The 144,179-nt window shown below is 40.6% G+C and overlaps 5 protein-coding genes across 5 annotated transcripts; all 5 read left to right on the top strand.

The window, feature by feature from the left end:
• Positions 1 to 19,012: 19,012 nt before the first annotated feature.
• On the top strand, positions 19,013 to 21,691 carry LOC131236399 (abscisic acid 8'-hydroxylase 4-like). Its single transcript, XM_058233521.1, has 8 exons — positions 19,013 to 19,280; positions 19,347 to 19,668; positions 19,754 to 20,152; positions 20,247 to 20,336; positions 20,442 to 20,520; positions 20,609 to 20,715; positions 21,080 to 21,198; positions 21,444 to 21,691. The coding sequence occupies exons 1-8, from the start codon at positions 19,087 to 19,089 to the stop codon at positions 21,559 to 21,561; spliced, it is 1,428 nt and encodes a 475-aa protein (XP_058089504.1). The 5' UTR covers positions 19,013 to 19,086; the 3' UTR covers positions 21,562 to 21,691.
• Positions 21,692 to 67,457: 45,766 nt separating this feature from the next.
• On the top strand, positions 67,458 to 95,186 carry LOC131236391 (ceramide synthase LOH2). Its single transcript, XM_058233513.1, has 6 exons — positions 67,458 to 68,050; positions 70,805 to 71,013; positions 83,130 to 83,285; positions 93,440 to 93,625; positions 93,712 to 93,890; positions 94,821 to 95,186. The coding sequence occupies exons 1-6, from the start codon at positions 67,934 to 67,936 to the stop codon at positions 94,838 to 94,840; spliced, it is 867 nt and encodes a 288-aa protein (XP_058089496.1). The 5' UTR covers positions 67,458 to 67,933; the 3' UTR covers positions 94,841 to 95,186.
• A 3,488-nt stretch (positions 95,187 to 98,674) lies between these two features.
• On the top strand, positions 98,675 to 102,024 carry LOC131236381 (pentatricopeptide repeat-containing protein At2g04860). Its single transcript, XM_058233501.1, has one exon. It carries the CDS (start codon positions 99,321 to 99,323, stop codon positions 101,532 to 101,534), a length of 2,214 nt encoding a protein of 737 aa, XP_058089484.1. The 5' UTR covers positions 98,675 to 99,320; the 3' UTR covers positions 101,535 to 102,024.
• Positions 102,025 to 102,710: 686 nt separating this feature from the next.
• LOC131224026 ((S)-canadine synthase-like) lies at positions 102,711 to 104,228 on the top strand. The gene has a single exon (XM_058219610.1). The coding sequence runs from the start codon at positions 102,711 to 102,713 to the stop codon at positions 104,226 to 104,228; it is 1,518 nt and encodes a 505-aa protein (XP_058075593.1).
• Positions 104,229 to 139,403: 35,175 nt separating this feature from the next.
• Positions 139,404 to 140,309, top strand: LOC131236369 (ethylene-responsive transcription factor ERF109). The gene has a single exon (XM_058233492.1). The coding sequence runs from the start codon at positions 139,464 to 139,466 to the stop codon at positions 140,259 to 140,261; it is 798 nt and encodes a 265-aa protein (XP_058089475.1). The 5' UTR covers positions 139,404 to 139,463; the 3' UTR covers positions 140,262 to 140,309.
• Positions 140,310 to 144,179: the final 3,870 nt, after the last annotated feature.

The following is a 144,179-nucleotide window of genomic DNA, read 5'->3' as shown; positions in this document are numbered from 1 at the left end:
TTTTTGTTTTTTTTTTTGTCGGTTAAAGACCGGATGCAGTCGCAGTAGCGTGAAACATGGTTAAAATCCATAACGAATGGAAAATAAGGGTAAATTACTTTAAATATCTTAAAAGTAGGCAGTTTTCATAAATAAACCAAAAATAAGTGAGTTATAATAAATGACTCAAAATTTTTGTGACCCGTAAATTTTTAACAATGGATACAATCACCATTGTTTGTAGTAATATGGACCACCTAAGAATCCTCCCTTCCACTCATATGTAGTTATATACATGTTTTTTTTTTTTCTTTTTCTTTTTTTTTTTTTACACACGCACCCACAAGCGCTGTAGTGGGATTTCACCACCTATGGGTTTCAAACCCAAGACCTCGTGTTGAAACTCTTCCGAGTCTACCACTGAGGTAAGGACTCGAACCCTAGTTATATACAGTTAAGATAGCGTTGCCACATGGTGTTAAGGCCTGACTGAGGGAAGACGGATTGGCTACTCCCCCCTGACACCATCCCCGTGGCTGGTGGTCGGTGCTCTGTGGGCCCCACCATGATGTATGTGTTTCATCCATTCCGTTCATCCATTTTTACAGATCATTTTATGTCTTGGTACAAAAAATTATAGGGATATAAATCTTAGGTGGGCCACACCACAGGAGAAAAATAATGAATGGATATTCGCCATTAAAATCCTCCTAAGGTCCACTGTACTGTTTATTTGACATCCAATATGTTGATTTGGTCATAAAGACCCAGATGAAGGGAAAAAATAAATTTCAGCTTAATCAAAAACTTTTATGGCCCCCAAAACGTTTTTAATGGTTAAAATTTATTCAACACTGTTTCCTGTAATGTGGTCCACTTGAGATTGAAATATACTTCATTTCTTTTCCCATGTCATAAAATGATATATAAAAATAGATGGACGGCATGGATGACACACAGACATCATGGTGGGCCCTACAGAGCACCGACCACCAGCCAATGGCTGGTGTCAGGGGGAGTAGCCAATCCGTTCCCATGCTGGAAGGTACCCTAGGAAGTAGGGCTGTCAACGGGCCAGGCCTGGGTAGGTTTCAGGCCAGGCCTGTGTAGTTTCGGGCCGGGCCGTCAGCCTATTAAAAATTCTGACTTTCAAGCTCGAGCCCGGCCCATTGACACCCTTATGGGAAGGGGACAACGTTTGTTATTGTTCCTGTGTTTGGTAGGTGCCATGTGAAAGTACACCACATTTGTTACACTCCACCTGGTGGGGCCCACCAAGATGTGTGGCTATCGGGGTTTGTGGTTAACAGCCCAAAAGGTGTGTTGGGATTTGGCCGGTGCATTTTTACTTTTATTTTTTGAGATTTTTTTCAAGGCCCTGTTTCTAAATTTTAATTCGTTGGGTGCCCCATCAAATTCAAAGGGCTTCCTTACAGCCCTGCAAGATAAACGAACACTGCTGAACGTATTCACGCAACTCTGCACGTGTACCAGACCACAACCTTCATCAGGAAGGCCCACCATAGATGTTTGGACTCGCTTAAAATATTGGATGGGCGGATGATCCTAGTTGTTGTTGGATTTTGAATGCTACATACTATATGAAAATTTTCTACCCTCCAATTACCATCTTCAAAAGTTGTTGAATTAGTGGACGGGAGAACCAGCACAGTTAGTTTTGGGGTCGTCCATCTACGAAAGATCCCAACAAATGAACGGCCTGAATCTCATAAATCCGGACCGTGGGTCCTTGATAGCTATCTATGATAGAAGATTGAGGAGCACGGAATAGTTGCTCCTGGAACGCACTATACCAAAGTTTAGATTAGTGTCTTCTTCACCGTACAAGTGCAAATGTGTACGGTGACTGGTACCGTACTACCATTGATCTTCCGAACGGGAAGCGGAGTGGCTGGTGTTCCACACACCACCGACCGGGCCGGTGGGTTGGTGCCACCAAGTTCTGGGATCCCGTCTTGAGGTATGAGTTATATCCAAACCGTCCGTCCACTTGGCAAGCTCGTCGTAAGGCTTTTGACAAAAATTAAGACAGATCCAACATTAAAGTGGACCACACTGTAAAAAGCAGTGGAGAATTGAAAGTCTGCCATTGAAATCTTTTCGGCGGTCACAGAAATTTTGGATCAATATGATATTTGTTTTTCACTTCATTTACATCCGTGTGACCTTCTGATCATATTGGATGGGAAAGTAATGTAAGCCCTACAAATGTTTTAATAGTGAGAATCATTGTCTCTTTTGCTATTTGTGGTGTGGTTAACTTGAACCTTGGAAATTGCTCATTTTTGAAATCAATATGTAAAATAATCTGGAAAAATTGATGAACGGTGTAGATATGATAAATACATCGTCCTGGGATGTTGAGGGTCAAATATTGTATATCAGACCCAGTTATTGCATGGATTTACAAGCATGATACCGTTTAATAGCCTGATTTAATCGTGTTTGTGATGTAGAGTGTATTTACAAGCATGAACTGAAAAAGGGTGCTTAAACTATGGATTTAACGCTCTGATGACATCCAAGGCAAGGGACGGACTTCAGGGGACCAAGATCGATGGAATTACACACCAGGGATCCGAGGAAATCAAGCCATTCACGTTAAAGAGGCCCGAAATTGGTGAAAAATACAAGATCACATAGTTCTCGCCATCTGATTGGCTCAAAACTTTATACATGGCCTGAGGGCCATAAATTAACCGTACATATCAAATTTCAGCCCTCAGTTCACTATGGAAGTACCCTAACTGACAGATCAGCCCATAAACCGTTCATTCTGGGCCCACCTGATATCTGGAACTGTCTCAACTTTGGTCTCGGCGGTTTAAATAAGATGAGGAAACAAATGGATGGATCGGATCTTACATATACATTACAGTGGGCCCCGTATATACAACGTGTGTACATGAGGTACACACGTGCCGCGGTGCATCGAACCAACTTAGGCGGGTAAGCAGCGCTGTCCCGCGTCTTCTTCCAAAATGGAAATTTCCGTTTTAAGCGCTGTAAAACGGACGGACGCTGTCCGTTTTTGCGGACGCTAGTGGGCCCCACACATTGTCCCAGTGGACAATCCAAACCGTCCATCGTGTAGAGGGCCTCAACTACTACAAAACCTTGCTGAACTTTTGGACCCATGCAAGCACACGTGCACGATACAGAGGCTCTGGGCCGCGTCAATGGACATTCAAAACCACCCATTCTTGATTGAAATTTCGTCCTGAATCTAATGGACGGAGTGGATTTCCCCGAAAATACCTCTGTGCGGCCCACCGATCACATCAGCGCCGGACGTGCGAAAGGCTACGCATGTCCGCGAAATCGGACTTTCCAGGCAGTTGTGGCCCACCATCTTTGATCATATGGTAGATCTGAACCGTCCATCGTGTAGGCCAGCCAAAACACTTCCAAGAGACGCTAATTTTACAGAAATAATGCAAGGAACGCAAGAGTTATGAAGCCCCGAACTTGGCTGCGAAAAGGCTTTCGCTGCGCGTGCGATAGCTTCCCAAATCCGATTTACACCACTCCAAAAGATATAAAAAGAATTCCAAACATGGAAAAGAAGGTGTGCTTGAATAGGGGACGTCAGATAGAGAAAGAGAGGCGGAGAGAGAAGTGTTTGGAATTTTTATGTATTTTTTCTTTATTTTTCTTCTTTTTCCTATGATTATGTTAGGCTAAATCTCTTAGCTAGGGCTAAGAGGTGAAGCTTGTGGCATGATGAGAGCTTCTACAGGTTTGATTTGAACTGAACTGATTGACTCTGTTTTGATTTAAGAAATTCTTTTAGTCATTAATGGTTTATTGTGATTTAAATTACAGTAGATCTGTGATGGCTTGAATAATTCCTTTCCTTTTATTTTGATGTTTGGAAACCCTATTGTTCGCCATCGTCTCATAGACATGGTTGGATGATGGAATCCTTCCTAACACTCATACATCTTTTAGTTGGTTATGGATTGGTCTAAGTTCTGTTGTTTACCTTGTCTCTTAGGCATGGATTTGTGATGGAATCATACCTAATTCTTATACCTTTCATCTCTTGAAAACTATATCAAGTAAGTTCAGTATAATATCCATGAAGAAGGCATAAGATCTCCCTGATCTCTACAAGTGGATCCTCTGAATCCCTAGTTCCCTTTCTCTGAATTCTTTAAGTTTAGATTAATATTTCACAATTATTCCTCAAATCACAATTGGTTTAGATTTCATCTTAGCCTAGTTCTAGATCTGGTTATTTTCAGATAACGTACAGGTTTCAGTCCCTGTGGATTCGACCTCGGTCTTACCGAGTTTATTACTACATCACAACCCTGCACTTAGGGTGTGAACAAGTTTTTGGCGCCGTTGCCGGGGACTGACGGTTACGTTTTTCTGAAATTAATTAGTTTTAGAAGTATGTTAGGATTAGGATTTTACTAACTTTAGGTTAAAGGTTTTTATTTTATTTTATTTTTAGAAACTATTATTTTATTTTTAGAAACTAACCTGTTTTCCTGTTTTGTAGGATCCTGAAATAACTTCTAAAGTGGTAATCCCTTTCTAATTCCTCTACTTTTTCTATTTTTAGAATTAGGGTTTGAGTTTTGGAAATTTTCTATTTTCTAGTATTTTTCTATTTTTAGGGACTAGTTTATTTTTAGAAACTTTCATCTTTTGTTTTTAGAAACTAGGTTAGTTATTTCCCTTTTTAGAAATTCTTTCTAATTTTAGAAACTAACTCATCTTTCATTTATTTTATTTTTAGGCTTAGATTTTCTATTTTAGAAACTTTCTAATTCTAAGTCTTCTTTTTAGAAACTAACTTAGCTTCTAGGTTTAGGGAACTTTCCTTTTTAGAAACTAACTTTCTATTTCAATTGTAAGAACTTTCTAACTTTAGACTTTCTATTTTAGAAACTAATCTCTTTTGTTTTCTTTTACAGGATCTTAACATAGGAACTTCTCATTTGGTACCTTCTTTCTAACTTCTCCTCCTCTTACTTTACACATTGCTGTAGGATCTTTTCTTCTGTTTTTCTTAAGATTAAATTCAGATTAAGGGTTTCATCATGTATATGCACGAGTGGGAACGTCAGTATGCTGAGAAGAATAACTTATTTTGGGATGATGAAGATATAAATCAACCTATGCCTCAAAACTTTTCTGAAACTATCAGTGAGAACCGATCAGAATATAAAGATCCACCGGCTAAGAAGTCCTTACGTGATTATATGCAGGAGAACAATTACACCCCACGGATTAACAAAACAGTACGTGAGTGTTGGGGTTATCATAATTATGGTTGTGAGAATTATTATCACTCATCTGATAAAAAGAAAACAATACGTGATTATATCATGAGTGATAATAAGTATTACCAACCAGCAGATTCTCCCACCTATGATCAGTATAACTATAACCAGTGGGAACATCAAAATTGGGTAAATGAACCATCAACATGTTATAATAATTCTCTTGGATCCTATACCTTTGAAATCCAACCAGAAACGACCCAAGAGGATTCACTTCAACATGACATGGCCTGTCTTGCGGAAATTAGAAAAGCAATGGAAACACTCACTTGGCGCCTCGAAAGGATAGAGGAAGCTTTCTCATCCCAACCACAACTCAATCCAAAAATACAATGCGAGGAAAGTAATCCTCACTCACTTTTGAAGGAATCTGGAATTTGGAATGAGGAGTTGGATTTCATTAATGAGTATGCGGTTCAATCTCCTGATGAGAAGATTTCGATGACTGTTCAAAGGAATGGTGAAGATACATGGGTGTCTTTTAAATATAGTGATGATGACACACCTTCCTTACATGACACACAAGATTTCAATGATGAGGTAAAGGTTAGTTTATTTGAACCTCAACCGAATTTAGGAATAGAATGTGAGGAAGGCGATCCCATCCCAAATGTGCACTGCACTGAATTAGAATATGATGAATATTGGGACGACGATCCTGAATGTGCAGCCACAGTTCCCCTGAAATCTATCTCAAGTTTGGTCCAGGTCAATGATCAAGATGTACACAAAGTGGTCGGTCATAATGAGTCACTCCCCTCACCAAACATGTCTGATTTAAAGGTGGAGGATGAGCTTCTTACAACTGACCCTTCTAACTCTTGTGAAACATGTTTGGACCACGCCTCTGAATCGAATGATGATGTGATTCAGGAGAAGGACGAGTTGCTCGCTACGACCCTGGAATTTGAAACCACTCAATTGAGGCCATCATCTGAGCTGTACACATTTAACAATTCAACGCCTCGATTGAGTAGTCTCAATAAACAAAGTGATCACATCGATGCTTACCCTATTGATTTTCAATCTGTCTGTGTAGGACTGGAGGAAGAAAGCGTACATCTGGCTACTTTCAAGGATGATGGTTTCCTTAGGCAGATCATCGTGAGCTACAATGTGAAAAATAAGTCACACTCAGTCAAACTTCCCAACTCTTTGGATGATTGATTGGCATACTTTGCAGATTCAAATGATCCCAAGTCAAAAGATAAAGTGGATGCCTTACAAAACGACATCTCGGTAGTCATCACTGACCGAGAGAACCCTTATTCTGAAGCCCCTTCTTCCCCTGATCCTAAACGTCTACCAGTAAAGGAAGAGGAGCTGAAAATTGAACCGAAGTTTGGAACTTCGGAATGTTTTGAGACTACATCACTTCTTAAGGAGTTTTCTAAACTTTATTTACTTGTAGTCTTTGATTCACCATGGGATACTAACGTTGAAACTTCTTCTATCACAGGTGAATCGTATATACTCTGGATACCTCAAGCAATTCAATGGAAAATTTCTTATGAGGTACATAAGTTTCTCTGGAAAGTCATGCTCCAGAGCGTCCAAGCCTATTGCAAAAAGGGCTTTTGGATGATCCTGTTGAGGAACTTACTAAGAAACTTATCAAGATATTGGCCAGAAGAGGAACCTTGCGGCATGATCGAGTAGGTTTTTCTTGCTTTCATAGGACTAGGGTAGTTTGTTTTATACTGCTTTAGGATAAATGGTAAACTTAGCGCTCATGGGAGCCAACCCAGCTTTTCATTCATTTCATTTTCCTAGTTAGTTAATTCCATGTTTGTGGGTAACATTACTGCAAACCCTCACGAGACTACAACTCGTCCACTAGGGGTAACCTAGGGGTTTAAAGGCTTGTTGCATATGCTAAATGCAATCGAGAGCACCTGCGAAAGTGGTATAGGTAGGATCTGTTTTGTGATTTTATTTTTGTTATTTTACTTTTGTTGATTTCTCTCTTGTGCTGACTCACTTTTACGTTGATATCTTTGGAAAGCTTTTTGATCCTTTCGTCCAGGTACTATCTTTCCATCACTCCTCTTATATTTTTGTTGTCCCATGTGCATTGCATGCTTATTTCTTTTACATTGAGGACAATGTAGATTTTAGGTTGGGGGTGAGAGATTAGGGTTCCTAATCAGCATTTTCTTGGTCTTGAGCAAAAATTGTGAAATTTTTTTAATTTTTCGTGACTTTCTTGTGAATTCGAATGGATTTTGACGGCCATCTAGGGCACTTGGAATTTCAAGATACGTGATGTTGGTAATTTAAGACGCTTGGATTCAGTATCTGGTGGATTTCATAGTTAAGTTTGAATTGTTAATCCAAAATTAGAAGTTGTAAACAATGATTGAGTTATGATCTCACATGTCACATCTCGCTTTCACATTAAGGTTTCAGTTTGATATTGAAGGATTTACTTGGTACTCACTAAGCTTGAAAGGAACCAACCTGAGAAATTGAAAGGATTGGGCGAATGGTCTACACCATAGGTTTGCTCCCTATAGGTGTAGATTTAATTCCCTATGAATGATATGTGAAAAAATTTGGGTGTACAGTCTTCATCATAGGTTTGCTCCCTGTAGGTGAGGATTTGATTCCCCTTCTTGGCGTCACTTTTTATGAAAAAATCAAAAGCTGAAGGAATGAAAAGATGATTTGTGAGGCAAGTTTTGGTTATCATGAATCTTCTTATTGGTTACCAATGATATCCTGCAATAGAGAAGTGAATTTTGATGATGATAAGCTGAGATTACACTGTACGCTCATAGATCTCAATGATTAGAATTTTTCTAATTAATGGAATAATACTTTGAACTTGATTATGAAGTTTACCATGCGCTTGAGTCTAGGAGAAAGTAATATCCAACATTCATGAATCTGGGAATTCTCATATCTGGATTATTCTACAAAAAATCACTCGAGTTTATAGAAATTGTTCTGTAATTCTCAACTTACTTTTCGCATATTTTGCTCGGGACTAACAAAATGCTGGTTGGCAGGATTGGACACCGGAAATACTGTTATTAGCATCGGGGCGCCATAGATGTCTCTGGGTGAAAATTTCAAAATCTGATGGTATAGGAAGATGCTCCAATGTCAAGACCAAGTAGATACATAAGCACACGAGGGCCGAATACCAGGAGGTCGCGTCTCTTACTGTGTCATGGTCAGTTGGAAAAGGGTGTGGCCTGACCCGCCCGAGGGTAAGGGGCATTGCTAGGCTGAGTATGATTAGCTCGTAAATGGGTCCGCTATCGACGTGTCGGATAGGTATTAGTAGGCTATTAGCTAGGCGGATAGTGAGGTTTTTACGCTCACTTGGACTGCGCGCCTGGGAAAGGGGCAATGTCATTTGGAGTGTATTAAACCTCGGTGATTGTTCAGCGTGAGAACTATATTGATATTTTATGCTCTGGTGATGAGCTGCATTGATGTGTGGATTCGGATGAGGACTGGTATGCTTGAGTTGCATATCTCATCGCATGGCCTTGGTATAGCCGATATCATTCACACCTTGCATCGCATGGCCTTAATATGCTCGATAGTATTCATGTCTTGCATCGTATAGCCTTGGTACAGTTTATAGTATTTATGGGTTTGCTAGCATATTCTGCATTACTCTGATATTGCATTCTAAGTACGATTATATTGCGCGCACACTCTCACCACCCTTTAAGCTTTTCGTAAGCTTATGCACGACCGTTGCGTGAAGGTGACGCTAGGACACCGCAGTAGCATTGAGATTGGAGCGTGCAGTGAACTTCTAAAGCTTCCGATTCTATTATTGTATTTCCCTTTATGCTCATTGTACCTTAAAGTTTTTTATCATTGTGAATTTTGTGATGGTGTCTTGATTATTGTTCGTGGGTTATGCTTATGGTCATGCTTATTACGAATCAAATTAATGTTAAGAATCCTCCTTATAGATCCCAGGATTGGAACCTAGTATATGGGTGTCAGGAGTCGAGAATAGGGTACTACGGAGGCTTTCGATGCTGTATTCGGCGATCGAGAAGTTTGTGGGCCCAATTTTTCAGTTTGGGGCGTGACAATGTTGCTCTCAATGCCATACGATTAGTAGTTTGTCTAGAGGAGACAAATTGGCTCACCAGCTGGCCATCCATGTTTATTAACCATGTATGTACACGTCTGCCTGAATGTAAAGCACCCCATACCTTTGAGAGGCCACTATTAACCATTAATGATACAATCTCCAAGACTCATGAGCCGGGCATGGTGGTATGGGACACCGTGTCTAAGCTGTTGGCCTACGCTAGGGTGACGAGCCTTCCCGTAGTGACCAGTGAGCAACTAAGACTTGGAAGCCAGGTATAGTGGTATGGGACACTGTGTCTGTGCTGTCGGCTTACGCTAGTGTGATGAGCCTTCCCATAGTAACTAGCGAGCTTAGGAGGTGATAGGTTCTTGTTCGAACGGTGTTGAGACTCAAATATTGCATAATTTCTCACATTTATATCTTGGTTTTATGAACATGAATCAGCTTAATGTTCTATTTTACTCATGTTTGTGTTGGAAGGTGAATTTAAGAGCTTGAATTGAAAAAGGTGTTTAAAGCATAGATTTAATGCTCAAGAATCACCATGGCAAGGGATGGATCTTAGGAGACCAAGATTGAAAAATTCACATGCCGAAGATCCAAGAAAACCAAGTGAGGAATGAAGATAATCAAAGATTTGAAGTGAAGAATCCTGAAATCGTTTTAAAAAGGTGTATTCCGAAACTTTAGGAAACTGTGTAGAGTAAAGTCTATTTTAGCAAACTACGTAAATTTGAAGCAGTTTCTAGAGTTTTCCAACTTGGTGCGAAAGTTGGAGTTCCCCACTTATAAATAGGTCTTCCCAGGGCATTATTAAGCATCATTTAAGGCATCCTAAAGCAATATCTACGGTTTTTAAAAAGTTTTATAATTTTAATTTATTTTTCTTTACAAGCTTTTAGATATTTATTATTTCTTGTTGCTTTCTTTCTCTATTTTAGTTATGTTTTTCTAATTTCCTCTAACCCAAGCTAGAAGGAAAACACATGGGTTTAATACTTCTTTAAGTTTTGATGATTGATTGTTTTTAATAATAAGATGAATGGTGTATCATGTTATCAATTGTTTAGGTTTAGTTTTTTATCCTCATGTGAGATCCATATGTTTCCATTATATGAGATCCACATTGATGGATAGGCTTACCCTAAATCAATTAGATTTCCTAGATAGGAGAGGTTCTTAACATGTTACATTTCTTTAATATTTGTTGTCTTATAAATATGAATTCTTAAAATCACTGACGCTTGAGAATATATATCAATTGTGCAAATTCAGAACTTTTTAATCTTCTATATAATTTATTTAAAATATTTAAACTGCTTTATTTTCCGATTAGGCTGATCATAGTGCTCGAATCCTAGTTATGTTATCCAAGTAATCATGATTTTGGAACATTAACCTATGTGTGGAACTTTGAAGCTTGTGTGTTATTTTAATTCAATTGAATTACATCCATTCAAAACTCTCAAAATCAAATTATTAGTTTAGTTTATATTACTTAGTTTGTTTTGCATTTGATTTTCTCCTTCTCGCAATTCATCTCCCTATGGGATCGACCCTATATTCAAAGGATATTACTTATGAACCTTTGCACTTGGAGGCAAGTAATCAAATGGCCCCAGTCAAATTACTCAGCCAATGGTTCCGTGCCAGATTATTGTTCGAACGACATGGGCATGAATGGAATTGGGCGACTAGCCATTCCTTATGATAATTTGGTTATGTAGCAAGCCCGCACTTTGGAACTGATTGATCATACTCGGTGTTTGGGTGACGACCTATACCAAGTTAATCCTCACGCTTTTAGGTATCATGCCTTACCTTTGAAATTATTGATTTGTGAGACAGATGGATAATACCTAAATTTAGATCATGGATTACAGGCTCAGAGCAGCTACTGCCGCCCTGGGCCAAGTGATCTGGATAAGCCCATTGATTAAATAGAGGTGTTTTAGCTTCGCTAATCTTGCTGGGTGAACGGATTTATTAAATACTCGACTAACATCTCATCATCACATTGCATTAGTTAGGATTGGCGATTCGACAGTAGAGGTCGCATTGAAGGAGTGTTGGGCATTACAATTGTTAGACATTATCGCTTGAAGGAGTGTTGAAAGTAAGGGCATACATCATATCATGAAACCATGTATATGCATTAATAAGAGTGGTTAAGATTCTATAAATGATTGCATTTCACTAACTTTGTCCACGTATTGATACTATGCATAACTTATTGATAATGGTATCCACTGAGTTTATCACTCACTCCCACTCTAGGACGATGTTTTAAAGCACCAACCAGACCTTATCTTAGATGCAAGTGTCATGGAGCTCGACGCACTGGATAGGGTGAGTATAAACAAGGAAGAGGAGCTCTCCTACTTTCAGCTTTTGGGCGGATCATCATAGGCTGTCCTAGGACTAGTGATGGGGTTCAGGGCAGGATTTATATTTCTAGATTATGTGTATTTTTACAAGACACGGTCTCTCACGTTCACTTACATTATTTTTTTGTCGGATCTTCTTACTCTCTGATAGTTGCACATATGTTTATTATTTTAGTCTTTATTTATATTATATATTTCACTTAAATTTCTTCATTGCTTATAAAACAAATCAATTATGCATATTTCGAAACCAATATGGCATAATTGACACCCAAGAATTCAGAAGCCGAGTACATACTCGCCCCCCGAAACCCAGGGCATTACAGAAATAGTTACAAAACATCATACCGCTCATGTGCACATAATATAGGCATAACATAAACGACTACCAAGCATATATACCTCTGTTTCAAAACCTTTGTGAAATAAGGCATAAATTGGATGGACGGTTTTGATTCGTTTTTCAAAACAACTACAGTGAGGATTTGTTATTTGTTATTGAGATTAATGTTGTGGAGTGCCGATTAGTTAAAAGAAACAACTATTTTCGAACGTAAGAAGGGGAGCGGAGTAGGTTAGGTGTTTCCCGGGTAACATCCACTACCGTGGGGCTCACCTGTATGATGTGTTGTATATCCACGCCGTCCAACCGTTTTTCCAACCCATTTTAGAAGATGGTCCCAAAAATTAACCAGATCCAAATCTCATGTGAACCATACCTCAGGAAACTACGTTGATTGAACGCCCACCATTAAAAACTTTCTAATGCATACCATAATGTTTATTTTCCATCCAACCTGTTGATAAGGTCAACTACACCTGGATGAAGAGAAAATAAAAGGATCAGATTGATCCAAAACTTTTTTGGCTTACAAAAAGGTTTTTAATGGTGATTCAACATTGTAAACAATGGTGTGGTCTACCTACAAATCATATCTGCTTAAGTTTTGGGGATCATATCCTAAAATGAGCTGGAAAACGGATGAACGGCGTGGATATACAACATATTCATCAAGGTGGGCCCCATGTGGTATGGGCGGTATTACCAGGATAACACCTAATCCGCTCCCATAAGAAAGTCCCCATTGTAGTTTGCTTTTTAAGAAATTAAAAAAAATTTAAAATAAAAATAAAAATAAAAATATCTAGCGTTTGAATCCGAAATGCGTGAAAATGGGAAGTCATTTTCCCAGAAACACCTTTTACCGAGCAGAAAGAAGTGGAGGACAGCATTCAGTTGTCCAAACGTTATATTGGGAATCATCAGTAGTAAAACGGGTCGAAGATGATTTTAATGGATGTAGTTGCGTCACAGGAAAATCCATACACGCTCACTTAGACGGTAGAAAGTGGCACCTTATTAGAAGCATGAAGTTGTGGGTCCCATCAAAGACGGGGCTTAAACTTTATAGAAAAGTTATACTGAGATTGTTAAAATGAGAAAGTTCTACGGTTCCGATTCAGAACATCAATTAATACTTGCGATTCACAATTTTAGATTCATCTGATGGTCGCTATTATGAGTGGCCCAAGATCCATATTCGTGACGAAAAGATTATCTTGACCGTTGATTTACGAAGTTGAGTGGGATCCATTTCTTTTCAGAAGTCCAGATATCCACATTCTGCTATTCATATCAATGGTCAGAATGACCCTTTCAGGAACATGAACGGCTGTTGTCATCTGTTCATCTTTGCACGTGAGCTCCACTACATGGTCAAAACGAACTCACGTGGGGGAGGGTAAGTTGGTAAAATGTCAACCAAAAGCAGGAATGGTAGCCGACAGATCGACCATCCCGTCCCTTCTCACATCAGAAGGCTCTCGAAATGGACCACCGGGATCGTGACACGTGGTGAGCCAGCAGCATGGATGGTGACAAGCACGGAAGCGCCTGACGTTGCCATCCGAGAATCGAATAGACGTCTCGACGAGGTAGGGTATTTGAGGTGGGCCCCACCTTCATGAATGTTCCACGTCCGCTCATTCCGTACAGCACCGACATGGGCCCGCGCTGACGTGTGCGGAATGGTTGGAGAGGGCGTGCGTACCATACGATTGAGAGAATCTGAGGGCTGTGGGAGTCTGTGAGCTGGAGGGCACTGCCTCTGTGGCCCGCCACGCACGCATGCGGTCGCGATCCGAGCGCCCGCTGCTAGATACGCGATGCGGTGCGGATCCCGGAGAAAGGGAAATGACGGAATTGCCCCCCTTGATTTTTCTGCCTGATGAACGTTTCAGATTTTGCACACCTACGCCACGTGGCAGCGCGCGGATGCTGCAAATTAATATTACATCTTCTAGAGGGAAGTTATTTGATACTCTGACAGAATATGACGCGGATTGCGTACTACCCCCGCCCGTACCTAGCTCCGAACGGCCAGTTCTGTGGCGGGCCCACCGTGATGTATCTGTACATCCAAACCCTCTGTTCCTTTTTTCAGATTATTTTAAGGCATCAAAAAAAATAAAAATGAGGTAGATCCAATGATAAACTGGACCACACCACAGATAACTCCTGCATTTAATACACATTTAATGCTTTACGCATTTTAATGCAACCAAGCTTATTATTTGGTGCGGTCCAGTTGAGCGTTGGATGGCTATTTTTGTGTTCATACCTTTAAATAATTTGAGTAAAGGGATAGAGGGTATGGATGCATAGATACATCATGGTGAGCCTGCCCACAGAATTGCTCGTTGGAAACTAAAGAGGAGCAGGGTAGTATGCAATCCGTGCAAATTGTGTACTACCCCCGCCCGTCGTTAGCTCCGAATAGGCAGTTATGTGGGTGCGCCCACCGTAATATATTTGTACATCCAAACCTTCTATTCTTTTTTTCAGATTATTTTAAGGCATAAAAAAAAAGAGGCAGATCCAACGATAAATTGGACCAGACCATAGATGACTCTTGTATTTAATGCAACTGACATTTAATGCTTTGCGCATTTTAATGGAACCAAACTTATTATTTAGTGTGGTCCAGTTGAGCGTTGGATCTACCTCATTTTTGTGTTCATACCTTGAAATAATTTGAGAAAAGAAGGGATAGAGGGTTTGGATGTACAAATACATCACCCACCGTGATGTATCTATACATTCAAACCCTCTGTCCTTTTTCTCAGATTATTCTAAAGTATCAAAAAAAAAAAAATGAGACAGATCTAACAATAAACTAGACCACACCACATATGACTCTTACATTTAATGCAATTGACATTTAATGCTTTGCGCATTTTAATGCAACCAAGCTTATTATTTGGTGTGGTCCAATTGAGCATTGGATCTGCCTTATTTTTGTGTTCATACCTTAAAATATTTTGAGAAAAGGAATAGAGAGTTTGGATGCACAGATACATCACGGTGGGCCAACCTACAAAACTGCCCGTTCGGTCGGGGGTAGTACGCAATCCGCGTCCATATTGCCTACAACAAAGGGGATTAGCTGGTGTACCTCACACCAGCTATATAATTGCCGTATCGACGCCAGCAAATTATGTGGGTTTGATCATGAGGTATGTGTTATATCCAAACCGCTTATCCATTTTACGAGCTCGTCTTAACGCTTGAAACGAAAAATAAGACAGATCTAACTATTAAGTGGACCACACTGTAAAAAGCAGTGGGGAAGTAAACATCTACCACTGAAACCCTTTTTGGGGTCACAGAAGTTTAGGATCAATATGAAATTTGTTTTTCCTCTTCATTCAGGTCTTTGTGACCTTATTAACAGATTAGATGGAAAATAAATATTATGGTGAGCCTTTTAAACTTTTTAACGGTGAAAATCATTATCTTCGCTGCTATTTATGGTGTAGTCCAAATGATCTTCGTAGATGATTAATTTTTTATATATTTCTCTAAAATTACATTAATGACGTAGATATAATAAATACATCACTTTGGGGCCACGTAACTTTGATCTCCTTTGAACCGTTCGTATAACTCTGAGCTCGTGGAGCGTCAGTGCTCGTCCTCGTATGACACGTACCTACAGCAGCTATATAACTTGTGTGAGGTACACCAGCCACTCCGCTTCCAACAAAACCGTCTCGATCGTGGAATTCACAGTCGCCAAGACACCTACCAAATGAAAATTTCTAACATATTATTAGTGGACACAAATAAGGATAACTTTCAGTTTTAGCCGTCCAAGAATTAAATAAGATTAACGTTTTGGTTTAAGATATATCTAAAATGGGACTGATTGCCTGAATAGTTTCCATTGAATTACTTGCATGCCACGTATGCAATTTCTAAGTGCCTATCAAGATTTTTCTCTCAGCAAAGTCGTCACTTTACGTCATCCACAGTTTGTATGATCTAAACCATTCATTCCATGGGCCCTATGGATGGCCCAGTTCAAGAACCGCACGAGTAGGGTGATCCTAACCATCCAATCGGTCCATCACTTAAGAAAAAAGGGCCAGCGGTCACTCACACTGCTTTAATTATCCCGAATTTCTAACTGCGGTGGCTAGGCCCATCTAGAGTGTGGGTACCAAATGGACGGTTCTGATCATCGTGGGATGATGCCGGTGTACCATGGATGTTGTGTGGAAGAGAGCAATGCCATGCCACTAGCCAGCAGCATTTTCTTGATTTTTCAAATTGTACTGTTTTTGTTGAATCAGGGAAATAATAGAAAAAGCATTTCCGGACGACATCTCCAAATCTTCAAGCGCCAAATACAACGCAACACACCAGTCAGCTTCGTGCATACGTGCGAGATCCGGAACGTACCCAGAAATCCTTTCGGTCCCTATCAGGTGGGCCAAATACTTGTGAAGAAGTAGTTGGGAAAATGATAACCAACGGTCTAAATTCAACGTCCATGTGTTTCTCATTTGATGATGAGTGGGCCCAACCTGATTTCTCGGGTAGAGTACGCACTCATCATAGGGACCACCCTATGAATGTCCTGATCCTGCAGACACGTGACAACATTGGCACGTGAAAATGGTTTGTATTTGTCACTCGAAGTGAGTCTCTTGAATTTGCATCTCTCCATGCATCATCTAGTCATCAAACAGCTGAAAAACCCTAGTTGTTTCTGGGCTTGAAAGAGGACAAATATCTAATCGATCAAGGACATCATCGCCATATTAGAGGGTTGATCTGGCTATAATGGAGGAGAGTCTTCAACCGTTGGATTCCCCTCCATGTCACATTGATTAGATTACATGCGTCCTCTTACTACTAGAGAAAAATGGACTTTTGTAGGGATTAGATTTCTATGATAGTTCACCACCCTTTAAAATTTTGGAGGGGACTCCTTTTTGCCTCCTAGATCCCCAGCTACTCTGCCTATTAGAGCCCTCCACACCACCTCATAAATCACCATTCTGCGGAGCCACCATGCTGTATGCGTAAGATCCACATTGTTTTTGGATCCTTATTCTTGCTCGGGTGCTAGACTCCAGGAGTTTCAACACCCGGTCAAGGGTTTGAGTATCCATAGGTGATGAAATTCCGCTAGCATAAGTGTGCGTGGGTGTGTGTTTTTTCTTTTAAAAAATAAAAATAAAAATAAAAATAAAAACAGAAAAGAAGAAGATCCACATTGTTTCTAAAGTTACATCCCCAGTGCTAAGCTCTAAGGCCAAAAAATAGCTGCATTCACTAGGAAAAATGGGGATGTAATCTCAACCATAGGTTTGTGTTTGGGCCAACATGGTGTCCATCTTTCCTCATAACCCTCAATCAGGAATAATCCACTCAGATGAGTAGAAGATTAACAAGGTTTTAAAAAATAAAAAAATAAAAAAATTTAAGTCTTATACTAAACATAGATAGGCCACACCATGTGAATATAGTAATTTTAGTCGTATCTGTACAACATTTTCATTTATGTGCCCATATGATATTTTATTGGGGCTTATCTTCTGTATAAACCGTCTAAATAATTATGTGTTTTATGGTTTCTATCCACTTCAATACTAAGTTGGGTGTATGATGACTCACCCAATAGTATAGATACCATAGTTATGGGACAATTTAGACCATCCAACTGTGGATGGACCATTGAAATAATTATACTTAGTAGCTAATGGTAGCCATTTCCACGGTGTGGCCCACAATTTGGATGATCAGGATAGCCATGCATGAGCATCATAAGTGAAGTGTCCTGGTCACCACCATTTTCAAAATGGTGAGCTACCACATTTTTAGTGAAGATTTCATTGTTCCTGTCATACCTGAACCTATCTGGTAAATTGGTAATATTGAAGGAATAGCCTAGCTATGGTGACCACATTTTTCTAAACATGGGTGACTTATCCACACCGTACACCTGGCTTGTATGTAAAGCAATCCAGACCTTCCAATTTGTGGGTCAGATTCTGAATGCACGATAGCCCGAAACTTCATTCACCCCACGTACATCTGAAACATTTGAATAAGCTCAATGCCATTTTATCATCAACCGTCCATTTCGATCACCACCGAATAGATATTTAGGATCGATGAATCAATGTGCTTCTCGAGCTAAACACAATAAGAAAATGGGCCAAACGATTTGGACGGTAGGGATTTACGTGCATATATTATAATATGAGTCATTGTGAACTATCTCACCAGGCTTGCCCTACAACAGATTGTCAAGATCCTCATCAAACTCAAAACCTACAATATCGGATGTCTGAATATTTCATAGTGGGTGGCCCAGACACGTGGAGAAAAGATGTGATGCGAAGAGATATGGGTATCCCAAAAGATGGGACAGACCAGAATAGTGGGTATTTCAGCTTTTCTAATCACATACGCGTGTATAAGTCAACTTATATACACGCAACCTCACATCTCAGCACAGCATACAGTACGTGATCCAATCCATCCATCACGAAGATCTCACTGTTATTGACGTATTGACTAAGAATCAAGCTAGTCCATTAATCATATGGGCCACAGTCTACAAAAAAGTTATGACCGAAGTGTACTAAGCTGCAACTGTTTCTAATACATGGGCCCACATGGTGAGTTAACCAGACTTACAAGGCCTTACGCAACTGATGGACGTCTAGGATACTGCACCTGTATGGACCCACCGTTTAAACGCGTGTGAGCTTAGACGGTCAGCAGAACTCAATCTTCTATACACGCTGGATAGGATGCTCTTATGCCCAGGAAAATAATAATAAGGTGACGTCCATACAAATGTTAAAAACACAGAGAAGAGTCTTTATCCAAACACCTCTCTGTCTCTCTCTCCCTATATAAAGCCTCCACTCCTCTCAAATCCCACCACCCCAAGAGCAGATACAACAACATCTACAACAAAAGAATACAAACATCCATAACAAAATACATATCCATTTCGTTTTTCGGTGAGAGATGGAGATGGGTGTTGTTCTTCTCTACATATTCTTCGTTGGCGCTGTCCTTGTTTCCTATATCTTGATGAGAAAATACAAGTATTGTACAAGAGCTAAGTTTCCTCCAGGTTCAATGGGCTGGCCTTATATTGGAGAGACTTTCCAGTTCTACTCTCAAGACCCAAATGTCTTCTTTGCATCAAAACAAAAAAGGTTCTTACCTCTCTCTCTCTCTCTCTCTCTCTCTCTCTGAAATTTGAATATGGGGAGGTGTTTTAGGTATGGAGAGATATTCAAGACCCATTTGCTGGGATACCCTTGTGTGATGCTGGCTAGCCCTGAGGCTACTAGGTTTGTGTTGGTGACCCAAGCCCACCTATTCAAGCCCACCTACCCAAGAAGCAAGGAGCTGCTGATCGGCCCATCTGCGCTTTTCTTCCACAAAGGTGATTACCACACACGCCTGAGGAAACTGGTGCAGGGCCCTTTATCTCCAGACGCCATCAGAAACCTTGTCCCCGACATCGAATCCATCTCTGCCTCCGTTTTGGACTCATGGGCTGGTGGCCGTGTCATTAACACCTTCCACGAAATGAAAAAGGTTTGCATGGTGTAACTAAAAGATGTTTTTCGTTAATGGGTCTTTCGTAACTTGTTTGAATTCTAACACAATCATGATCTTACAGCTTTCTTTCGACGTTGGTATCCTTTGTATCTTTGGTCGCTTGGACGCCCGATACAAGGAACAACTGAAGAAGAACTACTTCATAGTAGATAATGGCTACAACTCATTTCCAACGAACATCCCAGGAACTGCATACAACAAGGCAGTGAAGGCAAGGAAAAGGCTTGCTAAGATTCTAAGTGAGATTGTCTACCAAAGGAAAGAGAAGGGATTCGTAGAGAAAGATCTACTAGGCCATCTCATGAAATCAAAAGGCATGAAAGGAGAGTTCCTGACCGATGATCAAATCGCTGACAACATCATCGGCGTGCTTTTTGCCGCACAGGACACCACTGCCAGTGTCCTAACATGGATTCTCAAGTACCTCCATGATAACCCAAAACTTCTAGAAGCTATAAGAGTAAGAAAACCATTTAATCCACTTCCAAAAACGTAATTAACTAATTTTTTAATCATAATTAAATTATGTTTAACAAGATAATCCTCTCAAACAGGCAGAACAAAGAGCAATACATGAATCAAATGAGGGAGGAAACATACATCTGACATGGTCCCAAACAAGGAACATGCCAATAACTTATAGGGTATGTGTACTAACTTTTTGTGATGTGGACCCACAATCTCTCTCTCTCTCTCTCTCTCTCTCTCTCTCTCTCATATAAGGAGAACTAAGGGAGTGAGTATTTCAGGTTATAATGGAGAGCTTGAGAATGGCAAGCATCATATCTTTCACATTTAGAGAAGCAGTTGCAGATGTGGAATACAAAGGTAAGTTTGTGTTAATGTAAGTAGAAAAGACAGGTTTTGGGTTGGTGGGATTTTAAAGAAATAAAGAGTGTTTGGGGAATTTTTGCAGGATATTTGATTCCCAAAGGCTGGAAAGTGATGCCTTTATTCAGGAACATTCATCACAACCCAGAATTCTTCCCTGATCCTCAAAAGTTTGACCCTTCAAGATTCGAGGTATGATGGGTTTTTATTAAAGTAAGAAAGAAAAAAAAAAGTAGCCTTACTATTACAAAAGCTAAAATTATGCTACTGGGGCCCACTTTCTGATGATCTAGATTTCGGATATAGTGATCCTAACGATGGACTGGTGATCTAAACGGTTGATGGCTTGGATCAGTGTCATACAGATATTTGGTCATGGTCCGTCATATGATGGGGCCCACCGGCTTGAGGGTTTAGGTTACCAAAGAACGAGGTATCTCATGATCCAGCATCATATGAGACATTACAAGAATCATATTCATATGGGCCATCTCATACACGAAAGCCAAAAAAAAAGTTAAGAGAGAGACTGATGGATTTTGTATGATGATTGAAGGTTTCACCAAAGCCTAATACATTCGTGCCATTTGGCAATGGCGTGCATGCATGTCCTGGAAATGAGCTTGCCAAGCTGGAGATGCTCATCTTTATTCATCATCTGGTGACTAAATTCAGGTAAGAGAGAGAAATGGATTTTCTTGATTTCTTCTTTTTAATTTTTAATGGGTTACTTAAACACGTGAAAGATAGAATCAAAACCTTATAAAGATTTGGATGGTATAAAAGTAAATATTATAAAAAAAAATAAAGGGGAGTTTAAAATGAGTAGAATCTTAGTACGGTAGGAGAGGATCTCTTTGGGGAGAGAATATAGAATAACTCAAAAACGTCTCTTTTGTTGGTGTTGATCTTTGGTGCAGGTGGGAAGTGGTGGGACCCCAGAGTGGGATTGAGTATGGCCCATTCCCTGTCCCCAAGCATGGTCTTCCAGCTAAGTTTTGGAAGGAATCCAGCAGCCAAAGATACGGGTGCGCATGACAGCAGTGGCCCTTCCTACAATCACATCAGCCAGCCAATCTCAACCCAAAGCTCAGCTAAACATGGAAAGGAGCCTCTAATTTCTATTTACCATGTTATCAGTTTTAATCAAGTGAACTTTTCTGATTAAGCTCTCTCTCTCTAATAAATTTGTATTTGGCTTACAAATTGAGAAATAACATGTAGTAAATTTTGGGGGAAAAAAAACCTTTGATACTCTGGCAGAGGGTAATGGATAATATGCCGTCACTTAGGGTCTGTTTGATTTTTTAAAGCAGGTATAAATACCCTCTAAATGGGTAATTATTACCCTTTCACCCATTTGAAAATCCATAGGAAATTCTGTCTTGAAAACCAGTTTAAAAGGAGTAGTTTAAATTTCTAGATCCACTGTGATGTATATTATATATCTATTCCGTCCATTTATTTTACCATGATATTTTGAGACATGAGCCAAAAATAAGACAAATCCAACATTCAAGTAGCCCACGCCAAAGTAAACAGTGGCCTCAATAAGTTTTCAATAAGTTTTTAATGGTGAGCGTTCAATTCCTTTTTTCCTATGGTGTGGACCACTTGAACTTTGAATCTGCCTCATTTTTTTACTCATGCCCTAAATGCAGTTGGCATAACGAATGGAGATGTGAATAATTCACATATATTACGGTGGCTGTACATATATTTGCCAGCAACCTCAATTTTAGTGTTGAAAAAAGTATGAGTCAAATCAACCCCGTAATGATGAGGTAATTATTCTGTAAGTAACTATTACATATTTGCAATGCATTTAGGGCATGTTTGATTTTCCATGATACGGTAAATCCTAGTAAATAAGTAATTATTACCTTTTCAACTTGTTTGAAAATGTAAAAGTAATTCCACATCGAAAATCTATATAAAAGTGTCGACTTAAATTTATAGACCCCACCGTAATGTATATGATATATCCACACCATCCATCTATTTTATTAGAACATTTTACGGCATGAATTGAAAAATGAGGCAAATTCTACACTCAAATGGCCCACAAGAAAGGAAACAGTGACCTTAATTCGTCCACTGTTGAAATTCATTTCCTTCACTGGACCCACATTAAGGTTTTTTTCATCATCTAACCTGTTTATAGGGTCACACAGACATAAAGAAGGGGAAAACATAAATATCAGCTTGATTCTAAACTTTTAAGAACCCCAAGAAGTTTTTAATGGTAGGCGTTCGATTCTCATTGTTTCCAATGATGTGGTCCACTTGAGCTTTGGATCTGCATCATTTTTTTGCTCATGCCCTAAATTCAGTTGGCATAATAAATGAGTGGTGTGGATAAGTCACATACATCACAATGGGCCCCGCATTAATTTTATAAATTTCTCAATTTAAGCATTAAAAAAGTAAGTTGTCGCATCGGCATTGAGAAAGATGTGGTAATTACCTAGGTAAATAATTATTACCCATTTACATGGTAATTACAGTTGTGCCTAAAAATCAAACAGGCCCTTACCATTACTTTGGAAAATCCAACATGCCCTTAGAAATTTCATTTGTACCATTAAAACCAAGTTAAATTAACCTGTCCAAATTATGGTTCTCAAAATTAATGTATTATGAAACAAAAATTACACTAATTAGTTGATTAACTGATTATCAGATTGGTGGACATTTATTGAACAGTTAAATATGAAATATCCAACAGATAAGTGCGAAATTAGAAGAGGTTTGAATTATTCATCCTATCCCACTTTAGAGTTATGAGCTTGATAGAGTGGGCGGTTCCACAATTTAGCCAATTTATGTTGGGTTAGTGCCTGCAATGCGTACAATTTTTCATGTGCCGGAGTGTCATAGGCAGATGGGGATCACCACATGAGCTAAAAAATGAAGCAGATCTAAATCTTAGGTGAATGGCATGTTTTTAATGGTGGGAATTCAATCACCATTGTGACTTGTTGAGTGTAGTCTAATTGAGAATTGGATATGCTTCATTTGTTGGATTCATGCATTAAAATGAATTAGCAAATTGGATGGACTGCATGAATATACAACCTATGCATCCAGGTGAGCCCCATGATCATGGCCTCACAGAAGTAGGTGTTTCACGGCGAATCCGCTCTCCCAGATGATATCATCTCACCCCCACACACTCACGCCTTAGTAGGATTTCACCACCTATGGGCACTTGAACCCTTGACCAGGTGTTAAAACTTCTGAGAGTATATACCACTGGGGCAAGAGTAAGGACCCGCCAGATGATATCCTCTGCAGTGGAGTATTGCTATGTGGCATTAAAGCTTTCTAGAGCAGATTTGGTGAGGCTGGGAAACACCCACTTGGGTGAGGCCATGACCATGGGGCACATATTAATGTATATGTTACATATCCACGCTGTCCAATCCATTTTGCCCCCTCAATTTACAGCGTGAGCCCGAGAGATGAAGCAGACTCAAATCTTGACTAGACCGGGATGCTTACTCTTGCTCGGGTGGTAGACTCGAGTTTCAACATCTGGTCAAGGGTTCGCATATCCATAGGTGGTGAAATTCCACCAGCGTGAGTGTGTGGGGTGTGTGTGCGTGTGTAAAAAATAATAATAATAATATTATTATTATTATTATTACAAAAAAAAAAAAAATCTCCACTAGACCATAGCACGTAATACTGTGGTGATAAAACGCCCACCATTGAAAACTTCTAAGCCTAGATTAATGTTTGTTAAGGCCACACAGTACCTGGATGAAGGGAAACAGAAATATCAGCTTGACCCAAAACTTTTGGGGTTTTTTGGTATCTGCAACCTGCCTTTATATCGATATTTCTAAACTCAGCACTTACTTTTAAGTTATTTAAATTAATCCACTTAAAATATTAAAAGATGGGGAGAAAATGACTTTGCTGATCGTAACTTACTACTATGGACAGAAGAGCACCATTAATGTATAAAAATAACTATATTGCACTTAAGGGCACTCATTTTCACAAGTATAATACTACCATATGGGCGATGGCATGATTTAAATTGTGGGGCCCATCATTTCATATACAATTGATCGAAATCACATTCGTTTTGTACACTTATTTTAGGCTATGAGATAAATCTGAATTGCAAGTGGGTTCTAGGAAGGTTTCATCAGTGGATAATGTTATAATCGTAAAATAAATTTACCTAGTGTGGTCCACTCAAGTTTTGAATATGCCTCATTTTCAAAGTTGTACAGTCAAATGATCTAAAAAAATGAATAGACGGTGGATTTTTCATAAATACCACAGTGGGCCTCACCCAACTTATCACCCAAGGATGTGGGGTGGAGTATGTGCGACCTTGGCATTAGTCAACACAGTGCCCCCTAAATAGTGGGGCCCACATCGATGCATATACTGTCTATTCCCAACGTCAAAACTTTTGATAAGGTTACATAAAACTGGACGAAGGGAAGAAGACAAATATCAGCTTGATAGAAATTTTTTATAGCCCAAGAGAAGTTTAAATGGTCAAACACAACTGTTTCTTGTGTTTCGGTCATTCTAAGCTTGGATCTGCTTAATTTTTGGTACATGCCCTAAAATGATTTGGAAATACCAATGGACGGTGTGGATATACAGTACATATATTAAGGTGGGCCTCACTGTCACCGCAACACTGTGTAAGGTGAGCCTCACCGTCACCGCTATACCGTGTACGGTGAGATCAGGTCGCACCTAATCCACTCCCTTCCATGGGGACACAAATTGCTTACCAAGTTGCCAGCACCAAGGTGGGTACTGGACGGTGCTTTGTGGGGCTACCATGATGTGTGTGTTGTATCCATATTGCCCATCCATTTTGGATAATTACTTTAAGGCATGAGATAAACAATGAGATAGATCCAAATCTCGGTTAGACCTAACCACAGGAAAATAATCATTATTGAACACCCACCATTGAAAACATCCTAGGCCCACTTTAAGATTTATTTGCCATTAAACATATTGATTAAGTCATAAAGGCCAGGATTAAGATAAAAATAAATATCAGCATGATCCAAAACTTACATTGCCCCTAAGAAGTTTTTAACAGTGGACGTTAAGTAACCATTATTTCCCGTGGCTGAGATTTGAAAATGCCTCAGGCAGCACCATGCTGCATGAAACACGAGCTGAAAATACAGATGGAAAATATAGATATACAATTGGTCCATTTAAGGTGGGGAAATGCTTAAAGCAAGACCTTATTAGATGAGACACGAGCTGCGCCTCATCCGTCATCCTTTCTCTGCCAGCAAATTACAGCTGTTAGATTAGACATTTGAATAACATATCTGACCCAGTGCATGGAGGGTGACTATGATGGTTAGGAAAAATCCAATTTGTCCATCTGTTTTTGCATATCATGTTAAGGCATTAGACAAAACAATGGAAACATTCGAAAGAGACGTACCAATCATAACTTACTCTTTGAGCTTCACCGTGGTGTTTATATGCAATCCAAACCATATCAAAACTTACTTTTTGAGCTTCATCGTGATATTTATGTGCAATCTAAACCATTCGTATGGTGGCCCAACTGTTCATAGGATCATCACTACTAGGATAAATTTTAAAAATAATAATAATAATAGCCTGATCCAAAGCTAATGCTGCCCCACGTATGTTTCAACAGTGGCCTACAATATCCACTATTTTCTGTTGTGTGGCCCACTTGAGCTTTAGATCCGCCTCTATGAAATTTTTTAAAAAAAAATGTGAACCGGTTGGATTTCTCACAAAAATCATAGTGGCCCTGCCTAGCTTGGGATCCCTCAACATTTAACTCCCCGTGTCTTTTGGGTCAGGTGTTTTAAATGAAAATCATTTTAACCTCTTTTTTGTTTTTTTTTGTTGGTTAAAGACCGGATGCAGTCGCAGTAGTGTGAAACATGGTTAAAATCAATAACGAAGGGAAAATACGGGCAAATTACTTTAAATAACTTAAAAGTAGGCAGTTTTCATTAATAAACCAAAAATAAGTGAGTTTTAATAAATGACTCAAACTTTTGTGGCCCATAAATTTTTAACAATGGATACAATCACCATTGTTTGTAGTAATATGGACCACCTAAGAATCCTCCCTTCCACTCATATGTAGTTATATACATGTTTTTTTTTTTTTTTTACACACGCACCCACAAGCGCTGTAGTGGGATTTCACCACCTATGGGTATCAAACCCAAGACCTCGTGTTGAAACTCTTCCGAGTCTACCACTGAGGTAAGGACTCGAACCCTAGTTATAGACAGTTAAGATAGCGTTGCCACATGGTGTTAAGGCCTGACTGAGGGAGCATGTCCTTCGCGGCGAGTAAGAGCCACGTTTGGACAACGTGGGTAGATGGTGGGGTGCCCTATGCTGGAAGGTACCCTGGGAAGTAGGGCTGTCAACGGGCCAGGCCTGGGTAGGTTTCAGGCCAGGCCTGTGTAGTTCGGGCCGGGCCGTCAGCCAATTTAAAATTCTGATTTTCAAGCTCGAGCCCGGCCCATTGACACCCTTCTGGGAAGGGGACAACGTTTGTTATTGTTCCTGTGTTTGGTAGGTGCCATGTGAAAGTACACCACATTTGTTACACTCCCCCTGGTGGGGCCCACCAAGATGTGTGGCTATTGAGGTTTGTGGTTAACAGCCCAAAAGGTGTGTTGGGATTTGGCCGGTGCTTTTTTACTTTTATTTTTTGAGATTTTTTTAAGGCCCTGTTTCTAAACTTTAATTCGTTGGGTGCCCCATCAAATTCAAAGGGCTTCCTTACAGCCCTGCAAGATAAACGAACACTGCTGAACGTATTCACGCAACTCTGCACGTGTACCAGACCACAACCTTCATCAGGAAGGCCCACTATAGATGTTTGGACTCGCTTAAAATATTGGATGGGCGGATGATCCTAGTTGTTGGATTTTGAATGCTACATACTATATGAAAATTTTCTACCCTCCAATTACCATCTTCAAAAGTTGTTGAATTAGTGGATAGGAGAACGAGCACGGTTAGTTTTGAGGTCGTCCATCTACGAAAGATTCCAACAAATGAACGGTCTGAATCTCATAAATCCGGACCGTGGGTCCTTGATAGCTATCTATGATAGAAGATTGAGGAGCACGGAATAGTTGCTCCTGGAACGCACTATACCAAAGTTTAGATTAGTGTCCTCTTCACCGTACAAGTGCAAATGTGTATGGTGACTGGTACCGTACTACCATTGATCTTCCGAACGGGAAGCGGAGTGGCTGATGTACCGCACACCACCGACCGGGCCGGTGGGTTGGTGCCACCGAGTTCTGTGGATCCCATCTTGAGGTATGAGTTATATCCAAACCGTTCGTCCACTTGGCAAGCTCGTCGTAAGGCTTGAACCAAAAATTAAGACAGATCCAAAATTAATGTGGACCACACTGTAAAAAGCAGTGGGAAATTGAAAGCCTGCCATTGAAATCTTTTTGGGGGTCACAGAAATTTTGGATCAATATGATATTTGTTTTTCTCTTCGTCTACGTTGCGTGACCTTATGAACATATTGGATGGGAAAGTAATGTGAGCCCTACAAATGTTTTAATGGTGAGAATCATTGTCTCTGTTGCTATTTATGGTGCTATTTGTGGTGTGGTTAACTTGAGCATTGGAAATTACTCATTTTTGGAATCAATATGTAAAATAATCTAGCCAAATTGATGAAGGGTGTAGATATGATAAATACATCGTTCTGGGACCATGTAACTTTGATCTCCTTTGAACCGTTCATGAAACTCGAAGCTCGAGGAGCGCGATCACTTGTCTTCGCACGGCATGAACACACCAGCCAATCCCCTTCCGGCCCCTAAGAAGCAGTTTGTCTGGTGTACCACGCCACCGACTTAGCTGGTGTGTCTACGTCACCAAGTTTTCTGGTTCCATCATGAGGTATGTGTTATATCTAAACCGTACATCCATTTGGTGAGCTCATATTAAGGCTTGGGCTGAAAAATAAGACAAATGCAAAGATCAAGGACTGCACTATGAAAAAATAATTGGAGATTGAATGCCTACCATTTAAACCTCTTGGAGGCACATAAATTTTGGATCAATATGATATTTGTTTTTTCGGTTTATATGTTATGAATGGATTGGAGGAAAATAAACGTTATGGTGGGCCCTATGAGTGTTTTAACCGTGAGAATCATTATCCCACTGCTACTTGTGGTGTTGGACATTTGCATTTTAGATATGATTTATTTTTTGGAATCGGTGTTCTAGAATTAGAGGTGGGCATCAAGTCAAGTCGAAGCGGATTGGGTCCAACTCGATTTGATCCAATTTTTTAAGAACCTAACCTGAATTCGATTTGATTTGGGACCGAGTCCAGTAGGGCTGACTCGATCCAATCTGAATTCTTGTTGGCCTGACCCGAACCGAGTCCAACTTGGTCTGGGAAACCGAATCAAGTCGGACCGAGTTGAGTTTGTCCAGTCGATTCGAACCAGGCTAAATCAAGATTGGGAGAAAGGGGGAGAGAAAGAAGGAGATGTAGGAAATCAAGAGAGAAAGAAGGATATGAGGGAAATTGGGACAGAAAGAATGAGATAAAGGAGGAGAGAAAGAAGAAGAGGAGGGAAATCAGGAGAGAAAGTGGGAGAGAAAGGAGGAGAGATGGGTGGGTGCGACGCCGCTCGTTCGGTAGAGAAAGAGAATGGAGGGATTAAGGCTTCGTTCGGGTGAGGCGGATAGTAAAAAAGTAAATATTAATTATATAGTACCCAATCGAATCGAATTGGATCGGATCGGTTCGGATTGGTTACTGATCTGAACTCGATTCAATATACATTCAAATCTGAGTGGGCCCGGATCGGATCAGTTCGGATTGGCTACTGATCCGAACTCGACTCAATGTACGTTCGAATATGAGTGGGCCTACTCAAAGTAACCTGATCCTTACCTTCGGTTCAGATCAGATCGGGTCGGATCCATTGGACCGAGTCAGATTCTGCTCAACTCTATCTAGAATAGTCCCACCAAACCGAATGGATAACCGGTACAAAGGTCCATGTCGAGGTGGGCATCGAGTCGAGTCGGACTGAGTTAAGTCCAACTCGACTCGATCCGGTTTTGAAAAAGGCTTGACCCGAACTCGATCCGACTCGGTACCGAGTTCAGCATGCCTGACTCGATCCAATCAGGGTATGTGCTGGGCTGATCCAAACTGAACCGAGTCCGACCCGGTCAAAAATACCGAGTCGGATCGAGTTGGCACCTATTCGGACCGAACCCACCATGGATAAAGCATGCTCAAAAAAATGTTGTGAGTAAATTTATATTGATCACATATATGACTATTATTGCAGATAGTTTTTCTTTTTTCTCCTTAACCGTTTAAGGGCAGAAGAGCAAAGAGAGAGATCAAAAATGATGATTGGACCTTCATTTTTTGGTCCAGAAGATGTTCATGTGGTTCCCATGTGATGAATGGCCTGGATCTCTCAAGAATTTTGGCACATGTGCTGCGAATGTCGTCACATTCCTTCCGCGAATATCTCTTTTAGTGACAAAAAATAAAGAAAAAAAGAAGAAGCAAAACAAGGAGAAAAGAAAATACACAAAAAGACAAACGCTGTTGCGAGACCGGGACAGGAACCCTCTATACGCGCTTGCAACTAATGTTGAAAAGTTATCATCTTAAAATTAGATTGACTGAACAACTTATTATTTGAGTGACGAACATAATTGACTATTTTCATGGACCATTCATTAGACGTTCTCCAATCAGCCAATTTATATATCAACTCAGTTCAATTTTTTGTCCACAAATAATCTATAATGGGACCCACAACTTCTACGGTAAATATGGCCTAAAAGTATGCCACAAATACAATTTCTCAGTACCTGCCTATGAACCATCATACTCTGCCAAAATAAAGTTTTTGCCCATTATCATCACATCCCCGCAGAGCGCGAGTCGTAAACACTACTACCATTTTAAGAGGGAGAAAGAAAGAGAGAGAGCATTACCTACTAACCTGCGCCATTGGATGGAGCTGTTATATGCTAACCTGCGCCACTGGTTAGTAAAGCACCCGGCCATAGCCAACTTCCGATGGATAGAGCACCAGACCTGGGGCGCCTCCCGACAATTCCTCGTGACCGCCCTCTTCTCGTACCTCGCCCTAACCCTCCTCCTCCACCTCACCCTCCCCAAATCTCCATCCACATCAGCATCACCACTAACCCCATTCCTCTGCCTCATCTTAGCCGTCCACAACCTCGCCCTCCTCCTCATCTCCCTCAACATTACTTACCCGATTCGATGCAGACAGGGACGGATGGCCGGACGAGCAGAATACGGGCATTGGGCAAGCAGCAGCTAGTGGGTTCGAATTGAACGTTGAAGAAGAAGATAAGAGGAAGAAGATCGGGCAAGCAGCGCTCATTCGTTCGGGCAGGAGAGGCTAGGGTAAGAAAAGAGGGGTAAACAATTTGGGTGGGTAATTTTTTAGGGTAAAAATATTATTTATACTACCCGACTACTTGCTCCGAATCGGGTAGGGTTGGATCGGTCCGGATCCTTTTAGATCGAGTTTTCGGATCGGATCGGTCCGGATAGACTACTATCCAAATCCGACCCGAAAAACAATCAGATTTGGATGGACACACTCGATCCGCACTGATCTAGGCCTTCGGCTCGGTTCAAAACGAGTCGGATCTAGCTTGATCGAGTCGGATCCACCGGATCAGGTCAGACATGTCCACCTCTAGGTCTATGTAAATATATCATTGAGCTTGAGGAGCATCAATGCAACATATACCCACACCATCTAGGTCAGTGGTGTGTGATACACCAGATCCGGTCCTACCAAAAGTAGCACCAACTGGACGCAAACAGGTTGACTAGTGTACCACACCATTGAACTAACCTGTGTGTATGTGTAGTGGGAAGACGATCTCTGATGGTCCTCCGGCTTCAAATTGTACCAACGGTTCAAAGAATATCAAAGTTATATGGGCCGGATAACGGTGCGCTGTTTATCTATTTTAGAGATCATTTTAGAGCAAGATCCTCAAAATTAGTTATATCCAAAATTAGTTATATCCAAAGCTCAAGTGTACCACACCACAAACAGTAGCACGAAAAGTGATTATCACTATTTAAATATTCATATGGCACACCATAATATTTATTTTCCATCCAATCGGTTCATAAGGTCACACAGACCTGGATGAAGAGGAACAACAAATATAATATTGATCCAAAACTTCTATAACCCCCAAAAGGCTTTCAATGGTAGATGATCAATTCCCCACTACTATTTGCATTGTGGTCGCCTCGATCTTTGGATCTGTTTTATTTTTCGGCTCAAGCCTTGCAGTAAGCTCGCCGAATGGACTAATGGTTTGTATATAACACATAACTCATTGTGAGACCCACAGAACTTGGTGACATAAACACACCATCCAGTTCGGTGGTGTGTAAGTGGTACAACAGCCAATCCGCTTCCTAATGAGACAATTCCATCATTTCTGTCAACTGAGTATGGACCGTTGCTCTATTTTGAAAGAAACCATCAAATGCCACGTGTACCAATCCAATCCCAATGTTTTTGAGGCTTTCTTGTTTAGTAAATGCCTTCGAATCTAAAACTCATAAATTCTGCTGCTGTATATAGACCGCTCATATGTGGTCACCTCATCCATGGGCGTATCTAGGGGTGTACATCAGGCCAAACTGAGTCGAACTGGGCTCAACCCGGCCCGGCCCTGTCACCAACCAAACTAGCCCGAACCTGGCCCGACCCAGTCACCGGGCCAACATGTCCAGCCTGAACCCGGCCCGATCAGCAATCGGGCGAGTTCGGGCCAGTTTCGGACCCACGATGTGGACGGCTTTGATTTTTTTACTCTGCTCTATTTACTCCATGGGAAGAGATTTGGCAAGTAACTTGAACGGCTTTGATTTTTGGGAAGGGCTTTTGTCATAGATTTTTGGAACTTTGCTCCATCTACAAAGGGACCCACTATTTGGACGGCCTGGATTGCTGTAAATGGTTAAGGTAACTGGGTAAGAATTTAGATATATATATATATATATATATATATATATATATATATATATATATATATATATATATATATATATATATATATATATATATATATATAGGCCGAGTCGGGCCAGGTCGAGTCGGGTTTCGGGCCAAGTCGAGCCGAACTGGAACCTATCCGAAAGCTAAAGAAAATGGCCCGTCCCAACTTGGAACTCGAGTTAATCAGGCTAGCCCAATTCGTGTATAGCCCTAGGCATATCATAAAAATTTGATTGAGTTGGTTGAATCCAACCGCCCAATCTTTTACTTATTTTTCTTCCACCGTTGCTCCAAACTTTTTCTGGACCATCCGAACTAAGCCATGAATTTCCGACTTAAGGCTTGTTTGGCATCTTACTCTAATATGATCAGAGTTTTTCAAATAAAAGCTACTCTAGTAAAAAAATTTATTTAATTCTTATTTTAAATAAGCTCTTTCCGTAAAATCATGTTTTCAAAAATAAAAAATGCTTTTATATAAAATAAATATATCTAGTAAAATATTTAAATAAGAGCTTCTTCTTTTTTAATACTTGATGTCATTTTTATAGATTATAGCAATTTTATCATAAAAGCAATCCAATCCAAATTATTGTTTGGGTAAATCTCATCATATAGTAACCATGTCCTAAATGGTAAAAATGGATGGCTACAACCTCTTGGTTTAAGACATTTAGGCCATCGCATTATGTCAAACATTAAATATAGATTCTCCATTGTATGACCCTACCTTTGATGTGAATTGTCAATCACGTGAGCTAAACCTTCAAAGTGGGTCATCCATCATGCATAGCTTGTCTTAAATATGGACCATTTATCATTAGGAGTTGAACTTTGACGTAGACCATCCATAGTGTAAGAAGCACATTGATGTAAGTCATCCATCATGTGGAGCCTTCCATTAATACTAGTTGTCTTTTATATGGGCCCCTCTATGTCCACTCCCCACCATGTGAAATCCACATTATTTGATGTGTCCATCATGTGGTTCCCAACCTTCAAGAGAGTCGTCCATCATGTGAGGTTCACTTTTGATATCCGCCATCCATCATGTGAGGTGCACTTTCTATATGGATCATCTATCATGTTAGGCCACTTTGAATATGCGTTGTCCATCATGCAAGACCTTAGATGTAGACCATCCATTAGGTGGAGCCCACTTAATGTTAATTGTTCATCACGAGGGGCCACACTTTGAAAAGAGACATACATCATGTGTGGCCTACTCCATCCATTATGTGGGCCACCTTGATGTAGACCATTCATTATGTGGGGGCCCCTTTAATTCAGGTTATTTATCATGCGATCCTACCTTTGATGTCAACATGTGGACTGTCCATCAAGTGAGGCTCGCTTTAGCTTAGGTGGTCCATCATGTTGGCCACACTTTAATGTGGGTCATCCATCATGTGGGACCCACCTTTAATGTGAACCGTGCATTATGTGGGCCATTCATCCTATGAGAGCACCTTCAATATGGGTTGTTCATCATGTGGGCCCACTTTTGTGTCCACCATCTATTATGTGGGTCCCACCTTTGCTATAGGCCATCCATCATGTGGAGCCCACTTGATGTAGATAGTCCATCATACGGGGCCACATTTTGATGTAGGCCATCCATCATGTAGGACCCAACTTGTTGTTCATCATCCATCATGTGGGTTCCACCTTTGCTGTGGACCTTCCATCATGTGGGGCTTAACCTTCAATATGGGTTGTTCATCATGTGGGCCCACCTTTGATGTCAACCTTTTATCATGTAGTCCCATTTTCAATGTCCACCATCTATCATGTGGATTGTCCATAATGTGGGGGCCACATTCGATGTAATCATGCATTGTATGAGCCCACCTTGATGTGGACCATTCATCATGTGGAGCCTCACCTTCAATATAGGTTGTTCATCATGTGGGCTAGCCTTGGAGAGATTATAAAGAAAAGAGAGGAAGGTAGGATTTTTGCATCGATGTTCATCAGGGATATTGGTCTAAAATGATATATATATATATATATATATATATATATATATATATATATATATATATATATATATATTAATGTTTACCTCAGTTAAGCTAAATAAATCATAAATGAAAAAGTGATCTTTCCCGGCCTTATTGTTTAGGAATTATTTATTTTTAATTTTTTGGCTAGGTTTTAAAAGAAGCTAAAAAAATAAACCTCTACCAAACTGTCTAATATGAAAATAAAAACTTTTTTTTAGGATAAGCAAATAAGCTCTAGTTAGCTTAATTAAATGTCAAATAACTGCACCAATCAAGGTCTCAAATGAATGGGACACACATGTAGAAAGTGGACAGTTCAAAAATCAAGTTTATCCATTGATTAAGTGGACAACAAGCATACAATGAAATGGCCTACCCAAATCGATAACTAAACCGTCTCATTCAACCAACGAAAAGGTGTGGCCCAACACGTAATTGGGATATGTTTGAAAACTTTACCTGGAACCTAACCAATCTATTAAGACCTGCTAAATGTGGACCATCGATTGTAATTATTCATTTGTAACGGGTACCTAGGATCATCTCAATGGGGAGAAGTTGGGGCATTCTTCGTTCCCGGTGGTCCACTAGATCACTGGTTTCTTTGGATCTAGGCCATTGTATCGATAGAAATTTCCTTATTCTTGTAAAAAAAGTTCCTGGGGTGCTGTCCCTTGACGCGAGTTGTGTGGCATCCATAGAGATTCCTGTGATCAATCCACTCCGTCCATCAGTTTCTAAACATCACAGCAAGACATGAACCCAAAAATGATACAGATCCAAAACTAAGGTAGGCCACACCATAGGAAACAGTGATTATAGAAACGTCCACAGTTGGAACCTTCCTAGAGCAACCATGATGTTTATATGTCATCCAAACCGTTAAATGGTGGTCGTTCAATCCCTGCGGTTTTGTGTGGTGTGTAGCCCATTTGAGTTTCAATCTGCCTGATTTTTGGACTCCTGTACTCACTGCGATGTGTATAAACTGATGGACGGAGTGGATTTGTCAGGGCCATCTCTGTGGCCCCCATACAACTTCCAGTTCCTGACATTGGTAAAAGGGAGCCTAGATCGGGATGGGCCTGGTGGTTTGTTCTCGATCCAGATAATACCTCAACAGAGCGGATGCCATAAATCCTTGTGCCTCTCAATGTTGGATCCTGCCCATCTATTCACTGGCCAACGAAATGCACAGTACAGATCATTTTTGCTTTTTTTAAAAAAAAAATCTAAATATGGATCTGGACAGTCCATACTGTGGCCCCCACTTCTCATTGCCTTGTTACTTTCAAGAATTACTATGAAATGATGATCCTAGCCATCTGATCAGAGGCCAATGGAATAGATGGCCTAAATCATTTATGATAAAAACCTTGCTGATTATGAATCTGGATTGTTCATCATCTGTGCACACGTCTGATCTTAGTGATCTGATCTCCTCCATTCGATCCATGGCCAACAAAATAGACAGCCAAATCATTTTTCATAAAAGCAGCATCATCAAAGATCTGCGCCGTTCAGTGCAAGAATAACTTTGATTTGACATCCTATCAATGGCTAGCAATAGTTTTAGGCAAGGGCATCTACACAATGGGTCTCATCTAATGGATGTCTCAAATCACAAACAAAATTACCATATTATCACAACAAGATTTATATGCTAGTTCACTTTGAAAGTGGCGGTGACTCATCCTTATCTGACCTGCCATTCTAATGCAAGGAAGAACATGAAACGGCGATGAAGCTCACCGCCTTTTTTAGTCAAGATTAAAGATAATATACCTTTTTTTAAAAAAAAAAAAATCTCAATTGATTGCAAAGTGAACACTTACTCTAGGCGTTTACAGAGACAAGGAATTTAAACGTGAAAACATGAATATAAATCTCCATAAAATCTGCTGCTGTCGATATCCTTCAATGTCTCTCCATTGATTAAGGTCATATCACCTCCACTGACTGAGGCTTTATCGCCAACCTCATCACCTCCACTGATTAAGGCCTTATCACCTTCACTGATTGAGGCCTTATCACCAACCTTATCACATCCAGTGATTGAGGCCTTATTATCAATCTCATCACGCCTTATCACCTTCACTGATTGAGACCTTATCATTAACCTTATCACCTCCACTGATTGAGGCCTGATCACTTCCACCGATTAAGGCCCTATCACCTCCACTAATTAAGGCGACAGTTGCTGAGTTGTGACGTGTGCTAATATCCTCCCGCAAACTATGCCGAGGTTGGAGGCAAAGTTTGGTTCGAAAATAATGAAGGGCGACCTTTGACATTGGCTTAGTAAAGAGGTCTGCAACTTGGTTAGCAGTGGAGATATGTCGAGTGATAAGTAGACCAAGCGCAATGCGTTCACGCACAAAATGATAGTCCAATTCGATATGTTTACTTTGTGCATGGAACACAGGATTAATTGTCATATGAAGAACACTAAGGTTGTCGCAATAGAGTATGGGAGGAGAAGTCATTGGAATGCGGAGATCTTTGAGAATAAAGGTCATCCATGTGAGTTCAGCTGCTGTGTTAGCCATGGCTCGGTACTCTGCTTCGGTGCTTGATCGAGAAATTGTATGTTGCTTCTTTGCACACTAAGAGATGAGATTTCCTCCAAAGTAGGTACAGTAGCTAGTAGTGGAACGTCTTGTAGTAGGACATCATGCTCAATCTACATCTGAAAAAGCAAACAGATTAAGTGTAGTGTTTGAAGAAAAATGTAGTCCTATGTCAATAGTTCCTTTGACATATCGTACGATACGTCGAACCATTTTCAAATGTGCCAAGGTAGGAGCATGCATGAATTAAGATACATAGTTAACACTAAATGAAATATCAGGGCGTGTTAGTGTGAGGTACTGTAATGCTCCAACAAATCTGCGATAGTAACTAGGGTCTTCCATAAGAGTTTCAGTTGATGAGGTTTTTGTCTTAGCTTCGAGAGGTGTACTCATGGGCTTGCAATCTACCATGTTAGATCGTTCAAGTATGGTAAGAGCATAGTGTGACTGAGACAGATGAAGACCAATGGAAGTTGGGGAGATTTCTATGCCAAGAAAATGATGAATTGGTCCCAAGTCTTTCATTGCGAATTCACTGCTCAGTATTTGAATAAAATTTGTAACAAGTAATGGAGCGGATCCTGTGAGCAGTATATCATCTACATAAGGAAGCAAAATTAGTGTTCCATAATCAGAAAGAAAAATAAATAAGGAAGGATCTGCTAGACTGCAAAAGAACCTGTATTTAAGGAGAAAGGTACTGAATCGATCAAACCAAGCACGAGGTGCTTGTTTTAAACCATAGAGAGCTCTTTGGAGTTTGCAAACATATGTCGGGTGTTGAGAATCCGTCAGTCTTGGAGGTTGTTGTGTGTGTGTGTGTGTGTGTATATATATATATATATATATATATATATCTTCAGAGATTAGACCATGCAGGAATGCATTTTTTACGTCTAGCTGACGAATAGGCCACTGCTGAACAAGAGCTACAGTAATGATCATGTGAATTGTTCCCGATTTGATAACTGGAGAAAATGTTTCAGTGTAGTCTACACCATCAATTTGATGATAGCCTTTTGCAACAAGACGAGCCTTGAGTCGATCTAGAGAACCGTCGGGTTTGAGTTTTGATTTGAATACCCATTTAGATCCAATAACGTGCATGTTAGATGTGCGAGGAACAAGTTTCCAGGTTTGGTTTTGATGTAATGCCGCAAGTTCCTCATGCATGGCAGCTTTCCACCCAGGATGTGCCAAGGCAGATCTAATATTGTGTGGCTCACGAGGTACACTGATAGATGTGGTTGTAATCAAAGCATACTTTGGATTGGGTTTTATCACACCCAGTTTAGACCGAGTGACCATAGAATGAGATATTGGTGTTGAAGAAACTGGAGTAAGGTAAGATAACTCTGATGGTTTAGGCATGAGTTGTGGAAGCGGCGCTGGTTGAGACTCGTGCAGTGGAGGTGTTTCAGGTAGTGCCGAACTATGATTGTGGGTAAGCATATCGGAAGTCTCTGAAAGGGAGGATGAAAAATCTGGTAGGTCAGTGGAACCGGGATGGTGGGATGGTGGGGTTGGATGATGGATGTCTGTTCCTGGTAAGGGACTCAAACAAGGTGGTGTTGAAGATGCCAAAGAAGGTCCAACAGGGAAGCGCATGTCAGTGTGTAGTAACCAAGAATCAAAGATGTTAATGACCTGTGGCTTAGTAGATGTGATGCGAGAAGTATTAGCAGTATTATAAGGAAAGACTAACTCATCAAAAACAACATGCCAAGAGATAAGAAATTTTTTGCTTGAAGGATGAAAGTATTGTATCCCTTGTGTTTATCACTGTAGTCTACAAAAATACAGAGAGCTGTTTTTGGATCAAACTTGTGATGTCGTGTGTCTCAAGTATAAGGAAAACATTTAGAGCCAAATGTACGAAGTGAAGAGTAAATAGGATGAGCTCCATGCAGCGCAAAATATGGGGTTTCAAAATTAAGGGCAGATGTAGGCAGTCGATTCATAATGTAGACAGCTGTAGTGAAAGCATCTACCCATAGAAATAAAGGAGCACCACAATGAAATAACATAGTCATATCTATCTCTCTTATAGTCCTGTGTCGTCTTTCAACCATACCAGTCTGCTCAGATGTATACGGGAAAGATATCTGATGAATAATGCCTGTGGAAAGAAAATGAGTTGAAAGTTTGGAGTTGATGAACTCACCGCCTCTATCTGAATGAAAAATTTTAATTTGTTTGTTGAACTGCCTGGCAATGTATTTTTCAAATGCCAAGTATGCATTAAAAAAATCAGATTTATGACGTAAGGGAATAATCCATGTATATTTAGAGAAGTCATCAACCAAACAAGCATAATATCTGAATTTTGCAATAGATAAAACAGGAGCGGGTCCCTATAAATTACAATGAATTTTTTCAAAAATACTAGAACTTGAATGTTTAGAACAAGAGAAAGGTAAACAACTAAGCTTCCCTAATTGACAACTATCACAAAGATGTTGAGATTTTGTTGCCCCTAAAAGATCAATTAGCCCCTTATTTTTTAATAATTGTAAAGCCGAAGATTGAGGATGGCCTAAGCGTTGGTGCCAAATTTCTGCAGTGCCGGATTTAAAGCGATGAGAAAAATATAGTTCTGGCGAAGATGGTAGAACATAAAGATCACCCCTGCGTCTCCCTGTTATCATTGGTTGTCCTGTTTCCCGATCCTTAATACAAAAATCAGCGTTAGAAAATTCACAATTAACAGAAAATTGATTAGTTAACTGGCTTACAGAGAGTAAATTATTTTTTAAATCTGGAACTAGCAAGACATCATGTAGAGGTAAAGCAGTTTTTTTTGTTTTATACATGAGTCACCAATTGTAAGAATTGGCAAAGAAGATCCATCGCCAATTAGAACTGTGTTAGTACCAGAATATTTATGAATATTGGTTAACATACCTGGCTTACCTGTCATATGATTGGAAGCTCCAGTGTCTGTGGTCCATTCTGTATTTGCGATGGTGTTGTCCAAGGTAAGTGCTGCAAGTGCTTGTGGGATTTCATCATGATGAGTAAATTTTTTGGGTACCCACCAGCAGATCTTTGCAACATGACCCATTATCCCACAGTATTGACACTGTTGGTCACGGTATTTATCTCTCTCTGCAGGAGTCATGCAACGCTCACCTGGTGCTGGAGGACGGCGCTGTGAATTGGCAAAAGGAGGGTTGTTTGTGTAGCTCCAATTGGAATCCTTATGTTGTTGTTGTTGTGCCTGGAATCCACGCCCACTGGATGTGAACTTCTGTGGGGTTCCATGATAGCCTGAGGAAGTTTGCTGAGATCGTTGCTGCTGTTGACCATAGAATGTCATTTGATGAGTGAGAGATGAGGCCGGTACATCTGTATCACTAGAAAACCAATTGCGCCTTTGATCAAAATTTTGGAGTTGAGAAACCAACTCAGAGTATGATGGTCGTGGGGGCTTCAGCATGGTTGTTGTGAAAGTTTCATATTGAGGACCAAGACTGGTGAGAAGACAGAAGACTTTTTCTTGGTCTGGAACAAGTTTTCCAATAGCTGCTAGATTGTCACATAGGCCTTTGAATGTACGAATGTGGTCTGTAATGGTTTTGTCATCTTCTTTTCGAAGATAAGTTACCTGTTGGCGTAGTGTAAATTCTCGTTCTTGTGAGTCTTGGGCATATTGTAAGACCCGTATCTTAGTCCGTACTGTTCCGTCGAATTCCGCGATCCTTCCCGTCGAATTTCGGCAACCTGCGACGTATAATCGACGTTTGCGCGCGACCGTAAGTCGAATCCTGTAGATTTGAGTTGGCTTTATCTGAGACTTGTATCATTGCGACCGTACCGTCGCCGCGGTTCCAACACCGCGACTCACGCACCGATGCGATACCCTGGCCGGAAGATGTGGGCCGGCGTTTATTTCGAAGAAAACGCCGGGCGTTTGCAATCCCAAGAGAATCTTTACAACATGTCAAATCAATCCCATCCATCACCTCATATCAAGTACAAGAGCACTCATGCTTTCTTTCTCCACAAGTTAAGCAACCACCAAAGTCAACCAATCCATCACCTCACATCCATCAGTCACCTCACCCATCTCCCATCACTTCTCTCCTTACAACTCTCTCTCTCTCCCTCATTTCCCAAGCAACAAATCCCAAGCAAAAGAGCCTCACTCGTCCAAGCTCTTCCATGAGAGAAAGTGAGTTGTGTGGCCCACTTTTCCATCCCAAAATCCCTCATCCTAGCCATTCATTTCTCATCTTCCACCGTTAAAGTGAAGCACAAGGAGATTGGCATTCCAATGGACCGAGAAGATCAACGGTGGGTTCTTATTAGGCTAGATTTTTCATGATTTAATGATGGGTCAAGTGAGGCCCACTGATTGATGGTATGGATCTCACTTTGGACCCTTAATGTGGCCAATGGACCACTTTGATCCTCATGATCATTCCATGATGGGGCCATTCTCCATAGACCCCATCATGATGTTTATTTTCCATGTATGGATAGGGTCATCTAGACCTTACATTTGGTGGAGGAAGGATCTCCACCGTTGAATCCTTGATTTGGTGGGCCCACATGTATTGGGACCCACTTGATGTATGATTAAATGCAAGGGATGGCTCATAGTGGCGGAGCCCTCCATCACACGTGTCCCACCCCCCTTTTCACTCTCTCTTTCCCTCTCTTTTTCATATATTTTTGTGTGTATGATGATTTGTTCACGTGGCCCACTCGGATGGACCCCACTTTGATGTATGTATTTCCTATGCCCTCCAACCCCTTCTTTGGTGGCCCACATCCACAGGTGGGGCCCACCTCAATGTATGTATTAAGTCCAGACTGTCCAGTGTCCAGGGACGCTGGACGTTGAATGGAAAACACAAATATGAGCTTGGTTTAAGACACATTTGGGGTGGGTCACTTGTGTAAGCTCCACATTGATGTATGAGTTCAATCCATACCATCCATCTTATTTACCAACTCATTTTAGGCGTTGAGCCGAAAAATGAAATCCATCCGATCTTTGGGTGGGCCATAGCATGTAAAATAGTAGTTTCTACCGTTGAAAGTCACCCTGTCATTCTTTATGCACCGAAAAACGTTGGTTATTGGACTCGTTTTGACGGTCTTGAGCCATAGAGTGCAATGAACGGGATGGATTCAGCTGATGCGGGCCGCATACACGAAAAACCATGGAAAAACTCAAAAAAAATAAAATAAATAAGAACAAATAAACCAGCAGCAGCAATGCTGCTGCTGTGGTGTCAGAGGCGCTGACAGCGCCAAGCGGGCGGGCGGACAGCAGTGACCCACGGCCCCTGCCGTGGGCCCCACCCTGATGTATATTTGCCATCCAACCCGTTCATATGGTGGGCCACCTCCATCAGTGGGCCCCCTCTAAATTTCAGCTGCGTCCAAGACTTAGGTGGCCCACATCAGAGGAAATAATGGGGTTGAATTATTTGCCATTGAAACCCATTTTTGGGTCCACAAAAGTTTTGGATCAAGATGAAATTTGTTTTTCTCCAGCGTCCAGGTCTACATGACCTCATGGACCAATTGGATTGCAAATAAATATTATGGTGGGCCCCACATGGGACCCACAGTGGGGTATGTGTCTTAGTCACGCCGTCCAGGTGGACGGTGGAGCCCACGGTAATGTATGTGTTTTATTCAAACCGTCTAGCCATTTTGCTAGCTGCTGGACGATGAGACCCACTGTGATGTACATGTTCTATCCATGCCATCCAGCTGTCAATCAGGTGGGCCACACAGCAGGAAACAATGGTGATTGAACGCCAACCGTTAAAAGCCCTTTTTAGGTTGTTGCACAAGTTTTGGGTCAATATGAAATTTGTTTTTCCTTTTCATTCAGGTCACTGTGACCTTATCAACAGGTTAGATGGAAAACAAACGTTATGGTGGGCCCCACGTGCGACCCACAATGATGTATGTTCTTTATTCACACCGTCCACCATGGACGGTGGAACCCACCATGGTGCATGTGTTTCACCACACCGTCCAGGGCTAGACGGTGGGACCTCAATGATGCATGTGTTCACTCCATGCCGTCCATTTATATGGGACCCACCATGATGCATGTGCTGCATCCAACCTGTCCATCCATTTTAAGCGCTCATTTTATGGTATGAGCTAAAGAATGAGCTAGATCCATAGTTCGGTGGACCCCACCCTTGATACATGTGTTGCATCCAAATGGTCCAGCCATTTGGCAAGCTTGTCTTAATAGGTTTGAGACAAAAAAAAAAAAAAAGACAGATCTATAGTCCAAGTGGACCCCACCTTGATATTTATAAGACCCATATGATTAGGCCCATATTGATATATTTGTGGTTGTTATTGAGGCCCACCTTGATACAGATATAAGGCCTATGTTACAAGGCCCATTGTGATGTATTCTAAGGCCCATAGGTTATGGCCCATTGCAATATACACAAGGCCCATTGATGCGGCCCACTTGATTTATATAAGGCCTATATGAGGCGGCCCATTTGATGTATCTGAGGCCTATGGGTCGAGGCCCAATGAGATGTATATAGGTCCATTGCAATGTGTGATTCCCTATAGTTTGTGTAATGATGTTTTATGGTGGGTCATGCCCTGGGAACAATGTTGGTTTGACGTTCACATTGTAAGTGCAATATTGGTTAAATGTCCACATTGTAACTCTCCTTAAGGCCCATTGATAAGCCCATACTTGTTGATAATGCATCACTTTATAACATGCTTAGTATAGCTCCATGATTCATGCCCATCCGCATCATATGTATGTTTGATATGAGGAATATTTGATCATAGCATAAGTCGTTGGGCTGAAACATTTACGGGACTCCTTATGAGACGGAGTACCCCACATGATCGGGTGGTACGCGCAGGATTGCTGCATGATTGTGCGGTATGACTCATGCATCTCGCATATGTGTGACTTGATCACTGTACGCCCTAGCGACATCAGGGTCGTAGCTCCACAGACACATCGTGGATGGCCGTATCGGATACCAAAAATTCTTGGTTCTAGCACTGTGGGCACTTAGAATGTCCTTGAGTGAAAGTCCCAGAACCTTTTTGGTACCAGGAAATGCTCCAACGTCTAGACCGAGTGGATACACGAGCGCTCGAGTGCCGAATACCAGTAGGTCACGTCTCTCACTGTGTCGTGGTCGGTTGGAAGGGGGTGTGGCCTTATCCGCCCGAGTGAGGGGGCTATAAGCTAGGCTGAGTTTGACCAGCTCGCAAATGAGTCTGCTATCGACGAGCCCGGTAGGTATTGGCAGACTACTGGTCAGGCGGATAATGTAGCCTCTTCCACTTGCCTGACTGTGCAGCTAGGGAGGAGGCAGTCAGTGTGAGGTGTAGTAGACCCCGGTGATATCTAGAGAGGAATTGTACTGATATGTGTACTTGATGAGTACTAGCACGCTTGTTTTGCATCTCGCATATGACATTTGGCTACATAGGCCTTGCATCGCATGACCTTGGTATGGCCGATGGCATTCATGCCTTGCATCACATAACTTTGGTATAGTTGATAGCATTCATGGACTTACCGCATATTTTCGCATTACTCTGATATTGTACACTTGACACTCGCCTTACACACACTTTCACCACCTTCTAAGCTTTCTATAAGCTTATGCACGATAGATGCGTACAGGTGGTGTTAGGTTGCAGCAGCGTTGAGCTTGGAGCGTGCGGCCGAGCTTCTAGAGTTTCTTTTACTTTCATTATATTGTATTTCCCTTTCATACGTTTTGTACTTAAAATTTTTGATATAGTGGATATGTGGTGTTATTGTTTTGTGACTTGGTTATGCTTGTGGTTATGCTCCATTACAAAAAAAAAAATCATACTAAAAATCTTCCTTGTAAGATTCCATAATCGGAATCTGGCGTATGGGCGCTGAGAGCCGAGAATGGGGTACTATGGAGGCTGTCGGCACCGGATTCGGCAATCGAGAATTTTGTGAGCCCGTTTTTCGAATTTGGGGTGTGACACATATGCATTCTTAAGTACTTTCCATACGGCATGAGCTGTGTCGAGACCAATGACGAGTCCGAAAGTTTCCTCTGAGAGTGTTCCGATGATCCACCCACGAAGGAGACGATCAGACTTTCGCCAGGCTATGAAAGCATCTGTTAACTGTGGAATAAAATTTTCTGCATTTGTGAAACTATTTGAATTTGGTGTGGTGTATTTAATGGGAGCAGGATCTTCATTTGTGAGATGGCCGACCAATTCTTGACTCTCTGCAAGGGCCAAGGCTTATTCACGCCACAAGGGATAATTATTTGAGGTGAGTCTGAGTGTAATGAAGTTGCCAACGTTGAGAGATAGAGTAGTCATGGTGGAAGAAGAGAGCGGAAGATAAGAGAAAGAAGCTTTGACGTGGTAACAATGCCAAGTGTTCACAATGGCTTTGATACCATAAAGAAAAAATACCTTTTAAAAAAAAAAAAATCAATTGATTGCAACGTGAACACTTACTCTAAGCGTTTACAGAGACAAGGAATTTAAACATGAAAACATGAATACAAATCTCCATAAAATCTGCTGCTGCCGATATCCTTCAGCGTCTCTCCATTGATTGAGGCCATATCACCTCCACTGATTGAAGCTTTATCGCCAACCTCATCACCTCCACTAATTAAGGCCTTATCACCTCCACTGATTGAGGCCTTATCACCAACCTTATCACCTCCACTGATTGAGGCCTTATCACCAATCTCATCACCTCCACTGATTAAGGCTTTATCACCTCCACTGATTGAGGCCTTATCACCAACTTTATCACCTCCACTGATTGAGGCCTGATCACTTCCACTGATTAAGGCCCTATCACCTCCACTGATTGAGGCGACAGTTGCTGAGTTGTGACATGTGCTAATAAAGATCTTGAATTCATGGGGGTAAGTTCTTGAGTCGATAACAAATAAGAGAAGAAAACTTCAATATTTTATTGAATTATAATTCCAACATTTTTATTTTATACCTTTTGAAAATACTAATTCATTTAAAATTTATCTAAAATTGCAAAATTCCTTTTTTAATAAATAGAAATGGCAATAAGATCTTATCGAAACACTCTTGTTATTATTACAAGTAACTTTTAAAAAGTTAAAATTTTTAAAATTCAAAATTAGGGAGACATGAGGATTATTAAAATATTAATTTTTCTTAAAATCTCTATTTTGTCCTCGTACACTGTTACATAAAGATGACAAGTCATGTATTTCACAACGATGTCCAAATTAAAAGGTACAGTTCTTTTGCAGTTAAAATTTAGAATAACAATTCTTTCATATTCGAAATAAATTTCTTTGAACTCACATGCTAAATGCCCTATATAAGACTGTAATATAGTACTTTCACTTTCATTTAGACTTCTTTTGGCCCAAATGTGCTAAGAATTCATCTGCCACATACTCTACAGCATATTCATGTATGGCTATGAGGCCATCCTTGAACATAGCATTCATGTGGCCAACTTTATAGATAGATAATACCTCCAAAATCATGTTAATCAAGAAATCTCAACCATCTAATTGTCTATAAATGAGATAAAAGTAAAATAGTGCAGAATAAATGGTTGATAAACATCTTCTTCGTATAAATTTCCAGTTATGCTCCATCCACACAGTTGAGGGCGTTACCATCTCAAATACACCGAGCATACATGTATTTGCAGCTATGCTATGTGTGTGAACAGTAACTTGAAGTATATTTTTTGGTAGCGGCATTGATGCAGGACAAGTCAAGAGCAATCATATGAATAGCCAAAACTGAAAGTAATCCAATGTATTGGCCAAAAGATGATGTATACTATATAAATTGATATAACTTTACAACAAGTTATTAAAATTATGGATATAATATATTATTAAAAGGTCGTTGGTGCACAAAAATTTTTACAAAATAAAGTTATCTTATACATTACATTTGAGTGCAAAATTAACTAAGTTACGAATTTATAATTTTAAAGATATCTAAGATTTAAAAAGTCTTGTGATTGCTTAAAAGTCTTTTACTAAGTTATCTAAGAAAGTTTGAATCAGTTTAGCCCCTTTTATTATTTTAAAAAAAATTGTAAATTCATAAAAGTCACCAAAGCATGGCTTATGTAAGTTGTATCAAGTGCATTGAAAATAATTCATTCAATGATATTTGCTTGTCAAGGACTTATTTTGTGGATTTAATGTTTTTTTGTGAATTCAAGGATTATATCACAAAGAGAGAGAGAGAGAGAGAGAGAGAGATTTTTTTACCTGCCACCCACTCTTTTTTTTTTAAATTAACACACGCATACACACCCCCACACACTCACGCCTTAGTGGGCTTTCACCTACCACCCACTTAGTTAATGCATGTACACTCTCTGTGTATGTACAACTATGCCATGTATACATACAGTAACTGTATATACACTGTTCGGTATGTATGTGCACTCCCAGCTACAGTCCATGTAGGTACAGCTATGACATATATAACGTAGCACTCTCAGGGAAGCAGATTGCATCCTGGCCCCTCGAATTATCTGTATAGGCACGGCTTTGTGGGGCGCACTATGATGTATGGGTTTTATTCACGCCGTCCATCCATTTTGTTGAATTATTTTAGGGTATGAACCCAAAAATGAGGAGATTGGAGGCTCAAGTGGACTACACTGTGGGGATTAAATGCCCACCGTTCAAAACTTTTTAGGAGCTGCAGAAGTTTTGGATCATGCTGATATTTGTGGTCCCTTCATCCAGGTCTATATGACCTTATGAACAGGTGGGATGGAAAATAAACATCACGGCAGGGCCCTGGAAGATTTCAACTGTAGGTGTCATTATCACCGCTGCTTCCTGATGTGTGGTCTGCTTGAGATTTGGATCTACCTTGTTTTTGTGCTCATATATTAAAATGACCTGAAAAAATAGATGGACGGCGTGGATAAAACCCATACATCACAGTGGGCCCCACAGAAGGCAGCACGCAATCCACTTCCATTCTCCGGTACTTTCGGATGTACAATAACTCTATGTACACGCTCAATGTATATACACTATTTACAGCATACAGTAACCGTATGTAGTTATATATGTACACTCTCTGGTACACTCAATTTAAGTCCAGGTACACTCAGTGAATGTACAGCTATGTGCAACGTACAGTAGTAATACGCTCCCAGTGCATTTACAACTGTCATGTGCAAAGTTGTGGGCCACCATCACATTTAAATGGTGGTGAATTAGCATAGCAGTCTCGCCAGATATAAACCAGGGTCTGATGGACCCCGTTAGTAAATACACGTGTACTGAAGATATGTAGCTACACAACCTACTACATTTGTTCACCAACGTTTTACGTTTACGTCAAATCCGGGCTATTCACCGGATGGGCCCCACTGTGGGTGAGCGCTGACACAAATTCAAGCGAGTCCAATCATCAGGTGGGTCATGCGGGCAAACCATATACGGTTGAAAATTGTTCAATGGTCCAGATTCAATGACCATTCGGCACATCTGATGAGCGAAATAACCCGACTTTAGGTCAAGGTCTGGATCATTTACAGTGACACAATATTAATGAACGGTCAGGATCCCACAAACACATGACACTTTGGCACATGTACAACTAGTGAGAACTTTAATACTGATAAATGGTTTGAAAGAAGATTCCCTTACGGTTGATCTGTTTAACGAAAATCTCGACCATCAAACATGTATGGTTGAAAATTGGTTAATATGGTCTGGGTTCAACATCCAGTTCGACCATCTGATGAGCAAAAGACACGACGTAAGGCCAGGGATCGATCGGAGTAATCTCGATTGATGGTATGTCCTAATTATGAGTTTTAAAATAATGTGTGTTTAAAAATTTTAATTGTAATTAATAAACGCATTAAAATTTTAAATATATATTTATAAATTTAAGTGTTTTGCTAGTTTCCCACATTCATGGGATCTTCAGAGAGTCTTCAAAGCTTTTGAATGATACATGGGATGTCACATCATCAATTAGGTTGATTCGATAATACCATTAGAAGTATGTCATGGCCCAAAAATCAATCTGGTTGAATAATCCTTACCCTTTGAATGGGATAATTTGTTAGAACAATTCATTATTTACAAGCCATAAATTTCATGGTTAGAATCATAAATTGAACTGCTATTTTGGATTGAAAAGCAATAGAAAGTGAGATCTATTGTATGAGACCTCTTTTGTTTAAACCTAACTACTACTTTAGAATCATCAGCAACACAAAATCGTAATGCGTTTTTTGGGATGATGATTTGACATATTTTGTTTCTTGGCTCAATCTTGATTATCCATTTTCCATTCCATTAATTGGATGTTTGGGATAATCTGATTTGCATAATTTTTATTCCATAGCTTGCTCTTATTTATATGAATGAATGAACAATTCAAATCTACTTAGATCATAGATCACCCCGTGTGTGATTTAAAAGCTTTGAGGACTTTTGAGGATGTTAGCAAAACCCATATTCATATAACAAATTTCTGTACAATTTTTTTTTTCTATTTTTGTTTAATATCAATGAGAAAAACATGGTGATTTAAAATCCACTGATATTTTGAAAATACTGTGAAAATACCTTGCAATGTATTTTCCATGATGTCATATGGAAATTCTCAAAATCTTTGCAATATTGATAACACTGGCCCTAGGTTGGGTGTTAGGATTTAGGCCATGTTTGGTTGGGAGTAATCCTAACCTTTGATTATTGGACCCCTTTCTTTTGTTGAATTTAAGCCACTTATTACTTTCACCTTAACTTTCCATTAAATGTCCACCACCTATATGATAGACTAAACATTAAGTTGTTATAACAATACAATTGTTTCCTGCCCACATTCCACTTCAATGTGAAATCCCTATCATGCAAACAGTAGACCCTACGGTGAAGATCACCCTCTTTAGAAGCAGGTTGATCCACTTATTAAGTGGGCCACATCTATATGTCATTCAGACAGTCAATTGTCCAATGAATTCAATGGCTTGGCTAGACTTGATGATGGAACAGACCTGAATTTTATATCAGATCTTCATGATGGGGCCTACCATTTTTTTTAACACACACATCACATGGACACTCAAACCCATGACCTCAAATTAAGCTTTATATCACTGAGCCATAGCTAGGAATCTGGGGCCTACCATTTGAATGGAAGAGATGTCCTACATAAATGGCAGGGTAAAGGTGAGATGCCATGAGTATACTCAACATGCAAACCCTACAAACGGTGATCAGTTCCATAACTGGTTAAAAATCTCGTGAATCGGGGAGTTATTTGATGCTCTAGCTGCTTATGATGCTTCATACAATAGTACCCAGAAATTGTATTTGTGGCATATATTTACCTAAATTAAAATAAAAATAAAAATTATACATTAAAAAATCATTGTTAAGCCATGGTCCAAAACTAATAGTGCCTGATTTAGTACGCATCACACTCTTATGCGGACAATGTTATATGGATATGATTATTTTATGATGATTACATGTAAAATGACAAGAGATCTATGATTTTTGGCTGTGAAATTACTCATTGATACATGCTTGCATGGATAGTGCAAAGCGTTTATCACTTTCCATGCATACTCAAAAAGCCTAATATACAAGAGAGACTAGTGGTATATATATGTGTGTGTGTGTGTGTGTGTGTGTGTGTTATGATTCCGGTAGTAAGTCCACTATTTGGATGGTCTAGATTATACAACTACCATGAGATGTGTACAATTTTAAAAGGGCATGTGTATCAACCATCACACTACCAAATACCTAAATCCCCAGCCCACATTCATTATGGACACTAAAGTCGGTGTCACTCATGGCGGGAAACCGGATGTGCCTACCATTGAAAGGGAGAACGGATTTATGCGCATGAGTTTTTAATCCATCCATCAAGTGCACCGACACATACTCGGACTCAATCCCAAAAATCAAAATGATCCAAAACTTAGGTAGGCAAGTCGTAAAGAACAATTTTAAACCATGCCTAAAACCCCAAAATTCAAGTGGTGGGGCCACCATAATTATGGAATGGCCTAATTTTTGTCATCCCTTCACGCTAGCTTGGCTTGTCAAATGAATAAAGTGGATGGCATATACACGGCACATGGTAGACCCCACACAAAATGCCTTTTTTCCATTGTTCCCTATGTTTGTAGCCCACCTAATTTATGATTCAGGTAGATTTTTTCGTATGAGTCTGAATATGAGGCAAACCTGATGGTAGGAGTGGATAGTATTTATGTTTCATTCCTCTGTGTTGCCATGCCAGCCGCTATAAATTTTTATTCTTGTCAAAATAGTTCGATGCTGCCATTTTCTCATAATCCAACTATAAACATTACTGGCAATTAAAACGAGAAAAGCAAAATTACATATCTTAAAAGCCTATATAATCATGTGCTAAAAGCATCATGCTGCGCACCAAACAGGCCTATATTGGTTGAACAATCCCAACCTCCAATTGGTGTACACTTGCTTGGTGAATAGTACTATTGGATATTGTTTGTTATCAATTGTCCAGTAAATATCCACAAATCTAAAAATCAAATAATTAAATAAGCATAATTTTTTAGTCATGATACATCTAAACCTATAAAAATATAATTTGGACAATTTAATTTGAATTACTTGTTTGGCACCATTAAAATTTTAAGTTCTGAGTACATGTGTATCATTGATCCTCTTTATCAGGTAGTTATGTAAGTCTCACCCACATTTCCAATGAGGCAGAGAAGAGAGACAGAGAGTGTGTGGCCATCCCCGCTCAACTATAGTGGGCTGTATCATTCGCGTCCCATTCGACTTGGATGAGTCAATGTGAGTCACCCTCATTTGTGAGACCCATGCATCAGACCGAATCAAGTCTGAGTTCGAGTTATCTTGTCCAAGCCAGAAGATGAGTCGAAAGAATATAAGACTCCTATCAGGTGGGCCACATATATGATCATTGGTTCAAATCTGACCGTTGGATTATTCAGATTAAGCGATTCATTGGGCCCCACTTCAGTTGTGATCATTTTATATAGGTTTGGGGTGGGACGCTTGAACCGTTGTCCCTATACTCGGTTATTAAGCTAGATATGGAAACTTACGGTGTGGAGACCTTAAAGGAAGAACAGTGATGGGTAAGCTTCTAGTCTTCTTTCCTATATATAGATGTCTTGATCCCTTCACCTACAAAAGCGAGAAAACCCTAGTTCCATTGAAGGTTCTCGTAAAGGGTGTGAAGTGCGGAAGATCAAGATTCCTGTCAGCAAGATCGAGGTATCGGGATGTCTTCCCAATCAGGTACACCTTTTAGTTTATGGTATTGTCTCTTTATTGTTAATGCATAGACGATCTGTCAATTCCGCAATATAGGTGTAACAAAGAATCCTTATGAGATTACGAAGTAAGGAGGTATGAAGTTTCCATGCGCCAACTTCAACTGTCAATTTCTAGAAAATGTCGAGTGGGATAGCATCATGTCTAGCTTTGTACTTCAAGAAGGAGCACAAACATAACTTCGAGCTACTGAAAAGCGAAGCTTTGCCGACCCCTTATAACAAGCTCAGGCCATTTCAAAACCAGCCCCATTATGCTTATAAGAAAAGCTAGCCCCCTACGACAATCCATGCCATTTAAAAATGATGGTGATTCACCTTCCCCACATGCAGCATGCATTTATACGCATTTATGGTTATCGCTGCTGCATAATGTCTTGAAAATCACTTTGATCAAGCAATCCTACTATCAATTTGTGGATATCAAATGTATAGTTAAAGTACAATTGTGATTTTTCCTAATTTAATGGGCAAAATCAGATGGTTTCTTGTTATTCATCCTTAATCAAGTCAGTGATTTGGACGACTGGATTCCATATATGGATATCATGTTTATGGTGGAATCACTATAATTTATAAGCTTATAAAATAGGGATGAACTATCACAGTAATAGTTGCCATGTAATAAACTAATAATAAGCTGAAAATGTTCACATACATCGCGGTCCATGAACTATTCACATACAACATTTTATTTACCATCATTGTCTAAGATTTAATCTGAGTTGCTCTAAAGGTTGGCCGCCCCATAGAGAACACCTGAGGTGAAAATTGGACTAATCAAATTGTTTACACCTAGCCTAGTATAGCCAAATCAAACGATTTAGAAGACGTCATATGGCAGTTGTGTTACATATGGTATAAATGAACTTCAAAGGAAGGAATTAGAGATGTGTGCATTATTCAAACAATTTAATCAAATACGAGGCCACACGTGTTAGTGAGGGTCTGCATTCGGTTTTTATGTGCAATTAAGAAGGTGCGATCATACCAAAGTTGTTATCTACTCAATGTTTAATTGAACATTGGTGCCCCCACATTGCGATGGATTGTTTAGGACCGAATTCTAGAACTCAACCACCCTCTCAACCATCGGTTGTAACAGCGATAAGGTGATTTGTATAAGGGTAGGGGTTAGTCTTTCCTGATGGATTCATTTTCCCTTGTGTCTTAAAGATTTGTTCTTTCACCAGTAATTACAGCCAGTGTATTTCTTAATGAAACAAATATGTACATACTAAAATAAAAGAAGCTAAAAATAATGTCGATTTTTATTGATTTATAAATGATATTCAATACAATCGATAGAGTAACAATAGAACTAGAGAATAAAAATAAAATAAGTGATAAATACTTAAACTGTTCATGAGGACAGACTATCTAAGTGAATGGTCAGTAAGATGTGATCAGGATGTTTGATCTTCAGAGTAGAAACTCAGTTTATCAGATTCTAACAATGAAAGGGTGTGGATATTTATTATACTTCTACCGTATTGCAGTGGCAATCTAATCTAAACCTCAAATATTCTACAGTATGGCTAAACATTAAATTATACTAAGAAAAAAAATAAAAGATAAATACTATAAAGATAGATTGTATTTGGCATGGGCCCGAACTCTTCATCGTATTCTTATTTTATATTTTCTGGATGAGGCAAAACATTCAGTAGATTTCCTTGCCGATCCAGTTTGCAATTACATCACTTTACGTGATCTTCCTATAAGAGATTTTCATAAATCTGAAACCGTTTTCAGATCTCTTGCCAACATGGTTGTAGAGATCTGTGGACCTTTAGAAATCGATCTTACTGAACCTGGTTTAGTTACAAACTATTTTCATATCTCCTCTATCATAATCCTGAAGATTTGTGGATATACTAGAACCAATACCACTAGATCCAGATCAAAACTCAATCCATTAGTTCTCATCTACTCAGATATTAATAGATAACTACAACATTAAAATTATGCTTCCAATCATTAGATGGACCTGATCAAGAACCAATTACCTATAATCTTGATACATTACTTAGCATGCAACCCCATCTTTCCTGCCAAAGTATTACTTATAGGCGACATCTCAGCCATGTAACTGGTGGGCCAGATTATGAAGGTCACCTATCTTGAAAGCCACGCTGAATCATTAAGTGGTCCAGACTAGTACTAAGATCACTTGTCTCCGAAGTCATGCACAATCATTTTAGACCACTAAAGTAGAGCCAAGCGAATGAATGTACATTTGCCTTCATCTTTTGTACATTAAAAATCCCAAAATTTTGTGGGCAAATTCCTATTGACTTAGAAAAATTACCAGGGCAATGATTTTTGAGAATATATATATATATATATATATATATATATATATATATCTATATATATATATATATATATATATATATATATATATATATATAAACACCCTAGGTTCTATTTTTCCTTTAAAAAGTGGTGAATCCAGAATTAGGGGCTCACAAGGTATATGTCCACCATCCATCAAGAACCAAAAAAAAAGAAGGTGTATGCAATGATAAGATGGGCCAACCATAAAAACTAATAAACACCACTCAAATATATATATATATACACACACACGTGGCCCATTTATTGGTTTGATTGTCCAGATTTTTTGTTAGTGTGAATATCATGGTGGGTTTCACATGTTCTAGACTTCACTACTTTTAAAGAGAAATTAAATAAACAAAGGCATTCAGGTACTTTCACCCCTCGAAAAGCATCTCTCTAATTTTGTTTTGTGTGGGTATTGAGGAATTTTGAGGTGAAATTCTCTAAAATGTTAGATTTGATATACCCAAAATATTATCTCATGGTACCCCTGCCCATCATAATCTATAGATAAGATCATCCAGTCAATGGTCACAATGGTCACAATCATCACATGGGCTGTTTTGATAGATTAGACTGCACATACATATGGCACTTTGAAATACACACGATTAGTATTAGGGTTCTCTTACATTCTCGTGGATTAGGAAATCTCATTTCTTTTGCTAGAATAATTAATGTCATATGTGACATTACCGTTACAATTACCTAGAGCTGAGTTGAACCTGACTAGACCCAACACGACCCAACTTTAACTAGTCCAAACCTGACTAGTTCAAAAGGTGATACCAATCCCTGACCTGATTTTTTAGTGGGTCCAATAAATGAGACTCGACCTGTTAAAATCAGTCCGGTGGATTGAGTCCCACATATCCAAGTACCCATTGGCAGCCCTACTGCTTTATTATTTTAGTTTGGATACTGTGCAGATATGCCAGTGCCTGAAAAGGAATCACTCATGTGTCAGCACAAAACTCAACCACGCGAACTCCAGTGGACTAGATTTTGAGCCAAGTTACGTAGAACTAGCTGGCCAGTGTGGCTTGATGTGACTTGTCAATGTTGTTAATGTCTTAAATCTATAAACAACTAGGTCTCATTGATAGATTGCTCAATGTCATCGACAAATGTTCGATGCCATTGGAAAAATTCATAAAATTCATGTTTTGTTGCTATAACATTTTGATGTTTTACTCGATGTCATCAAAGGTGTACGATGTCATGGATAGATCGTCAATGCCATCAAAATCACATCGAAGGTGCCATCAAGCACACACACAAAATTACGTGAGTGTAGGATTTGTTTCATATATTATATAATACTATAATCGGGATTTTGGGAAGAAGAGAGGAGTTCTATGCTTTTTAAATTTGTTCCTAAGAATTTCAAGGGCAGAGCTTGGATTTGTTAAGTAAGTTTGAAGCTCGTTCGAATCAATAGCACTATATCTTTTATATTTTGCTTTCATAATGCATTACTCGCTGTATACTTTGCTTGATTCATCCGTGTGCTTCCATGATTCCCTATCAATCAAGTAGGCTAAAAAATTCAGCCAACTTAATATGACTTAAGCATGACTTGCATGCCCAGCCAACTTTTTATTTTTAACAAAGCTAAATACAAAGAGCACCATATATCCGTGTTGTGTCCTATTAGCCAATTTTATTTAATTTTTTTTGTTCTAACAATTTTAAATCCACTAAATGCAAAAAATAAAATAAAATTAATGATTAAAATATCAATTCAAGTCAATTAAAAGACTTACTCAAGTCCTCAAGTTGACGCAACCCAACTAGACATAGAGTCAAGTTGAGTTTTTAATTATGGTTTGGTCCGATGGTTGAATGGTAAACAGCGTGTGTTTGAACACTGAGGTATCAGGTTAGACCCAATCAAAAGAAATGAGAGAATGCGGCAAATATTGTGGAATCCCTCTTTACAAAGAAAAACTGTAATGCTATGATAGAGTAGGATGGTTGATGCTCAGGCACTATAATATACACCTGCCATATAAGTAATTTAATGTCCCAGTCACCTTAATTTAGATGGATCATAAATCAAAATCCACACTAATTTGATTTCTAACCCTATGACCCTGTAATTGGTGAACATTTAATGGATGGTTGAAATAAAAATAATTCATTGTCAAAAATCAACAAACAAATGTTCACCAATATACAGGAGTTTAGGATCCTTGATGGATTGGATTATTAGTACCAATAGCCTACCTTGGCTAGGTCATGCCTGTCTCTAGCATGTGGGGAATGGCTTTATGTGCATGAGATCCTCCTGTTCATCAGATGTGACGCCGGGTGTTTGGCCTTGATCCAAGAGGCAAGCTCATCCAAAACTTAAGTGGGCCGCACTGTACAAAATGGTGAAAGAATCTTGGCTAAACCTTTAAAAACTTACTTTTTCTAACATACAAGCACACCAAAGGACACCACAATAGGTATCTGAACCCATGACCTTAGTATTGGAATTATTCTAAGTGTGCTATTAAACCATGAGTAAAGACCCAACCCCTAAATTTACTTGCTATACGGCAGTGGGTCTTGAAATAGCCTGATCTTTGGCATCTTTCCAACCTGGTGAAGTGCGCCAGATGAGATAGGATATAATCACTATGGTGGGCTCCACACAATTAATAGAGAGTGATTGATGGAGAGAGGGAAGAGGAGCATTAATGTCAGAGTGGAGGGAGGGACGGAAGCGCATCCGGCCCCCCGCCTGGACGAAATCACTCTAGATAGGGGCTCTGTGGGGTCCACCATGATGTATGGGCTCTGTGGGCCCACCCTATAACCCTCCAAATCCACTTGAGCCTTGGATCTGTTTCATTTTTGTGCTCATATCCTAAAATGATTTGGAAAAATGAATGAACCGCGTGGATAAAACCCATACATCACGGTGGGCCCCACAGAGCCCCTGCCTGGACCAATTTCCATTCAGGAGAGGGCAGGAGACGCAATCCACTTCAGGAGAGACACGGTGGGTTAGATTGTCCAATCTTCCAAAACGGGGGCAAGTTTTCCGGGTCCCACGGTCGAGTTATCGTGTCAAAATCTCATTCATCCTAGTTGAGTTATGTAGCAATCCAACCAGAAATTTAACCAGTCCTGAGCCAAATCACCATATGTTTAAATACTGATTACGCTGGCTATAAATAATGGTCCGAAAATGACATTGGTCCTATCAACGGCCTCTGGCCCATTCAATGTGGGCGGTTGACAAATTTACGCCTCAGCCATCAATTTAAAAGCCAAAAATCGGATCAACGTTCAAGATCGTTCAATCACAGCCTGCTTTGGACCCTCGACCAAACAAGAGATACATTCATGTCCATTTTTTTGGTGACCACAAGATGGGTTCCATCCCAGCTTACTAAGAAGAGAAAATGAATGGACGGTCTAAATCATTCGAGCTATGCCACCATGTGGGTCCCCAGGTAGACTAGCCAAGTTGCCCGGAGCTACATCTTCATGGGCTGGATGTCTTACTGAGTTCCACTCTCAGGTAGTTTGCCAAACACAACCAATCTTTTTTAATTTTTTACTCCTTCAAAAGGGAGATTTAACCAATTTAGAAAAAAAAAAAAAAACACTTACCTCATTAATATGGAGCATTCCGGTGCCTTTATCTAAAAGCTTTTCAATGAGCTATCTGATTTATCTGCAGAGTATCTTTACTTAGATTTTGAAAATTGGGTTCGGCCGCATGGGTAAATCCTTTTGTGATGTAAATCCATCTCATCAACATCTGGGTAGGTTTTAGGCCCAAGGCCTGCGGCATGTTTTAAGTGGACCACACAATTAAAAAGATGTACAGGCAACCCTCACCTCCCAATTGTTTCCACTTGCTTTTGCTTACATGAATCATGGATGGGCCTCATGTTTTGATGTGCTATCTAATGTAGTAGATTTCATGTATCCGTTATGGTAGCCCTTGTATAAATGAAGACTGGATGTCTCTCTCCAACTGTGGCCCCACCTGAATCACATATCATCTTGATTTTTTGGACATGGGCCTAACATGAGATCGCACATCTAATGGTTACAGTGGATTTCACATCCACATCATGGTGGGCCCTGAAAAATCAAGGATGGCCTTACGCAATTGTTTCATCACAACATATTTAAAGGGAATTTTATGGATCCCTGGTTTTTTATCGATCCTCCTTGATATGTATGTGTGATCCACTCCGGCCATTAGATGTGTAATCTTATGTTAGACTTGGAAAAAAGAACTAGGTTGACCTATGATTCAAGTAAGCCACACCCAAAAAATATATATATTTAGGAGAGATACCTTCACTCTTATATTCATAAGGTCTCTCACGGTGATTACATGAAATCCACTCTAACCATTGGATGTCATACTAGAATTTAGCCCTGGGCCTAAAAATCAGGCTCGTACATGATTTAAGTGGGCCACGTGAAGGGTAATAGTTCAATCGTGTGGTTCTCCCGAAATAAAGATGGGGCTGATATTTTGTCTTTAGGACTAACATGGGTGACACACTTGGTTGTCCGGGTGAATTTCATATAAACATCATGGTAGGGCTTTTCTGAGCTACTTACCTCCTTTGCTCCCATTGCCACCCAGCTTCGGAATAAAAAAATTTACCACCCTCCTTTACTCCCGTGGCGGATGAGGCGGCTTGTTAAGAACCTTGCTGAAAAGGGTACTCAATGTAAAATCCTTATTCAGTAGGTAGCTTTTCGGTAAAATCCCCTTTAAAATGGTGGCAAACAAACATGCACATGTCAATAAATAATGTTCAAATGGCCGACTCAACATACCCCACTTTTGATGTGGGTCGTCCATCATACAGGGCCCACCTTTGATGGCCCACCTTGAATGTGAGCCATTGATTATCATGCCCTTACCTTTAATGTGTACCCTTCATTATGTAATACCCACCTTTGATGTTAGTTTTCCATCAAGTGGGGCCCACCATCATTGTTATTGTCCATTATGTGGGGCCCACCTTCAATATACACCACCTATCATGTGGAGCCCACCTTTAATTTGGATCGTCCATCATTTGGGCCCCACATTTCATGTAAGCATTTCGGGCTTGCCTTGGATTTGGGCCACTCATCATTTGGGCCAACCTTTGATGTGGAATATCCATCATGTGAGCCCACCTTGATATGAGTTGTCCATCATGCAAGGCCCACCTTGGATATGGGTCACTCATCATTAGGGCCAACCTTTGATATGGACCGTCCATCATGTGGGGCTCACCTTGATGTGGATTATCTAACATTTGGGCCTGCTATATTATTAATTGCTTATCATGTGGAGCCCACCTTCGATGTGGACTATCCATCATGTGGAGTTCACCTTTAATGTGGAGATCCATCATGTGGGCCCCACCTTCAATGTCAATTGCCCATTATACAAGGCTCACCTTGAATGTGGGTCATTCATCATTAGGAGCCGACCTTTGATGTAGATTGTCCATCATGTGGGGCCACCTCAAACATGGGCCATTCATCCTATGGGAACAACTTCAATGTCCACTGGCTATCATGTGGAGCCCACCTTTGATGTGGGTCATCCATCATGTAGGCCCCACCTTTGAAGTAGGTGGCCCATCATACCAGCCCACTTTGGGTGTGGGCTTTTTATCATTATGGGCCGACCTTTTATGTGGACCATCAATGATAGACCCACATTAATATAAAGTCATCCATCATGTGGGGCCCACCTTTTACGTGGATTGTCAAAGGTGTGAGCCCCACTTTTGATGTGGATAGCCCAGCACATGGGGTCTCCTTTCATACCAAACCTGAGGCATAGCCTCCTTAGATATGTATCTTAAGGGAGAGAAGTACAAAAGTCATGAGCTGGAAAGAAAAACAAAAAAAATAATAATATTATTATTAAGGTAAGTATTTTGGCACATAAAATAAAATACTCCGACATTGATGTTTGTGAATCTAACTTTAGTAAAAAAGTAACTTAATTACTTAACATTATTGTAGTTTGATTTCAAAATTGGTCACGTGATTAATGTGGACATGTCATAATTGAATGTGCGAATTAATTCAAATCGAACAACTATGACTTTAAGTGCTAAGATAAGTAAATATGTCGAAAATCGATTATATATGATTAAATTTTAATAAGATCGATCACCTATTTAGCCACTTGCACGGTGTTACTTTAGACAATTAGGCGATAGTAATGGAGTGGGGTTCATCATCTGAAAAATGGGTCACACCTCTACCTTTCATACGAAATGATTTTTTCTCTTCAAAACAGATAAAACAAAAAAAAAATTTCTTACCATCGGCTGGGGAGAACAATTGCAAAACACTTCTCTTGGTGGAGAATTTTACTTGATACTATAACTGAATTCAACATATGAGTGTAGAATTGGATTACAATTAAAGTTAATGATTACTTGATTTATTACTATTACGGATTACACTGAGTAATGTAAATAGCAGGTAAATGTAATGATTATAGTAAGAAATGTAAATGACTGATAAAGTCAAGGATTACACCAAGGATATAAATGACAAATAATTAAAAGAATAATTAAAAGATATATTTAATTTGATTTGGTTTGGTTGGTATAAGACAACTTTTCCCACTGAATTCATTTACTATTTATATCTTTAACTTCCCATTTGGATGTTTTCCACATTTTGATGGTTGATATAACCGTTTCAACACTACTTGTTTTCACTGCTTTTAATTCTACCAACTACCCCAGTAACTACTTCAGCATAATTGTTTTTCACTTGTCCGCTTTTTCTTAAATGAATGACGTGGCACTATTCGATAAACACAAGATATATTGTCACAAAATTCTCTTCACATACCCTTAAACATCTTCAAATATACTACACAGTTTCCCGTATGGTTACACCTAACATTTCTTGATTAGCTCCCATATGAACAGTCGTAAGAAGGAATGAACAAATATAAATAAATAAGTTTTTCCGTGGTCTTCAAAGACGCCCTTATTCTTGGCATACTCATTATTCTACATTTGAGCATCCATTCGGTGCTCGTTCCATTCGGTACCCGTTAATTGGATGGTTAAACCTTATTCATCAATTTAATTTTAGATGCACTCCATACCTACCAGATTCTATATAATCATACGTTGGTGCCACATGTGGGGAGCGTGGATTTTTTTTTTATTTTTTTATTTCTTTTGGTAAGAACGTGAGAAGCATGAATCTCTACCAGTCTTTGGTGGATACAAAACAACAAACGTTGTCTAGCTCTTCTCAGGCGATCCACGCCCTCAATACCTAACGGTCCACTAAAGAAAGTCACATGGCCCTATGCTTAGGCGGCCTTTAGTGGTCCATGGAGAGTCATACCCGGGATACTTAAACGAGGGAAGCGGATTGTGTAGTGCGTAAGCTTGAGCCCAAAGATGCAGCATACACCATGTTCAAATCGACCACACCAGGGTAATTTCAGAGCTTGAGCCCAAAATGAAGCATACGCAATGTTCAAATGGAACACACCACAGGAAACAGTTGAATTGAACTTCTACCGGTGAAATTTTTTTGGGGTCCGATCAAGCTTATATTTTTGTTTTCCGTTCGTCCATGTCTGTATGATCGTATGAACAGTTTGGATGACAAATAAAAATCACTGTGGGGCCTAGAAAGGTTTTAACGGTGAAAATCATTATCCCACTGTTTCCTGTGGTATGATGCACTTGATCTTTGGATATGCTTCTATTTTGGGCTCAACCCGTTAAACTAGATGGAAAAACAGATGGACGGCGTGGATAGACCACATACATTTAAGGTGGGCCCAACTGAGTTTACTCAGTACGCAATCCGATTTCTTAAATGAGCTACGCCGTACGCCAGCGCGGTTCTTCCTCCACCCAAAGAGCGGCGAGTGTTACTTTGACTGACATGACATGGATGTAACGGCTTCTTTTTTATGAGATCCACCCCATCCATCGGTTGCGCCACCTTGTTTCTGGGCGGGAGCCTGAAATCCAGGTTGATACAACACTCAGGTTAGCCACACCATGGGAAACAACTAAGATGGGAATTCTCACCATTAAAACCAGTCAAATTACATGTGGAGTCCACCTTCGTTGGTATATTCCATTCAATCGAATCAATCCACTCATCTCACTTGCCACACAAAGACGAGTGGATTCTCCAAATATCATGACATTTAAAAACTCATGTGCATTGAAATTAGAGTTTTAGGCATGATTTTATATCGTTCCTGTGGTTTGACCTACCTAGATCATGGATTCGACTCAATCAAGATCCAGGGCGAAAAGCTGGTGGACCATCTGATAAACAGGGTGTATCTGATGCACGTTTGTGCCACCAGCGATGATTAGCACAGGCAAGATCCATCGTGCGTGCCTCCGCAATTCAGGCCAGTAGTCTTATCTACAACTGTGCTAATCTGACTCAGATGGGCGTAGGGAGCGCCTGACTTGTACTGAGCGCCATGTGGGTAGAACAAGTTTAAAATCCACCCCGTGCATAAGGTGTGATGCCACATTTTCACTATGGATCCTCTAATTGAGTTCAATCTACAGCTTAGGTGGGCCACACTATAAAGATGGGGTAAAATCATGCCTAAAACCTCAAAATTCACATTGTGTGCCTCATATTTGTCGTGGAATGTCCTAATTTTCAAGGCATCCGTCCATCCTAGTGGTCTAGTCCGATTAATAGGTTGGATGGTATATAAACACCAAGCACGCCCACACACCATTTTTTACTATACTAATGATGGGACTTCCATCCCAATTGTTTCCCTGGTGCAGCAGACTTCGTATGAGAGAAGGCCTACTTTTTGTCACAGGTCCAGATAACGCGTAGCAGTGCATCTCACGGACATTGTCATTCCATCAATGTAAATGAAAGACACGCTCCGTTGCCCGCTAAGTCCGCGCGTGATTTTAAGAAAAAGTGCATGTTTTCGGTAAAAAAAAATGATTACCGTCTCTTAAAGGAGTGTGAGGTAGAGTGCGTCGCGTGCAGTTTCATGGCAAGACGGATAGAAAAGGCCGGTAGACGATAAAAGTGACCCGGACGTTAGACCTTAAATTGTGCATCTGGCAATTCAAAATGAGTTAATCGATATACCATATAAGATTTTGGGGTAGGTCAAGCTACTTTAGCCATCCAATCCTGCTATGCCTGGTTGTCCACACTGAATTTGTGAAATACCACCAGATCGATAGTCAAAATCCCATTTTAATTTTATTTTTACTATAAATAATTAGTTTTAATTTGATTATAATTCTTCATCTATTGAGCTGTACGAGTTACGCCAAATGTAAAAAGTATTTAGAATAATTAGGAGAACACCATGGTGAAGCCAAATAGGATACTTACTATTTTTGGCTAAAAAACTTGCGCACTAGTAGATATCATGATCGTCTATATTTATAGTAAGTTGCGAATTCTATGAATTTTAGTTGTAGTTTGATTCTGAAATTTCTTCCATTGCTTAGTATCTCTATTTAAAGGGTTGTTGATTGTTTATATCATTCATTAATCAAATTACGAATTTTATAGAATTTATTTCTATTTTGTTTTTTCTTTTCTTTTTTCTTGTGGATTTGAGAAGTTTATATGAGAAGTCTAAAGAAGCTCGGTGGATTCGGAGTTGTTATCCTTGATGAAGAAGGTGATCGACCTCATCACGTTTATCCCTACGTTAGAATGACTTACACCTAACTTGAAACTCTATAGGGATCACCCTAATATTTTTGTTATTTGTGTTTACATTTATTTTTTATGCCCTAACGTAGTCTAAAAAGAAGTTGTCATGTGTTGACACTAAGAATTTAGTACTTGTGAAAATCATACTTGCACTCGGAAGTATTTTTAGTTAATATTTCTTCAGCACTATGCATTTTGTTTTTATATGGATGTACAAACCCATACGCATACTTTTAAGAGAACAAATCGACAGATACCATGTTGTCATGATTGAACGTGCCAATTAATGAGACAATGTACTTAACACGTCTATAAAAGACATGTCGAGAGAACATGTCTTATCACACATTTGGCTATAATACACTCGGTAAGTGTGTCTTTTATAATCTATTCAAAATAAAAAATACTCCTCGAGATGTTCGGAGAGTTTGTAGCATTCAAGGGGGTTCTGAATATTCAAGGATTAGACCGATATTTGAATAAATTCGGATATGGATTGGTCCCAAATTATGAAAGATAGATATATCAGCCAAATTGGATTCCAATTTCACACATCATTTGGAATTAAAAGAATGAGAGAGCTTAATGATCCGATCATGTGGCCATAGTTCAATTGGGATCAAAAGAACGATAAATTTATATATGATCTCATCCGATAATAGATCAATATTTGGTGTCAAATTTATACAGCACTTTAAACTATTGAGGAGTAAGGTTAAATATAGGAGGTGGTTTGATCTAAATTATCCAATACCTCGATTGGAAGTGGACCACCAAATGAGCAGCCATGATTGATTTGAGGTATGGGATCAATGATCTCTTAATCAATTCGATTAGTAGGCCATAAACATCTCTCATCAAAAGGAATCAACTACGAGAGAAGCCAACGGTTTTAGATATATCCGGAGACTTTTTTACTCAGAAAACATTCTGGATACACGAAGGATTTATGATTAACATAAAAATTAGTGAGAATTTTGCTGCCTCGACAAGGTGTAAAAAGACCAATCGAATAAGACTTCGAGACCCTATGCCAAACATATATATCTACTTTTAAAAATTATGTTTCAAAGCCTAACCTAATTCTAACATAGATTATTACCTAATTCTAACATAGATTATTATTACATGATGGCTTCTGCCACACTATTATAAGACTAGATTAAATATATGCAACTTTAAGTTGTTAGATCATGATAATTTGAATTTCAATTTAGTAAATCATACTAGTTCGATTATATTCTACTGACCAATTGCCTCAATCATCTATTCTAATAGATAAATCATATATTTATTTATCATTTATTTTATTGATTATTTGATACTCTAAGGATTGTGATGGGGTATACATCCAAATATTAATAAAATTAACATTATTTTATTGTTTTTTATTTATACGTTCATATATATTATTTTGAGAAATATCAAACTAACGTATTGATGAAAGAACGAGTCACTAAATTTATTGACACAAGGTAAAAAAAATCTATTCAGAAGGGCTAACCCTTATCATTTCACAAATCGCTTAATTATTGATCATAACCAATGGTTGAAAGGATAACTGGATCACTGCGTCTAGTTTCCAATCAGTCTAACTCAATGTAAGAGACATTAATAGCTCAATCAAACATTGAGTTAAGTAAACACCGGCACGCCTACACATCATGCATACATGAAATTTGAATACAAGTTATCAATCATACATACAGCCTTGTATTTAATTACATTGACACAACAATTTCCACCGTCTATACATTTTGCCCTCTCATTTTAAAGCAGCTCAAAAGTGGGCTGAATATGCCTAAAGTTAAAATCTTCCTAGGCCGGCCCAGCACGACACTTATATGCCAGCCAACCTGCCCTAAAGTGAATCCCCTAAAGACGGGATAAATGCCCCATAATGTTTCAAAGGTAAGTGTTCAATTTCAGCTGCTTTTTGTGGGGGCAACACACCTAAGTTTGGATCTCCCTTGGCTCATCTCGTAAAACAAGTTGATGAAGGTGAATATACACCAACATCACCAAAGAGATTTTTTTCAAGCCGCCGCCCTTCCCAGAAACCAAAAACAAAGAAGAAGAAGATAAGTCAACCCAAATCTTTCAGAGCATTGCCACTTGGAAGTTGTGTTCCAAATTGCACTGAGGCGGTTGAACATTCAAAGCAAGTCGGTCTCGCCACACTAGTCCAAGCTGATTCAATGCAACTAGGAGCACCAGCACTCAGTGTGCTCCCGAGAGCTTGGGTTCACTTCTTGCGTTCGAATCAGACACATAGAAAAGCTTTAGTTTTATTTTTATTTTTATTTTTAATCCCATCCAGGGCTGTCATTCTCGTAACAGGGATTTATCTCTAACAACTCCTCCAACGAGCGGGAGAAGAAAGAAAAAACTTTGATACTCTGGCAGACCGTGATGGATGATATACATGCATTTAAAAATTATTTAAAATTTACACACATTGCGTACAAATAATCAAATTAAACCGTCCAAATTCTGTATCATGGACGAAAAATAATCTTTATTTTATTATATAACCGTCTGAGTGGTGGAGATTTATTGGACGGTTAAAAAGACAAAAAGTTTAGCAATCCTATTTTCACAAACAAGTGTACGTGAATTAGAGTTCAGGATTGTTCAACCAATAGGATCTTGCGAAACCTAGCCGGTTTTATTTTTCTTACATGCCACGTGTATAATTTCTTGCTGCCTGCGTATCAAGCGTCACACGCAGCCTGAGTAACCAATAAGTCATACGAAATGGCCAAAAAACGTTAACGGTCCCCCAAGTAGCTGATCAAGACAGTTAATGCGAGGGTCCCACAGTGGATGGATGACAGTCTCAAGTGTACCGAATGGACGGAGCACAAATTAATATGTTAGCAAAAGGAGGAGGATGAAATGATTCCAATCGTCCATCTTATGACCCCCGTTCACGTGACCGTCATGTGAGCTAATAACGCCCACTGTGCGTAATGCGCAGCTCCTTGAAGATCTGAGCTCTCCGGTGCGCACTACACCCTCCCTCTCCTCCCCTTTAGTTTCTATTCCTGGCTGCTCCTCGCCTCGCCTCTCCTCTGCTTTGACCTAGCGTTCTCTCTCATTCTCTTTCAAGCCAACGGACCACATTCTTCTTTCCCTTTTTGAAATATACGCCATAGGAAAGAATATCTCAACCGTCCGTTCCGCCCCTCTCCCTCCCGCCCTCTCATGGAAATGCCATTCTCAGCAACAGTATCTCTTTCTGCTTCTCAATCTCTTGCCATAACTTGTTCATAGAATCCACCGCTTCGTTCTTCTAACAACCGATTATTCACGAGATATCGATCGTCGTCATCGATCAATTGATGCTTCTCTCTGTCAATTTTCGGAATTCTCATGGACTCGATCTGGAGTCGCAGCGGCGTTCCTGAGGCCAGTCACATCCTTATCGCTATCTACTTCGCGTTTGCTTTCGTCGTCGCCAGATACTTTTTGGACTCCTTCATCTATCGGGTACTTGTCTGTATGATTGTTCAGATCCTGTCTGTTGAGATACCTATTCTCTATTTACTATCATTTATTTTTTACTGAAACTTGTTAAGCCTGTCAACCGTTAATTTGGATTGTTAGATTGGACTGATTTTGATTTTCTGAAAAACCATTTTCTGTCGTAATTGTAACAAATCCATAATTCTTTTAGTTGAATGATTTTCTTTCCAATACAGAAAATATTCACTGCCGTGTGTCGTCAAGGGTGTGTGTTTGGTTGCACCAAAATTTGCAATTTTTTTCACCTAATTAGACTAATTAATCATGAAATATCATGAAATTTTATGATGTTTGGTACCACCAAACACACCCTAAATTACTTGGAACATACTAAAACGAGCTTTGTTTATTTTGTGATGTAGAATGTTGCATAAAATAGACTAATGGAAACTCAAGGAATTGCAGTTTAAGAGCCTTTTGTTTGAATTATCTGTTTGGCAAGCTAATAGCCCCACTCTACTCTTAGTTTATGGGTTTTGTGCGATCCATGGTTTCTGGCCTAAGGCAGGAAGCTTATGATCGTTTTCTTTTTTCTTTTCCTTTTCCATTGATTTTGTATCCACTCCCTTGGCTTGGGGAATAGGTAAAATCACCTTGTCAGCCACCCATCAGTTTGCAGCTATGGCTAGAGATGTCAAGAAATACATTTCAAATGGATGAAGGAGAAGGGTTTTGTAGGAATTGCATCCTAGGCACTGAAATATATCAGCCAATGCTCCCACATGATTCATGATCCTTTTCTGGGAAAAGATTGTGTGCACAGTGTGTCTGAGAGATGGTTCCTGCATATCTTCAACCATCTAGCAATGGTGGGTGGGAATCTCAACACGTATCCAAAAATGGGTGTTTGAAAATTTGCATATTGAAAGCGCGCTAGATTCCAACTGTCTTTTAATTGGTGGAGATATGTGCACAACCATTATCAGTGCTCACTAGGTATGCTGTGCATGCCTTGGCCCACTCAAAGTCATGGGGGCATGCCATTGGGTGCATGTTTGGATTGGAAGAAAACAAAAGAAGAGAAATGAAGCTAAGATGGTGACATAAGCTGAAGTAAAAGTGAATCAATGCTAGGAAAGGAAACCCTTAACAAGTATTTGTCTTGCTATAGAAACTGTCCTAGAAAATGCTTTTCTTTTCCATTTTCCAGTGTTTGGGTTACAATTTTGAAAGGAGAATCTCTTCCCATCAATTCTCCCATTTAAAACCTCACTTAGAGGGAAGCTTTTTTTCCCCCACCAATTGACTTTTTGAACAAAAAGATTTTACTCACTTTTCGAGGAAAGTAAATTGATTTCCTCCTGCTTTTATGTTTCTCGAACAAAGGAAATGCACATAAAGGAATTCATTTTGTTTTCCTTAGGGCTCATTTGGATGCCTGTAAATTTTGTAAGTAAATGATTTGCAGGTGTAAATCATTTATACCCTGTCCTGTTTGGCTTTAAGCTGTAATTTGTTTACAGGTAAATAGTTGTCAGTGTTTGAATAGCTTGCAGATTGTTTAGAGAGATATCATTTTCAGCTAAAAGTTCAAAATTATGGCCGTTAGGCTGTAAATGATTTGCAGACAAATGAAATCACATGGATTTCATTTGTAGCTAAAAGCTGTAAATAATTTATAGCCGATTCAATTACAAGCATTTTTCAGCATCCAAACACTGCCTGTAAATCATTTACCTGTATTTTGTTTACAGCTAGCCCAATTTACAGGCATCCAAACGACCCCTTAGTTTTCCAAGGTTTACTTCAAATCCAAACATGCTTTCATAGTCATGGGGGCATGCCATAATAACCTTAAGCAGCATGAAGATGATCCTCGTGTCAGTTGGCCACGCCTGTGTGAGAGCTAGGACATCATCAAGTTGAGGCCCATTGTGAACATGCCTTGGCCTGACGGAAGCCTAGCAGACCTGTATCTTTCCATTAATAATGCTGAGAGGGAGGGAGGGAGGGAGGGAGAGAAGCCTCACTTTTTATTTGGGATCTTGGTTCCCTTTAATGTGATTTTGGATCCTGATTTTTTTATTCCCTTTCATTAATAAAATTTCATCCAAAAAAGAGTAGTGTAGTATATTTCTTGTAGAACTTACAGATGCTGTACCCGGATTCATTTTTTTAAACATTGACGCTTTCACATTTTTTGTACTCATACTGGGCAGATAAGAGTCACTGGGCTTATGTTGCTTGGGTTCTCTTCATACTTCATCTAGTTTTTAGCAAGATAGGGAAGCTTTTCACCTTTGGGGGGAAAAAAGATAGGGAAGCTTTTCCATCTTTTTTTGCATACGCTTTGTTTCTTTTGCATTTTCCCAGTCTTACTAATATTTGGTTTGTGTTATAAAACCAAGCTGTTCGCCATCTAATGAATGATGTCCCTTTGAGTGGTGCACTTCAACTTTCTTTTGCACTTTCATTGATGTGTGGAACTCATTGATATGATTGTATTCATTAAATTACTTGAAGATTTTCCATCTTTCTTGAGCCCAACTTGCGTGTCAAAAAATAAAAAGACCTTGAAGCTGGCCTATTTTTCTCTGGTGCAACAAATTGATTTGTCAAAGCTTAATGGCCTACCCAGCGAAGTATTGGGTTTATCTTCCCATGCTGGAGGCATACTACCATTGAGTTTTACGATGACTTGAAATTTCTTCCTTCTTTTCTGTGGATTGAAGTTTTCCTTTTCTAACATTCATATGTGCTTTATTTTCTTCTCTCCAGAGGTTGGCTCACTGGCTGTTGGGTAATGGAACTGCTCCAGCTAAGCTTAATGAGGCCAAACGGGCAAAGATAGTAAAATGCTCTGAATCTATGTGGAAGCTAACATACTATGCTTCTGTTCAAGCATGCATTCTTACAATTACTTATCATGAACCCTGGTTTAGAGACTCACTCGAATACTTCAGAGGGTGGCCAAATCAAGAACTGAAGTGAGTATTATTTTTTCCCTTTTTGTAGGAGCTAATGCATTGATGTATGCAATATCTCGAAATCCATATGTTTTTTAGGACACACCATGTACTACCATCCTGTTTCACTTAAGTTTCGATCAATGAGGCCATACAAAGAAGAAAGTATCTGCTATTTTTTGATGTTGAGTCATATTGAACTATATCTTCCAATGTGATTAGTTTATTGGGGATCACTTTGAAAATTTGTCAATGGTTCAGCTATTATACTATAGGCCACTAACACATCAACCACTCGTTGCTGATGTATATTAATAACCAATATGCAACCGATTGCCACAGTTTTAAAACAATTTATTATTAACTTAGAAGTTGGTAAATTGTCATCATTGTCATCTTACCCCTTCTCCCAGCAATATGGGGTTGGCTTTTAGATGGGAGATCGGCAAAAGATGTATGATTGGCTGTCATTACAACATGTCATCAACCCTCATCTTTTGCCTGGGCTCTGGAACCAGCCATGGCAAAGGCTTATGAAGTTGGCAAATATTGTTTTGTAAATTGTTGAGGTATGAAGAATGCATCCCTTACTGTGAGACAAGAACTGCTATCATTTGCCTGGGAAGATATGTTGCAATTTAGACATAGCTATAGCCTTCCATGTTGCCTGGTCTTTTACACATAACTAGCAGGGAGCCGCACGATGCGTGGGTGCACAACACATTTGACCGTTGAAATTGTGTAAGATGCAAATTGTTCAACATTTGGGCCCTGCTCTCAATATGCACTGGCCCAGGAATTATGCAAGGCTGGACATTGCTTTGATCTCACCACTGCATTGTGCCTTTTTTTTTGAAAGGTTGCAAGTGTATTGTATTGAACTGTGTGCCTACATAGAGTAGCATTCTTCGAACAATCTGTCCAAGCTTAGAGTCACATTCTTCCGAGCATAGTGTATCGTGTTGAATTCCGAGTGTAGTGTATCATGTTGAAGTGTGTGACTACGTAGAGTAGAATTCTTTGAACAATCCCTCCAAGCAAGGTATTCCATAAAAATAATGGTGGCCATAACAGGCACCACCGTTACCTTTATGATACGGGGTGTAACGGCCGTTATGCTCTCTCTCTCTCTCAAAAAAAAAAAATAAATAAATAAAAAATCTGAAAAACTTGTATCAGCACTATAATGAACCGTTACGGCCTTTACAGGGGGTATAACAGGCCATTATGGGAGCTGCAAGCCCGTAACAATAGCCTTTACATGTCATTTTTTCCATAACGGCCGTTACGGCCTTTACTACCCCATTACAACCTTTACGAGTCATTTTTTACATAGCGGCCATTACAACCTTTATAGTTGCTACCGTTACCTTTACGTAATGGTTGCCACTGCTACCTTTACATAACGGCCTTTACAACACACCATGCTTTCAAATGTTTACTTGCACTTCCTCAAGAGAGAGAAGCTATTACTATTACTGAAAAAAGAAATAAAGTGAGAAAATTGGAAAGAGCTGTGGAGAAGGCTGCCATGTAGGCAGTAACATGCCTTGACTTTCTTTTTAGATAGTTTTTAGATCTGCTATGGTATGACCTTTTCTTTTCGACAGAAGATGGCATCATTAAAGATAGGAAAGATACAAACTTGAGGAGCAAAGATCGCTCTGTACAAAGAGTCATATATATATTTATTTGTGTGTGTGTGTGTGTGTGTGTGTGTGTGTGTGAAGAGGGGGGGGAGGTACTATGATGTCACCTCATGGGAAGCTCCCCATGAGGTCGAGCTGTGTGGGCCCCACCGTGATGTGTATTGGACATCCATCCCATCAGTTAGATGCACCCTTACGTGGTGGGCCACGGTCCTCAAAATCAGGCCAATCTATGATTTAGGTGGTGGGCCACATTACAGGCAACTGTTGAGAGTGGATACCCACCCATTGAAACCTTCATGATCATTTTTAGGGCCCACTGAGATGTGGTTCACGCATCCAGCCCATCCATTGTGTGTGCCCCACTTGGATGAGGGGTCACACCAAGTTTCAGCCATATCCAAAACTCAGGTGGGCCCCATCATGTGCTTTTAGATGTTTTAGGCATGTTTTCACACAATTTCAGATGGTATGGCCCAATTGAATTCCAGATATGGATGATTTTTGGTATATCCCATAACCTAGAGGGGACCCACCAATTGCACGGTGTGGATGTCCGATAGGCATCACGGTGGGGCCCACACAGCTTGACCTCATGGGAAGCTCCCATGAGGTCGACCTCATAGTACCATTTCCCTACACACATGTATGTATGTATGTATGTGTATATATGTATACGTATATCTATATATGTGTGTATGTGTGTGTGTGTCTCTCTCCACACACACACACACCCACTCCTACTTGAGGTAGCCTAAGAAGTAAGAACTTGTTTGCATGCACAATGATATGTATGCAAACTCAATGGTGATCGAGGAGACAAGATCCAAAAGCTGATGAATAATGTGAGCGGGTCCCTGACTCCAGGTTGTAACCTTTTTCCCCAGTTGGATCAAATAACACAAGGATGATTTGACCCTTATCATTCCTGTCATCCTATGAGTGATCAATCCCAACATTGGAAGAATTGCCCTCACCTTGAGGCCAATGATATTGCATTGAAAGAGGTGTCCTCACTAATGAGGTGGCTTGTATAGGAATTTGAGCTCAGTTAATTCCTTAAAAGGAGACCTCTAACTTGCACATGGTTTCAATCTGTTTCCGTAGTCGGACCAAAGAACACAAGGATTATTTGACCCTTATTGTTCCCATCATACTGTGGGTACCACCTATGCCAGCATTGGGAGAATTGCCTTCCTGAATGAGGTGGCTTGAATGGGAATTTGATATCAGTTAAATTCCTTAAAGGAGGCCTCTACCTTCCACATGGTTGGAACCTTTTTTCCATGTTGAACCAAAGCACACACAAGATTGAGCCTATCAGCCTATGGATGCCACCAGTGCTAGCCGGACCTAGATTCAGTGATGAGCTACCGTCATGGTAGATGATTACATATAGCATTACGTATTAATATGTCTGAACTGGTTTACATGTGGTGTTTGTAGCATAGCTGTTTGCTTCACTGTCATTCAGTTCTAACTTCTAAGTAGTTAGCAGTTTGCTGCATTCCCAGTGAAACTAGGAGAGAGTAGCATAAACTATCTAATTAGTTATTTAGTTTGCCAAATCAGTTTGCAGTTTGTGTGGTTTGGAGTGAATTTGGCAACTGTGGTTTCTAGCCAGAAACATGTTTTGCTAACTGTTCAGTATCATTTGTCTGATAAATGGACAGGACTCCTGTTATTAAGCTTTAAGAAATTCTGTTCCAAGCAATATATTTCAAACTTCATTTATTAAGAGCATCACTGGTGGCCCCCACGGGTGGTCTGTTCATACTGTGGACCCATGCATGAGCACACACACGAGCACTTTTCACTTTTAACATGCCAGTTTTGGTATCAGTGCAAGTTCTATCTTAGCAACTTGTTCCGCTTTTGGTTATGCAGTTTTCCTGCATTAAATCTGTTTCCTTTATATATTGGTTAGTCCGAAGATTGCATCTACATCAATCAGCAAAATAAATCTTGGTTTTTTCCATAAATCTATAACTGGCATCAATAGGTTCAGTTGGCTGCTTCAAACTCATTTTCTGCATCAAACGGTTAAATCACAGTTTATTTTCTGCAGCAAATACTGGTTCTTGAACCGATTGGTTAAGCCTGCATCAGTCTTATGTTGTAGCCCTGCTTTTCAATTTTTTGCACTGAATGCCTATTCTAGTTCTATCTCTGCATTAAAGTTCATCAATTGGTCAGCCTAGATTCTGTTTTTGCATCAATTGGTGTCTGGTCTTATTTCCTTGCTTCCATAACATTGCATGCATTCTCGTTTCTGGCTTCAAACCCATTTAGAATCAAATGGTTAATTTCTATTTTCTGCTGCAAATATGCTTTTAGAGTCAATTGAGTAAGCCTTGTTTTCAGTTTTGCATCAAACTCATCAATTGGTTTGGCCTGCCTACTGTTAAGTGCATCAAACTTGTCAGTCCATGGTTTAAAATCTATTTTCTGCATCTAAATTGTCTCCAGCACCTACGTCCAACTCCAAATGCATAACTGACAGCCTACTCTGTTTGATTCTTCTTTCCTTATACATTCTTCCTTTCAAGGCCATCCTCAGATTCCAACAACCATTAAGCAGTTCCCAACGGTCCATAATCAGCATCCAACCATTTTGCTAGCCAACTTAATTCTATCTATTCAAAGTATGTCTTCTTTAGCTTGCCATATACTACCTCAAATCCCAATCTACCACACCCCTTATTAAACCCCATTTGACCTTCTAACAACCCCTTTCCACCATCATATCATTCCTTCATTGGTTGTCCTTCCCTTGATTACCTCGTTTCCCAAGCTGTTGGCACATACTTCGCCCCTTGCTAACCAAAATAGCTCATGCCCATGGCCTATATAGCATATATCCAGCCCTAATATTGCAGTCAAACGGCCCTTTTCATTTTCTTTCTTTCCTTTTTTTTTTTTTTTTTTTTGTTTGATTGAGAATGAAATGATTTTGTTAAAAAGCTAAAATGAAAAATATACAACATGCATCAAGGCAATGTATTAGAATCCCCTATACAAAGAGACGATCTACGGACTCCTTCCTTTGTTAAAGGGTCATCTATATTATTCTTGAAAGATGGTCATCTATAATATTAATCTCTGTAGGGATGAAAGATATCCATGGACTGAAACACATCCATGGATCATTTAAAATAAAGGTGAGATTCCAGGAGGGGTTCAACCATTAGAGGGTCACCTACCTTATTAGCAAAAAGCTTCACCCTGATTTTAATAGATAACAATTCCACTCTATTTGAATTACAAGCCAGTGGCCCAAAAAAAAGTGAATTAAGTGGAACTAGATTTGTCCTTTAAAATACCCCCACTGGAAGTCCTTGGGTTACCTAGAGAGCTCCCATCAACATTTAGGGCTTATTTGGATCATGGTGTGCCGTAACGGCTGTTACAGGCTGTAAAGGCCATTATGTAAAGGTATCGGTGGCAACTGTTACACCTTACGGGGTTGTAACGGCCGTAACGAAAAAAATGACCCGTAACAGTTGTTATAGACCCATAACGGCCCATTACGCCTCCTATAAAGACCGTAACAACCCCATAACAGTCTATTACAAGGCTGATGCAAGTTTTTCAAATTTTTTTTTTTTTTTCAATAAAAAAAAGATGCCGTTACAGCCTGTATTGTAAAAGTAACAGTGGTGGTCGTTATGGCCACTGTTACTATTACGGAATACCTTGTTTTGGATACCAACTCCTTAAGTAACTTTTCTTACTTGTAGCAGCAAAAAAGTTACTTTTTAAAGTTAGTTTGGTAAATACCATTTCAAAAGTAACTTAACACCTTAAAGTTACTTATAGTCATCAACAAAAAATCCTTTCTTTAAATCTAAAAAAAAAAAATCTTGCTTTTTAACTTTTTACTCTTCTACTCTCTCTCTCTCTCTCTCTCTCTCTCTCACATCTCTTCACATTATGGACAGTCCATAAGGTGGCCCAGCATAATGGACAACCTACGTTAAAGGTGGGGCCCACATGATGGAAGGTCTAAATCAAAGGTGGGCTCCACATGATGGACAATGGACATTGAAGTGGGCTACGCATGATGTACAATTAACATTGATGGTGGGTCCACATGATAGATGACACACATCAAGGTGGGCCCCATAGAATGGATGGTCCACATCAAAGGTCGACCCCTAATGATGAATGGCCAGCATCCAAGGTGGGCCTCACATGATGGGCGACCCACATTGAAGGTGGGGCCCACACGATGGATTGTCCACATCAAAGGTGGGCAATGAACATTGAAGGTGGGCCTCACAAGATGGATGATCCACATCAAGGTGCGCCCCACATAATGGACGGTCCATATGAAAGGTCAGCCCCTAATGATGAATGGCCGACATCCAAGGTGGGCCCCACATGATGGACTACGCACATTGAAGGTGGGGCCCACGCAATGGATGGTATACATCAAAGGTGGGATTCACAAGATGGGTAGTGGACATTGAAGGTGGCCCCACATGACGGATGACCCACATTAGGGTGGGCCCCATATAACAAACTATCCACATGATGAATGACCCGCATTTAAGGTGGGCCTCATACAATGGATGGTCCACATCAAAGGTGAGCTCTGTGAGATAGGCATTGGACATTGAAGGTGGGCCCCACATAATGGACAATCCACATCGAAGGTTGGCTCCTAATGATGAATAGTTGCATCCAAGGCGGGCCCTGCAAGATGGACGATCCACATCAAAGGTGGGTTCGATATGATGGATGGTCCACATCCATGCCATCAGCCTGAGTTGATTGCTTATGCCATCGCGTAATTGCATAAGGGCCTGTTTGGATTTACGTATACCATTGTGTTGCATTGTGTCCATCTATTGTTGAAGTATACGTTCGACCAAAATCGAAATACATCCACATATGCAGAGGACAGGTGAGTGTTTGGATTAGATTGCTTGTTGGGCAAGTATACAAATGCATCCAAGTAGCCAATGTTTGGATACAGCGACGTATATGGGCCACGTAGTGTATATACTTTTTATATTAAAGCCGAAACTCATTGCCTCTTCCCACTGCCCGGCTTTGATGGGTTGATGGTCAGTGCTATGTGGGCCCCACAATGATGTCTGTGACCCATCCGTGCTGTCCATCTATTTTACACTCTCCAGATCGTGAATGAATTAGGCCCTTGTAGCGAAACCATCCCGTCAGCCCATCCATGGTGGGGCTCAGATAGCATCCATTATTACCCACGGATGGAGGTGATGGAGGCAATCCGATTTGGCCACCAGGATCTACTACTTGTGGCACCCATCAGGATATGGCCCAGTGCTTCATTCCGTACAAACTCAAGGAAGATATGAGTAATACCTCCACCAATGATCAGCCCAGATGTAGCACAGTCTTACCGCAAAAAAAACTTCCCAAAAATAGATGGTGTAGAAGAAGAAAAAGGAGTGTAGGTTTTTATAAACCGTAGACTTCTTTGAAACAAGGTCTATCCACGCCCTTCACTTACCTTTAATGGTCGCATGCATTGGTCGTATCCCATCTTCCACACTGACCGAAGAATATTGCGAAACCCTTTGATACAACTTAGTGAGATTTACTTGAAAATCTCCTGATTCGGCGGTATACCCAGACGTGGAAAGTAAAAAGCTTTTTCACAAACAGAGGTGTATACGCAGACCGTATACACCCCACTAGAACAAGGGCTACTTGAGTTCGAAGAGGCCAGTGCGACCTAACTCCTGAATCGGGTCATTTTTTTCCAGGAGAGAAGTGTACCAATACGGATTCGGGAAGGAGGACATCAGTTCTTGAACGATCTGGTTTCAAACCTCCGATCTTGGAAAGGAAATCCCAGATCGTCCCGTTCCAACTCTCCGAAACGAATTTCGCCTGTGATATGGATCACAAACCTTCGAAAGAGATTTAGAGGAGGTGACTGACCACATGCAGTAGAAGGCGGACGATGGGGAGAGGTGAAGGAGTAGCACGCAATGGTCGTCCACAGATGCAGCTTCCCTTCCGTCCTAGATGTCTTACCCAATATTGCATCATGAGTGCGCTGCACTGCTCGATGCACTCGCCTCTGACAATACTGACAATACTGCACCGCCATCTCTTAATCTTCATTCCGTGACGTATTCGCGGGGATGGTATACCCCATATTTCAACTTCGTATCAAACATAGTATATGGCCTATTTCGACATTTAATACAATACAAATCAATCCCGACCGTCAATCCAAACTATTTCATCTGAAAACAACATGCACAATGGGATCTCTTCCTGCAAATGCCTCATTAACTTGTCTACAACTAATGGGAAAAGGGTATGAGTTTAATGCCAACCCTTCGTGCAAGCCTACAGTAATTGGAATTCACTTTTTTCTACAAGTGGTCCTCACATTTGTTACCGCTCCCTCATACATATCCTTAATCTCGTCAATTGATCCTTAATCACATTTGTTAATGCTGGTGGGCCACTTTTTTCTTTTTGGACGAATGCTGAACTTTTTTAAGAAAGAAGGGAAAGAAACAACACGGATGACTGGACCAAAGTCAGCCAAACAACACATACAATCAGGTCAGCAAAAACAACTTGTAAAACCCAAACACAAGAATAGCACCAAACATAAAAGACTGAAAATAGAGACACACATGGTCAAAAACTATCTCAAATCTTTGACAACAAACTCAATCTGGAACATGCCACCTTGGTTAACTCATCAGCCTTGGAGTTAGCTTCTTTTGGGGTGAGAATGAAGGAATTTGATGGCGCTCACATAAGTCATGGACCTCTTCTATGATGTCGGTAATCCTCCTTGGGCAATTTCTCCCCTTTGCCCAAGAAGTTGCATTACCTGAATCGCCCTTGACGGTAGGACAGAGTAGGTTAATGTTCAACACAATTTTGACTTTTTGCAAGAGAACTGATGCTTCAGCCATGTTCGAGTCAGAATTGACCCAAAGACTTTAATCAATACTATACCAAAATGATCTCGGACCAACCGCTAGTTCCGTTGGCCCCAGGTTTCTCCAAGGACTCCTGTCAAAATTTGCTTCAAAAATACCTGTAGGCAGAGAGGCTTCCACAATACTGAGCAAGTCTTAATGACCCAAGCCCCTATGAACACATTTGACCACTTTTACCCTTACTGTTTTATGATAATATTTTCCACACCTTCTACTGCATGCTTGTTTTTGTCGAATACCCTGTTGTTTCTCTCAAGCCGAAGGGACAACAAAAGCCACCATCTTCTGCAGAATATGGTTGAACCAACCCTAAGTAGACACAGACCAACATTCCATGACTTGCATCCAAGCTTCGGAATACTCTATTGATCTCGAACTTTGATATTACAAGTAACAAACCAAACATTACGGGAGAAGTCACAATGCAACAAGATATGATCGGTACTCGCTAGAGCAGCACGGCAGGCATCTGCTAGCCAAAGCGAAGTAATGCAGGGGCATTTCATACTGGGTTCGAGTGGGGTAGCCCGTGGGATGCGGGGACACATTCGGGGTGGGCGGCCCATGTGATTTGGGGACCATGAGCCCACGAGGGGGGTTCGGCCGAGGTCCTAACCCATGAGATGTGGGGCCTGGGCTATAAGATAAAGGGATTAATTTGCCATACTCTAATGGTTCGAGCTTTTAGAGCAAGTGGTTAATTATCTTGCATCAAATTGGTATCAGAGCGGGAGGTCTCGTGTTCAAGACTCCTCACCGGTGGTGATTAATGCAGGAGCATTTTACACACTGGGCTCGAGTGGGGTAGCTCGTGGGATGCGGGGATATACTCGGGGTGGGTGACCCATGTGATTTGGGGCTCACGGGGGAGGTCGCATGTTCGAGACTCTTCATCGGGGGTGATTAATGCAGGGGCATTTCACACCGGGCTCGAGTGGGGTAGCCCGTGGGATGCGGGGACACACTCGGGGTGGGCGGCCCATGAGCCCACGAGGGGGATTCGGCCGAGGTCCTAACCCATAAGATGTGGGGCCTGGGCTATGAGATAAATGGATTAATTCGCCATACTCTAACAGTTTGAGCTTTTAGAGTAAGTGGTTAATTGTCCTGCATCACGAAGTCTCTGTTCTTGAGATGATCTTAGGTCAGAATCTTACCTAAAATGGTGAGTCATAGTAACGCTAAATGAGGAAGCCGGGATCTCGCACCTTTGTTTCCATATTAGTAGATGCACCATGGATCTAACCAAGAACATGCCGTCAGGTCCTGGAGACCAAATTCTGCGATTTGTGCTGTCAAGAGGAATATATATGGCCTGACAACTACCAACAAACCTTGCAAAACTTAACAGCTTTTGAGTCAATCATATTGAGATAGAAGCATAGTGGATGCTATATCACTTTACCCCCCCCCCCCCCCCCCATCCGTTGAAAAACCTTGTTCACTGTCACTTGCTTTGATGGCAAACTAATAAAGATCTGGAAAATTTTAAGCAAGGGTATCATTCCCACACCAAAGATCTTCATAGAACCAAATGAGCTCCCCTGAACCCATTATGAATCGGAAAAAAGGCACATAAAGTCTAAACCCACGACATGACCCTCCAAATTTGGTAACCGGCATTCCACGGCGCCAGCTTGATCTCCTAGCTGGAATCCAAGGCACCATACCTTGCCACCATTATTTCCGAGAAGCAGTCCTTTCCATTCCCTAGCCTCCACTGCCATTCGTAGAGAACACTGCATTAGTTGCTTTAATGCTTCTAAAGCCCAAATCCCGTTGCACCTCCTGCCATGCTACCAAATGAAACTTCCGGGCCCCCTTCTAGTTGTTCCAAAAGAAACTTCTCTGAGTAGTTTCAATCTTGGCCATCACTTTCATTGGACACCTGAACAGGGATGACATATAAACTTGGTGAGAGGTGATAACTGATTTGATCAGAGTTATTCTTCTTCCCTTCAATGTGCCAATTGGACATGTGGACCCCATAGTCCAACTGGACAAGTAATTGGAGCATCTGATTGGATTTGGAACTCACAGTCGACCCTTAACTGGGCCACCAGATTGGAATTGTGGGCCCCATAGTCCAATCGCAAAGGTTTAGGGCTTCATATCTTGAATCTGCCAGCAGACGGGGCCCACCCTGGCCCTATTTGTATGTGTTGGTTTTGGGTGCTTCAAGTTTGGGCCCTACATTCCAATCAGAAAGCCTTAGGACTTCATAGTTTGAGTTGGCCAGCAGGCGGGCGCACCCTGGCCCTGTGTGTACACGTGGGATTTGGGTGTATCCGGTGTGATGCTTCATAAACTAGCAGTGTGAAGCCCTAGCTGTATCCTTTCTAGTGGTGTGATGCCCTAAAAACTGTAGAATTTCATTCAACACCCGTTCTCTTCCTCGTCTTGTGTGACTTTTGGGAGATAAAGATTGAGTCTTGAATCTGGTACATGACATTTAGAACTGTTCCTTTTCAATTTGAGCTCCAATTTCCACTTCATAGTGCGTCAATTTCTATGCTTTTACTTTCTGATGTTCTAATATTACTAATGGCCCATCATCTATGAAAGTAGACATTGAGGTGCTACTTGTCATCATTATCATCCTCTAAGCCTTATCCAAATTAATTAGGGTCGGGTACATGAATTTGTTTTGCCATTCCACTCTACAAAGGGTTATACCTTCAATTAGACCATATGTCATCAACTCTTTTCTTACTACCTCCATGGCTCTGTCCACATCCTTTTGGCCTTCCCCTTTCCCTAGTATGATTGATTAATATTTGAAAATCTTATTAGGATAAAAAACGAGGTGAAAGTGCTACACTCACTTGTCGGCTGTTATTTTGAAGACTTCTGAGGTGTATAAGCATCTGTCCTTGATTTCATGAAATGCATAATCGTATTTCCTGCTTCCCGTGTGTATGAATCAGTTTTCATGCGTGGGCATAATTTTATGGATATTAAATACATGAGCATATTGGACGCTTGTTTTTAGAATTGTGTTGTCTTGTTGCCCGTGGCCGCTGGCTCCTCTTGATGGACTAAAATGGGATTCAGTTATTTAGGGCGGATTACTGTAAACAAATGAAAGGATCTATGGGAAAAGAAGTGTGCAGAATTTTGCAAATGACAGGTACTGTAAGGAGCAACCAACTTTATTTGGATTTGCACGTGGTTTAGAAAATCTGAAATGAGTACACTTAAAACTGAAGTTGCTTGGTTTTTCCAATAGCCAGAAGTTGGTTCAGATACACATTTATGCATGCAGGCAAGTATGAACTGATTTTTCACATATACTACTTATATGTCCCGCACCAACTTGAAAATAAGATCTTTGATGCAGAATTTATTTTCGTATAATTCAGTACTGAATGGTTTAGTTTTCTTGTCAACTAATGATTTACATTCTATCTTTAAAAAAAGCAAAAAAGAAAAAGAAAATTTTTTTTTACATTCTTATTCTCTGTCTAAAAAAATGATTTACATGCTTATTCTGGAAATGTTGCAGTGGTGCTAACTTGCTTCTTCTGTGCAGGTTTTCCTTGAAGCTTTACTACATGTGTCAATGTGGATTTTACATCTACAGCATTGCGGCACTCCTCACATGGGAGACTCGAAGGAAAGATTTCTCCATAATGATGTCTCATCACATTGTCACTACTATCCTGATTGGATACTCTTACGTTACAAGGTATTATTCCGCTTACTCTATAGATTCTGAATCATATAAGTGATCCTGGTACTTACAATTGTTAAATATTTTCCGAACTCATTGCTGTAAATTCAAAACTCTTTCCCATGGGCTTTAAACAGCTTCTGGCTTCAGTGTTTTGCATGTATTTATTTCATTTGCAGATAACTGTTTCAGCATTGAAAGCTATATCACCTTTCAAAGAGAAGTATTAAAAGCTGTTTTAGAATCCCTGTTGGCTGGTTTCTTGTTCCTCATTCTTGATTGGTTGTCTTGAGTGGTATTGACTGCGTTTTTAAATAAGTGCCTTTTGTTTGTTTGGTTTTGTTTATTTCTTACTCATTTAGCATAGCGAACATCACATCCACATCCATAAATGCCTTTTTAGAAGGCTTTCTTTGATCTGGGGAAAAATACATTCCAGGCCGTGATAAGCCATAAGCCTTTAATTACAATCCTTGGGGAAAACCCTTGAGTATAAGGGAAAACCAAGGAAAATAGCTTGCAAAGGATACAAATGCAAATGAGGCAAATGCCTGATTTCTCCTAAGCTAATGTCCTTCGTCACTGAGCGTCTGGAGCAACTATCAGAATAGCCTTCAAGAGCTTCAAGGAACTTGTATACCTGTAAGGCCTTGTAAGCATTTCACATAGCCAACTTGTAGGGGTTTCACATAGCCAACTGGGTGTCAGGCAACTAGAGTAGGTTGTGTATCATGTATCCAGATAGGTATATAGGCTTCATATAGCCATATAGCTTGCGAGGCATCATATAACCATATAGCCATGTAGCCTACATATCCTGTATAGCTAATAAGTTGCCATTACCTTGTCAACAAGTTTCTTAAAATGCTGTATTGGTTGGGACTTTTATCTTTTGGCATTGCCATGGGTCTAACATGCCAAATGGAAAGTGAAAATAATATGAAACTGGTGTAGTGTGTGGCAAATTTAACCATTGAGAGATGTGGTGCAGGTGTCATCTCAAGAATGAAACAGAGTCTGCGCGGAGTGCCTTGTGCACTAGCGCTGATTGTCAGGAATTGGTACTATTCATGTAGTGCAGAGCTTCCATGCGCTGGGCACTTGATGTTAGGAACTGGTACTGTTCATTTAGTGCAGAGCCTACATGTCGTATAGTGCTAGATACAGAGCCACCTCACTCCATCTCTTCTGAGGGGTTTCGAGGCTGGTGCCTCCCACTCACGGAGAGTATCGTCAAGGGAAGTCCCTCAGGCATTAGAGCCCGATGACTTACACTGTGCTAACCTGTTCTCAATGCACTGGGCAATGAGCAGAAGGGAACTGGATCTCGATCTTGATATTCACATGTATAAGAACATGTGTCCTCAAATGAGAGACTTGTGGGGTATTTATAGGCATTGGGGGTATTATTACCTGCTTAAATGACAGTTATTTCCCACCTGAAACGGTTAATGGACACGTGGCGTGCTTTGATTGGTTGGAGTAAAATGTGGCGCACTGCTATTAGTTAGGCAGCGCAGAGCCCTCTTAATTGGATGAGAGGTTCCATTGAACCATGGGGTTTAGTGGGAAGTGTCAATACTGATTGGTAGTCTCTTTGCACTTGTCATGAATGTCTTGCACCGACTGGTGTTAATCTGGCGTGGACTGCAAAAGTTCCTTCCTGAACTGGATGGGTTGATGTGTGCGACCCTTCTTGGGAGACACGCTACCTTTTCTTGTATCAACATTTGGCACAATCGATTTTTTGTTCCTTTTCTTTCCTTTTGTATCATAATTGTAGACCTCTATTAATTTTTAGTTGTCGCCATCATCATCGTCATCATTGTCATCATCTAAGCCTTATCCCAACTAATTGGGATTGGATAGATAATCCTCTTCCACCATTCCACTCTATCAAGGGCCATAACTTCAGTTAGACCATAGGTCATCAAGTCTTTTCTTACTACCTCCACCCACGTACTTTTGGGCCTTCTCCATGCCCTTTTAGAGCCTTCAACTTGTACCAGCTCACTCGCCCATGATCAAACCATCTAAGTCTACTTTCGCTCATCTTAGTACCTATTGGTGCTGCTTCTAAATTCCCTCAATGACCCTTATTAATTTTGAGTAAGAAGTAAAATTTTAAACAAGGTGCCTGATTTTCAGAACAACATGCTGCATGAAGGTTTCTAAATTTCTGTTCATTTTACTTTCTGAGTTCCCATAATATCAAGGTGTTCCGTTAGTGTTTTCTTACGATATTATTTACTGATTTTCATGTAAATCAATAATCTAGCTTGAAATTGGAGCCCGGTCATCATTTGAGCTACTGTTAGAAGAAAAAAATTGGTGGTACTTGTGGAGAGGCTATTGGTGTTACCTGGTTACATAACCTGAAGGATGCCAGGCTGGATTGGGTCACAATTGACGGAGATGTGGATAACTAGGCAGCACTGTGCCACCTCTTAATGGCATCTCCACCATGGATCTAATGGAATCTCACCAAAAGAATCTACCATCTCAAGAGAAGGAAAACAAAGCATTCTTTTATGCTTAAATTCTTCATGACATTACGTAAGGGAGCCCCATTATGGTCATATAGACCTTGACATAAACAAAACCTTACTCTACACTGAAATTCCAACAATATCCATCTATAGTTAACTCTCAACCAGCCATAAAGGATATTTTAGTCAATTCCATTATAAAAGGACAGAATTGACCATTTTATTTAATAACTATCTGACATAACACGAGAAGGCTCACACATGTGGTCATGTGTCACCTGAACATGGGAATAAGGATCTGATCGAATCAATCCAAGCTCCCCAGATTTGGGAAGAACTCATCCTTGAGCCAGTATAGGACCTTGCTATTGCTTCGCCTTTGTATTGTGTCTTCTTCAGCTTGCTTCAGATAGCATCCCATTGAGTTACTGCTGTTGTATTGTTACTTGCTTTTCTTTTAGCTCATCGCAAGCCACCTTTTGAATCAATACCAATAAAAATATCGATTTTATGTTTTTGATAATTTAAAGTCAATATTGATCAAATATATTCTTCATAATCTCTGATTGTTTGAGTTAGGGTCAAGTCCAAGCGTTGTTCCAAGTTTCCCCAATAAAATCAATAATATCGCCGATATTATTGGTATTGCCAAATTGGCGAGATACCAATACCTCATACTATCACGGGATTTCCAGGTTTTGGCGAGATATCGCTGATAATATCGGCATTATTGATATTTAGAAGTTTCGACGATAATATCGCATACCTACCCCTGTACGAAAGGCAAATGTCTATGATTTGAGGGAAATATCGCTGATATTCATTGAAAGAAAAAGAAAAAAGAAAGAAGAAAAAAAAAAGTAGTTTTTTTCAGACCTTAGTTGTAGAGTGATAATCGGCCAGTCCTTTGTAATCTCCATGGATTAAAGTTTCGATTTGGGGCTGAAATAAAAGATTGAAGTGTCGGTGGGCTGGAATATCAAGGTATGAAATTGTGTAAAATACTCTTTTTTTTTTTTGTTTTTAGATTTAAACATAGATTGCACTTGAAATCCATGTAAATGCATGAGACGTTGGGATCAATTTTTCCGATGTGGGGAAAATTGGGAAAACCGATTTTTCTCCCATTTTCTTGCCAAAAATAAGGATTGGGGCCCAAATTTTTTATATGATCACGAGGAGGTGCTGATCTACTGATTCACGGTGTTCTCTTGGTTTTTCGGATTTTTTTTAAAAAAATTATATTTTCTAAAAAAAACTGTTTAAATCGAAAAAGGAATTTTCAACTCGTACATTTTAGGTTGTTGCTTTCTTATAATGTTTATTTTTATTTTGATGTTTAATCATGGATTCATGGTAATCTCGTCATTTTTTTTTATTTTCTATATTTTTTAAAAACAGAACTGTATAATTGGAAAAACTCATTTTTTTTTTTCTTGAGGGTCCTTTTCTTTTGTGTGTGTGTGTGTGTACGTGTGCGTGCGTGTGTGCGTGTGTGTGTGTGTGCGCGCGCGCGCTTGGATGGATGGATCATGTATGTATGTATCGGTGTTTTAAATAGCAGTAGCGTGTTGCGTAGCGTTTAGTCTTCTACTTTTTTATTTAAAAATATGATAAATAATATAAATAGTAAGAAAAACAAATATATATATATATATATATATATAGAGAGAGAGAGAGAGAGAGAGAGAGAGAGAGAGAGAGAGAGAGAGAGAGAGAGAGAGAGGATTGCTCACCTACGCACCAGTTCTCAGTTCTCACAAGAATTCGTAAGAATTCGTGAGAACCTTTTCATCACTCATCACATGAACGGTTTAGATTTTGGGCCCACATCACGTGTGATGAGTTGTGAAAAAGTTCTCTCGAGTTCTCGTGAGAACTGGTGCGCAGGTGAGCATTCCTCTCTCTCTCTCTCTCTCTCTATATATATATATATATATAAATGCCTAAAAGATGAGTTATTTTTTCAAGTATAAGCATGTTCAAACAAGTTATTAATTGTCATTTATCAAAAGCCAATCCAGATATATAAATCAAATCATTATCACATCAACAACTTTCTAAGCAAACCACTTTAGTTAATAATGCCTGATTGAAACCACAAGTCACAAGTATGAAATGAAAATAAACTCCACAGGTTGAGAGTATCAAGTACAAAATACAATATACAATTATCATTAAAAAAAGTGAGCACAACATTCATTATGACGCTACATACGGTACGGCCCCTATGGCGTACACTGCCGAGGATTTACGCCATTTGCTAACACTACGTAGCATTCTGGCTATGCTACGTACACTATTCAAAACATTGGTATGTATGTATGCATGAATGGATGTGATGGATGGATAAATGGGATGGATGGATGGTTCGATGGATGGTTCAAATGATTAGATGGGTGGTTGGATGGATGTGATGGTTGGATGGGATGGATGTGATGGGTGGATGCTTGCATGATTGGATGGATGGATGGTTTGATGAATGGATGGATGATTGGATGGTTGAATGGATGGATGGTTTAGGGTGATTGGATAGTTGGATGGCTTTATGAATGTGATGGATGGATGATTGGATGGGATGGTTGGATGGATGTCTGATGGATGCTTAGATGATTGGATGGATGGGTGGATGGGATGGGGTGGATGGATAATTGGATGGTTAGGACATCATGCACTTGTATTGTGTTTATGTGCTTATATATGCATGGATGTATAATGTATGAATGCATTATGCATGCTTGTTTGCTTTTTAATTGGTTTAATGATATTTGATTATTGTGTTATGAATGGTTGTTGTTATTGGTTGTATTTGTATGTAGGTATATTTTTTAGTTCATTTACTTTTATGTCTTAGTTATTGTTTGGTACCTACATTTGTATTATATAAATTCATTTTTGTTATTATTGAACTGATTTCTTACAGCAAGACATACTTTTAGGAGCCCATTAATTAAAAACTTATTATGTATGCTTCATTTATGTAATTTTTTAATTCCCAAATATGCAAATATGTGTATTTTAGCATCTCTTGAAGTTCCACTATTTCCCCCATGTTTCCCTATTGTTTCCTTCAGTTAGCGATACATTTAGGCTCCAATTAAATGTAAACTTATTGTGTATGCATCATTTTTTGCAATTTTTTAATTCCTAAATATGCAAATATGTTTATTTTAGCATCTCTTAAAGTTCCACTGAAAAATTCCATCATTGCCCCCATGTTTCCCTCAGTCAGTGATACATTTCTGGGAATCGGCAATATTGATACTTGTTTCCGTATACCCAGCTGGCGAAACTTGTAACGATGCCGATACATCGAACACCGAGTCTAGCCATACCTGGAGCAACAGAACTGTGCGTCCACTTCCTCCAATGAGAATGCAACAAATAACATGTTTGACTTTTTATCGTTGCATCCTCATTTGAGGATTTCAAATTTTTTTTTTTTGTTTATTATTATTATTTTTGGGGATGGGAGCATTAAGCATTTTTGGAATGTTCCAAATGCCTTTGGCTCTACAAAACGTGCATGGTCAGGCCTCACTCCTTTCTTTCCCATCCTGGGGTTGATGCAAACTGGCCAATCTCATTTTAAATCATGTCATTTTCGTTATTGGTATAATGCAGGGGCATTTTCACACCGGGCTTGAGTGGGGTCGCCTGTGGGATGCAGGGGCACACTCGGGGTGGGTGGGGCCCACAGGGGAGGTCTCGTGTTCGAGACTCCTCACCAGGGGTGATTAATGCGCATATTACACCGGGCTCGAGCGGGATAGCCCATGGGATGCGGGGACACACTCGGGTTGGGCGGCCCGTGTGAGGCGGTACCCATGTGATTTGAGGCCCACGAGGGGGGTTCGGCCGAGGTCCTAACCCATGAGATGTGGGGGCCTAGGCTATGAGATAAAGGGATTAATTCGCTATGCTCTAACAATTCGAGCTTTTAGAGCAAGTGGTTAATTGTCCTGCATCAAATTGGTATCAGAGCGGGAGGTCTCGTGTTCGAGACTCTTCACCGAGAGTGATTAATACAGGGGCATTTTCACACCGGGCTTGAGTGGGGTCGCCTGTGGGATGCAGGGGCACACTCGGGGTGGGCGGGGCCCATGTGGGAGGTCTCGTGTTCGAGACTCCTCACCGGGGGTGATTAATGAGTATTTCATACCAGGCTGGAGTGGGGTAGCCTGTGGGATGCAGGGACACACTCGGGGTGGGCGGCCTGTGTGAGGCGGTACCTATGTGATTTGGGGCCCATGAGGGGGGATCGGCCGAGGTCCTAACCCATGAGATGTGGGGCCTGGGCTAATGAGATAAAGGGATTAATTCGCCATGCTCTAACAGTTCAAGCTTTTAGTGCAAGTGGTTAATTGTCCTACATCATGGTATACATTTGCTTTTATAAATTTTTATTGGTAACATAATCTCTCTATTAAATATAAAGAAGAGTACAAACTATCCATTAAGACAATATATAAACACTCTCAGTATGAAGAGAATACACAGAGATCCCTGCTTGCCTAAAGCAAATCTGGAGAGCCTTTGCCTTGATAATGTCAAAAATAAAGGACAATGTCCACGGAGCCCTGCCCTTCCCAGCTGCTCAAGCAATAGCATCTGTAAAAGATCTCATTCCCCAACATGAGCGTCATAATGCAAAGGGAGAGTACCATTTTGACAATGGATAAAGAATCCCAGGACAGAGAGAAGATCTGGAGATTCCTTGTTTGCCTAAATCAAAATTTAAAAGTTGAAGCCTTTGCTTTGATATCTTTAACTATAAGGGATAATGTCCATCACCTTACACTTCCTAGATGCTCAAGCAATAGCATGTATAAAATAATCACATTCCACAATATTATTTACAAACTCATCAAGTGGATTGTGTGTTCAGTCATATGGGCAGACACTTGGGTCTGTATATACTGTGTTTATGCAAATATTGAGATATGATCCTGGTTGACACGTAAACAAACATTTTTCTTTCCAGAAGAGTCTCAAGTACCATCTTATCATCATCAGATGGTTCTTGGAATGCCTTTACAAAGATGAGCAACTCTATCATTTACTTACTGACAGTAGCAAATGCCGAAGCAGATCATTTAGCAAAGGGTGTTTTCTTGAGCCATCAGTGTTAGCAAATCATGATTTATTGGAGTGCAAGCCAACTCTTATAGTTAATATGCTAGTTCCTTGTTTGCATCCAAGGCTGTTTGTTTCTGTTACCAACTTTTGGATCACCTTCTCTTTTGGGCCGAGTTTTATTTCTTTGATCTATTAAAAATGTTCAAGTACCATTGCCCTCTTTTTGCCCTCGGTTTCGTAGAACATTGAAAATGCTGCAGGTGCTTTGGTCTGATTATTTTCTTGCAATGCAGCTTCAACTCAGTGAATTTGAAGAAAAATATGCACGAGTTATAAGCAAAACTGGTCTGGAGGACCCATCAAATAATCTTCCATTGACAAATTAATCAGAGAATGATCATTGACCTCACCCCTTTAGCAACTTCCTGAATAGTCAGCTTTCTGGTCCCTTCAAGAGTAACAAGTTATCGTCATCAGATGATTGGGGATTTTCTATTTCTTGAGCAGTTGAATCTCACTCCGTGAAGGGGATATTCAATCAACCCACACAATTCATTGAACACCAAGCTGGTGGTTCTGCAGTTCTCTTCTCATAATTCGTATCTAGATATAAAATTGTATTGGGATCTCCAATCACACACCAATCCCTGTCCGACCATCTGCTAGCATATAACAATTCCACCCTGAAATTTCCCTATCCATGGTTCCAAGTGTCTCATGCACTACAGTTTGCAATCAATAAAAATCATCACATTCTATTGTAGTGATTGGTAAAACCCTAGTTTGGGGTTTTGCTGGGGAGTAGTCGAATCTCACATTAAACAACTTCCCGTGTCCAGTCTTTGTAGCAGGTGTGGCTGCATATATATATATATATAGGGAAAAGGTACTATGCGCTCGACCTCACGAGTCCGTCCCATGAGGTCGAGCTGTGTGGGCCCCACCATGATGCGATTCAAACATCTACCCCATCAGTCAGATGCACCATTCCATCGTGGGCCTAGGTCTCAAAAATCAAGTCAATCCGTGACTTGTGTGGGCCACACCACATACAGAAGTGGAGAGGGGCCGTGCACCATTAAAACATTCATAACCATTTTTTGGGTCCACCGAGATGTGGTTTGCAAATCCAGCCCATCCATTATGTGTGTCCCACTTGGATGAGGGTTCAGACCAAGTTTCAGATGCATGCAAATTTCAGGTGGGCCCCACCAAGTGCTTTTATATGTTTTAACGATGTCTTCACATGATTTTAGATGGTATGGCCCACCTGAGTTCCGTATACGGCTGATTTTTGGGATATCCCATAAGGGGACCCATCAAATGCATGGTGTTGATGGTCGACATGCATCACGGTGGGGCCCACACAGCTCGACCTCACGGGAGCTTATCGTGAGGTCGAGCGCATGGTACCTTTTCCCATATATATATATATATATATATATCATCCAAAATTGATTCAAAGTTGCAGTGCATTATCGAACCATATCTGACACTAAGTGTCTGTCTAGACACATCTCATCCACTTCTTGTGGATGGGCTTTCGCTTTTAAGACTGAAATCAATTGCAAAATGCCATCTCTTAAATTTTAGGTTCTGAATGAAGAAGCTTCAACAATCAAGGAGCTGGCCTTCCTGACAATACTCAGTCAAGAGATAACAAAGAGGATAAACTTTGCTAATCAAATGGATTATACATCCCAAAATGTAATGTCTCAGCTTCATTTTAGACCTAAGATCAAAGCAAGGCACATTCATTCAATCTTCGTATGAGCTAGAGCAAGGAAAACCCTCATGTGGATTAGAATACCTTGTCCTTGCAAATTAGTATAGTCAGCCAAGCAAGTGATTGGATCAAACTCCAGCACTGAAGACAGCTGAAACTTTCACCTGAACCACTTGATAGAGAAAGCAGATACTGCTTTGCTCACAGATGGCTCAGGGAAGAGACAACCTATCCATAGACAGAGAACCGCTATAGTCAGCACCCACAACAACCTATTCCGTACATATTTGGACTGGAGTTGACAAAAAACCCATGGTGGGTCACTTCCCCAATTTTTTATCCTTCAGAAGAAAGTTCCATGGAGCGAATTCTAGTGAGCAGAAAATCTCAAGCAAACTGACTTGCAGAAGGCATTTATTGATGTCAAGAGAGGTATTTTCAGAATGTGATTACCATGAGAGGTAGAAAGACACATATGCCCACTATTTGAAATGGGGACAGAATGTCGACTACCAGCAAATGATTGGTTCCATGCAGTATAGGTTGCTGGCAGGAAAATCTACCTCCCATTACCTTTGATTTGGTTTAAGGGTCATTTGGAGGTTTCTTGCGATCCTAAACCTAAATAGGTGAAGTAAAACATTCATAGATTGACATCTATGTCTAGGCTGGGAGCTATTGTTTTTTCGTCGAGTACTATGCCATTTGGGAGAAACATTGTGTTATTATTCTCTCTCATGATTCATTACCTTGTAAGCCATTTGGAACCTTTATTTATTTATTTTTTAATCCAGGGAATGTTTCTTAATGCTATTTTTGTATTGGTTCTATTGAAATTGGCATTAACTGAAAAGGGATTGAGTTATCTTTTGCAGGTTTTTCCAGATTGGGTCAATAATTCTTGCCCTTCATGATGCTAGTGATGTCTTTATGGAAGCAGCTAAAGTTTTTAAATATTCTGAGAAGGAGCTTGGAGCTAGCCTCTTCTTCGGACTTTTTGCTGTCTCGTGGCTCCTACTGCGGCTAATATTCTTTCCCTTTTGGGTGATCTGGGCCTCGAGGTTTGTCTCCACCATTTGAATGTGTGCTAATCTTGTTAAGTGTGGTCTATTTCTTACTAATCCTTTTGATGGGTTGCATTTTCCAGCTATCATATTCGTGACTACTTGAATCTATCAGACACTTATGACTGTTCGTTGTACTATGTTTTCAATATAATGCTCTTGACGCTGCTTGTGTTTCATATATACTGGTGGATCCTCATATGTTCAATGGTTTTGAGACAGCTGAAAAATAGAGGACAAGTGGGAGAGGATATCCGATCAGGTAAACATTGTGTTGCTATGTTCTTTTGACATTTGAATTCTGCACAGGTGGTTTTTTCTTCTTCTTTTTTCTTTTTTCTTTTTTCTTTTTTCTTTTTTTTCTTTTTTCTTTTTTTCTTTTTTTTTTCTTTTTTTTTTTTTTCTTTTCTTTTCTTTTCTTTTCTTTTTTTTTTTTTTGTAGCAGTTTGCCAAAAATTCCCCCCCCCCCCCCTCCCTTTTTCTTTTTGTTTTTTTTTTCTGAACACACCCACACCACACACACTCACACACCCACCCAAAATTTTCCTTAGTTTGGAAATGTTGTAATATAGTAAAATACTCCCATCTGCCATTCAAATTACTGTGAGCTTAGCATCCAATGTTCAAATTGAACCTGAGGTTTGGTCGTCCAGATCGTCGATCTGATGGGCACGTCTGAGGCTTGGGGCTGCTTGAATAGGTGTCCCAGATTTGAAGATCTAACCATATCCAAGTTTTGACATTTTTCCAGATCATAGTCTTTCTAAGCCTTTCTTTTCCTTAACTAGTGGGATACTGATTAAAGGGTTGGGATCTTCTAATCTGGGAGATATTTCCAGTATCCCCCCCATCCTTAATGGGAACCATCAGATCAGCAGTCTGGACTATCCATCAATGGGCTCTACAATAAATCTACTGCTGCATCAGGACCTATGATTCCTCTGGCTAAGACCCGTGTTTGTTTTGTTGCCACCTATCATAAGTGTTATCAAGTTCAACTATCCATGGCCATCTTATGATGTGGACATGCCAAACCTAAGCTTTAGACTATCATGATATTTTGAAAATGTCCAAATATAGAAGTCAGGATCTTCAGGAGAAATGTGCATTTTCCAATAAAAACTTTCATTTTTAGCAGCATCTAATGTTTTTAACAGATTAAGTTACTAACATCTATGGCTTCTTATTTCAGATTCAGAAGATGAAGATTAGCTAGTGGTCTAGTATTTGGCTGAATAGGTAGTCAGTGGTGATGCTAATTATTGGGGGATACAACGTCATCTTTACATCTTTACAGTCCAATCTGGATTCTATTCATTCCATCCGGTGGATATCATGGGGGCTTGATTTTTATTTTTCTTTTCTTTGTTCCTGAAAAAGAACTGGCAGTCAAGTATATTTACATGATTGGTTTCTTATGTATATTAGGTTTTCCTGTATAATTTTTTCCCCTCTATGAAATCCAGGTCAGAGATTAGTCTTACCCTCAAACCAATCAAAGTGTCATATTTCAAGGTTTCATTTACACTTATAAAGTGGTCATCTTTGTTTTTGTACACTTTCTTTGAAGTTTTGGGCTGGTCCAAATCCAAATACATGCCAAGGATGTGAAAAAAAAAGGGTTTTATGCGGAAGAGATACTATTTTGGTTCCATTGCCTTCAGGCCTCGCTTGCCCTCACATGGAAACAATAGAATATATATATATATATATATATATATATATATATATATATATAGCCATGCTCACCTACCCACGTGCGCACCTTTGCACACGTGTCATGGGTGTCTAGTCCAAACGGTCCATGTGATGCGGAATCCCATGAAATCTTAGGGGACAAATTTTCACCCAGATCTAAAATTCTGGTGGCCATAGCAAAGAGAAATGCAAATCAAAGGAGGAAACTGTTTTCATTTTTAATGTTCCACCAAAGTTTTTGATCAAAGTAAAAATTGGGCTAAGGGGGTTTCATGAGGTGCTGCTTCACGTGGACTGTTCAGATTTTGGAGTTACATCACATATGATGAGTTTTCAAAAAAGTTGGTACATTTGCATTCGGATATATATATATATATATATATATATATATATATATATATATATATATATGGAAAAGGAACTATGCGCTCGACCGCATGTTACCTTCCCATGAGGTCGAGTGCCAGGTTGGATGGTGAAAGTTTTAAAAGAACGGTGAGATTTTATAGGAGAGAGGAGAAATAAAACTGATGAAACATGCTCTCACTGTCCCCGCATGAAGGTCCTACCCTAGAAACTTAGGTGGGGCTTACCGTGGGGTTTTTTTGAGAAATCCACTTTGTTCGTCTGTTTTTCTCATATCATTTTAAGATATGATCCAAAAAATGAGTCAGGTCTAAGGATCAAGTGGACCACAAGTTGGGAATTGAACGTCCACCATTAAAAACTTCTCAGGAGATGGAGATGTTTTGGATCAATATGATATTTGTGTTTTCACTTCATCCACGTCTAGATGACCTTTTGAATAGGTTGGATGGTAAAAAAACATCACGGTAGCCCTTAAAAAAGGTTTCAACGGTGGGTGTCATTATCACTGCAGCTTCCTTTGGTGTGGTCCATTAGGGCTGTTGACCTGCTTCTTTTTTAGGATCATACCTTAAAATGATCCGAGAAAAGCAATTAACGATGTCGGTAAAACATTTACATCATGTTGAGCCCCACAGAGCCCAATCTGTGTCCTCTTTCTTTTGCGTCAGTGCAGAACGGGCGGAAACGTATTGGCTACTCCCCTCCACCACTAGCCCGGTGGTGGTGGTCCATGCTCTATGGGCCCCACCATGATGTATGTGTTTCATCCATTTTTACATATCATGTTTTGGCTTTATACCAAAAATGAAAGGGATATAAATATCGGGTGGACCACACTATAGGAAAACAATAGTGATTGGATATCCACCATTAAAATCCTCCTAAGGCCCACTGTACTGTTTATTTGACGTCCAATCAGTAGGTCATACAGGCATGGATGAAGTGAAAAAACAAATATCATCTTGATCCAAAACTTTTTTGGCTCCTAAAAAGTTTTTACTGGTCCACGTTCAATCAACACTGTTTCCTGTAATGTGGTCAACTTGAGATTGGGATATACCTTATTTTGCTCTCATGCCCGAAAATGATCTAGAAAAATAGATGGACGGCATGGATGAAACACATACATCATTGTGGGGCCAACAGAGCACCGACCACCCGCCATTGGTGGCACGGGAGTAGCCAATCCGTTTCTGGAACGTAGCCAATCCGTTTCTGTAACGGGCCGCGTTTGACAGACGCGGATTAGATACCGACAGGTTGAGTAGCGAGTCGGCTACTGAAGTGACGTCACCAAGTTCTGTGGGCCCCACTATGATGTATACGTTATATCCACACCGTCCATCCATTTTGAAATATCATTTTAAGTCATTATCCAAAGAATGAGGCAGATGAAAATCTTTAGTGGACCCCACCACAGAAAACAGTGGGGAGAGTGATTCCCACCGTTGAAACTATCCTAAGGCCCACCATAATGTTTATTTGAAATCCAACCTGTTCAAAAGTTGAAAAAGACATGAAATAAGAGAAAACACAAATATCAGCTTGATCTAAAACTTTTGTAGCATTTAGAAGTTTTTAATGGTGGGCGTCACTGTCCCCACTTTTTTCTGTGCTGGGGTCTGCTGGAGCTTTGAATTTAACTAGTTCTTTGGATATTGCCCTAAAATGATCTCTCCAAATGGATGGAAGGTGTGGATACAAAACATACATCATGGTGGGGCCCACGGAACTTGGTGACGTCACTTCGGTAGCTAGTCTCGCTACTCAACCTGTTAGTAGCTAATCCGCGCACTGTTTGACGGGAGCAGACTGTGCGGTGAGTAACTCCTGAGTAAACTCTGTGAGGTCCACCATGATTTATGTATCTGATCCGCTCCGTCCATCCATTTTATCATATAATTTTAGGGGCTGAGCCCAAAAAATTAATCATATAGAATGTTCAAACGGACCACACCACAAGAGACAGTTGAATTGAACGTCTCCTGTTGAAAAATTCGTGGGGCCACGGAAGTTTTGGATCAAGCTTATGTTTGTTTTTTTTTATCTTCATCCATGTCTGTATGATCTTATAAACAGATTGGATGACAAATAAACATCACTGTGGGGCCTAGCAAGATTTCAATAGTTGAAATCATTATTCCCCTGTTTTCTGTGATATGATCAACTTGAGACTTGGATGTTGTCTAATTTTAGGCTCAGCCTCTTAAAAGATATGGAAAAACGGATGGACGGGTGGATTTCTCAAAAAATCCATGGTAGGCCTCACCTAAGTTTCCATAGTTGTACTTCATAATAAAGGCGAATTTTCACCATCCGACCAGTGTGTTGCCAGCACTGGACCTCACGGAGAGGTACTATGCGGTCGAGTACCTTTTCATATATATATATATATGGAAATGACACTACGAGGTTGACCTCAGGGCAACTTTCCATGAGGTCGAGCTGTGTGGGCCCCACTGTTATTTGTGTCGAACATCAACGCCTTGCATTTGATGGTTGCCATTTAGGTTATGAGATATCCCAAAAATTAGCTATATATGAAATTCAGGTGGGCCATATCATCTAAAACAATGGGAAGACATGCACAAAACATATTATAGCACTTGGTGGGGACCACTTGAGTTTTGAATGCAGCTGTAACTTGGTCTGACCCCTCATCCAAGTGGGACACAACGGATGAGCTGGATTTGTGAACCACATCTCAGTGGGCCCAATAAATGATTATGAATGTTTTAATGGGAGGATAACCTCCGTCAACAGTTGTATGTGGTGCGGCCCACCCAAGTCATGGATTGACTTGATTTTTAAGCCCTTGGCCCACCATGGAATGGTGCATCTGGCTGATGGGGTAGATGTTTGGTCCCACATCATGGTGGGGCCCACACAGCTCGACCTCATGGGAAGTTCCCACGAGGCTCCCATGAGGTCGACCTCATTGTGTGTGTATCAGTGGGAAAGAATGCGAATCACTTCTCCAAACCAAAAGGTTAAGGATGGCAGCCTTTATGTATGGTAGTTAATGTGCGAGTGTGCCGGTTCATACTCAGGTTGCACACATGTATGCTGATCCGGACCCTCCATATAATGAACCCCATTGTGGATGGGCCATATCCGTTAATCACACTCATCAAATTATTACAGGTAATCGAAATTTGGCTTGGTGAAATGCAATTGGCAAGAAAAGGATAAAATGGGCAGAAATTAAAAAGAAGAGAGAGAGAGAGAGAGAGAGAGAGAGAGAACTCCATCTAAAGCCTGCTCCGGCAGTCCGGCTACATGAGCACAAGTCCCAGCATCACATTCTAAACATCAGGGCCGTTCATCGAGTCGGCAGTCCTTTGACTACATGCCCTGGCCCAAACATGGTTAGTCTTCATCAATTTCGCTGCACTTGTGCGGACAAAAAATCCATGGTTAAAAGAAAATGACCAAAGGGTCTACTTTCTACATACAAGTGTGGTCCACCAGCTGAAAGGATCGTCCTGATATTGGTCCACGCATATGGACGCACCCCCTAGGGTGGCCCGCAGGGTCTGTCTGCCACGTCTCTTATCTGTTTACAATTCCAGCATTCTTCTCAAAGACCAATCAAAATCCACCAGACTTAGGTACCTCTTTTCATATGTACAGCACTCTGGCATGTCATCTCCGATCATGTAATGCCCTTATATATCAATCGAAATCAGCAGCTGCGGCAGCCAAACACTTCCTCCATTTTCATCTCTCTGTCAAAGCCCTTCCTCAAAGCCCTGATATCTCTTTCTGGAATGCCAACCTTAGATCTCACATCAACGCCAAAAACTTTAAATCGGCACTCATGCTTTTCTCTCGAATGCTAGAACTCAATCTAAAACCAAATGAACTAACTTTCTCTCTCCTCATAAAAGCTTCCGTGTCTTTGCCTGATTCAAAGAAAGTCGATGCCCAAAGAATCCACGCGCACCTGCTCAAAGCTGGATTCAGCAGTTCTGTTCTTGTGCTTACTGCCCTCCTCGACTTATATGCAAAATGCGGATGCATTTCCTCCGCACATAAGCTATTTGATGAAATGCCCGAAAGAGATGGCATTGCCTGGAACGCATTGATTTGTGGGTATTCCTATAATGGATATGATTTTGATGCACTGGAGCTCTTCTCGAGTATGTTGGAAGTAGGCCTGAACCCCTGTAGGGTTACATTGGTTAGCATTATACCTTCTTGTGCTAGACAAGACTTGCTCTTTCAAGGAAAATCCATTCACGCCTATGCAGTTAAGTCGGCCCTCGCTTTGGATTCTCGGGTAATGAATGCGCTTACTTCTATGTATGCAAAGTGTTCAGATTTAGATGCTGCATGGCTCTTGTTTGGAAGCATGATTGAGAAAAGTGTGATTTCATGGAACACCATGATAGCAGCGTATGGCCAAAACGGTAGTTGGGAAGAGGCGTTGGCTGTTTTCAATCAAATGCTATCAGAAAATGTGGTACCCAATTCAGTTACAATCGTAAGCCTTTTGTCAGCAAACGTCCCTGTGGATTCTACCCATTCTTATGCTGTTAAGATGGGTCTAGTTGCTGATATTTCAGTAATTACATCGCTCATTTGCATATATTCAAGGTTTGGAAATACAGATGCAGCAGAACTACTTTATGGATTGATGCCACAGAAGAACTTGGTTTCCTTGACTGCAATAATTTCTGGCCATGTTGAGAAAGGAGATGTCTGTTTGGCGTTGGAGCGCTTTTGCCAGATGCAGCTGATCGACATGAAACCCGATGCAGTTGCTATGGCCAGAATTCTTCAAGGGTTTACCAACCAACACACCATTCAAACAGGCATCTCTTTGCATGGCTATGGAATCAAGAGTGGGTTGGTTTCCAATGTTTTAGTGCTGAATGGGCTGATCAGCATGTATTCAAGGTGTGATGACATAGAAGCTGCTTTTTCTCTGTTTCGAGGGATGCAAAAGAGACAGCTGATCACTTGGAATTTGATGATTTCTAGTTGCGTGCAGGCTGGGAGGTTGATCGATGCTGTGGATCTGTTTTGTCAAATGAAGGTGTTTCGATATGAAGCGGACCTGATCACGATGGCTAGCATGCTCTCAGGATGTGCTCAGCTACGGTCTTTGCAACTTGGGAAAATACTCCATGGTTACATCCATAGAAACAGCCTCCAAATGGATGCTTTCATTGGGACTGCTCTGATAGACATGTATGCTAAATGTGGAACCATAGAAAATGCAGAACGGGTGTTTAAAACCATTGAAGAGCCATGTTCGGCAACCTGGAATTCAATGATCATGGGCCTTGCTTTGTGTGGATTGGAACAGCAAGCTCTTGAGCATTACGACAGGATGGCAGAACGGGGGCTGAAATCCGACAAAATTACCTTCTTAGGAGTACTGTCTGCTTGTAGTCATGCAGGCCTTGTCGAGGAAGGCCGGCAATATTTTAAGCTCATGATTGAGGTGTTTAAGATTGCCCCTGGATTACAACACTGTGCATGTATGGTCAACCTACTTGGCCGAGCAGGCTTGTTAGATGAAGCCGTCCTGTTTATCAAAAACATGGAGGTTGAACCAGATTCTGTTGTATATGGAGCCTTGCTTGGCGCCTGTTGTATCTACCAAGATATCAAGCTAGGGGAATGTCTGGCGAGGCGGATTTTCTTCTTAGATTATCGAAACTGCGGGTACTATCTCTTGATGTCGAATCTCTATGCAGGAGCTGGGAGGTGGGATGATGTAGCTAGGATGAGGAAGATGGTGAAAGAAGATATTGGAGGGGATGGCTATTCAGGAAGTAGCCTGATTGAAGTTAATTCCATGCATTTCTTACAAGAAAATGATTGGTAAAAAGAAGTCCCACTGTCTACACCGGCTTTTTTGTTAGACAAGCCATGGGGTCTTTTCTGTGGTGGGGCCCACCTAATTTATATGGCTAGGATGTGTTGATATGTGTGGCCTCGTAACAACGACAAGAACAAGAACATTGAAGAAATTGGCCTTGAAAGCTATAGAGAGGAGTCCACATACATGGAGGTTTTGAAGATTCTCCAACTCGTTTCTACTGTTGAGTTACTTTGTCCACTCTTTTGTTTGTAGTAGCGACCTCACCCAAGTCTCACCTCCTGTCTTGATGCTGTGTAGCATAGCTTAAAGACTTGAAAATTGGATTCCACTGGATGTCCGGCCAGCTCAGTTCGATTCCAAGACTCAGCTGAGTTTTTACTTGAATCACTCGATTTTGGTTCAAGAATATATATAGGTATTTATTAGCGGATAAGTGTTGTAAAAATAGCAAAAAAAGCTAACAACCGAACCATGTGGTCTTCCTCGGTCTGAAGATGAGATCACGGTTTCAAACCACCCTTCCTTTTACCTTATTCAGATGAATGGCTGACTAGGTGTTGACCGACTCAGCAACTTGCCTGAGTCACTCCGAGTCGACCCAGTGAATTGTCTAACTCAACGAGTCTTGGACCGTGTCAATATGAGGAGTGAGTTTCCCAGCATCTTGGCTTGAAATCTTGCCAAGCGAGATGACTTGGCTGAGTTTCTGAGTCGAGTCAGCGAGTTTAAGAAGTATGTTGTTTGGAACTGGCAATGGGCTGAGCCTGGAATGGTTTTGGACCAGATCTTGAACTGATCAAGGTGGGCCCGTCCGTCTGGGCCTATTCAAACTTTCGAGTTTGGTTTGCCCAGGCCCAGATATTCGTGTCAATGGGCTGGGCTGAGCCCCGAAAAATCAGAATTTTGAACAGGGTCTTTTCGACGGCCTGGGACCTACACAAGCCCCGGCTCGTTGACAGCCCTAGGCCCAGCCCATCAGCAACACAGTTCCAATACCCACCCATTTAATGCATGGAACAAGACACGGCGACGAATCCCCACCAACCAAACTCCCTCTTCTCCTTCCCTTCTATATATATATATATATATATATATATATAGGAAAAACAATACAAGCATACATTGCAAGCAACCCATAAAATATTCAGAGGGAAAAGAAGTGAGGAAAGCCTAGTAGAAATGGAAGGTCTTTGGATTATTACTGTAGCCCTGACCGTGGCAGTGGTGCTACTTGAAAACGTGTGGCGACGGCGGTTGGACAAGGATTCAAAGGTGATAAAATGGCCTGCTGGGCCACGGCCACTGCCAATCATCGGGAACCTACACCAACTCTACAAAGGAGGTGACTTGCTACATGTCACCTTGGCTAACATTGCCCAAGTGCATGGGCGAATCATGACTGTTTGGCTCGGGAGCTCCCGGCCTACCATTGTGGTGAGCGATCATGAGCTAGCTTGGGAGGTGCTGGTGAGCAAGGCTCCGGACTATGCTGCACGGATGCTCCCATACATGTCGAAATTTGTTACTGCCAATTGGCGCACGCTCGCCACCTCTGACTCGGGTTCCTACTGGCAGGCTCTTCGCAAGGGCCTCCAGAGTTGTGCCCTCAATCCACCCAACATCTCAGCACAGATCCACTTGCAGGAGAAAGACATGGCCCACATGATCCAGAGCCTCCAAGAGGAAGCGTCCATGAGTGGAGTAGTCAAGCCGCTGCTCCAGCTTCGGCGGACCACGGTGCGGCTTGTCGGCCGCCTTTGTTTCGGCCCTGAATTCAAAGATGAAGTGTTTGTTGAAGGCATGGATAGTGCGGTTGAGGACACCATCAGGCTTACTGGCCATATACGGCTGGTCGATGTATTTGCATTCACTCGACATATCCCAGGCCTTAAGCTTCCCTTCCAACAAACATACGAAGTGAAGCATAGGATCGAAGAACTGATCCGTCCTTACATCTCTAGCCATCAATCATCTGACTCACCTTGTCCAAATTGCTACTTGCACTTCCTCCTCTCCCAGGACTTGCCAGAGCAAGTTGTCATCTTTAATATATTTGAACTGTTCTTGCTTGGAGTCGATAGCACGTCGACTGCTACTGCATGGGCGCTTGCTTTCTTGATAAGAGACCCAGCAATCCAACAAAAGCTCTATGAGGAGATCAATGAAAGTGGGACGGAGAATACAGTGAGTGTACAGGCTGTGAGTAAGATGCAGTATCTTCATGCTGTAGTGAAGGAATCGATGAGAATGAAACCGATAGCGCCACTTGCAGTGCCGCACAAGGCGGTCAAGGACAGCACATTGATGGGTACCAAAGTAATGGAAGGGACATCTGTTCTGGTGAACCTTTACGCTGTACTGTATGACCCAAATGTGTGGCACGAACCCCATCGGTTCATGCCGGAGCGGTTCTTGCATCCTTTGAAAGATGGGAGTGGAAATGATGGCAGCAATGCTGCTGCTCATCTTCTAAGAGCCATGGAGAGGTCTTTTCTCCCATTTGGGGCGGGTAGGCGGATCTGTGCTGGAATAGAGCTTGCAAAGATCCATATTGCACTCACCTTGGCCAATTTGGTGAAGAATTTCGAATGGCATTGCGAATTCGAAGGGCAACTCCCTGATCTGACCGAGGATCTAACATTTGTTCTTCGGATGAAAACGCCTCTCGCGGCATGCATCAAACCCCGCCATCTTTGAGCTATCTATTAAATGAGGTTTATGATTTTTGCATTTTGCTACATTGCCATGAATTCTTAGCAGTTTGAATATCTAAGAACCCGCCCAGTTTTATGTATGATCTTGTTATGTGTTGTTTTAGAACTGTTGTTTGTTTGGAAGAATCTCAGGATGAATGTGAAACTCCTCTTCCATGTCATTAAGAGGGAATTTAGGACCATTTAGAGTTATGTAACTAGTGTGAAAACTAGTGCAAGGATTCAGCCATTTCTTTGGCTCATGTAATAGACTTAGCAGTGTGTTTGCAGAGACATCTGAAATAATATACAGTTTTATAGAGAAAGGTAGAGAATTGTAGAGTGGTCAACACTACATGGTGATATGCATAGCTTAGAATATTTTGAATGGCTCCGGAGTGCTCTAGTAAATTTTGTTCGTTAGGCCTATGCAAATGAGTCTAGAAAGTTTCTATACCGCTCTTGACCTTAAACGAGGGTCACTTGATACAATGTAGGGTTTCTATATAATTCTTATGCCTATGCGTAAGAGAGCATTCCCATTTCAAACTCATTTAGAATCCTAATTAATTTAATACAAGCTTTTCAATTCTATTCTCCTATAATCTCTTTATATTCTCACTGTGTGCTTGTATTTAGTACTTAGCAGTGTATGGGAGTTAGGCTAGCTTTAGTGGTGCTGGGAGTTGAGCAAGTGCCACGCTAGTAAATGCTAAAAAGTTAATTAGTCCATGGTCTGTGGACCATCTGTGTTGTGGTGATGTGTACTGTATAGAGGACATTGATTGTGTGGTAACTCACCACACCATGGCATGGTGAGTTAATTCTGTGGGGCCCACCGAGATATGTGTTTTATTCACCTCATCCATCTATTTTTTGGCCATGAGCCCAAAATTAAAGCATATACAAAGGTCAAGTGGACCGGACCACAGGAAACAGTGGGACTTGAATACCTACTGTTTAAAACTTCCTGGGGTCACAGAAGTTTTGGATCAAGTCGATTTTTGTATTTTTCCTTCATCCTGACAAATAAATATCATTGTGTCCCTAGAAAGTTGAACGGTGGATGTTATTATCCCCACTGTTTTCTGTGGTGTGGTCCACTTGAGCTTTGGATATGCTTCAACTTTGGGCTCATGCCCTAAAATAATATGGAATAACAGATGGACAGTGTGGATAATCCACATACATCATGGTGGGCCCCACAGACTCACACACAATCTGCATCCCTGTATAGATCCATCCAGCAGCCATGACACCCAATAAAGAATGCTATAAGAGGAATTTTACGGCGTGCAGCATCTTAATTAGGGCAGACAACGGTCTGGGCCTGGGTTGGTGGGGGCCCGGAATTTACACTGTTTCTGGCCAGGCCGTCAGACCGTTTGCAGGCCCGATCCCGGCCCCTTGACACCCTTAATTTTAATGGACATGTGGCATGCGTGTGATGATCTGGCATCACTCATTGTGCAGACTAGTGGGGCCATCGCCTGAGGAAATGACAATTATCAAACAATCCTTGCCATTGATGTGAACAGAAAATGACAAGCAATCCAGATTCTCTCCATAAAAGCACACTCTGACGAACCGGTTGCTATCCGTTCATAACAATGCCTGGCTCTGCTTGTGGAACATAATCAACGTCTCAAATTCAAAGTTGAATTGCCCATATCAGTGGAGCACATGTGCAATGACTCGATTTCAAGAACAAGCAATGGGCTTCATTGGAATAAAGTGAAGTATGGAGTAGTGCCCTAAAAAGTTTTACGGGCCCACCGTGATGTATGTACGATATCTATTCCATACATCAGGTGCACTGGTTCATTTTATGACTGTGATGTATGTATGATATCCATTCCATCCATCAGTTGCGCTACTTCATTTTATAACCTAGTCCAAAAATCAAGAAGACACGAAAGACAAGTGGGCCACATACAAAAAGACAGTGGGATTTGAACTTAAACCATTAAAACTATGGGGGCCCACCAAAGTTATGCATCAGGATAATTTTTCCCACCCTTTCATCTTGGAGGGATTTACCTCGTGAATGGATTGGATGGCATCCAAACATTACAGTGGTTTCAGTAAGGTTTTAATGGTGAGCATTTCTGTCCTCACTGTTTCATTCGTTGTGGGCCACTTGAATTTTATAACTGACTGATTTTTAAGGCTTATGCCTGATGCAGGGATGAACGTGATAAAGTTGATCACCTTCTTCCGCAAGGATAACTACTCGAAATCCATGAAACTTCTTAGGCTTCTCACATAGAAAAAAAATAAGAAATAATAAAAATAAATTTTAGAATACATAATTTTAAAAAACAAGAAAAGATCAAATTTCAAGAACCATCTGGCAAAAGAAAAGGAAAATCTAAATCTTGAAAATTTGTAAAGAACAATCAATGTTTTAACTACCATGAATATGGATACTTGACGAATAAATGTCCTAAAAGGGATAAGTCAAAAAGAAGGAGCACGATAGCTACTTGGGATGAATCATCTGGCTTTGAAAGTTCTTCTAAGTCTGATGAATCAGAACAAGAAAATTCAAATGATGTAAAAGCCCTGATGACTAGAACCAAAGTCACCTCTCAAATAGTTTTAACATATCTGATTATAAAAATCTTAGGAGTGACCCTAATAAATTGATTAATGAATATATAAACGAGTTTACACCCATTTAAATAGGGATACTAAGCCATAGAAGAAGTTTTGGAATTAAACTACAAATAAAACTCCTAGGAATCGTGACTTACTATAAATAATAAACTTACTATGTTGTTATTTCTATTAGTGCGCATGATTTTCGGCCAAAAATAGTAAGTGTCCTATTTGGTCGTACCATGATGTTCTCTTAATTATTCTAAGCATTTTTCATGTTGGGTGAAATTAAAATAAGATTTCAACTATTGCTCTGATGGTATTTTGCATATTCCGCATAGGCAACTTGGCATAGCGCGGTTGGGTGGCTAAAGTAGCGCGTTCTACCCCAAAATTATGTATGGTATGTCCGATAGCTCATTTCGGTTTGTGAGATACATTCATTTTAAGTTTTGACAGTCCGGATCACCTTCGCTTCCAATCAGGCCTTTTTTTAATCCATCTTGGCCATGAAACTGTCCGTGACCCGCTCTACGTCAAGGCCCTGACAAGAGCTGGCCCAACTGATATACAGAGTGGATGTCAGCTACTTTTTGTTGCACAGGCTCCATCAACTGTCCACATTAGACCTAAGTAGGTTACGTGGATGGGTAAAATCTTCCATCATTGGAGAATCTTGGGTGATTTTCCGTCCAAAGTAGGTTATATTAGACCGACAGATTGGTTGAGTGAACATAGACCGCACGTGCAGATACTGGAGACGTGGGTATCCAATGTACATCCTTCGGCGGGGATGATATAATTCCTTTCCTAATCCGTACATCGCATTCATCAAGCTATGACAGTGGGCCCATCCGAATGAAGATTTCGGAGATTCATTTGAAAATAATGAGTAGAAAAAAAGAAAAAGAAAAGAAGAGAACATTTGAAAGTTTTGGAAAGAGATGCCGTACCTAAAATGCGAATGGAAATTCGACACTTGTTCTAGCAACTATTAGAGAGTAAAATTTTGTGAGTGAGTCCACCACGGTGTGTAGATCCTACCCGTCCAGAACGATTGACCCACCATAAAAAGAAACTTGTTCTAGCAACTATTAGAGAGTAAAATTTTGTGAGTGAGTCCACCATGGTGTGTAGATCCTACCCGTCCAGAACGATTGACCCACCATAAAAATGGAATGCCCCAAAATTCAGATCGATCCAATAATCTGTTAAGCCACAATGTTAGTTTGAAGTTTTAACGTGAGGATTGGTGACGTAGGGATGAACGTGATGAGGATAACTACTCCAAATCCACGGAGCTTCTCTGGACTCCTAACAGAGACTTCTCGAATCCACGAGGAAAGAAAGCAGAAAATAGAAATAAATTCTAATAAATTCGAAATTGATTAATTCATGAATAAAAACGAGTTTACAACCCTTTAAATAGGGGTACCAAGCAATGAGAAAGAAATTAGAATCAAACTACAACTCAAACTCTTAGAATCCGCGACTTACTATAAATAGTAAATTTACTATTTATAGACGGTCGTGACGTCTACTAGTGCGCAAGGTTTTCGGCCAAAAATAATAAGTGTCCTATTTGGCTTCACCAAACCGTTCTCCTAATTATTCTAAGCTCTTTTCACGTTGGGCGCAACTCCTAAAGCCTGACGGATGAAGAGTTATAATCAAACTAAAACTTACTATTTATAGTAAAAACGAAATTAAAACAGGGAAACGACCATTGATCCAAGGGTTTTTTGCAATTCCAGGCTGGGCATAGCGGGGTTGGTTGGCTTCAGTAGCTCGTTCTACCCCAAAATCATATATTTTACGTCAGATAACTCATTCCGGATTACAAGATATGCCCGATTTAAGGTTCGATGGTCCAGATCACTTCTGTCGTCGACCGGGCCTTTTCTGATCCATCTTGGCCATGTAACTGTCCGCAACCCGCTCTACATCAATTGGATAAGCCTGATTTTCTGGGCATCCCATTTCATAGTAGATGGAATCTGATGGAAGGGTGGAATTACAGAAACAAGCGACGGTGGCATCGAGATTCAGCTGCACAAAATTTTCATCCATGTTCACTACCTGTTTGTGGGCCCCACCATTTTCTCTTCATGAGTATTGCCATTCGTTGACACTTGTCCTGTTCTCACAGAGCGCCAGGAACATAAATATCCATGGCCCACCTCGATGTATACGAGACGTCCAATCCGTCTACCACCAGACCCAGACATTTTAGAAGGTAAGTGGGCCACGCCATTGGCAAATGTGGAAATAGAGACGTCCACGGTTGACATCTTTTTGGGGTGTCAGGTCTTTTCCGTGGGGCCCACCTCCAAGTATGAGTTGTATATTCACGCCGTCCATTCGTTTTGTCAGCTAATTTTAAGGATGAGCTTAAATCTGAAGTAGATCCAAATCTCAAGTGGACCACACCACTAAAAACAGTAATTATTGAATGCTGACACTTAAAACTTTCTTAGGGTATACATAATGTTTATTTGCTAGCTAGCCAACATTAACCTAGTGATAATGTCACACAACTTGGGTGAAAGGAAAACACAAATATCAGCCTGATCGAAAACTTTCATGGCCCACAAAAAGTTCTTAATATTGGTCAATCACCACGGTTTCCTGTGGTATGGTTTGCAGTAATTTAGATCTACTTTTATTTTTGGGATCGTGCTTTAAAATGATCTGAAAAAAAAAATAAAAAAATAGGAAGCATAGATATACAACACATACATTGAGGTGGACCCCACAAAAAAAGACTTGACGGAACTCAACCAGGTCCTTAGGGCAGAAAGTTGAGCGGGTTCAACCCGACCAACTCATGACCGACCCGACATTAGGTTGGGCCCAGGCAGGATGTATCAGGTTCGGTCTCGAGCTTGGGCTATACAAACACCAACTTGATAAAACTTGGGTTGGGCCCGGGTTGAGGTCTCAAGTTGCCTGAACCAACCTAAACTTGATCAATATATAAGTTGCTTATAAATTATAATTGAGTGTGGATTGCCTGTGTTGAAGGCATGGGAAATTCCAGTGTCATCGGGTCTCATCAGTCCACATTATTTCTAATGACTCTAACAAGATATGCCAGATATCTCTCTCCCAAATAGATTGCGTGTTACACAACATGACTTTTAAAAGAGTAGTTGTCCTATACTTTAGCTTGTTTATTTATAAAAGATAAAGTTCTTTACTATAAATAATTACATATATAATTAATAAAATCATAGGTACAAAAAATAAGATATGTATTGAAATATAATAATGAAAATATTAGCATGCATCCACCCGCTGATCCCACTTGGATTGGACTTGGGTTGAAAATTCCCAACCAGAAGTTGGGTTAAGCTTGAGGTATAGGAACCTTGGGTTGGGCTAGGGTTGACCCCCAACCCAACCCAACCGACTTTCAGCCCTATGCTCGTGGTCCAAAGAGGTGAGAAATCCAGCTGGCCCTGTCCATCATTTTCTCTGGCTCGTGTTCGAACATGATCCAAAAAATTGAGGAAATCCAAAACTTTAGTGAACCACACTGCAGGAAACAATGGGGATGGAAATACCCACCATTAAAACAGGCCCAAAGCCCACGATGATGTTTATATATCATCCTAACTGGTCATAAAGGTCATTATAACTGTAATTAACTACAAAAGCAAATATTAGCCTCATTCAAAACTTTTGCGTCTTCATAAATGTTTCAACAGCATTCAATCCCCACCGTTTCTTATAGAGCGGTCTACCTAAGTTTAGAGAAACTGGCATACAGTTCAATTTCTCACGGACATGTCTGTGGGTCCCAGGTAGCTTCCCAATGCAGAAAACCCCCATGGGCAAGGGGTGCAGGCAGCTGGGGTCCACCAGCAACAGAGTAAGTCGAGGTTTGCTTGGATGCATTCCTACATACTGTAATAAGATGTGTTCAAACTTGCTTTTTTTATTGAGACAACTGTTTATTAGATAGAGCTACCCTCGAATTGGGGATGCTAGAAAAAAGGTTGAATATTTCAACCCATTGTAAAAAGTTTACAATAACCGTCCATATTTAAAGAAAATGAGCCAAGTTATCGGAGGGTTGAAATAATCCCAGTGTTGGTTCTAAATTCAGTCGAACACATTATTCGTGTGTATGTGTGTCGAGCATGCCATAGTCAATACTGGCTCAACTTATACTAAACGTCTTGTGACCCTAGGCATTGAATACATCGAGAAATTGATTTTGGGTGAATCAGGTCATTTATCTAGCCACTAATCACAAAAAGATCAAGCATATTAAAAAAAAAAATGCATTAGCCATAATTGATAAAAAGAATAAATATGAATCATGCACTCGGCTAATGAAAATCATTGCAGAATGTTCAATTGTTCATCTAGGCGATATGTCTCGTTAAGTGAGTTGGTCATGAATGATGAACGGATCTTCGATAATCTTGTGAGAAGGTTGGTGACATGTGGATAATCACAAGTAGAGTAAAGCTATATTATTCTACTTCTAATGAAAAATAAAGGCATTGGACTAGAAAATTAAATTACTAGTAATTAAAGACATAAAGGTAAATGATGATAAAAATAACAATAATACTGTAAGGATCAAATGAATCATTGGCTTTGGTAAGATTGACTAAGGCTAGGAGCTCTTCATTCCTCACTCAATTTATAAACTTGATAGGTGGTTGCTGAAGAGCTCACTTCAGCTTCGTGGGAAATTAAGCTAGTTGGCCACACGATCTCTTGCAAATATTGTTGAGCATTCATATAAGTGTAGCCTTTTGCATTTGGCCACATGTATAAGAAATAATCATCTCCAGTGACTAATGTGATTGTGCATGCTATTTTAAGTGATGAAGAATGTCTTTTCTAGTAAGTTATGTGATTGTGCATATTCTCCTATGCCATTATATTAGATTGGGTCATTCACAACTTGCCATGTGTACATGACAATCTCTTTTGCTTTTAGTGCTTTGTTGTAGAGTTTCCACTTTTGCATTTATTTATTTTTTAATATGGACATGCCTGTACCTTCTTGGCTCAGAGTTTTATGTTCACCAGGTATAGTATATTGTTACCATGTGGCGTCTTTTGAATTGTTCGGCTTGGCTTTCTCAGGCTGAATGTACCCATTTAACCTTTATGTATTGTCTTTCTACCATATAAAGTAAGACCATCAAATAAACAATTTAGACCATGGGAAGATGACCGGATTCAAAATTTAGAAGCATGCTCATATTATTTTGCAAGACATCTACATGCATGCATGCAAAACCGATATTAAGCACATTACTATTTTCAAGGTGGATTGCCTCAACCACCCTGTTGCAGGAAGTTGTTGTGTTTGGAAGCTAGGTGGGACCCACCCTGATGTTTGTGAGAAATTCACTCATATATTCAATTTTGCCTGTTGCTCATCCATCCATTTGCTGCTTCTGTTACGACATGAGCCAAAAAATGAGGCAGTCCAAGACTCAAGTGGGTTGCATGACAGGCAAACGAGAATAGGGAAATGCTTAATGTTGAAACCTTATTGAGGTCCAAGTGATGTTTATATGCCATCCAAACTGTTCAAAAGGTGGAATAAACTGAAAAACACAAAAATATTAGCCTAATGTAAAATTTCTATGGCCCCATGAACCTTTTGCACAGACAATCAATCCTTATGGTTTCCATCATGCAGCCTGCAGCTTGAGTTTTGATTTTGCCTTTTTCTTGCTCATATCTTAATATTATTTGAAAAAACAGAAGAACAGAGTGGTTTTCTCACAAACATCATGGCAGGCTCCACCTAGCTTCTAGCCACAGGAACTTCCTATATAATCTGGATCCAATCATTTTTCAAAAAGAAAGAACAAGGATTGCCTTCACTGAGTTCTCGGTGTTAAAAGCTAAGTGGGGCCTACCATGAGTTTCCTTAGAAATTCACTGGGAACATCCATTTTGCAGACCATTGGTAGAACATGAGCTTGAAAATGAGATAGATTGAAAACTCAAGAACAGGAAAAAGTGAGTCAGGTAGTTGAAACCTCCCCAAGGTCCACCCTGATGTTTATATGACATCCAAACTACCATAAGGTTTTTTCTTATAGAATAAATTAAAAAACGCAAATATTAGCCTAATCCAAAACTTCTATAGCCCTGTAAATATTTCAACAGTGGACGTATTAAACGCTGTCGTACAGCTCACTTGAGTATTAGATCTACCTTATTTTGACTCATGTCCTGGTATGTTTTGGTAAAAATGATGGACAGAGTGGACTCCTCACAAACATCACAGTGGTTTCAGCTGAAATAACTTTCTAGTGGATTAGGTGCCACCCAACCTCACCCAAGACGGTGGGGCCCTTAAAGTAGAGCCCATCTTGATGTATTTATTATATATCCATGCGTCCATCTGTTTTTCCATATCATTTTTCGGCAGGAGCCCAAAAAACGAAACAGATCTAATTAACAGGTGGACCATACCATAGGAAAACAGATCTAATTAACAGGTGGACCATGCCATAGGAAAGATTGGTGGTTGACCATTAATAGGCTACAAAAGTTTTGGATCAAGCTGATATTTATTTATTTTCCCTTAATTTAGTATTATGTGACGCTATTAACAGATTAGATGGAAAATAAATATTACTGTGGGCATTAGGAAGTTTTTAACAGTAGGGCATTCAATCACCACTGTTTCCTATAGTATGATCTGCATTGGACTTGTATCTTCTTCATTTTCAGGCTCATATCCTGAGATGATCTAGCAAAACCGATGGACAGCCTGGCTATAGAATAAATATATCAAGTGGGCCCCACAATAAGTGCCGCACAGTCTTCGGTGAGGCTGGGATGGCAACTGCCCAATCCGCTCCCGTGAACTTTGGTAGAGGGTGTCCCACGCAATCCGCATCCTCAATGCATGCCAAGTCACACGTGATGCCAACCAACCTTGACACGTGTGCCAGATCCCAACCAACGTCACCTAGCAGCGTCACCAGGCCGAAATGTGCTAGAATTCACGTGTGGAAACGTTGGATATCGACAATCTGCTTTTCTATTTTTTTCATGTCTGGCCCACCCAATACTTCAACCGAAAGAATCTGCTGGGTCTCATAAAAAGTGTCTGTACAAATCGAATCTTGAATCTGTCTGGTTTGGTGAACTGCGTCATTGTCCTCAACCCATGCCGACCTGCTTTGTCGGTATCGCACGCGCACAGATGTGGCACAGTTGCTTGAGATTATCGGCGTCACTATAAAGATGGGGCCGCCGCGACTCGGCCTGGCCAAAAGGTGGGCCAGTCCACTCATCAAATAATGGGCAGCTGCATGAGAAGGCATTTACATTTTCCGCTCAATATACACGTTGCCAGCTTGATTTTTCACCCAATCTTGTTGCTATTGGCCTCGGCTTATCACTGGCCGGGACTTTCTAGAACAATTTGGATAGCCTGGATTTGCTTGCATGTATGCCTTACTCTGAGTGGATGAGCTGCAAATTGCACCTTGGTAAGCGATGGCCACGTACTATTTACCACGTCAATTGGGATATTAATTAAAATAGCTCTAAATTACCGTACAAAGACATCAAAATTTCAAGTCATATTTCTTTTAGTCCATTGGCCTCTTTTCTTTTTTTTTTTTTTTCTTTTTCTCCGAATGAAAATGAGCCTTTGCTAGCTATCTTCTTATATGACAGTAGCTTTTTGTACAAGTTGAGAAGACTTTTTGAGAATGAGAATGTAGGTCACACTAAATCAATGATTGGGATTATCCCTCGGTCGATCTAATCCGTTTACTTTAATCAAACAGTTGTCAACCCACTGTAGGGTCATTTTAAAAAATTGGAGATGTTTGTGGCCTATAATTGCATTAACGTTGTAAGTTACTTCGAACTATCTCATCCGGTGTGGTCCATCCGTGGTAAGTTTTTCCCCCAAACTTAAGCAGATGACATGAAATTGAAACACATTTCATATGGACGGCTTGGATCTAATACAAGGCGATCCAGTGGACCCACACATAAGATATGGGATTGGTTCAATAGGTGGGCCCTTGCGCAGGAGGGCCATTTAAAATTTTCTTTCTCTTGAATTTGCATGGATACTCTAGGGGGGGGGGGGGGGGGTGTTAAATGTGTGCCAATTAAAAACAATTAACACTTAAGCTACGAGGTGAGATAAAATATTAATTATGCATGTGGTACAAATTAAGTGCCTAGCATACAATCTATTCATGCATTCATAATAAACAATTCAAACAAAAGCAAAATAGAAATGCATACACATAAGCAATAACAAACACAACGATGTATAGTGGTTTGGTTAAATACCTACTCCACTACTAGTGGCCGTACTCTCCTTGAGTATATCAGATTTCACTATTTTAGAGGTTTCCAGTAGGTTCACCTCTAACATTTACAATGGTTTTACAAGTCAACCAAAAACCTACACGTACACACCCATGTTGGTGACGATTCTACACAAAAACCTACATGTACTCACCCGTGTCGGTGGAACACATTTCCACCCATGTCGATGGCTCCTGAGAGATTTACTAGGTTTTCTATTGGCGCACCTAGAATTAATATGATCCTAATATAAGGACCTCAGTACACTCCCACTGGTGGCTCCCACGGAGACTAACACGTACACACACGTGTCCATTGAATTTAGTCGTACATAAGGACCTACGTATACTCCCATCAGAGGTGATCTTACACAAGGACCTATGCGATTTTGAGTTGCAAACTCTATAGATTCAAAGAATTGGATTCTCAATCTTGAATCGGCTTCTCAATTGCTCCACAATATTTAAAGTTGATCTTTTTTCGCTCCAAGAATCGGCCACCTTGCAATCGATGTACCTTTGTAAGGATGCTAAGGTAATGAGATATGATGGTTGAATCTCCTCCAACTGATAGATAGTTGTTTACAAATTGGGGATTCACCTAGATTGATATTCTAGAGAGTGTTTAGACAATGGATTTATCTATGGGTGTGGTGTCTAATCTCTAGAGAATGCAAGATATCATATTATTCATTTGATGAAACTTGAAATGCTCATTAGAGTGATTAATCACATTAAAGAAGCCATGGATATCTTTAAGATAGAGCATAAGATGTATAGGAAGACTTGTGATACATCAGGGTCTTTAAAATACCAAATTCAATCATTTGCAGAAATATCTGATCACTAGATTTATAGAGAAAAAGCTCCAACGGATCTATAATAGCTAGTCCATTGATTGAAGATCAATTAAACATACCTTCGATTTGATCGAGCACATGTTCGATTCAATCGAGAAAGTCCAAAATTTTTCAATTTGCTCGCATCAAGCGATGAGCTTTCGATCGACCGAGTTCGATTGATGGACCATCGATTCAATTGACAGTTGTCAAAATCAAGTTATTTTGGGATTTGGATTTACAACAACCTTGCACCTCTTTTAAGTCTAACTAAACATGTTCATTTAAGGTATAAGGCTTGGGTTAGATAAATCAAATGTTTACCTGTAAAATGAAACATCTAGAGGTAGGTTGTTTTGGAACTTAAGGGATTTAGGGTTAGGTTTACCAAGACACCTCATGTTTACCTATGTCTTCAAGCCTCGATGCTTCAATTCTTCGAGTCATTGGTCTTTAATGTCTTCCTCTTGAGGCTCAACTTACTCGAGACACCCTCCCTCATGTCATTGACAAATCGATGTACTAACATCTCTTTCTTCTTCGTTTTTTTTTTTCCACGGGAGGGGACTATTTTGGCTGTTAGAACCATTACTACCTCCGTGGCACCTACTTCGGCAAGCTTCCGACGTCATTTCCTTCATGCTGGCAAGTTTCTGAATATTTTTTTTAAAGATTTCTGTCCACACTCTTTGATATACAAGCTATGATCGCCAAAGGTAAAATTTAGTATAATAGCCGCTTTTGTGTATGCTTGTGTGTGTGTGTGTGTGTTTTATAGGTATCAATTGTGGAAGTTTGTGAAAGGGAGGATGGTGTGGTGGTTTCTTTTATAATTGGGTGTTTTTGTATGAATGGTGGGAGTTTGTGAAATGGATGAACTTTATAATGAATGAATATTATAATAGATAAATTTTGAAATGGAAGAATGTTGTAATGATGATTGTGATGAATGTCGAAATGGATGAATGTTGTAATTAATAAATGTTGAGATGAAAGAATGTTGTGACAGATGAATGTTGTTTGGTGGATCAATGATATTTATTATGGATCGTTGATAATTATTGTGGATCATCAATATTAACTATGGATCGTCAATATTAATTGTGCATCGTTGATATTCACTGTGAATCATTGATATTTAGTGAAGATCGCCGATATTAACTGTGGATTGCCAATAATCAGTGAGGATCGCCGATATTAATTGTGGATCACCGATACTCATTGTGGATTGCTGATATGCACAACGGATCGTCAATCCGATGAAAACGGTCATAATTCCCTTATTACATGTCCAATTTAGGCGACTTGTACTCATTGGAAATATAATTTGATAAACTTTCAAATGACTTTTAAATCATCTTTTTACACACTATTTGATTGCTTGAAGTTGGCGTACCTTGAGCTTCGGGGGGATATCTTATCTCAAGATATCCGGATGAGGCTTGATCTTGCGATGGTCGATCTGGTAAGGTCTGCCCGACGCATGCCCGGAATCGATGAGTCGTCCGAACCGACTCAACCTTTGTCTCGGTTTAGCGAATCATGCCTCGGATTTGACACATCCTTTGGTGACCCGAGGCATTAAGTCCGAGTCTGCGGACTTGTATTTTTTGTCCCCAACAGTAAGCCCCCCCTACTCCGTGTGTTTCATATGACACTTAGGAGTAGCGAGTTTTGAGTCGGTTCACAACCCAGTCCGAGACAGTAGGTAGTCATTTAATGCGTTCCGTGTCGCCTTTGACGGGAGGCGGTTCGGTTCCTGACATCGCATGCGCCGTCAGCCGTCAAATCGCTCATCCCGCCAATGAGGGTTGGACACGTAGCAAGGGCATTATTGTCGTCAGTCGACGAGCGCCACGTGTCGAGTGGGGGAATCGATGCAGGCGTCGAATCATTTTCCCATTAATTACTTCCGCCGTATGGCAATCTTATAAATTGGTGGGGGTCCCGCATTTTGAACTTCTATTGCCATTCCTACTTTTCATTCCCTTTGGAGCCTTCTCAGTCTTTCATCTTCTTCCTTTCCTCTCTCTTAACCGTCAGCGCTTCCTTCTGCCATTTCCGTTTCCCTTTCTCCCTTCGGTGAGTTTCTCCTTCCTCTTTATTAGGTAATAATGGCGGATAGGGGTTCTCGAAGTCCCCAGGGGGGAGCTTCCGGAGACGAAGGCGAAGCGCAACGTTTTTGGAATGTTGCGGAATCGCCTTCCTTACTGACGGAGATAGCAGTGGATGCCAACGCTGCTTTTCTATCTGAGAGAGTCACTGAAGCTCCGGCGGAGCGCCCTGCTTCCGTTGTTCCTTCTCGTGGTGGGTCGTCTTTATTAACCCGCCCGGGAAGGCCTAACTTTCCAAGGGGCATGGAGGAAGATGAGGAGGAAGAAGATGAAATGTTGATTGCCGAGGGAACCTCTGATCCAGTTCCTGTCGATGAATCGGCGCACGCCGAGTCAGAAGGAGAAGGATCGGGGGAAGATTTAAGCGGTCCGGTTCCCTCAGTTTTAACTGAGGCGGACTTAGACAGAATCCGAATCTGGTATCACATCCCCGAGTCGGTCATCCCCCGTCCGAATGACTTGTCGGATCACCCTCCTGCTGGGGGCGGTCGCGATTTACCAAGTGTCGATGCAATGCGGCTTGCGTCGGCCCCTTCAGGCCATCGTCCGGGAGTTTTGTCTCGCATTCATTGCCCGGGGCGAGATAGTCCCGAATGGGTGGAGGAACTTATTCGGGTGTGCGGTGTTGTGGCCCGAGATGGAACAGCCACCCGAATTTCTCCACCTGTACCAAGTGCGAGTGAATCCGAACTACCATGGCTTCTACGTCTTCGCTGCTTGGCGAGGCGGAGGCGGTTCCCTGATAACTGACCCTCCCACTTCCAACAAACATTGGAGAGAGCGTTGGTTTTGGGCATGTGGTCGCTGGGAGATGGATGAGTCTTGCGAGGCTCGTGTTCCTCGGACATTCCAGAGAGCGCAGGTGACTTGGGTCTTCTTTCTCCGCCCTTTTTCATTTTTGTAATATTCTGAGTCTGAAGGGTTATTCCGAAGAAGAAGCCGAAGCTCGGCAACATTGCCTCGGCTCGGATCAAAGAGTTGAGGGCGTTGGATCCGGCAGATAGGTCTTGGAAGGTGCTTTTACAGCCGGAGTCATCTTGCCGGTCTAGACTCGGAAGTCACGGGTAATTGAAAATGTATCTTGAAAACTAATTTCCCCCGACTTACTTCGTTTTTTTTAGATGCAAGCCCGTCCCAATCTCGGGATTGTTCACGAAGGCTCCCTCGAAATGGTGAGCTCGCCTCCCCTTAGGCGATCCACGAAGTTGAAGGCTCCTCGCGGTCGTTCTTTCCCGGAGCCTCGGCCCCAAGAGGCAAAGGGTGGTGCGGAAGGAGAAAGAGCCGGCGAGTTCTTCTGCCCCTCCTGTCGTCGTAATTCCCGACCCGGAAGAAAGGGCGGAAGAGACGGCGCAGCCTCGGAACCTCGGGCGGCACCGCTCGGTACACGTTGAGCGGATGTTCGAGACGAGGAAGAGACCGGGCCGCGTCTTCCGGGGAAGGTGAGCGAGGACCGCATCCTCCGAGGGGAGGAGACTAACCGGGAAGGGCCGTCTTCTGCGGCAGGTGGTATCGGGGATTCGTGAGGCTTCAAGCTCCGTCATCGCAAACCGTCGGCCATGCGGAAGGGTGCTTTTTGAACTCGCTCCTGGCTTAATCAAGGCCAGCAAGAAGCTATCCTCGACTCATCGGCTGCAGACTCTTCTGTCGGAAGCCGAAGGGCGACACGAGGAGGCCGAAATCCGGGTCGGCGTCCTGACAGGCGAGGCGGCCCTTGCCATGAAGGCTGCCGAAGATGCGGGAGCAGAGGCGGCTTCCTCCAGAAGAGCCTTGGATGAAGCGAAAGCAGAGGTTGCTCGGGTACTGGCTCTTCTCTCCGAAGCTGAAGAAGAGAACCGGCGAGTTCTCGCAGTTCATGCTTCGTGCGCAGATGACTTAGCTCGGGCTAAGCTTGAGGCGGCGGAGCATATTCAGCAGGCCGACGAGAAAACTCGGGAGGCTGAGAAGGCTAGGGACCAAGCCGTCTAAGCTTTCCTTGAGTCGGCGGAGTTCGAGGACGAGAGAGACCGCTTGTTCCAAAGCGGATATCTGGAATGCGTCAAGGATATAAAGAAATCTTTTCCTGACCTTGACCTTTCAGAAATCGAGGGTGGAGCTGCTGAGGACGAGGCCGGTGCATGAGGACAGTTACCAGGGCCCTTCGATTTTTTTCTTTCTATTTGCTTTGATGTATTCACACGTTGTATTTGCATGTGTTTTGATGAATGGAAGAAAAATGCTTAGCTTTATTCATTTGACTTGGCTTTAATCTTTCTTAGTTCAGAGTCTTTAAACATTGAGTACCGAGCTAAGGATAGTAGACCTTGAGGTGTTCAGCGTTCCAAGGGTGAGGCAATGGTTGTCCGTTTAGGTCTTCTAGCCGATACGTTCTCGGATGGCTGAGACGATATAGGGTCCTTCCCAATTGGGTCCCGGCGTACGACCCAAATTCCTTGGTGTTGGAAAATACTTTCCGAGAACCATATCTCCCATTCGAAACCTTCTAATCTTAACTCGGGTATTGTAGAACCGAGCCACTTGTCGTTGCCGCGCCTCCGTGCGCAGCCGCGCCACTTCCCTTTGTTCGTCCAGAAGGTCGAGTCCGAGTGCAAGGAGTTCTTCATTCTCTTCTGCATTGAATGAGGTGATTCGAGCCGAAGGTAATCCGATTTCAACGGGAGTGACGGCTTCCGAGCCATACGCGAGTGACACGGGGGTTTCTCCTGTGGCGGTTCGAGCTGTAGTTCGATAAGCCCAAAGAATTTTCGGGAGCTCTTCGGCCCATGCTCCTTTGGCCCGGTCAAGCTTGGTCCGAAGATGTTGCTTGATAATCTTGTTAACCGCCTCAACTTGTCCGTTGGTTTGAGGATGATGAGGTGAAGAATAAACGTTTCTGATTCCGAGGTTGTCGCACATCTCGCGAAAACTCCTATTATCAAATTGCCTTCCATTGTCTGTAATAATGGTACGGGGTACTCCGAATCGGCAGATAATGTTTTTCCATACAAACTCGGTGATCTTCTGCTCGGTTATTTTAGCTAATAGTTCTGCCTCGACCCACTTCGTGAAATAGTCCACTGCTACCACAGCAAACTTGGTCTGACCTTTTCCCATAGGGAGCGGTCCTATGATGTCGACGCCCCACTGTGCGAAAGGCCAAGGACCAGTCATCGGTGTCAGTGCCTCGGGTGCTTGCCTCGGAATTGCCGCGAACCGTTGACATTTGTCGCATTTTTGAACGAGCTTGCGAGCGTCATGTTGGATAGTGGGCCAGTAGTATCCCTGTCGTAGGACCTTGTAGGGGAGAGATCGCAGAGTGGTTTCCCCAGATTCCTTCATGGATTTCACGTAATACATAGTTCGCCTCACGGGGTTTGAGGACCGCAGCAACGGAGCGTAGTAGCCTTTCTTATAAAGGGTTCCTTGAGTATGGTGTAACGAGAGCTCGGATCTTAACTCGTCGAGCCTCGGCACGTAGCTCTCCCTTGTCAAGGTAGTGGCGGATTGGATCGATCCAGGATGGTCTCGAGTGTGTTGACGGCCTCGCCAATTGGTTCATTTACACTCGGCTTGTCGCGTATTCGATAGGGAAGGACCGGGTATATCATCTTCATCTCGAGGCGAGCTTTCTAATAAATCGGCTTTTTTTTTTACGAGGATCCAGTGACACGGAAAGGAAATCCATTGACAAGTTCTTTCACTTTCTCCATGTATGCTCTCAATTGGTCTTTCCGTGTTTGGTATACACCGGTAACTTGATTAACAACCAACTGAGAGTCGCTGAAAACGCTTAGGTGCGTAACTCCCATACTAGCGGCGAGTCGGAGGCCGAGTAACAATGCTTCGTATTCCGCCGTATTGTTCGACGCTTGGAATCCAAGTCGTAAGGCATACTGTATATAGGTATGATCAGCACAACCCCAGCCCCACTGGCCTTCGAGTTGGAAGAACCGTCGACATACAGTTTCCATGGAATAGGGCAAGGGGGAGCGGTTGATGTCGGAACTGCACCGTCCTTCGGCGTATCGTTTATTGAGAGGTCGGTCGGAGGCGTCCCCTCGGCGATAAAATCAGCTACGGCTTGCCCTTTGATTGCTGCCTTTGGTCCGTATTGAATATTAAACTCACTCAGCTCGATAGCCCATTTAGTGAGTCGGCCGGAAGCCTCTGGTTTCTGCAATACCTGGCGAAGCGGAAGATCGGTCATCACGATGATGGTATGGGCATGGAAATACGGCCTGAGTCGGCGAGAGGAAGTTACTAAAGCCAAGGCGACTTTTTCCAAGCTTGGGTATCTCGTTTCTGCCGGCAGTAACGCTTTGCTGACGTAATACACCGGCAGTTGCTTTCCTCCGAATTCTTGTATCAAAGCCGAGCTGACCGCTGCCTCGGATACTGCTAGTTAAAGGAGTAGGGACTCCCCTGACTCGGGTTTTGTTAAGAGAGGTGGAGAACCGAGATATGATTTTAACTGTTGGAACGCCGCTTCACATTCTTCCGTCCAACTCATCGTTTGCCTTCCTTTCAATTGTTTGAAGAAAGGGAGACATTTATCCGTGGCTCGGGACAGGAACCGATTAAGTGCTGCGACTCGTCCGGTCAACCTTTGGATGTCCTTAATGGTTTTGGGGGATTCCATATCAATCAAAGCCTTTATCTTCTCAGGGTTTGCTTCTATTCCTCGCTGACTAACCAAGAAACTTCCGGAGCCTACTCCAAAAGCACATTTACTTGGATTCAGCTTCATCAGGAACTTCCGTAGGATTAGAAACATTTCTTCCAAATCATTCACATGATCCGCCGTGTGTATGCTTGACGAGCATGTCGTCAATGTATACTTCCATGGTTTGGCCTATAAGCCGAGCAAAGATTTTGTTAACTAACCTTTGATAAGTTGCGCCGGCATTCTTCAAACCAAATGGCATCACTCGGTAACAATAAAGGCCTTGGTCAGTGACAAAGTCGAACGACTCATAAAAGACGGCCAACTCAGAGAACATATGGTTGAAGCTGGGGTAGCTGAGGCACGCCCGACCGAGAGTCAGCCTATAGAAGAAATCCGGACGATTATCGGCGGTACACAAGGTGGGGGCGACTCAAACAATGCACGAAGGAATCATGCAAGAAAACTTAGTCAGCCTCAGTCCGAGCTCATGATTATAGATCGGCCACCAAAGGAAAAAAAAAGGAAAGATATTGCATATCGTTCACTGAGGAAGACGCCCGAGGTATCCATCACCCTCACGATGATGCGTTGATCGTCACCCTGGCGATCGCTAAGTCCGACCAGCATATTAACGATCGAATCATTGGACCCTCGGGCGAGAATTATGAGCGAGGACGGCGGTCGAAGATCTTGTCTCGGTCCCCTTGGTCGAGACGGATGGATCCAAGGTACGAATTGACTCGTCTCTGCAGTCCCCTTTGAAAGAAAGATAGCCGCTCGTGGTCGAGCGTATTTGCCGAGTCATGAAGATATGCCGGGATCGACCCCTCTGTGGTGACTCACCGACTCAACGTCGATCGACCGAGCCGACAGAAGCGACGACCGCTCGGCCCTGAACGATACGCCATCATTGAAAAAGAAGTCAACAAACTCCTCCAGGCTAATTTCATAGAAGAAATACATTATCCAGAATGGGTCGCGAATGTCGTGCTTGTAAAGAAATCCAACGGGAAGTGGCGAGTCTGTATTGACTATACCGACTTAAATAAAGCTCCATGGTTTGGCCTATAAGCCAGGCAAAGATTTTATTAACTAACCTTTGATAAGTTGCGCCGGCATTCTTCAAACCAAATGGCATCACTCGGTAACAATAAAGGCCTTTGTCGGTGACAAAGGTAGTTTTTGATTTATCTTTAATGCATTACAATTTGATTATACCGAATATGCATCCATGAAGCTAAGGAGCTCATGTCCGGATGTATCTACTAACTGGTCTATCCTCTGAAGCGGAAAGCTATCCTTCAGGCTTTATTTAAGTCGGTATAGTCAATACGACTCGCCACTTCCCGTTGGATTTCTTTACAAGCACGACATTCGCGACCCACTCGGATAGTGTATTACTTCAATGAAATTAGCCTGGAGGAGTATGTTGACATCTTTTACAATGATGGCGTATCGTTCAGGGCGAGCGGTCGTCGCTTCTGTCGGATCGGTCGATACCGGATCGATGTTGAGTCGGTGAGTCATTATTGAGGGATCGATCCCAGGCATGTCCTCATGACTCCGTGCAAATACGTTAGCGTATCATCGGAGCAAGCTATTAGATTGTCTTTCAGGGGTGACTACTGAGACGAGCCAATTTGTACCATTTTGGATTCATCTGTCTCAGCCAAAGGTACCGAGATAAGGTCTTCCACCGGTTGTCCTCGTTTGTGAGTTTCGACCCGAGGGTCCAGTGACTCGATCACTAATACCTCGGGTGGAGCTTTTATGGCTGTCGCGTAACAGTAACATCGCCCGCATCTTCGGTCTCCTTTGACAATTCACTCCCGACTTGGAATTTCATTGAAAGATGGTATGTGGATACCACGGCCTGGAGGAGACTCAATGAAGGTCGGCCGAGTATTGCGTTGTATACTGAGGGTTGATCGACGACCAGGAAGTCAACCATCATCGTCGTCTGATGTGGGGCACTACCAGCAGTGAGTGGTAATGAGACAGTCCCTTCGGGCAGTACTTGTCCTCCGGAAAAACCGATCAACGGGGTCCGAACTGGGCGTAACATGGATCGTTCGATCCCCATTTTGTCGAACGCCCGAGTAAACAACACGTCCGCAGATGATCCCGTATCGACGAGTATTCAGAACACTTTTCGGTTAGCGATCGCCAGGGTGACGATCAACGCATCATCGTGGGGGTGATGGATACCTCGGGCGTCTTCCTCAGTGAACGATATGCAATATCTTTTCCTTTTTTTCTCCTTTGGTGGCCGATCTATAATCATGAGCTCGGACTGAGGCTGACTAAGTTTTCTTGCATGATTCCTTCGTGCATTGTTTGAGTCGCCCCCACCTTGTGGACCGCCGATAATCGTCCGGATTTCTTCCATAGGCTGACTCTCGGTCGGGCGTGCCTCAGCTGCCCCAGCTTTATTCTTTGAGTCGGCCGTCCTTTATGAGTCGTTCGATCTCTTCCTTTAAGTGACGGCAATCACTTGTGTTATGCCCGTGATCACGGTGATAATGGCAGTATTTATCCTTGTTCCGCCGATTAGGATTACTCCTGAGCTTCTCGGCCAGTTAACAAAGCCTTCGTTTTTTATTTCCATCAATACCTCTTCCCGAGTCTTGTTCAGGGGAGTATATGTGGAAAATCTTCGATCCGGCCGTTTGCCTGACCTTCGCTCATCACGCGCTTGATCATCCTTGCGTTTCCTTCCTCCGGCCGAGTCGGCTTCCTTTTTGGCCGACTCTTTGGCCAAAGTTTTAGTTTCACGCAGGATTCGCGCTTCCTCGGCATTCGCATACTTATCCGACCGTGCCATAAATTCTGCCAGAGTATCGGGCGGAGTTTTATCTAGAGATGCTAGGAATGGCTTATCTCTAACTCCTTGCATGAGCGCATTGAGAGCCGTTTCTTCTGAATGTTTTCGAACCTGAAGGGATTCGAAATTAAAACGCTTGATATAATCTTTCAGTAGCTCTCCGTGCTTTTGAACTACGTTGTTCAGATGTGCAGGGGGCTTCAATTTATTCTTTCCGCCGATGAAGTTGGTGAGGAAGGCGTCGCTCAGCTCAGCGAATGAACTGATGGACTTTGGTTTCAACTGTTTGAACCACAGTCGAGCTACATCGGTCAATGTAAGAGAAAAGGCTCGACACATTACTGCATCCGAGGCATCGTGGAGCTCCATATAGGTTCTGAAGCATTCAATATGCTCGGTCGGGTCGGTCTTGCCGGTGAAAGGAGTGATTTGAGGTAATCGAAACCTCTCGGGCAGCCGGGCCTTCAGTACCGAGTCCACAAAGGGGGACGCCTTCGCTTCAGACCCGGTTGAATATACATTCCGGCCGTGCTTCATGTCCGCCATCTCTTTCGCCATCTCTTCCCGCACTTCTCTTTTAAAATTTTGGATATCGGCTTTCCAAGGTTTACTGCTTTCTGCCGTGCCTTCCATGGATGGGCGATTGCGCCTTCTTCGCTCTATCTCGTGCCGAAGATCAGTCGGGGGTAAGGAGCGTTGGCTGACTGCACTGGAGATGGTTCTGATCCGCCTTGGGGTTGGCTCGGCCGGAAGATCGCGGCGCGAAGTTTGAGGATCAACCGTAGGTTGGTACATGCGCTGCTCCCCTTGAGGATGCGGAGCGGCCGCATTTGTTGTTGATACATTCGCTCCAAAGATCTCGCTTCATCATATTCATATCGCATCGATTTCTTGAACCTCCTTATCCAACCGTCCCTCGTCGCGATCCCGCCGATTGTTGCTTGTCCGGCCGCTCCTCGTTGGCGGTTGTTAGGTGGGTTCGGGGCTGGGCGCGACTGGACCCACCGGCCCTTCAATCTCATTCAAATCTTCCTCTGGGACCGTCCTTCTAGTCATTACCATTGAAATCAATATAGAGATATGAGATGGCTTTTTTGTACGGTTCCCACAGACGGCGCCAAGCTGTTGATGAAAATATCCGGTTCGTCCTCTTAGACCTTCGTATACCTGCACAGAGAGAGGACAAAGGAGACCCTGGCTTGAGCAGGGGACCCTCCGATGCCAAAGTCAGGCCTGGATTCTGGGTCTAAGTGTATTGAGGAGTTTTTAGAGAGAATTCTTTTCGTACCTCTCAAGGTGACCGGGGTCCCTCTTTTATAGCTGCCGGGGCATTTAATCGCACGAGGATTCTCTTCCTGATATTGCGCGCGGGATCTTCTCCTGGTATCACGAAGATACGATCGTGCCCATCTCGAGCCTTCATCCGATCCCGTGAGCTTCGGGGTCGGAGATCTTATCCCAAGATATCCGGGATGAGGCTTGATCTTGCGATGGTCGATCTGGTAAGGAGGTCCGCCCGACGTATGCCCGGAATGCTGATGAGTCGTCCGAACCGACTCAACCTTTGTCTCGGTTTAGCGAATCATGCCTCGGATTTGACACATCCTTTGGTGACCCGAGGCATTAAGTCCGAGTCTGCGGACTTGTATTTTTTGTCCCCAACAGTAAGCCCCCCTACTCCGTGTGTTTCAGATGATCAGTGAGGATCGCCGATATTAATTGTGGATCACCGATACTCATTGTGGATTGCTGATATGCACAACGGATCGTCAATCCGATGAAAACGGTCATAATTCCCTTATTACATGTCCAATTTAGGCGACTTGTACTCATTGGAAATATAATTTGATAAACTTTCAAATGACTTTTAAATCATCTTTTTACACACTATTTGATTGCTTGAAGTTGGCGTAAAGTTAATCAAAGACAGTGGATCGTCAATACGCACTATGGATTGTCGATTCGAAAGTGGTCATAACTTCCTCATTATGACAATTATGACGGTTCATCCATTTCAATATTCTTCCATTTCGAAATTCATCCATTACAACATTCTTCCATTACAAAAGTCATTCATTTCACAAACTCCCATCATTCATACCCATAAAAAAATTAATTATAAAGGGAACCACTACACCCTCAGCACTTTCACAATCTCTCATCATCGATTTTTTTTTTAAAAAAAAACACACACACACACACACACAAAAAAAGTCACTATTACCTTAATCTAAATGTATCTTTGGCCGTCATATATAACTTTTACATTGAAGAGTGTGGTCTGAAATCTTTTAAAAAAACACTTAGAAGCTTACTAGAGTGGGTACCACGGAGGTGGCAACGGTCTTAACAGTCAAAATGGTCTCCTTTCATGAAGAAAAAACGAAGAAGAAATAAAAAGGAAAGGTTAAGGGCCTGTTTGGACAGTGGTATTAAGTTGTATTAAATGAGATTGCATTACTAATCCCACTTTGAAATTCAGAATGACATGTTTGGAAGGAGTATGAGATGAGATTAAAATTAACTTTGTAGGCTTTGGAAAATGAGCCTTGTGTTTGAAAGTGTGAGATGGCATTACTAATCCCACGGATGATGGATTTTTGCTTCATACAAGGTTCAATCCAAATGCAATTTGAAAGTAAATCTCGGGATTTATTTTTTAATGCATACATTCCAAACATAGTATTAGAAAACATAAGATAAACTCAATATAGAGACAATATCTTACATATGCATTGATTGTAACTTTTACAATTCCATCCACCTTAATCCCACCTAATGGAGCTGGCCAAATTGACCCTAAATGGCATTCCTGTGTAGAAAAAAAAATGCTAAATATGACCTTCTTACACAAGGGACCCAGTTATTGAACCCATCACACATCTTGTGTGAAGACCATTAGATCATCTTCTAGTAGATTTAAGCTGTCCACATGAAAATGGTTTTAATTTTATGTCATATGCCCAAATTTGAGGGCAAAACTCATTACGAATGGATCACACTGGAGGAAACGGTTTGCAATTAACTCACAATGTTAATACAGTTGTGGACTACAAACAACTCTAAATTTATATATATATATATATATATATATATATATATATATATATATATATATATATATATATATAACCCTACCATGGGTTCACAGCTGGCTTATTAAAGTAAACAGATTAGATCGTTTAAGGGGTGAAACTAATTATTGATTTAGTGGGTTCACATTCCATTCTCAAAAGGCTCTTTTGACTTCTGCGAAAAGCTACTGCTGTACTAGAAAATGGCTAAAAAAGGGCGTTTTCATCATTAAAAAAATCAAATAGTACCTAAAGTACTAAAAAAGATATAGATTCAAATTCTGGTGTAATGGCCATTTTAACATAATTGTCGTGCCATTTTGGATCAGGTACTACCCTCCTCTCACCGGATCGGAATAAGACGCGCCCTGAGGAGCCCACCGCGATGTTTCGGTTTATACATGCTGTCCATTCATTTTTTTCATATCATTTTAGGGTAGAAACTGAAAAAAGGGGCATGTACAAGGCTTAAGTGGACCACACTGTGAGGATTAAATGCTGACCATTAAAAACTGATTGGGAGCTGAATAAGTTTTGAACCAAGCTGATATTTGTGTTTTGCATTCATCCGGGTCAATGTGACCTTATGAACAGGCTAGATGGCAAATAAACATTACAGTGGGCCCTAGGAAGGTTTCAATGGTGGACATCATTATCACCGCTTCTTCCTATAGTGTGATCCACTTGAGCCTTGGATTTAATTGGTTTTTGGATTCATAACCTAAAATGATACATAAAATAAATGGACGGCGTGGATAAACTCATACATCATGGTAGGGCCCTCAAAGCCCTAACCCGTGTTGGAATATATGTTGAGTTAAATACACTATATAAAAAATCAAGAACCAAAAAAGAAAATAAAATCTGAGAAAGAAGACTTATTGAACTGAGTCAAGGCGTGACGTGAGTCACTTGGCTTGAAATCGAATTTGCTCCCTTCGGATAGCGTCCCAAGTGCAACAGGTTTCTAGAGCAATTGACCTCCAAGATACAACGACTATGACCCGGTCCTAGCGGTGCGCTCTCTGTTCGCAGGTTTGAACCGCTTGCAGTTTAACCCGAAAGTGCTGAGTTGACTCAGTAACAACAAAAACTTATAAACCAGTAAACCAGAACAATGAGAGTTTTATAAGAGGAGAAATAATTTTTCATATTTTCAAATATGAATCGAAAGTCTTTATATAAACTCCGAAGTGGTGCATTAAGCACCCTTTAGAAAGGGTTAGGTTTGTTGGATTTAAATCCAACAGATGCAACCAACCGGAACGAATACATTTCTCTGGTTTAAAACGAAAAGGTGCAAGTGCAAGTACATTATCGCAAATAAAGTCCTGCGAGTACCCATATATACACACACACACACCCCCACGCGAGTACACTCACACTCGTACCGCACCCACACCAAGCCCAGCCCATCCCGCCGCATTACGTCGCGCACACACACGCGCACACGGACATGAACTCGGACTCGGCTCAGGTCGGCGCGCGTGCACGTGCGGTTAATGGCATAGATTAGAACTATTGCTCTCCCATGGCCAAATTCACATGCCCCATGAATGGTGCTCAAGCACCAAAGCAAAAAGCTTATCTTATATATAATAAGATTTTCTTTGGGAAATCCGATGTGAGACAAAACACACAACTCAAAAGTATCAAAATTTTAAATGTAGAGGAAAATCGAAAAATTTGAAATTCAATTTAATATTAATTTTGAAATAAAATACGACAATCCTCCACATGTTTCAAAATAAAAACTCTTTCGGGTTAAAACATAATAGTTGTGCAATGGTGCAAGTGTCACCATAGACTTGAACCAACATTAGAGTAAGAAAGACAAGTCTATAGGAATCAGGTACCATAGTCTTGAACCTGAATCATTTTAATGTAAATCGTAAGTACATGCTACTCACACAACTCTTCTTCTACAAGTGATTGTGCGGTTCAGTGCGTTTCGGTCATACACCATTACTAGATTTCATAAGTGTTCGAGAGAATTCACCCTTATTCTCATAGGAAGCGGCCTCCACCTCCACACGCATATAGGTGAATTATATCAAGTGTATGTAGTAATTGTATACACTACCAGATATATGGTTATAAATTCATTAGAAGTTCTAAAAAACTCATTCTTCTGCGTTGTTGCTTGTACAATACACCATAAAAGGGACTCATATAACTCAGTACAATCGTCTACCTCGTGTCTTATTATTTACCCATTAAACCTATCTCATGGGATCTCCACTTGTATAGGTTGGGTTGTCGATACTAGCAGCTTATATATCAGGCTTAGCCCCATTCCTTTTGATGTATCATTGACTAATTTTTTAGATAGTCCTTTGATTAGAGGATCTGCCAAATTCTTTTCTAACCTCACAAAATCAATAGATATAATTCCATCACGCAACATGTGTTTCACTATGTTGTATCTGAGTCTAATATACCTGCTCTTCCTATTATATTATTTAACTTTTTGCTTTTACTATAACTGCTTGACAATTACAATGAATAGATACTGCCGATACAGGCTTTCGCCACAATTGTATATCAACTAAAAGATTTTTAAGCTACTCGGCTTCTGATCCAACATTTTCTAATGTAATAAACTCGGATTCCATAGTTGACCGAGCGATATATGTCTACTTGGTAGACTTTCAAGAGACTGCTCTTCCACCTAAAGTGAAAACATATCCACTAGTGGATTTGTGTCTTATCTGAATCACTGATCTAGTTAATATCACTGTATCCTTCTAATACAGCAAGATAACTATTATAATCTAAACCATAGGTCATACTACCTTTTAAGTATTTCAAAATCCTAAACAAGGTATTCCAATGTTCTTTTCTAGGATTATGTGTATATCTACTTAGCATTTCTACTGCAAAAGCTATGTCTGGTATAGTGCAGTTTGTTAAATACATAAAGTAACTAATTATTCTGGAATACTCCAATTGAGACATACTACTACATATATTGTTTATAAGAGTCACACTGTAATTATAAGGTGTACTGACAGGTAAACAGTCAAAATGGTTAAACATTTTCAGTAACTTCTTAGCGTAATGAGATTGTGATAATATAATAACACTATCTTTCTTGGTTACTTCAATACCCAAGATTACACTAGTCTCGCATAAGTCTTTCATGTCAAATTTAGATGACAAGAATTTCTTAGTCTCAATAATTAATTTAATATTAGTTCCAAAAATAAGCATATCATCAACATAAAGGTATATAATAACATAATAATTTTCAGAAATTTTACTATATACACATCTATTTACATCATTTATATGATAACTATTTGATTTTAAAACATCATCAAATTTTTCATGCCATTGTTTAGGAGCCTGTTTTAGACCATATAGTGATTTACTTAGTTTACATACTTTTTTTTCTTTACCTGATATCTTATAACCCTCAGGTTGCTCCATATATATTTCTTCTTCTAAATCTCCATTTATGAAAATCGTTTTAACGTCCATTTAGTGTACCACCAGTTTATATATGGAAGCTATCACTATTAAGACCCTGATAGTTGTAATCCTAATTATAGGAAAATATGTATCAAAATATTCTATTCTTTCTTTTTGTTTATAGTCTTTTGCTATTAGCTTAGCTTTAAACTTATCAATAGTTACATCTGGTTTTAATTTCTTTCTAAACACCTATTTACAACCTATTAGTTTGTTTTCATGTGATAGGTATACAAGTTCCCAAGTGTTATTAGATATAATAAATTCCAACTCATCATTTATTGCTTCTTTTTAAAAGGTTACATCTAGAGAGTTAATTATTTCTGTATAAGTTATAGGATCATCTTCTACTAAGACGGTGAAAAAAACCATCTCTTAGGTTAGTTTATTTTCTAACTATAGTACTTTTTCTTGGTTGTATCTCTTCTACTACCTGCTCGCAAACACTTTTACTAGTAGTCGCGATATCTGATTCATTAACTTACTTTATTCTTATATATTTAAATTTTATAGGGAATACGTTTTCAAAAAAAATTTAGTATTAGGATTTATAATACTATCCTTAGTTTTTAAAACTAGTACACTGCACTATTTTGTGCGTACCTTATAAATACATAATCGGTTGTTTTAGGGCTTAACTTTCTTTTCTTAGTTTCTGGTAATCCTACTTTAGTAAGATACCCCCACACTTTAATATATTTATAACTAGGAACATGGTTCTTCCAAAGTTCATAAGGGGTTTGTTTAGAAGATTTAAAAGGAATCATATTTAGGATATAACAAGCAGATATAATTATTTTTTCTCACATATTTGAGGGTAAACCTGAACTATTTAACATAACATTCATCATTTCCTTAAAAGTTATATTCATATGTTCATCTATTTTATTCTGTTCTGGTGTATAAGGAGCTATAGTTTCGTGAACTACTCCACTTTATTTATATAATTCTCTAAATTAAGAAGATTCATACTCACATCCTTTATCCGTTATAAGTCTTTTAATTTTTATATTTAACTGATTTTCAACATCAATTTTATATTTAGAAAAAGTATCTAAAGTTTCGTCTTTATTTCTTAATAAATAGACTATAGTGAACCAATAATATATAGTCATTTACAAAAGTTATGTAATATCTTTTTTCACCCCTAGACATGTGATTTCTAAAATCACGTAAGTCATTATGTATCAATTCTAATAGAACAGAGGATTATTTTATTGTTTAAAAAGTTTTCTAATGAATTTTGATTTTATACATGTTTCACATTTTTCGAATTCTTCATTAGATATATTAGGGAATAAACTTAATCTTTTCATTTTCTTCAAAGATACTACATTCACATGACCTAGTCTATTATGTCATAGATAAAAAGGTTCAATGATATAAACAGAACTGGATGTCTTCTTATTATTATCATTAGATACATTTACAATGAGTAAATTATCACTACAGTATTCCTTACCAATAAAAGTTTCATTCTTAGTCATTACAAGCTTATCTGAATCAAATACTAACTTGATACCAACCTTATTGAGGAACGAACTAGAAATCAAGTTTCTTCTAATGTCATGCACATATAGAACATCATTCAACATTAAAGTCTTTTCAGAAGTGAGTTTTAGAAGTACTTTTCCTTTTCATATAACTGAAGATGTTCTAACATTGCCCATAAACACATGTTTATCATTTCCTGATACTTGGTAGGAGGTAAACATGCTACGATTCTTGCACACGTGCCTAGTTGCACTAGTGTATAGTACCCACTCTAAGTTGTATATAAGTAAGACTTTTGACATCACAGCTACTACTATGTCAGACTCATTATCTGTTTCTGTGAGATTAGCCTACGGTTTATCTTTATTTTTCTTAAGCATGCAGGTTTTAATGTGATGCCCAGACTTTCCACAGTTATAGTAATTTTCATTTTTCTTGAATTGATTATTTGCATTCTTCTTTTTAAGCTTGCATTTATTTACATAATGTATAGGTTTGCCACAGTTATTACATTTTTCATTTTTCTTATTGTTTTTCCAACTTGATTCCATAATATTCGCCTTTGAATCTATCTCATTTTCATTTTCTTTTTTAGTCCATGATTCTATTGGCATCTTCTATTCGTATGTGTACGATAGTAGTTTCCAAAGAAACACCGTTCTATTTATGTTTCATTCTATTCTTATATTCTTTCCAGGAGGGCAATAGCTTTTCTATCACTACTCCTAACAGAAACGCTTCATCCAACTTAATTCCTTCAGTCGACAGTTCATGAAATAGATTTTAAAAATTATGTATATGATTAGTGACAGGTTTATCATCTGTCATTTCATAATGAAGGAAATTAGTGATTGCATGTTTCTTAGCTCCTGCATTTTTTAATATATACTTCTTTTTCAAAGCAGTTTATGTGTCTTTAGTAGATTTGTAAGAAGCATACATGTCATAAAGTTCGTTGGACAAAGAGTTTAAAATATAATTTATATAATTATTTTTATCTGCTACTTCGATTTGATTTGCTAGATCTATAGTAAATGATTCAGACAGAATGTATGAAACTTTAAGGGTAGTCGGTGTGAACATCAGTTTTTGTTCATATCGAATAGAGAGAGTTTTATAAGAGAAGAAATGATTTTACACTTTCGCAAATAAAATCCCGCGAGTACCCATACAGATACACCCCCACGCGTGTACACTCGCATCGCACCCGCATCCGCACCCGCACCCGCACCCATCCCAGCCCGTCGCATCGCGCACGTGGATTCAGCTCGACACACACGCGCGAGTGTGTGGTCAATGTCATAAATTAGAGCTATTGACATAGTCCCCTCACAGGATCAAATTCACATGCTTTCTGAATGGGGCTCAAGCCCCAAGGCAAAAAGCCTATCTTATATACAAGAATATTTTCTTTGGAAAATCGATGTGGAACAAAACCCACAACCCAAAAGCACAAAAATTTCAAATGTGGAGGGAAATCGAAAATTTTAAAATTCAATTTTATATAAATTTTGAAATAAAATACAACAGCTTGTTATGAGCTCGGGACAGGGGTAGTATCCGATCCACGTATCCGTGTTATTGGGAGCCTTTGTGATCAAATGATCTGTCTGGCCAACCGAGGTGTCTGTGTTATACTCACTGCTTCCATCCATTTGGACGGCTCATTTTAGGAAATGAGTTCACACCACGCTAGATTCAAATTTCAAGTGGGTCACACCGTAAGAAGCAGGGATTAAGGGCACACCATTGAAACCTTCTAAGGGCCTCTGAAGTTTTGGATTAGTTTGATATTTGTGTTTTCCCATGGCCGTAGTGGGTGTCAGTGAGAAGGTTTCAATGGTGGGGAGTTCCATCTCATGTTTATTTCGTCGTGGCTCACTTGAGTTTTAGCTCTGTCTCATTGTTAGGCAGATGTTCTAATACAAGTTGACCAAACTGATGATGAACAGAGTTGATATCAACTGATGGCAAGGTGGGCACTATAGAGCTTTCGGTTACAGGGGTTGTAGGGTATTCACCATCCAACTGCGTGGGCCCTACTGCTCTTTTCCAATAAGCAGACTTGGATTCAGAAGCGCCTCATTCGCTACCAACACAGTGCTTGAAAATATTATAGACCCACCATGATTTATGTGTTTTATCTGTGCTTTCCATCTATTTTATCAGCTTAGTTTAGGGTATGAGAAAAGAGAGGGAGAGGCAGATGTAAATCTTTAGTGGGCCACATCATAGATAAGATTTACATCTAGCCTCTCCCTATGATGTGGCCCACTTTTTCACCGCAGTGAGTACTCCATCCCATGACCTCAGTTTAAAATTATTGTGAGTCTATCACTGAGGCATGAGTAGAGAATCCGAAGGAGGGACGGCTTAATGAAACACATACATCAATGGTAAGCCCACGAAGGATCAGGTGTTACCGTGGCAGTAACGCAGTGATTATTTCCCTGTTGGTGGGGCCCGCCTTAATGTATGTACTGTATATTCACATTGTCCACATGTTTTTCATTCTCATGTTAAAAAAGAAAAGAAAAGCAGAACTAAATATCAAGTGGACCACCGCCGTATCAGAATTTTTTTAAGTACCATATAAGGGACCCGGCTTTAGCAGGATGTTCCTGCTATGGGATGCAAGGTGGGGTCCACCGTGACGTTGATGAGAAATCCAACCTGTACATCTATTTTTAGAGCTCATTTTAGGACATTATATTCAAAATGAGAAGTATCCAAAACTCAATTGGGCCATACAAGATGAAACAGTGGGGAAAGGAATTTCTACCGTTGAAACCTTCCTAGGCTCCACCTTAATGTTTATATGCCATCCAAACCGTTTATAAGGTCATTTTCAGTGGGATGAAGTGAAAAAGCCAAAAACTTAGACCTATACGGAACTTTTATGGCTATACAAATATTTCAATGGTTCTCACCAAATCCCCACTGTTTCCTCTTGTGTGGCCAATCTGAGTCTTAGATCCACCTTATTTTTGGTCGCATACCATAAAATGATATCAAAAAACGGATGGACGGATTAGATTTCTCACAAACGTCACAGTGAGCCCCACCCAGAATACTTGCGTAAGGCTTTGGCAAGAAATCCGCGTCCCCGTAAAAGTGTCAACTTCCAAGTTAAGAAACCTCCACGGTCGTACTCATCCGAAGAAACTTCCGAATCTTGAGCAGTCATCCGAAGAAACCTCGGAATCTTGTGCTTGTCTACCGCGTAGACGGCCTCTGTGCTTGTCTTGAAACCGGCAGACTGTCTCCTTCGCTGACTTTCCAGCTGCTTGCAGGGGCTGGGTACTTCTAGAACCAGACCATCACTGACTCTTCCTGCGATCCTCATTTTTCGTTGCGGCTCCAAGTTGCATTCGGTTGTCCACACATTGATTTTGACCGTTCATGTAGTGGGACTCCCTAGTCAAAACACACCTGAAAGGTCATCTTATCCGTACACTTGTGGCCTTGATGGTGAAAATTTCCACAATTAACCTTCGTGACAGAAGGAGAATTCAATTAATAAGTAGCCAGTATCATTCCTTATGAAGGATTCTGTTCTATGGGCCACCGAAAAGCCCACCAGTGGGACGATCTGCACTGAATTACCACACATCATGTGGGAGCGGTTAGGCGTGGCCCTGATCATGAGGCCCACCTTGATGTCTGTATTGTAAATCCATGCTGTCCATCCGTTGTGCGAGCTCATTTTAGGGCATGAGACGAAAAATGATGAAGGAGATCTAAATCCCACAATATACAAAACAGTGGGGATTCATTGCTCACCATTAAACTTTCTAAGGCCCACCTTAAGGCCCACCATGATTTTTATTTTCTATCAAACCTAGATGAAGGTTAAAAAAAAAAAAAAAAACAAATATCAGCTTGATCTAACACTTTTTTGGCCCACAAGAAGTTTTTAATGGCTAATCACCACCTTTTCATGTGGTGTGGTCCACCTGATATTTGGATATGTTTCGTTTTGGAATCATGCCTAAAATGATCTTCCAAAACGGATGGATGGCACGGATATACAATATATGCATCAAGGTGGGCCCCACGGTGAGGGCCGTACCGTGTTGGGTGAGGCCGGGCCCGCACCTAATCCGCTCCCATCGTGTGTACGGTCCTAGCGCAACGAGTAAGCTCCCCTTCTAGAACGTCACCGCGTAATCGCGAAAGGCGAAAACTAGATTCTTTACGCCAGCATGCGCGTGGATACCTCGAATTCCCACGAACCACACGCACACAAGATCAGAGCCTTCCGTAATGTTTTTAAAACTGTTTATTTCCTTTTCTCAAACTCGATTATCTTTAGATCCTCAGATAGGCCATGGATAGCTAAAAATTTATTCTAACCGTCAGCTTATTTTGTACAGTGTAGCCTACCTGAAGCCTAAAATGGGATAAATTTTAATCCATAAGATTAGGGAGTGTGCTCAGATGATGAAATGCTGGGATATCATACACGTGTCGTTTATTGTCACGTGTACTTCCGAGTGAATTTGTAGCAATCCACGCGCGCGGACTTACCAAAACTCAACCAGAGACCGCCTCTGTAGGAAGCGGATTAGGTGAGAGCCGACCAAACCAAAGACTGTGCGGCCCTTACCGTGGGACCCACATTGATGTGCGTAATATTTATCCACGCCGTCCATCCATTTTTTCAGATCATTTCAGATCATTATGCCAAAAAAAAAATCAGATCCAGTTATCAAATTGAGAATAATATACAAAAAATTGTTGATTGACAATTAATGGCCAAAATAGTTTTGGAGAAAGCTGATATTTGTTTTTTCCCATTCATCCAGGCTTATATGACATTATCAAAAGATTAGATGGAAAATAAAAACTAAGGAAACATTAATCACGCCCTAAGAAGTTGTTAATGGTAAAGTGTTCAACGGCCACTGTTTCCTATGGTAGGGTCCACCTGATTATTGAATCTGCTTCATATTTTTTTGGATAATACTCTAAAACAGTCTGAAAAACGGATGGACAGAATGGATATAAATTAAGTACATCAAGGTGGGCCCCACGGTAAGGACTGCACTGTCTTGGGTGAGGCCGGGGTCTCACCTAATCCACTCCGCCGGCTGTAACCTACTAATAAAAGACGAAAACTTTGATACTCTGGGGAGTATGATGGATGATACGCGGACACTTATAAATTGCTTAGAATCTGCATACAACTAATTCAAATTAAACTATCCAATTATGTTTCCTCATTTATATGTATCATGAGCATAAATATATGATTGTTTAGTTATCTGAACTGCAGATCTGTGGACATTCATTGGATGTTTAAAAATTGAAATATCTGATGGTCCTATTTCAACAAACTAGTGTCTAAGATTCACACGTAAGGATTTTGAAACTAGAGCTACACAATCTAGACGGTTCAAGTTCAGTTTTTATAATTTCAAGTGTACTATCTCAGTGGCTGTGTATCAAGCTTCAAATTCTATCAGAGTATCAAATGACTTCCCCTTCATTAAAAATAAATAAAAAAATCTTCAACTAGAAGCTCTGACTACCGTCCGAAGGACCGCGTTTGCTTGTACAAGACCTCACCAGCGATGTCATCCTTACGTGACATCATTCTCAAAAGCGAAAGAGACAAAACCGAAAATGCCAGGTCAGCACACCTTTCAAGTTCCGAAGCCCAGTCACCACAAGGTCCTCGTGCTGAAAATCCGATTCAATTCCCGTGTATAAACCGTTTGCACAGCTGGCATGCCACATAAGAAACCCTGCAAATAAAATACCATATAAAAGGCTTGAGCGCCCATCATCTTCAACAATCAAAATCTTTTATCCGCCCTCAAAATCCCCTTCGAAACTCAAAAACTAATGTTCAGGAAGCAAGTCATGGCAGAGACTTCCCAAATGCAAAGGGCCACCAAAAGACCCAAAAGAGAAGAAGAAGCAGAGGAATCAACGATCCCCATTAATCTCCTCCACTCCGGCATGAACCGCGAGCAGGAGACATCAATCATTGTATCCGCCCTCAAACGCGTCTTATTCGGCAGCAGCGGAACTGATTCCGATTCCATTCACGCATTGGAGTTCCTCCAGAATCAGGAGTCGGGCCAAACGTCTTCCCCTGCTAACAGCATAGAACTCGACTGCGGCGGCATCGACACTTGCCAATCTTGCCAGATTGAGGGTTGCTTGGGCTGCCATTTCTTCACACCCCAATCAGCAGTAGGAGCAGCATCAGCGTCAGCGTCAGTAGTGGTAGAGCAGAAGAAGAAAAGGATGAAGAAGAAATACAGGGGAGTGCGACAGAGGCCGTGGGGTAAATGGGCGGCGGAGATTCGGGACCCAAGGAAGGCGGCTAGAGTCTGGCTGGGGACATTCGAAACGGCGGAGGACGCCGCCCGGGCGTACGATAAGGCGGCGATCGAATTCCGTGGAGCCCGCGCCAAACTCAATTTCCCTTTTCCTGAAGACCCAGGATCTGATCACATCAGCCTTCAGAACCAGCAAGTGCAAAATCAGCAGCAGCAACAGCAGCAGCAGCCACGCTCTAATCCTAATCCTTCAATTCCGACTCATTCGATTGAAAATCGACAAGAGAATGATTTCTGGGACAATCATGGAGTGGAGGAGTTTGACAATTGGATAGTGATGGACGGTGGCGATTAACCTGTCGTCCAACTACCGAAACGAGAGAATTTCTGTTTTAATTGAATTTCTCTCCTATTGTACTCTATGTATTTTAATTACAGTCAAATATTCTTTATCTAATTCATTCATTTTTTAGGCCGTATTTGTATTGATGTATTTCAACCACCGCGCCCGTAAACACTGCCTAGATTCTGCCTTTCTTGGAATGTAAGTTTACACTGCTATTTAGGTCCACCGGGATATCAATGAGATATCTACTCCATTATTTTTATCGGCTTACATTCAGTTATAAACCTATTTTGAGGCAGATATAAAATAGTTAGTGGGGCACACCACGAGAAGCAATGGAGACGCAAACCTATTCATTTGTGACAGTCCAAACACTTTACTACATATCCTATGAGCTAACCCAAACACTGACTAACACTGACAGCACCATCATTACCTTGAAAACCATTCCATCCCTTTTAATCCTATCCGATCGGTCCGGCCAAAGACGCCCTTCAGATTAAAATGAACCCTAATTCCATTTGGATCAGCTTGGAGTAAAGTCAAATAGCGCACAATAGATTTTGTTGCCACGTCGATTTATTAAAGTCCTAGGATTTTTGCCACGTGTGCTGTGGGTCCCTCGAGCTGATCACCCTTTCTTTTCACGGTCGGTCACAATAGGGATCACTTCAACCAGCGGAATCCGCGTTGAAAACGTGCACTTGTCTTTAACTTAAAAGGGATTTATTCGATGAAAGGTACCGAGTCAATCTAGTTGGTCCGAATGTCATAGTCCACCTAGAATATAACTTAGATCCGCTAAAGCGCATGCACAATATAAGCCGTCCAATATGTTGGTCACATCATTAGGGTTATATTTTACAAAAATCAGCTACATCCTCTTATGAATATTTACAAATTTTTATTTTCCTATTTATCAACGGCTAGCTATTTTTCTAGATAGTGGTTCACCTACTGGTGATATATAGGGTGAATTTTGTACTTGATGATCCAAATGGTTGGGCCTACCTATTGGATGAGTTGGATATCATACATGCTTAAATCAATCTGCGTTATCTGCAGGGCATACCATTGCTTTTGGTCCAACCAGTTGGACTTGAGACCAACTCTTACTTGACACTCGGACTGCTTATGGCGATGGCATTAATATTAATTCAAATTATAGAGGCTAAATTGTAGAAACCACAGTCACTGAGGGCCCATTTGGATTGTAAGTTGTTTAAGATAAATTACTTATTTCACATATAGCTTATTTTAGTTTCTACTTATTAAGGAAATAAGCATGTATAACAAATAAAATACTATCTGCTTATCGTATCTCTCTCTCATCCTTCCTCGTGGCTTTCTTAAGCAACTTTTAAAAAGTGAAAAAGTAAAAACATTTAATTAAAGTAATTATTTACTTTAAAAAAGTTACTTATAATTAATTATAAATTGAAACTTACATGAAATAAGTCACTTATTATTATAAATAGAAAAAGTAACTTATCTGGTGGTATTCAAATATGCCCTTAGTTACAATCTAAATATCAGGTTGCTTGAATATTTATATCTTGGTAGTAGACTTACAAGAGTTATAACATGAGGTCATGGTTTCAAGTGAATCCATTGCAGTGAAAACCCATTGTGGTGTTAGCATGTGGGTGTGTGTGGCATGTGAGTGCCTAAAGAAATAATGATGATATCAGGTTGCCTGAACAGTCTTATCCTATGGTTCATTCATACTTATCAACCAATGAATATTCTAATGATTTGGACAATTTAGTTTGATTACTTAGGTGAGTACCATCCACCACACCATAGTACCAGAGCGTGAGTTGGCTGCAGCTACAGTAGGGTCCATCACGATGTGTTCCTTGTGTGTCCATGCTGTATATCTATTTTCCAACTTATATATTTTAAAATATATGTAACTTAAAAATAAAGTAAAAAAATTCAGGTGGACCACATCACAGGAAAAGCTGTCATGAATGCACACCATTAAATTTTTTTTTACCATCCACACTAATTTTTACTGACCATACAACCTGTTGACAGGGTCACACGGACCTAAATAAAAAGAAAAACAAATATCACCTTCAATAACCACTGTTTCCTATGGTGTGGTCCACTTGAAATTTTTATCTACCTCAGTTTTGGGACCATAACCTGAACTAAGCTGTAAAAGCAGATCAACGGCTTATGCATAGAGAGAGGTGGGCTCCCACAGTCACGGTCTCACCCCAACGCTGGTTCCGGGGTCGCTATCTAAGTAATCTGTTTTTGAAGGTATATTCGTTACGCCGTGGTTCCACCCAGAGGAAGTAAGAGCACTTTGAGGAACGCGGATTGGGTACTGAGTAAACTCTGTGGGGCCACCATTATATCTTATTCATGCCGTCCAGTCATTTGTCCATCTTATTTGAGAGCATGTGCTTAAATTGAAGTATACCAAAAGCCCAAGTAGACTACACCTTAGGAAAAGTGTGAACTGAACGCCTACCATTGAAAGTTTCTAGGCGGGAGTGTCAGAAGTTTTGGATCACACTGTTATTTATGTTTTCCATTTATCCATGTCTAAGTGATCTTATTAACAGGATGGATGACAAATAAAGTAATAAACATCTCAGCAGGTCCTAGGAAAGTTTCAACGGTGGATGTCATTATCCTCACTGTTTCCTGTGGTGTGGTCTGGTTGAGATTTAGTTATTTTTAAAATTTTGAATTTTGTCCTAAAATTATATGGAAAAGCTGATGGACGGCGTGGATAAGACATAAATCAAGTATCGGACCCACGAATTTTATCAGTGGGCTACAGAGTACTGTGTTACCAGGTAGAGAACCGCGTTCCAGTTGGAGGAGCATACGCGGTTGTGGGTTGTGCCAGGAACGGAGAAATTTACAACTGTACGACACATTTAGATTTTTAAACACACTTTTTTTTAACCTAGCGAGAATAATCCCCGTACGTACGGACGACTTGCCAAAGGTCGAAAATGCCCCTGCTTTCAGAATTGGAATTTTGGAAAGCTTGGCCTCCTATGGCTACGGATTATAACCGTAGCGTAACCGCAGCCCATGCTTTTTCAAAATGTCCTTCAATGCATATAGAAGGTCTTTCCATATAATAAAAAAAAAGTCCAGAACTGTCCAGCGAATTTGTCTTAAAAATCCTACAATTTTCGATACATTTCAAAAAGTACCCGAAATGTATTGAAGGTGTTTTCTTATTTCTATGGATTATAACCATAGCCATATCTATAGTATGTTGTATTTTTTTATTTTTATTTTTTACATGGAGAACTTTATTTTATCTACAATTTTCTCTAATACATATTTATATAAATATGTATGTATAAGCATATAAATTTTTTCCTCTCTCTCTCTCTCTCTCTCTCTCTCTCTCTCTCTCTTTTTCATTTCTTTCTTTATTCATTTAACAAGAATATCTTCTAAACCAAAATTAGTTACTTAACGTACTCTATATGATTTTGGGGTAGGAGAAGCTACTTTAGCCAACCAACCTAGTTATTTTCCAAGATTCCATCAGGTCGATGGTCAAAAATCCATTTCATTCACTTCACGGTCAATTTCAATCAGTTCGCGGTCAATTTCATTCATTTCATTTTCTTTACAATTAATTCCATGCATTTCATGGTCAATCCCGGTGATTCCCCTTCACTTCATGGTCAATATGCATTTCACGGTCAATTCCCTTAACTTCACGGTCAATTCCGTGCATTTCAAGGTCAATTCCCTTCATTTCACGATCAATTCCAACGATTCCCCTTCACTTCACGGTCAATTCAATGCATTTCACGGTCAATTCCCTTCATTTCATGGTCAATTCCATGCATTTCACGGTCAATTCCGGCGATTTTCCTTCACTTCATGGTCAATTCCATGCATTTCATGGTCAATTCCCTTTACTTCACGATCATTTTC

Source organism: Magnolia sinica, chromosome 2 (assembly GCF_029962835.1).
Source record: "Magnolia sinica isolate HGM2019 chromosome 2, MsV1, whole genome shotgun sequence".
Classification (NCBI taxonomy): Eukaryota; Viridiplantae; Streptophyta; class Magnoliopsida; order Magnoliales; family Magnoliaceae; genus Magnolia; species Magnolia sinica.
This window is presented reverse-complemented; position numbering and strand designations above follow the sequence as displayed.

Coding starts and splice junctions, on each gene's coding strand:
- LOC131224026 (XM_058219610.1), top strand. CDS start 102,711: ATGGAAGGTCTTTGGATTATTACTGTAGCCCTGACCGTGGCAGTGGTG.
- LOC131236369 (XM_058233492.1), top strand. CDS start 139,464: ATGTTCAGGAAGCAAGTCATGGCAGAGACTTCCCAAATGCAAAGGGCC.
- LOC131236399 (XM_058233521.1), top strand. CDS start 19,087: ATGGAGATGGGTGTTGTTCTTCTCTACATATTCTTCGTTGGCGCTGTC. Junction 20,716..21,079: donor TTGACCCTTCAAGATTCGAG/GTATGATGGGTT, acceptor TGATGATTGAAG/GTTTCACCAAAGCCTAATAC. Junction 21,199..21,443: donor CATCTGGTGACTAAATTCAG/GTAAGAGAGAGA, acceptor TCTTTGGTGCAG/GTGGGAAGTGGTGGGACCCC.
- LOC131236391 (XM_058233513.1), top strand. CDS start 67,934: ATGGACTCGATCTGGAGTCGCAGCGGCGTTCCTGAGGCCAGTCACATC. Junction 68,051..70,804: donor TGGACTCCTTCATCTATCGG/GTACTTGTCTGT, acceptor TCTTCTCTCCAG/AGGTTGGCTCACTGGCTGTT. Junction 93,626..93,711: donor TGGGTGATCTGGGCCTCGAG/GTTTGTCTCCAC, acceptor TGCATTTTCCAG/CTATCATATTCGTGACTACT.
- LOC131236381 (XM_058233501.1), top strand. CDS start 99,321: ATGTACAGCACTCTGGCATGTCATCTCCGATCATGTAATGCCCTTATA.